This window comes from Amphibalanus amphitrite, unplaced genomic scaffold (assembly GCF_019059575.1).
Source record: "Amphibalanus amphitrite isolate SeventyFive unplaced genomic scaffold, NRLGWU_Aamphi_draft 000287F_arrow, whole genome shotgun sequence".
In the NCBI taxonomy this organism is placed as follows: Eukaryota; Metazoa; Arthropoda; class Thecostraca; order Balanomorpha; family Balanidae; genus Amphibalanus; species Amphibalanus amphitrite.
The window spans coordinates 598,166-712,246 of NW_024881782.1; the positions used below are offsets into that span (position 1 = coordinate 598,166).

The 114,081-nt window shown below is 48.6% G+C and overlaps 7 protein-coding genes and 3 long non-coding RNA genes across 17 annotated transcripts; 6 read left to right on the plus strand and 4 right to left on the minus strand.

The window, feature by feature from the left end:
• The first annotated feature begins 1,405 nt into the window (after positions 1-1,405).
• LOC122387476 (kinetochore protein NDC80 homolog) lies at positions 1,406-13,110 on the plus strand. Of its 3 annotated transcripts, none has more exons than XM_043377721.1 (11): positions 1,406-1,676; positions 5,460-5,674; positions 5,989-6,398; positions 6,719-6,917; positions 7,267-7,448; positions 7,810-8,007; positions 10,593-10,730; positions 10,969-11,226; positions 11,547-11,702; positions 12,028-12,161; positions 12,735-13,110. In XM_043377721.1, the coding sequence occupies exons 2-11, from the start codon at positions 5,464-5,466 to the stop codon at positions 12,916-12,918; spliced, it is 2,070 nt and encodes a 689-aa protein (XP_043233656.1). In that variant the 5' UTR covers positions 1,406-1,676; positions 5,460-5,463; the 3' UTR covers positions 12,919-13,110. The 3 variants fall into 3 exon arrangements, with proteins under 3 accessions (XP_043233656.1, XP_043233655.1, XP_043233657.1); XM_043377720.1 differs by lacking the exon at positions 1,406-1,676 and adding an exon at positions 3,341-4,413; XM_043377722.1 differs by lacking the exon at positions 1,406-1,676 and adding an exon at positions 4,768-4,780.
• A 260-nt stretch (positions 13,111-13,370) lies between these two features.
• LOC122387481 (synaptic vesicle 2-related protein-like) lies at positions 13,371-27,173 on the minus strand. Of its 4 annotated transcripts, XR_006257598.1 has the most exons (14): positions 23,445-23,627; positions 21,121-21,321; positions 20,301-20,557; positions 19,868-19,992; positions 19,414-19,477; positions 18,812-18,937; positions 18,234-18,442; positions 17,439-17,547; positions 16,905-16,983; positions 16,580-16,691; positions 16,192-16,276; positions 15,749-15,838; positions 15,030-15,221; positions 13,371-14,725 (listed from the first exon to the last, which is right to left on the minus strand). XR_006257598.1 is itself a non-coding variant. In XM_043377731.1 (13 exons), the coding sequence occupies exons 2-13, from the start codon at positions 21,281-21,283 to the stop codon at positions 14,582-14,584; spliced, it is 1,563 nt and encodes a 520-aa protein (XP_043233666.1). In that variant the 5' UTR covers positions 21,284-21,321; positions 27,104-27,173; the 3' UTR covers positions 13,371-14,581. The 4 variants fall into 4 exon arrangements, 3 of the variants coding, with proteins under 3 accessions (XP_043233666.1, XP_043233664.1, XP_043233665.1); XM_043377731.1 differs by lacking the exons at positions 15,030-15,221; positions 23,445-23,627 and adding an exon at positions 27,104-27,173; XM_043377729.1 differs by lacking the exon at positions 15,030-15,221 and having other exon boundaries at positions 23,445-23,745.
• An 88-nt stretch (positions 27,174-27,261) lies between these two features.
• On the plus strand, positions 27,262-39,181 carry LOC122387479 (sodium-coupled monocarboxylate transporter 2-like). The gene is made up of 11 exons (XM_043377724.1): positions 27,262-27,500; positions 31,876-32,164; positions 32,589-32,722; positions 33,941-34,129; positions 34,735-34,889; positions 35,283-35,423; positions 37,017-37,354; positions 37,771-37,925; positions 38,188-38,357; positions 38,533-38,633; positions 39,050-39,181. The coding sequence occupies exons 2-11, from the start codon at positions 31,969-31,971 to the stop codon at positions 39,178-39,180; spliced, it is 1,710 nt and encodes a 569-aa protein (XP_043233659.1). The 5' UTR covers positions 27,262-27,500; positions 31,876-31,968; the 3' UTR covers position 39,181.
• Positions 39,182-39,227: 46 nt separating this feature from the next.
• LOC122387478 (sodium-coupled monocarboxylate transporter 1-like) lies at positions 39,228-55,385 on the minus strand. Its single transcript, XM_043377723.1, has 11 exons — positions 55,011-55,385; positions 53,352-53,635; positions 46,017-46,150; positions 44,930-45,118; positions 43,919-44,073; positions 43,487-43,627; positions 42,799-43,136; positions 42,003-42,157; positions 41,557-41,729; positions 41,026-41,126; positions 39,228-40,662 (listed from the first exon to the last, which is right to left on the minus strand). Exons 2-11 carry the CDS (start codon positions 53,554-53,556, stop codon positions 40,529-40,531), a joined length of 1,725 nt encoding a protein of 574 aa, XP_043233658.1. The 5' UTR covers positions 53,557-53,635; positions 55,011-55,385; the 3' UTR covers positions 39,228-40,528.
• A 1,306-nt stretch (positions 55,386-56,691) lies between these two features.
• LOC122387480 (C2 calcium-dependent domain-containing protein 6-like) lies at positions 56,692-71,919 on the minus strand. 3 transcript variants are annotated; one of them, XM_043377728.1, is made up of 10 exons: positions 71,428-71,919; positions 70,554-70,611; positions 70,204-70,382; positions 69,820-69,916; positions 68,950-69,098; positions 59,339-59,498; positions 58,965-59,137; positions 58,497-58,719; positions 57,897-58,149; positions 56,692-57,276 (listed from the first exon to the last, which is right to left on the minus strand). In XM_043377728.1, exons 1-10 carry the CDS (start codon positions 71,653-71,655, stop codon positions 57,264-57,266), a joined length of 1,533 nt encoding a protein of 510 aa, XP_043233663.1. In that variant the 5' UTR covers positions 71,656-71,919; the 3' UTR covers positions 56,692-57,263. The 3 variants fall into 3 exon arrangements, with proteins under 3 accessions (XP_043233663.1, XP_043233660.1, XP_043233662.1); XM_043377725.1 differs by having other exon boundaries at positions 57,897-58,154; XM_043377727.1 differs by having other exon boundaries at positions 57,897-58,170.
• LOC122387483 lies at positions 60,038-68,505 on the plus strand. The gene is made up of 2 exons (XR_006257599.1): positions 60,038-61,335; positions 68,029-68,505. It is a non-coding gene; the product is annotated as an uncharacterized LOC122387483 (long non-coding RNA).
• Positions 71,890-81,894, plus strand: LOC122387482. The gene is made up of 9 exons (XM_043377732.1): positions 71,890-73,005; positions 74,038-74,190; positions 74,642-74,723; positions 75,077-75,252; positions 78,143-78,280; positions 78,970-79,126; positions 79,444-79,540; positions 79,829-79,955; positions 80,794-81,894. The coding sequence occupies exons 1-9, from the start codon at positions 72,768-72,770 to the stop codon at positions 81,000-81,002; spliced, it is 1,377 nt and encodes a 458-aa protein (XP_043233667.1). The 5' UTR covers positions 71,890-72,767; the 3' UTR covers positions 81,003-81,894.
• A 1,377-nt stretch (positions 81,895-83,271) lies between these two features.
• LOC122387484 (whey acidic protein-like) lies at positions 83,272-84,386 on the minus strand. The gene is made up of 2 exons (XM_043377733.1): positions 84,262-84,386; positions 83,272-83,608 (listed from the first exon to the last, which is right to left on the minus strand). Exons 1-2 carry the CDS (start codon positions 84,344-84,346, stop codon positions 83,448-83,450), a joined length of 246 nt encoding a protein of 81 aa, XP_043233668.1. The 5' UTR covers positions 84,347-84,386; the 3' UTR covers positions 83,272-83,447.
• A 5,937-nt stretch (positions 84,387-90,323) lies between these two features.
• LOC122387492 lies at positions 90,324-91,624 on the plus strand. Its single transcript, XR_006257603.1, has 2 exons — positions 90,324-90,562; positions 91,355-91,624. It is a non-coding gene; the product is annotated as an uncharacterized LOC122387492 (long non-coding RNA).
• A 10,306-nt stretch (positions 91,625-101,930) lies between these two features.
• Positions 101,931-104,800, plus strand: LOC122387452. Its single transcript, XR_006257594.1, has 3 exons — positions 101,931-102,060; positions 103,202-103,254; positions 104,731-104,800. It is a non-coding gene; the product is annotated as an uncharacterized LOC122387452 (long non-coding RNA).
• Positions 104,801-114,081: the final 9,281 nt, after the last annotated feature.

The window sequence follows — 114,081 nt, forward strand, 5'->3', positions numbered from 1 at the left end:
CATCAAAGATATTACGGCGTTTTCTTAGCTTTTTTACAGCATTTTGAACCGTTGGCTATAAAAAAGGCGATACATGTGTGATTTTGAGTGTGATATTTGGAAAGAAAGATCCTTTTTTTATTATATTTTACTGAAACAGTAAACATCCTTCAGTATCTTTATAGTAACTTCTATGCTTTTATTAAAAAATATCTCAATTTTAATTGCGCCCATGGCAATTGCGCCAGGGGGGCGCAAATAGAATAATGGTGTAGCTATTGTATCACGACAGTATGAATGCATCATTAACTGATTGCGATAAAGAAGGAGTATTATGTCAGGCAGGGGAGCAACCCGCCATCGTCAGTCCAAAAATTATTTCTCTCGTCGAACTTATAATGCAGCTGCCATTTAGGCTATGAACTTGCGGTGTAATTGGTGAAATATGGCATTTTTAACATGGACTCAGGCGTGAGACGTGACAGCTATGGTACAAAGTTAGAACTGATGTCAAAAAGTTGTCGAACCAATAAAAAATATTAATTTTGAGAGAAACGATCGAAAATATAACCGTCTAGGCGCATACGTTCATATATATCTAGCCGGTTACATCAAACGTTTTCGCTCCACTTCACAAGCATACCGGACACAAGTAAAGTTATTTACCTGCGCAAAAAAACATCGCAATTTATATCTACATTTATTATGTATCGAGCTTGATTCACATAATACATGTTCAAGTAAGCCACAATGACATAGACTGCCGGAGTGTATGCATTCCGTCTCCTTTGCTTAGCCATGTTAAAGGATAGGGCGCAATTGGGTTCTAATTGCGCCTTCCCCCTGGCGCAATTTACATCAGTTGTTGGTAAATGCGCCCTTTTGCATGTTTTTGAAAAAGCAGCTGTCAGAAGCAAACGAAACATTCTTAATTGATCGGGAGGCTCTTAAATCGTAGCCAATGAGTTTCTCTTTGAAATGGTGAACAGTGCATGCTTACATCTCCAGTGGTTTTCTTACAATTAGCGTTTTTCCTTAAGGTGGCGCAATTCACCCTCCTTCCCCTACAGAGGTTCACTTATGACGTCATAATAGGTCAGTGACCTGACCTAACCTGAAAATTCGGTTGGTGTCACAAGATGCGGCTTGGATCAAAGGTCAGTTGTGCCAACTATCATCTCTCTATCGCCGGCGTGTTCGGAGCTATTGCGAAAAAACCTATGGGGGATGGGGGTGCGGCACCCGCCCCCTTCGGCCGGCCGGCGAGGGTTATCATTATAGAATGGCTGCAATCAGCGAAAACGTCATGCTGACTTTTGGAGCCTACCAAAGTTCGTTTGAGGTCACGACATTCAAAATGGCTAATAAAACTGTATTTTTTGTTTCAAATGGTGCTTGGTTCGTCCCAATCGGCTCAGTAATTGTTGATAAATGGGATGGCTACAAGGGTGGCAGTCAAGTAGTGTAGTCCAATATTTGTGGTATTTACCAAGGCCTTGTACGGCTACATATGTAGCGCAAATGTTACAAATGAATTCAAACAATTCGCGCGCGATTTTTACCGATTCTTACACAAAGATTATTACAGAATAGATTGAGAGTGGATTGAGATAGTTCAAGTTGAGTGCATGGATCACTTACAAGTCTTCCTTCAGTGTGCTTCAGTGCAACCTTCAGTGTAATTTATCCCAATCGGGGTAAGTGTATACCGAAATGGGGTCGTCCGTCGTGAAAGCATTCATTTATTCAATCATCCATTCATTCATTTTGATTTGAACTAATTTATGTGCTTGAGCCTGGGCTGATACAGTTTAGGTACAGTTCTTTCCTACACGGTTTCCTGCCTCTCCTCATGCACTGGTGCATATTTACGTCTGGACAACGAGTTGCGTTGGAGAGGCCGGAAATAGTGGCGATTTCAGGACCGCAAGAATGGACCGTCATTGGAATGATTCTTTTTTAAACCGTGCGCTGTTTTCGGCCGGAATTTAATAGTTACTACAAAATATTTTGTAATTACGTTTCCACCAAGAATGAATGCCATCAGGGCGAAATTTTTACTCCTTTTGCATTTTGTCAAGAAGCATATAGTGCTGTTATATTGCAGTTTTTGCGCGTTTGTTACAAAATATGAAGCGAATAAGCGTCAGTGTTATTCATCATCACTCATCAGTGCCAGAAGTTAACTTGAGGGAAGCTATGCTAATTGCTCTTGTCCATCCACTAGAAGTTGTTAAATATTTTGCTTTGTGTATTCCAAAAGAAGAGGGAACTATTTTATTTGTGCCTTCATGTCAGAATTGAAGGTGGATCATTAACTTTTCAAGGCAGTTTACAAACAAGCATTTGGTCTTTCTCGTATATTGATATAAGCAGTGGCTAAGAAGAAAAGGTTGATCATTCCTGAAGTTCAGTCATCGTACCTCAACTTGGCAGCAAGATCCCCAAAGACAGAGGTTATATTGTATACCTGTCCTGTAAATCAAAACATTTTTGTGCCTGCAAAGGCTTAAGTTCTTTGTGGTGTGTTCGGAGTGAGGCCATATGGCCGTTTTTGTTGTATGTTTATGAGGAGATTGAATATAACTGTGACCCTTTGCTTGTTTGTATACTTACTATGGTCAAACAGGGAGCAGCACATTCACATAACATACTCACCTAGCACCTAACTCATAGCTGTACCCTGCAGGATCTGTACTTGTTCATGTCTCGAGCATTAACAAAGCACTAAAGTAGCTTAGTAATCATTTCCCACATTTTCTGAGCATCTAACATGACATACAGCAGTGCAGAGCAGCTTCAGAGAAGAAACACTTTAAATGCACAGACTCCAACCAGCCACCCAATGAGCCAGTTCCTCAGTTGACTGTTTCCCTGGATGCAGCTTGGCAAGGTGAGCTAACTATAGGCAAGTTGAAGGTTAGCAGGTAAGATTGAGTTAGGGTGAGTACCTACCTATAACTGGGTGCTACTGCTATGCAGGTCTCGGGTAGGCTGCAAATATGTGTGACGATTGAGGTTAGGTCAGCTGTCAGGCTATTCAGGTATGCTCATTGCTCAGGTCACATTTTTATGGACACTTGGCAAATTAAAAAACTAACATATGTTAGTTTTTTAATTTGCCAAGTATATGCCAAATATAACCTAATCTAAGCTAACCCGACTAAACCTACACAACTGCAGCATGAAGTAAGCACCTACCTACTTGTGCCTACATCTCATACCATGTCAATGTCAAAGTAGAGTTCCTTGGTGGAAGATTACCCTCAGTACTTTTTATCCCAGCCCTGTAAAGAAAAATAATACTTCTAAGCTCTGAGTCACTGCTGGCCATCCACAGGAAGAAATGCTGAGACTGAGAGCTTTGCCATTGTATATTGGACCAACAATCATGAATCACTATCATGAATGACTATATGAACACATTATATGATCACATCGTTGCATGGATTGTCACATTGACAATTTTATAACAATCCTTTTTTCAAGAAATACTGATACAGTAATGATTAACATCAAAATCAACATCAGGTGGATTTAGTGATCCAAGCAATTTCTCCTCCAGTAGCAATGGAATGATCGCATGTTTCATTTGCCAGCCCCTGAGAACCTGATGCACATTACAATCTGCATAGCATCTAAGCATAGTAAAGCTGTCAAGGTCCGTTCATTCTAGATTTTTAACTTGATAGTTAGCACTAATTTATCTTGCTGTTGTAAGTTATCATTCAATATTCATACCAATACATCAATATGCGCTCATCAGTCAACATTTTCCGGCATGATCCTGCTCAGCGTGCTCTTCAGTATTGCTCCAAGATCTGCAATATTATAGCTTGTTTTCGGCCAATAAGCTCTTTTAATTTTACTTTTTCTTGCTGATATATGAGCCCGATCAACTTGCGTTATCAACCAAAATTTCATAACTTCAAGTTCAACTTGATATTGATATTGCTCAGGAGTCAGAACCTCTGTCAGCCTCCTGGATACTTCGGATTGTTTTCAGTCACATGCTTCTTGAATATGATATAAGTCAATCTTAAGGGATTCAAAACATCCAACAAAACGACGTACAAGAGTACGGAAACCACCAGATGAACTTAAAAATCGCCTTGGAACAGAGCCAAGTGGTGCTCCACTTCAACTTGTTTGTTTACAATGATTGTAGTGCTGGATGTATTTTTAGGACTCTGAAGGTCGGCTTATAAAAAACGAAACGTTTTTACAAAAGTTGTAAGGCAAGTAATATTTATCTGAAAGAACTAAAATATTCAAAAGCCAAACACTATGAAATACATGAATCAGACCGAAAAAGTAACCCAAAAATCCAGCCTAATTACCGGCTCCTAAAACTGCAACAAATCAGCACTTTTCCCCGCAACTCGTTGTCCAGACGTAAATATGCTGCACTGGTGAGTCAAGGAAACCCAACAGGTGAGTTGAACAGGTGAGGTATAAACAGCTTTGGCAAAAAACAGCTTTGGCTGTCAATAAGTTGGGGAAACAACGAGGCGAAGATCCAAAAATGGATTGGTCAATAAATAGACTTGATGACCATATGGGCATAAATGCAGCCCTCGCTACTACGGGTGGAAAACATTATAACCTGCCGGTACCCTTGGGGTATCTTGTCCACTTATCGGGGAGAAAAGGCTTCCATTTTCCACTACGAATAACTTGATTCGCTTGAATTCGATGAATTCACTCGAAAATGGCGATAGATAAACAGCTTTTCTGCAGGTTCTGGGGATCACAATCAGCTGGCCATTCCATAAATGGATCAGTATTTTGAAAGAAAATTGTTATAAGATTTTATTTCATTACAATAAATAATGATATTTAATATTAAAATGATAATGTAACCACAATTGGAAAACCATATACAAAATAATGAAAATAATGACATTTTAAACCATGGTGGTGCTTACATTTTTGTGTGACTGTTTCAATCCGCCATATTTGCCAATCACTGTTTGACCTTGTAAATAAACTAAGTGGCTAGCCGCTAGAGAGCAGATATATATCTTTTTTTTTGGAAACCGCTAGCGGGTGCACCTGCAACCACGGATGCATTCTGTTACCGAGTACAACTGATGCTTTTTTCATATTCGTGCATGGGTTTCTGGATTATACCCAAAACCGGTGGTAGTCGTGCCGATGACGGGTCAAATTTTCAGCTTTGTAATGAAACAGATCTCAACAAATCCTCTGCGAGTAGGGTGGCTTCCGTTGACCACACGCTTACTGCCATCACAAGTTACCGGACGGCGACTGCCCCCTCCTCCCCTATCCCTCCGCTACCACTCCCCTCGTCCCGTCGCGCTGTCTGCCATCGCGTGTCAGGCTTTGATCAGTGCTACCAGTGGCTCTTAAATAAAATTCTTCCGCTCAGCCGCGGCTGCGGCAGGTGGCGCCCTCCCCTCAGTCGCGATACTTTCAAGAGAGACTATGCATGACAAGACTTTGTGTTTCATCTCCAGCATAATGCGCGCGTCGACGGAAAGCCGGCGGCGCTCGTCGATGGCGCCGCGCCGGGTCTCTGACTCGGCCGTCAAGTCGGCGGTGAAGCCGAGCCGCGCTCCTGCCGCCGCGCCCGGCAGCTCGGTCAAGAGCTACCTGCCCCGGCCGTCCACGGCGTCGGCCGCGCGCGGAGGCGCGGCCAGCACCGGGCCGCGTGCACAGCGCTCAGTGGCAGGTGAGGTGCAGCTGAAGTCCAAACCACTAGCGACTGGCCACTGTGGAATGAGAAGGAAACTAGCTACAACGATGTCTTTGGTGAAGATGGGCAGCTTTCTCTTGCAGCTGGTCAGCTGGTTATTTTCGGGTCAGATTTTATTCTCCGGGACCAATACTAAAATGATAATTCTAACACGTTTCACACTTTGACATGCAGCTGCGTTGTTGGCAATGATATGTCATAAACATTACACATTCTTGACGCATGTTTTGCTTGCGGTGTGTGCTCAAACCCCGATGAGCTGCCCGCTGACCCGCTGCCGTGTCCGCCAGGTCCTTCGGCGCGCTCTCGTCTCACGTTGGCGGCGCCGCGACTGAACGCGTTCACGCCACAGGCTGCGCACCGCGCGCCGGCCGCGTCGGCCGCCACCGCGAGCAAGGTGGCTCAGCCGAGCCGCCTGAGCGTGGACTCCCAGCGCCGGCTGAGCCGCGGCTCGGGGATCGGCGCCAGTCAGCAGCGGCGTGCCGACCCGCGGCCCGTCTCGGACAGGTCCTACTGGCAGCCGGCCACCCACCGGGTGGTGCAGTTCCTGGCCGACCGCGGCTACACAGAGAACCGGCCGCCCGTCACCTACAAGGACCTCGTCAAGTGCACCGGCAGAGAATTTGATGACATATTCGCCTTCATATACGGATTTTTGCATCCTGGCTTCACTCTTGCACAGAAGAAAAGGGATGAAGTGGTAAGTGCGTTTTAAAATATTTTTGATACCTTTATATCTTTATCAGGTGCATACTAAATGTATGCTTAGTGCTACAGTCTGTAACTCGAATATTACCTGCGTAATTGCAGACGAGCGCCGGAAAACCTGAATATTTACGGGCTTCCCAGCTCGGGTTGTAAATGACCCTGTAGTCAACGCGCCTATAACGAACTCAACGTAACACTAAACCCCACCAGCTACGAGCGTCACAGTTCTTCATCCCACGGCGCAATCATCGCGCACCTTCACCAATGACCTTCCCTATTTCAAGTTAAACCGTTCGCCCCGACCTGTTACAGGTGCTGGCAAAAATGAAGATGCTTGGCTACCCGGGCCAGATCACAAAGTCGCACCTGATCACGATCGGATGCATGCACAGCTGGCCGGCTCTGGTGGCCGTGCTCGACTGGTTGGCGGACGTGGTGAACCTCGCCTTCGGACCGCCTGGCGACGACACCGATCCACTGCTGATGCTGCTTCCCACAGTCGATAAAGACGGTAGGCGCGCTGACTCGGCTGGTACTCAGTCGGTGGTGCGATGAAATGGAGCAATTCCGCTGCGACTAGCAGTTTAAGCTGTCTAGAGTGTCATCTTTTTCGAGTAATTTGAGTGAGCGCTGATGACCCTAATGGTGCGCGGAAGGTAGTCCCCTAAAACCAAAGAATCATAATCTTTCCTCGTTTGTAATATGTCGGTGCGTATTTTTGTTTTGCATTGTTTTCGAAAGTCCTTGATATAGCATCTATATTTCTCTGGAAATGCAACCCATTAGCTGCACCAACCAACTCAACACTAGATAATGGTTAACTAGGCGCCTACCAACATATTTTTTCTCACTGTTGACAGGTTTTCCGGAGACGGACCAGCGCGCGCACGTCCTCCTCAAACACAGTCTGCAGGCGTACGACCGCTTCCTCACCAACCAGGAGCGCCCCGTGGAAGAGGATGCCCAGGAGCTGTTCGAGGCTCTCACCTCTCTGCGTACCACGGACCCGGCAGAGCTGCGTAGGATCGAGACTGAAAACCAGGTGTGTGCGCTTGGATGTGAAGTGTGGGGACTGGTGAGTGTCATGGTAAGGGGAACCAGGGTAGGTGTCTGGAGGTCGGGAAATGGTTAGACGGGTACGTCCGGGTAGATGTTTATTCACTTGTCTAAACGCACTGAAGTGGGAAGTCAGTGTAGAGTAAAAGTTTATTGGCCCCGGCCATTAAAGCACAAAGCAAGGTAGGCGATTGCAGAGTTGGAACGTTTCGCTACCGTAAGCTTGAACAAAATGATAAGTGTCATTCGAATACCTGCAACATGGTGTTAAGTTTGCATTAAGCCTCTGCCTGGTGTTTGTATACCGTCTCCCTGGATCACCAGCTGACCGTCGTGCGGTCCCACAGCGCCTGCGGCAGGAGCGTCCCGACCTGGCGCGGCTGCAGGAGCAGCTGGACGAGCTGGTGGAGCGCCAGGCGGCGGCCGACACGGACGCCCGACGTCTGTCCGAGTACGTGGCCGGCCGGCGCGAGCAGCAGGCCGAGCGGCTCAAACAGCTCGAGTGGCTGCAGAAGGACGCTCAGGAGCGCGTCCGACTCGCAGAGGTGGGACACGACGACTCGCAGCGTGGACGATGGGCCGGCGAGGGGTATGGCTGACGCGGCGGACCAAATCTCTCTCTCTCTCTCTCTCTCTCTCTCTCTCTCTCTCTCTCTCTCTCTCTCTCTCTCTCTCTCTCTCTCTCTCTCTCTCTCTCTCTCTCTCTCTCGCTCTCTCTCTCTCTCTCTCTCTCTCTCTCTCTCTCTCTCTCTCTCTCTCTCTCTCTCTCTCTCTCTCTCGCTCTCTCGCTCTCTCTCTCTCTCTCTCTCTCTCTCTCTCTCTCTCTCTCTCTCTCTCTCTCTCTCTCTCTCTCTCTCTCTCTCTCTCTCTCTCTCTCTCTCTCTCTCGCTCTCTCTCTCTCTCTCTCTCTCTCTCTCTCTCTCTCTCTCTCACTCTCTCTCTCCTCTCTCTCTCGCTCTCTCTCGCTCTCGCTCTCTCTCTCGCTCTCTCTCTCTCGCTCTCTCTCTCTCACTCTCTCTCTCTCTCACTCTCTCTCTCACTCTCTCTCTCTCTCTCTCTCTCTCTCTCTCCCTCTCTCCCTCTCTCTCTCTCCTCTTCTCCGGTTTCCACCCGCGGCGGTTTATTGAGTATTATACAGGCAACTTAAGTAGTTTAGTTCGATATGCAGATAAACAATGTATAACTAGATGACTAGATCGAGACGCCTGATCAGACTGTGTGAACTACATTAAGTCAGGCTCGAACGTTTTTGAGAAACAGTCACGCATTTTTTCGTTGCATCGTGTATTGAGGATACCTCAAGCAAAGCCTCATCGACAATAATTGTCTTTGACTATATACCGGGTGTTCCGAAAAAAGTGTCACGATTTTAGTCACGTGCGATTTCCGTAAAAATTGTCCGAAATAGTTTGGCTTAAGATATGTTGCTCACAACCCTTGTCGATTTTGGTGGACAAAACGGTTCACCAAAATCTACGATGGTTTTCTCGCCAGAACAAAAAATCAAAATCGTCCGATTATGGTTCGAGACGAAATCGTACGTCACCGTCCGCCGCCGACTTCGACGCGAGTGTGACATGGAAACTCGAGATCTGCCCTGCAACAAACTCATTGCAAGGTTTGTTAACCATTTTGAGACAACAGGTTCAGTCCTGAATACTCACAGGGGCAGCAGCGGCAGGCCAGCATCGGTTTCAAAGTCCCCAGAGACCATCGCGGCCGTGCGAAATTCCGTCATTGCCAGTCCCAAGAAGTCGCTCCGTCGACGCTCTCAACAGCTCGGACTTGCTAAAACCAGCGTAAGACGCATCCTATGCGACGAGCTAAAACTGTCATCGTACATAATATCCACCAGACATAAGATGACGGATCGGGACAGGCAAAAGCGGCAAGTCATGTGTCAATAGATCTCCAACAAGATGGAGAGGAACGCGCGGTGGGTGAACCGAGTCTGGTTCTCAGACGAGGCTCACTTCCACCTGAACGGTGCGGTGAACAACCACAACAACACTTTCTGGGGTAACTCACCACCGGAAGAAGTAACGGAGAAGCAGCTGAAGGGCCCGAAGGTCACTGCCTTCGTGGCCTACAACGCCACTCACGGCCTCCTCGGTCCCTACTGGTTCGAAGAAGATGGCCGGACCGTCACCATCAATGGCGAGCGCTACCGCGAGGTCATCCGGGAATTCTACGCGGATCTGACCGATATGCTCACCGATAACCAACTGCAACAGGCATGGTTCATGCAAGACGGAGCTCCGCCTCACACTGCGCGTGAGAGTATCGAATGCCTTAAGGAGCTGTTCAACGCTCGCCTCATGTCTCTCGGCACCGCCCATGAGTGGGCTCCCCACAGCCCTGATCTCAACCCGCTAGACTTTTGGCTGTGGGGGGCTGCCAAGGACACTGTGTACGCAGGCAAGCCCAAGACACTGGTCCAGCTTAAGCAGAACGTCGAAAGATACCTGCATCAAGTCGGTCCCGAGACTCTGACGAAAGTCGCTGAGAGTTTCCAGGCCAGAATCAAGGCGTGTCTCAACCGCGGTGGTGCCCATATCGAGAACGTGAACTACAAGAAGTTCGCGTAAACTTGTGATCGCAGGAACTCCTCTGCCCTCTGGCAAGGAGTTATAGCACTGATACGAGAGTAACCTTGTTGAAAAACGACAAACGTGAGCTTTCATATGGTGTATGTTTTAATGCGTTAATACTTGTCAAGCGTTTATAATACACGTTTGAAACTGTGACACTTTTTTCGGAACACCCTGTAGTATGGACTGCGTGCCTCTTAATCAGGGCAAGCTGCATTTTGTTCTTACAATGACTTGTGTTCCCCTGTGGTCGTTTTTGTTATTGTTCTCAGTCATCTCTCCTCACAGCCCCTCCATTTCTTTCCTTATATTTAGTCGTCCCTTGGCCCGTTAACGTAATCTTCCGCGATTCCACCATATCTCTCCCTCTGATTTTCTCTCTCTCTCTCTCTCTCTCTCTCTCTCTCTCTCTCTCTCTCTCTCTCTCTCTCTCTCTCTCTCTCTCTCTCTCTCTCTCTCTCTCTCTCTCCCAACCTCCCTCCTTCTCCCTCTCCTTCCCGGGGCAGCCCCGCTGACATCTTCCCCCTCCTACCCCACAGCTGAAGCGTGAACAGCTAGACGCGCTCAAAGTGGAGATCAGCCAGCAGCAAATGTCTGCTGAAGATGTGGCCAAGATCGCGCAGCAGCGTTCGGAGATCTGCAAACAAATCGACAATGTCAAGGAAGAAATCGAACAGGTGGGTCTCTGGATGGACAGGAAACGACTTATGGCTATCTGTTCAGTGCTTTTTACGTCATGTATCGGTGTTCCTCTTTCCTCTGTTTGTCCGCCAGACAGTTCGCCGGACAAACTGTCTGGCGAACATCCAACAGACAGTTTGTCCCGATATCGCAGGTCCCCGCACAGTTGCTGCCACAACTGCCGGTATCACCCCCCACGAGCTCAGCCCACTGACCTCGCCGTGCCGTCGGCAGATGGCCACGGAGAGCGGCGAGATACAGATGGAGTTCGCGCGCTCTCAGTCTCAGCGACAGGCGGCCGTGCGCCGGCTCAACTCGCAGCTGGCGCCGCTGCAGTCTCAGCTGCCCGGAGGCGAGGCCCTCCAGCTGCGACTGACCGGCTCCGAGTCGGACCAGCTGAAGCAGCTGACTGAGTTCGGACACATCATGGAGGGTGTGGAGCGGGCGGCCAGACAGGAGCTGGAGAAACTCAACAGCACTCTACTGCAGCAGGTGAGGAGTACGGCGCCGGAGACTGAGTTGAGCTCTGATTGGTGTCTAATGATGGGGTTTTAGGGGTGCAGGCAGACTACTAAGGTTGCCGAAGGAGTCTGGGACTGGATGAGGGGATTTTTGGTGCAACTTTTACCTCACTAATAAACTTGCTCTAATTCCTGTTGACAAGGCTGTGACGTGCATTTTTATCATATTGTCATTTATCATCGATGTTTTGAAATACCACTGCACGTCATATAACCCTCAGAGGTTGGGCACGCCATCAAACCCAACCAAATACCACCGCTCCAACTGACGCCCGCCCGCTATTTCGGCAGGAGCGTCACGCGCGCGAGGCTCGCAGCCGCCTGGAACAGGCTCGGCAGGAGGAGTTTCACGCCTCCAGCCGTCTGAAGCGGCTGGAAGAGGAGGATGCAGCAGACAGACGCCGGCTGCAGCAGCAGCATGCGGCGCTCGACGCGCGCATCGTGGAGGTCGGTGATTCGCCGGGGATTGGATGAGAAAGGGAAAAGGTCTCAGAGTAACAGAGCCAGAGGAAAGAGGAGTGGGTTGGACGGAGGGGTAAATGATGTCAGTGGATGAGGGTAACTTTGAGAGACAGTTGTTGGTTGGTCGGTGTTCTACTTCACGGTCCAGAGCTGTGACTCCTAACAGCCAAGGTAGGGTGTCTCGGCTGTACCCCCCCCCCCCCTCCTTTCCTTAAAATCCAGGGTCACACGGTGGTCCCTTCACAAACTGTGATGTCACGGCTGTCCCAGCGGACCAGCTTACCCGTCTGACGTTACCCTTCCGCGCCAGGTGGACGAAGAGCTGAGCCGCATCAACCACGAGCTGCAGCAGCTGGACGTGGGAGCACGGCGCGCCCAGCTGGAGGCTGACATGAAACGCTTCAAAGAAGAGACGGCAGAGCGCGAGAAGCGCCTGGCGCAGAGGTGGGTGCTCGGGCAGCGAGAACGTAGCGCCGACGGGTCGAACATACACCGCGCAGTACCCATAGTAGAATGGAATGGAGCCGGGTAGTGACAGTTAGCGGTACCCTAGGGTATTTTGATCCCGGCGTTTGTGCTGGGATAGTGGAGAACATACAGAGCTCCGAGATAACTCTGGGGTGAATGTGTGCTACCTACCCATCTAATTCCTGGACCCATATTGTGGCAATGTGTGAGCTAACCAACTCAGGGTCCGGTGCTCCGGTTATCGTTCACATTTACAACTCCCTGAGTCTTATTTGTTATCGGACCTGTATCGGACACATGTGATGTCCCGCTCCCAGCTGTTCGCTCTTTCTGCGGGGGCTTGCAATTGACCTATGTTCTCAGATCAGATCAGATTTTTCTCGGGGTGTTGACTTTGCAACGCCACCCCATCCGTATTATCTCCGTCTGATATTATCGAATCTTGTTCTTCCTCTTCGGCGTTCATTTGTTATTCCAACATCTCATCTAATTGAGTTCTGGCCGCCCCTATATGGTGCCCTGCTGACCTGTGCGCCCCGCACCCGCCAGGTCGCAGAAGTTGGCGGAGAACGCCGCGCTGGCTCTGGAGTTCCGCCGTTGGATGGAGGAGGACAATGAACAGCTCGTCCGCTCCGTAGCCGGGCTGTGCGCTCAGGCCGACGAGCGGATGCGACGGACCATGGAGCAACACCGTGAACTGCTCGACTCTGCGCTACAGGAGACTTCTAAATAAGTTATCGTCGCACTCACAGGCAGCTCCAGCCGGTGCTGTCTGGTGGTGAGGAGGAGTCTGCAACTGCAGCCCCTATTTGATGTCCACACCCCCCTGAGCGGGAGCAGTAACCTAGAGCGGGAGCACAGAGATCCCCGGGCGCATCATTGGCATTGTATTGATACTTTAGTAAATAAATGGATATAAAATGAACGAACTTTTTATTTGAAATCGGCCACACTGGCAACTCCAGTCAGTGCTCGAAGACGCCAGGGGGGGGGGGGACCGCAGACGTTGATGGGTGGTCCTTCCATGCACAGTCTTCGCGTACTGTCAAATCGAGTCTCAGTGGGTATCATTGTATCATTGATGTGGTACACGACGGCCCTCTGGTGCCGTCGATGATTGCCCTTCACAAAAAGAAAAACAATTAGCAAGCTTCTAATCTAATAATCCGCAGCTATGGAACAGAGTTATATGACAAGTTCACGTCATCAATTTATTGCCTGCACCATTTACAATAATAAACAACAAAATAAACTATAAATAATTAGAACAACGCAGTTATCAGACGAAAGAAACCGCGCAAAAGGTGCAAAGGGGACAAAATATAGTACAAAATTGAGCAACTTTGTTTAAAATAGTGTGCCATCTAACTGCTCGTGAAAGATGAGTGATATCACGTACCAAGAATAGCTGCCAAGTCGTACACCGCACACCAACCCAGCGTTCAACGTGAAGAAAGCGCGATAGTTCAACTGCCATTCACTGCGAAAAAGAGCTGAGCAAACTCGCAACAGGAGACCGCTCGTGGACCTTTGGTCGGAATCAAAACAAGACTTGCTAACGACTCGGTAATGGGGTCCATCAGTACAGATTCCGCCGTCGCCGCCCGCTCAATAACGAATGCATTCAGTTGCCGCGGAGCAGGGCATGAAAAGTACTGAGGAACTATGCCGGATTCATCACACAATAATATTACATTTAAAAGACAATCGAATCGCTTTTGGTAAGTACACCCTGCTTAATGTTGTTAAATCCTCTCAGAGAAAAGTGCGGGTTATGCAGCGGCCGTGGGCTTAATTTGAAGATGTCTCATCGAAATTTACACAACACGTAGACATTTAAAAATCAACATGACGTAAAGACGCTCCCACACCAATTTCACTTCATAAGTGATACAGCACTCATGCTCCAAGGCACAATCACCGCAAGACGTTCTCGCTGTTGATTAAATATACAAGCTCACGTAGCGTTTGTTCGACATCGAGATTCGTTGTAAACATCACTCCCCGCCCGGACCAAAACTCCACCTCCACTCAGGAAGCACGGTTCGTTCGGTTATCGTTCGGCGATGTTACCACTCCCTCACAGCACACAGGCCGACATGACGCCGCCGAGCCGTCTTTCGCTGCCAGTTCCGAACCGAACAGGGTGTAATGGCGTAATACGGGCCGGGTCCGCTGGTGGTGGACAGTCGTGCTCACTGTAGGTCAGAGCTGGATAGGCTCCTCTGCAGGGGTCGGCCACGGTCAGACAGCCACGCTCACTCGAACTCCGCGGTAGACAGGCTCCTCTGCGGAGGTCGGCTGCGACCAGACAGCCGCGCTCACTGGAACTCGGCGGTGGAGAGGCTGCTCTGCAGAGGTCGGCCACGACCGCGACCGCGACCAGACAGTCGCGCTCACTGGAACTCCGCGGCGGAGAGGCTGCTCTGCAGAGGTCGGCCACGCGTCTCGATCGGCAGCAGCAGACACGCCAGGCCGGCGGTCATGGCCACGAACGCGTACACGATCACGGACGCGAACGGAGACCGGTAGATGAGAACCTGACCACGACGAGAGGAGAGGTCACACACCGTGGTGGGGGCTGGCGGCTGGGTGGGATGTGCACCTTCGGTTGTCAAGTACATATACACAGGACAAAATACAACTAATAAAAAAATGCAGGCATCATGTCTCACATTTTAGTGTCATATCATAAAAATCATAATCAAGAGAATATGACTTCAACATTCACCATTACAATGAAAGTGACCATCCGTATGGTAGGCATTGAAATACCATCCAGCTTAAAGGTTCATTTCATTCATTCCAAGCCCTGTCCAGTGTCCACCACTCAGGGAGATTTACCTGCCGTTTCGGAGCTGTGGTCGGGAAGAGGATAGGTCGGCTCAGGAGTAGGCACGGAGTAGGACGGACACGCTCCGAATCACCCTACTGCATAACCTTGGAGGTCGGTTTGACACAGAGAACCGCCAGGCCGGCCAGTAGGGAGGTGGCGCTGTATGTGACGGCAGTGTAACGCACCGAGGTGCGGGTAAACTGCGCATAGGAGCGGGCCAGTCACTGGGTTAGGGGGTAAAGTGTGCACAGGAGCGGGGTGGCGGGTTAGAGGGTGAACTGGACATAGGAACGGGCTGGTGGATTAGAAGGTAAACTGCACATAGGAGCGGGCCAGTGGGTTAGAGGGTAAACTGCGCAAAGGAGTGGGGCGGTGGGTCAGAGGGTAAGCTGTGCATAGGAAGGAGCGGACCGGTGGGTCAGAGGATAAATTGGATATGGAGCAAAGAGGGTGAGTTAGATCATAGATGATTAACTGTGAGAGGATCAGTGGAGATGAATTGGGAGAGAAATGGAGCAAGACTACGGGGCGACCTAGCAGAGGTGAAATTACTAGGCACGGATTAGTAGTAAACGGGTAACTTAATCGGGCAATAACCAGGAATAAATTAGACGTAAACCATTAGAAGAAGATAATAGGGTTATTTAGATGGAAAACTGGTCACGGAACAACGACTGAGTCTGAGAGAGAGTTCAGCACGGGACACTCTGAGGACACAGACTCTTACCTGAGCTATGAGCGGGGTCAGCATGGCGCCGAGTCGGGCAAAGCCGCTGCAGGAGCCGACGCCGATCGACCGCAGCGTGGTCGGGTACACCTGGTGGCGAGGCGGGAGGAACACCTCAGCTACATAGCTAGTCACACAAACGGCGGAAAGGACACAAAGTACTGACTGGGGGCCTCTCACTACCGAGTTGCAGATAAACTAACAAGTCTGCAATTGAATCTGGACTTCAACGTAAAACTAGGTGTTCGGTTCACGCTTGTTCGATCAAGATCACATAATACTGATATGATTCACAAAAAAAACTCAAAGTTATCAAATATATAACAATACGTGATGACAATGAGACTTGTTTCGATTTCTGATCACAATAACGAGCTTAGCGACTTATCGCAGACACCAAACTACGCCCAGAAATCTGAGGTGCCAGTGAGCTGGCGCCATACCTCTGGAGTGTAGACGTAGGCCGCTTGGAACATGCCGGCGATCATCCCGCGACACACGAACAGAGTTACGGTAAGCACGGCTCGGCTGTGAAGGGAGAGGGAATGGGTCATCCCGAGAGTAGACAAGGTGTGTTTAGAGCGAACGGTGCGGTAATTGAAATCATGACATTGATGTCAAAAAACGTCATCTAGTGAAAGGAGTCAAGGACAGATGGTAGATGGCAAATTGTAATCAATCAAATGAATAAATCAATCAATCAATTGCTTGGTCGTTAACGATGTGAAAACATGCGTGACTTGTATCACATGTCCATGTCGTACCACAAGAGAACATTTTTCAGACTAGATGAATGGCACGCTGAAGTGAACAATTTCACTCAGCTCTCACCTCTTCACGCAGAAGAACAGCGTTAGGATGGCCAGAGTGTAGATGAAAAACTCGGTCGCCATCGTTTTCTTTCGCCCGAACTTCTCGATTATCAGTAGTGTAAAGAAAATACCTGGAGACGTGACAACAAGGTAAATGGTACACCCATCTTCAACTTTATTAGCTGAAGGCAGAACATTCACACTTGTCATGCTTTTTCTTTGTTTTACAAAGAACTATCCAACTGTTTTAGCAGTAGATCCCATAATGGCACCCATAGAGCTGACAGCACACGGCCTTGAGCACATAAAAGACGGCAGGACTCGGCAGCTGCATGCGCCCGTACCTGGGAACTCCGCCAGTGTGGTCCAGAGCAGGTCAATGTAGTCCTCCTGCTGTAGCGGCTTACACGACGCCTGACATACCTGCAGTGAGCGAGACGAATGGTAAGCACGGACAGACGTCAAACGGTGAGAAATGACAAATGGTGAGCATAAACGAACGGTGGGCGGCTTACACGACGCCTGACACACCTGCAGTGAGCGAGACGAATGGTAAGCACGGACAGAACGTCAAACAATGGCAAATGGTGAGCATAAACGAACGGTGAGCGGTTTGCACGACGCCTGACATACCTGCAGTGAGTGAGACGAACAGTGAGAACCGATACTGACAGCAGTGTGCACTGACAAGACAGACGCCAGATGGGGAGCGCTGACGAATGTCATGCACAATGTGAGAGCTTGTGTGAGTTTACCCGGCTACTTTACACAATTTATGGAAGTGTTACCTAAAGGCACTTTAGCTATTACAAAGCACCAGATTGGCACGTGTGTCTAATGCAAGTGCCAAACAGGAAGTAATTACGTAAGGTACCTACCTCGGCTCCCTCCCATCCCTGCGGCGCGCTGCACAGATCCTCCTCGGATAGTTCAAACAGCTCCGTGGTCATCAGGACAATGCCGTAGTAACAGAACGCGCTGGCCCACCTGCCGGCAAAGGAAAGCCTTCAGACGACAACGTAACTTCCCACAACTTCAGACGGCTAGCGACAGCACAAAATTAGCATAATGTCGCGACCACCTCTCCATCAAGGCTGGTGCTTCTCCTAGCCATCGGTGCACACATGCAAATACACAACCGGTTTCGATGCGGATCTGTCTAGTGCCTACCTCTACCATGATGTATAATGCAGGAGATGGCGGGTTCAAGGAAGGTCCAGACGTTAAAAATAGCCGACGGTGTGTTGCCGAATCCTGCATAATGGGCGAGACAGCCGTATGCTGCAGACTGGAGGCCCTCGATAGACATGAGGTGCCCAACGGCTAACACTTTTACTTAGATCGAGTTTTTGCGTAATATCGCGCTATCGTGACGTAGGTGGCTTGAGTGGAGTATCCCAGTGCATATGGTGCATCATCGTGATATGCTATATTGTCGTCTTTGTGTTGTGTAAAGTACAATTTTACGAGAAAAAGACTTCAGAACACAGATAATGAAATGTCATGTCATGAAAGTCATAGAAAGTGGCATGAAATGACAATAACCATATTTGCTAGTCACTTTCCAAGACCGCTCAGCCGGCCCTCTCACCATCATTAGCTCCCACATCCCACTCGGCACTCGCCATATCAACCTCACGCCGCTCACCATAACAACCCCGCACCCCGCTCACCATATGAACCAGAGCAGCAGTGTGGTGGTGCGCAGCTCGGGCACCAGCAGGTCCCTCAGCGCTCCGCGCCGCACAGTGCTCACGTCATCTACGATCAGCCGGCCGAGCAGCATCGGCTTGCCGTTGTCGTCTGCCATCCGTTTGAGGGTGCTCAGCGCGCGCTCTGACTGTCCGCTGGCCGCGTGGAACCGCGCGCTCTCCGGTAACCACTGGGGGGTAAAAGATATGTCATAGAATTATTTAATATGGGTCATAGATGGATCAACGAGGGATTACGTCATATCACAGGCAGACACGGGGAGGTCACAGGGGTCACTGGCAAATACGAGGTCACAGGGGTTAGTGGCGGACCCCTTGAGGCATTGACTGTCATGACTATTTACTATTTCCGCAAACTATCGCAGTCTGTCTCTCCGACCGCACATGATATTTTGTGTGCCGCTGCTATAACTGCTGCCACGGACCACAGCAGACTGCCTGGCCCGACCGCGCATGATATTTCTTGCAACCTTTGCCATAGATACCTCTAAAGCTGTTGTCATACGAAACGGCCACCCGATCCACCCGAACCCACTCACCGGACATATGAGGGTGAATAGCAGCAGAGGCAGTGACGAGAGGCCCAGCAGCCACTTCCAGCCCAGTGTGGGCATCACAAACAGGGCCAGCAGCACCTCCATACAGGCTCCCAGCGCCCAGAAACACTGCTCGCACACACCGGAATAGGGGGCTGTGTAGTGGGCGGGGGGCTAGAACTTTGATACTAGAACTACATAGAAACCATTAGTGATGTATGGCCCGTAAAATAATTTGCCGGGCCATACAACTGAGGACACGAGAGTTGAACACATTTAACAAGGTACAAAAAAACGAGATGGGTCTTATCTGAGTATCAAACAGGAAATATATCGGTGATGACTGGACATCGGGAAATTTCCTAATAGCGTCACATGTCTTTCAACCGGTGGAAGGAAATGTCCTGTGAGATACCGGTCGCAGATGGTGAAGAATGCTGCGTGGGTATCATCGATAAAATAAACGAGAGAACATCGCCCACGAAACACTACGATCACAGTCTTCATCAATGCCATTCGCACAACTGGTACGGTAAGTGCACCCAAGGTAATGCCAAGTGGAAACGAAACAAGCTTCCCTCAAAAGACAGATGAATATGACTTACCTCCAATAAAATAACGCACTTTCCTCGCTGCTTCACAGGCAAGTACTCAGCATAAAGTGTAACACTGAAAACAGACCAAAACAGTCTAAAGCGTGCAAAATGTGCTTCAACTTATGATGGTACACAATTGAAAGTGTATTGGGTGATCGGGTGCTTTGTAAAGGAAATACTCAAGCAATGTGCTCAACAAGAAGCATGCAGGCAAAGCGAACATAATTGTCCGGAATATACGAATCACACGTCGTATTTACAACTAACAAATACCTACTCCACACAAAAACAAAATCAAACCTCCTTCACACATGCAGCTAAAAAAAGCATGTTTAAGCAGCATCAAATCCAAAATGGATAAAACAAAAGCCCCACTGGGTGATCCTCCACGACCCATATTCTGTCCTCTTTGCGGAACGAGAGATTATCCACTCTCCGAGAATAAGGCAAGAGTGGCACTCACGCCTGAGGTATGGCTCCGACGCAGAAGCCAACCAGGCCCCGCAGCAGCAGCAGCCAGACATAGGTAGGCGCAAACGCTGACAGGAACCCGTAGAAGAACAGGAACGAGCCAGACAGCACCAGCGTCTGTTCAAACACGGGGGAGAGTGTGAGAGAACGAAAACACCACGCACGGGGAATAGATGAGCAGCTTGGGCAGGCGACTCATTGAAGTTCATACCGCATACTTTATCTGAGCTAGATACTACTGAGCGAAATGTGAGACCTAAAGAGTTACGTGGTATAATAGGTATGTGCTCGTTTAGTGAACACAGCAATGCTAGTTGTAATAATTAGCAACAAGCAGCTTAAAAAAGGTCATCACACAGAAAACATATGCAATGACCTGGTTTATCTATAAGCACCTCACTCTACACAGTCACCCCGAGTCGTACCGTTTTCCGCCCGTACTTGTCGCTGAATTTTCCCCAGAACGGCGAGCTGAGCATCATGCCGAGGAAGACGACCGTGGTGATGAACGCCTGACGCCACTCGGATATGCGCCACGTGCACTGGACGGCCGGAGATAGAATCGAGAGGATCATCATCTCCATCGAGTCGGCCATCCAGCAGAGGCCCGTGATGAGTGAGAGGCGCACTTGGAAGCGTCCGAAACCGATGGCGTTCACTGCCTGGTCCACGGTGAATGTGTCTGTGAGAGAGATGGGTTGCAGTTAGATCGGTGGACGAGCGATGGTGGGGCGAAACGGGGCCTCAGTGACGATTGCAACGGCAGAACTGTTAGGACGCCTAAGGCATTTATATAACAGCGCCATACTGTGTGATAAATCTTGATTGGGCCGACAGTAGACAGGTTGGTAGTTAGGCACACAACCCAGTGGAGTGGGGAAATTATGTGACTCGAGCTCAGCATCACACATTCGAATGCCATCGGCGATAACCATCGGGCGTATATATAGAGGTACTCGCAACACGACAATCACGATTGAAACAAACGTAGAGAAAAATAGTACATGCAAACAGTCACCAAACAATACAGTGACATCGAATTATTAGCAAATGATAAGCGTAAAAATGACGTCTGAAAACATACCCAGAGACAATAATCCTTGTCCAAAGCAATTGCAAAACATTTTGTTGGCCAGCCATCTCAACAACTTTGGTCTACAAGAAACCGTCATATCCTCCCCTAGTACTTTACTGGCCACTAATCTCTACTCTGCCCTCTGCCACCCATTCCCCTGCGATACTAACCATCAGGCACAACGCCGGCGGTGGATGCGGTCATCTCGAGCTCGTCGCCGGGATCACGCACGCCGCGCACCTGGCTGAGCAGCGAGCCGGGCGCCACGCTACCCGCCAGAGACGACAGGTCCTCATAGCCGCTCCCCGAGCTGGACGAGCGGATGCGCGGCATCGCTGGGACGGTGGGATGCTACGCTGGCATTGTGGAACCTGGGGGCAGTGTGGAGAGGTGCTAATGAGACTAGAGACAAGGGTGTCTGAAGAAGACAGTGTGTTATGTTGGAAATTATCTGCAGCTAGGACTACGATTTACAGAGTATTTAGTTAAGTATGCTGAGATAGGCACAATTAAGCAATTACATCATGTAAATTTGTGCAAGATACCTAATCTTATACAGAGCATTGAAGTGGATTACCATTGAAGAAATCAAGGTAAGAAACCATACCATTAGAAGAAACTAAGGTAAGAAACCAGGTTAACAGTCACAAGCCACCATCGAAGGTGCTCTGATAGGTTATTGGTTGTAAAATTCTATCATTTTCCTCCCAGGTTTCAGTGTCCAGTGACATGCTTCAGTTCCTCTCAACCTTGGGCACAATTATAAGGCCCAGCTCTTTCAGTGGAGCAGACCAGACAGCAGAAAACTCCAAGGTAGCCTACCCAGCTAATGTGTCATGACAAACATCCAACACCTTCCAACTCAGAATACTCAAAGCTGGTTAAAGCATTGGTAATTTTTTATCTGCTATACATAAAGAGAATCAATGCATTACCTTTCCATCAAAACAATAATTCTTAAATTAATTAATAACATTTCATCAATCTTTTCCTGAAAGGTAGCACTTTGACTTGTATCTCCATCATATTTTTTACTGCACTGTGGCAGCAATACAAAAAAGAAGATTCTGGAATTAGGAAAGATTGGAGAACTACAGGTATGTTCCATGGATTCCTCAAACTTCCTCATCAACAAGCTCATCTAACCTCCTCTAATTAAAAAATTGTTTGTCACTACTCGAAACTCCCCAATCTCATCCCCATTCCACATTTCACCACCACTATTTGCCTTCTCCCTCATCCCAAACAAATGTTGGATTTTTGGATGAGGATCTGCATAGTGCATGGACATATTATGACGCACATTATTCAAACTTGAATTAATTTGAAAGATTAAGCATTACGGAAATGATTGTGGGGACTGGTGGGGACTGAGGGTTACAATATTAATTTTTAGCAATTTCCCATATACATCTGCTTTTTATTTGAAAGAAATTTTATCTCAATCTTAGTCAATGCTAACACACCATAAATCACCACCCATTACATCCTGAAAACAGCTTAGTTCCTCACAAAAATATTTATGAGGCTCCTCTAAAATGGCTCTCCTCGAAGCTCATCCTGCCTCAGAGGTTTTTATTTTACATTTACCACTGGAACAGACCCAATAATAAAAATCACAAATTTACTTGCATAATAGCCGAGATGACTACACCTTTTTCCTTCAGTTTGAAAAAGTAGGAGTACAATTTCAAAAAGATGCACTACTTCAATTTGAAGAAGATTTCATTTAAATTGAATGGCAATTGGCACATGTCTGAAATTAAAGTGCACCTTTTCAAATTGAACTTAACCTTTTTCAAACTGAAGCAAAACAGGTGTAGATGACATGACATGCTATTGACCTGGTGAGTTCAGTAGATATAACACAAAATTAAAGGCATAGTAAGCATAATGATGTGATAATTAGATTGTAATGGTCGATTGGAATTTGGGGCCTGTTCCAGCGCCTCCAGAAACCTCCAGAAAGCTCCAGAAAGCTCTAGAATCCTCCAGAGAGCGTTCCAGCGCCTCCAGAAAGCTCCAGAAAGCTCTCGCCAAAGCTCCAGAAACCTCCAGTAGCCTCCAGAGAGTTGAGAGGTCCAAATTTCTCTGGAGGCTCTGGTCTACAATTATGGTGCACATGTGACAATCACGAATGTAAACAAAGGACATTTGACTGATTATTTTACAACTTGAATGTAAAGAAAATTACATTGCTATAATTTTATTTATCTTTTTAACTAAAATTGAAAACAAATTTTGCGTTTCAAGAGAGAACAATCGTCATTCTTTTGGTATCTATGACGCCAATCTCCAGAAATCTCCAGATTGCGTTCCAGCGCCTCCAGTAAAACCTCTGGTAGAGCCTCCAGTCAAGAATTTCTTCTGGAGGCGCTGGAACAGGCCCTTGAATTGTGAGCGCTGGCTCAGCGATCTTGATCTAACCTCTCTAACCTCCAGCGACACCACTGACACTGGGCCTGGAAACTCCAATTTAAAATTAAATAATTACCTTTTCACATGAATGATGTCTATGAATATTTTCAATGACAGATGAGCTACTGTTTAATATCTTGATTCATGAGTAACAGCAATTTTATCAAAATTTTCCACGAGAATTTGCACCGTGTATTCACACACACACTACCACAAGAAGAATAATATAACCAAGGCCCTAAATAATATAACATTTACACGGGTCAGGGAAAACGGCGCACGAGTGACATAATTTGGCAGCAAGGCATAGCGGGAAAATTCTTCACCAAGCACAAAGTTTTTTCCTCCTGAATCACTCCGCTTGGCATTCAGCATACGGGTGGGACTAAATGCTTACTTCGAAATCTAAGCTGCGTTGCGGCATTGGCGGTTATGTGCGGCGTGTATGCCGCATGATTAGTAAGCGGCGACCACTAAATTAAAGACTCAAACGCTCCGACCGGTTCTCAATGAATAACACTGCATACCAAAAATGTCAACCGCTCTCGTCATAAGATATTTAGCTTTAAATAACTAGATTATCTACATCATCATTTTGAACCATAATGCTTTCAACTTAACTCACTCATTCCTTCCTTTGTTGGCTCCAAATACGCCTCCAGCAGGCTGCAGTAGACAACAGTTGACGATAGATAGAAACATGCTAGATCACTGAAAAGTAGAACAGTTAGGATGCTGGATGCGCTTAGCTTCGCGATACGAAACTGATGTGCAACATAACATTTTCTGTGACCTTGACCTGAGGTCAAATTCTTAATTTGACCTTTTCAGGTCAACTTATAGCTTATTCGGCGTGTTTTGACGAGAGAAACGCGATGCTGGTAACTAATCAACGTGACTTACAAGCTTGACGTCAAAAATTATTACAGAAAAAAACGTTTTCCCAAAAACGTCAGATTGTGAGTTCGGCGTGCCCTCTGGAGGCTGAACCGTTGAACGTAGGTGAAATGTGAAAGCATTAGGCTCAGAAAGAACTTTTAAACAGCTATCGAATGCGCTTTTCCGCGGTGCTCTAGCTCTATTGGTTCCGAATTATACGCCGAGTTTTGAAAAGCTGTCAAAATAGGGAACCAATTTCGTGACAAATTTACTTTCGACCTCCGGTGACGTCAGTGATTACCTGATCCAAAAATGACCTATACAAACTACGAATCTGAAAGATTGTATACCGAGCTATCTATTCAGTATTGCTTTTTTAATCTTTCTAGCTTTTTTGCTTTCCGATATAACCTGGTATGGCCAAATACCAGGCTTCCCCCAATAACCCCCAATGCCCCCAAACCAAACAAAGTGGCCAAACAATACCCCCCCCCCCCATCATGGCGAAGTCGGCTGAGAGGTCCACCCGGGCGCGGGTTAACCCGCGAGTTGCTGGGGGGGGGGGGCGTTAAACGCCCCCACTTTTTTCGCCGGGCTATAGCATAAAAACGGCGCGCCGCGGGCGCACCAAATTTTGGGTACCTGTAGGGAATTGATTTAAGTTTATTGTGACAAAGTTTAAAAAAATTCAGTCGGAAATTTTTTGAGATATCGAGGTTTTAGTGACGTCATGATTTCTGAGTTTTCGACCAAAAACGGCATATGTTCAAAAAATAGTATAAATCGCAGAATAGACATACAGACATGCCGTAAACGCCATTAGACTGCCAATACCATGAACAATCAAAAAGCTATCTTCGATTATTGATTATCGTTCCGTATTTTCCAAAAGCTTGAACTGAATCTTGGGAATTTCTCGTGACTACTTCACGACCATGATACATGCATTTCTTAAATTGAACTTTTTGAGCCAAACACGTACACATATGATAAAATGAATGTCACCATCGTGTTCTACGCCCCAAATTACCCATGAAACATGTGTCACAGGCTGCGAATATCAGTTTTGCTTTTCGGGGATATGTGCTTACACGGTTGGCCTGATCTTGACCCTGACCTATGCTTGACTGACCCCTAAATGGAGCTGACACTCTTGTAGGCCTTATATGATGCACCGTTTTGACAGAGTTTATGACGAGAGGCGCCCATTGCGAGGTCCTGAAGTCCATGCTACTGAAAGCCCGATTTCAGGTGTTTGACCTGACCTTGACCCGACCTGTGACCTCAAAATTCAACTTTAAAGTACTCATCTGAAGCGTCTCGTCGCGTTCTTTCGTTTGCCGCCTCGTGCGTTTCGCTGCGCCTATTGGTTCTCGAGTTATCGGCTGGGGGCGTTTAACGCCCCCTCCCCCAGCAAACGGTGGTGGCGAAATACCCCAGCAACTGCCGGGTTAATAGATCGGAAATAAATGATGGATTGATTGATGGATTGATATCGTAACCATCCAAAGCGTGTCCCAAGAAATCAATCAAACACAAATCTGCAACAGCGCACTGAAAGACTAAATAAGACAGGCGTGCGTCGCGGTCCCGGAGTTGACAAATCCAAGCCTCTCAGGGCCCCTAACGACCAGCCTTGGCCACCCCTGTGGTTCCATGTGTAGTGGTGCCGTGTGCTCCCGTGGCACCCATGCGAAAATCTGGGTCACGTTTAGCGGCCCTATGACCTTGGCAATCACGGGGAGTTCACACTTCACGGGAAGAACGATCGTAAATATTTACTTCATACCTTCTCATACACGATGGAGAATATCTATAGTACAAATATTGAGGGTATAACTAAGGCGTGGATGAGCTAAAAATGAGAAATGGGAATGCCACTAAAAACTTAAAAAGGTGAAGAAATGAGAAGGTGGGGAGGGGACTTGGAGCTATGGAAAGTTTATTTGATTATTTCAAACGGTGAAATCATTGCAGTTTTATTAACATTTGAGTTGAATCATTATTGATTCAGATTAATGCCTGTACCTACCTAAAGAGAACGAATGGATGCTTGAATGGATGCTCTATTTACTCAGCATTCATAGGCAACGAATGCGTTTGTTAATGAAACGACAACCTACCAACTGCATATGCACCGGGGTACTTTGTATCTTCGTCTTTGGTACAATTTCGAGTCATAATTTTCATAGACTTGAAGTCCTGATATTTATGCAGTCATCGTCCTATACTCGTAAATATCAGTCGGTAGTCCACAGTAGCGGCGGAACACCTTCAATTAAGGGGGGGGGGGGGGCACTGCCGACTTTTGGTCCCATTCTTTCCATGCAACGGCCATAGGCCTAATGTTAAAATGCCAAAATCAAAGGGGGGCACGGTGCCCCGGTGCCCTCCCCGTTCCACCGCCTATGATAGTCCATAATATTTATAGCTTTACTAGCAACCGAAGCAGTTCAGGCTGCTTGCAGGGTCACTGGGAGAGGGCCATTTATGGCACTTTGCACACGACTGGATGATTAAAGATAGTTTTACATCGAGTGGTAGGCATTACAATAAATCGGCTATAAGATATGATTTTCGACCCCTTCAAAGTAAAACATTTGGCAACGACGTTTACGGGTCGCAGTTCGAAATAAGTGCATAGGAACTCGTTCTGGGCTGATCATAATTCACGCTAATGGACCTGCCCGGAAACCCCGGTGACTCACTAGGGTGCCTGCCCAGACCAATGTCTCCCCCTAATTCCTATCATCCTTCCGGCTCTGCAATGGTCTTGTCAGACCGAAAGGGCCTAACCCAACAAAACAAAACAAAACAAAAACTGCCCGGAAAGCTTGAGATGCACGTCAAACCTACCTCAACGCTATGCCAGTCTCCTCAACAGCCAGCCAGCCGCTGCCTGCCTGTCAAATCTCCCACCTGAACTGTTTCTAGCTGTTTGTCAAGGTCACCGCGTCAGTTACGGTCCGTCCGACCGTGTCAGCGCGGCCACGGCCCACCTTCGAGGCCAGTCGGGCCCCCGGGCGGCTCCGGCCGCTGCCGAGTCGGTCCCGCAACACCTACATACTAACACGGGCCGGCCCAGAGAAGGTCGGGCCGCCCCGCTGCGCCGCGCCGAGGCCGGTGGGCGGCGGGCGCCAGTAAGCGAGCCGCACGACGCACGGGCTGACCGGTCTGAGGGGGGCAGTGAGAAGCAGTGTGCGCGGTGCACCGATGTGAACTGGATACTACGCCGCAGAGGAGTCTGGAACAGGTGAGTGGCTCCATATCGCGGGCAGCGCAGAGACGGTGATCCGATGTTCATTTTGGAAACTGGAACTGGAAACTTGGAACTCATCCGATTCTGCTGATGAATGGGAGATGGAAGGGTGCCAGAGCAGCTGTGTTGTGTGCACTGTTGGGTTCACCCAAGCGTTGTTTAACTGTTTTAGCTTTTACTTTGAATGCTGAACACACCATCTTACGGCTTTTGCCCTTCATCGGTATCTCTCCACTAACGCACCAGATGTTGAAAATGTCCACCCTCGTCAATAGTTATTGGTATTTGACATTTGGTTTTCCAGATAAGTGAAGGGGTAAAATTATATCTGTCTGAAGTTCTTTTTTTTTTGTAATAAGCTCAATCAGATTCCAAAACAGCTGTTGGTATAATTATTGAAGAAAAAAGTCAAATGAAGTGCATCGCATCATCTGAATCTCTTGTACGGCCGATAACAATTCATCTCAAATATGCCTTCCGTAACGCTGATATATTTGGCGAATCTCGAAACTCGAAAGATAAATGCCTATAGCTTTTACCATATTACTTTCAAAACGTGTTCGAAGATATTATGTATGTTTTACGAATCACTTTCGAGCTGATTCTTGACTCACAAATTCGAGCTGTGCCGTACCTTCTAACGCTGGCTACATGAGGAGGATTCCAAAGAATCTCGTATGCTAGTGCCTTCTCAGTATTCAGTTGAGGTTTTCCCGTCATACACCACTAACATGCAAGATTCAGGCAAAAACAGGAAAAGGAAATCCCTCTCTACCAGGTTCTGTCTTGCATGATTCAGCGTTCATCCCGGCCCCGTATGCATAGTGCAAACGCGTCATTATGTCAAGGCCCTGCTCAGTGCTCAATGGAGCAAGGATGGCCGTCGACGAATCTCTCGCGTGATTTAGACCTGCTGCATGGGTGAAAGCTACTGACAATGGCAAATAACAGTACCGAAACTTTTTGTAGCTGCAGAGACGTTACCGTTCCACAAAAGAATGAGGTAAATGAGGTGTTTTCTACTTCACTTAATTATAGGTTCTCAGACAGTCGGTCCAAAACTTGGAACCAAATATAAGAAAGCTTCAGGCATATGACTTTACTAACGCATTTCCTTTGCCAGCACCTACCAAGCGGCAAAGGAATCCTTATCCCTCGCCCAGATGCGGGGGAGGGCGTTTTTGGCCACACCTACCAGTTTTTTGCGTGTGCGTCTGTAAAGAAAACCACGGAGGCCGGAGTGCAGCGCCGCGAGACTTAAATACAGCTTGATACATCAAGTCCGCATCGTGTGTGAAACTTTTTGACCCCAGGTCACATAGGGCCAGGTCATCAGGTCAAGTTAGATGACTACCTATGCCTCCAAAAATTTTCATTCTGTCATCCTACAGTTTATCTCCTAGAAGCTTGAAACTCAAAGAATTGTATCAAAGAAGAAGGACCAATAATAAACATATTTCGGAATTTTGATATCGTTGACCTAAGGTCAGGTCAATTTTGCGACCTATCCATTGTAAGTTAATAGGAGAAATTTGAACTGTCTTTCTTTTAGACAAAATTCGTTTTAAACACTATCAAACGCCGGGATACAGATAAACAAAATACACTAAATCGAAAAATTGCGCCCTTGTCCCCTTTTTACGTCCCTGAGGTCATCTCAGGTAAAAAAAGGTCTCCAACAGTTTTTCAACAACTTTGGATAAAGACGTGTTATAACAATGAAAACACCTTAGATGCGTTGAGCTCAACGCAAGGAATCGACTGATGTGCAGTTGACTTTTCCGTGACCTTGACCTGAAGTCAAATTTTGAAGTTGATCTTTTCAGGTCAACTTATACTTCATTCGACGCGCCTCAACGTCAGAAACGCGATATAGGTAAAATGAACGTAATGCAAACTTGAAACTTGGTGTCAAATGTTGTTGCAGAACAATATTTTCTTGAAAGGCTTCAAATTTTGAGTTTTTGCTCTCTGGTAGCTAAGCCGTTGATCCTAGATCAAATCCATAAACAAAAGTAATAATCAGAAGGAGCCTTGAAAGAGCTATAAAATGCGCCTTTCCGAGGCGCAGTAGCTTTACTCCTTCCTGAGTTATGCGCCGATGTGTAACGAGTTGACATGATCGGGAATGAATTCTTTCGTAATAGTTTTACTTTTGATGACTTCCAATGACCTCAGCGATGAGTTGATAAAAAATGACCATCTCGATTTTAAAAGATCTTATAGCGAGCTATCTATTGCTTTTCTGCGTCTTTCCGAACTTCTTAGTTTCCGAGGTAACCGGGTGTAGCAAATGAGGCCCCCACCTCATCCTGGCGAAGTTGGCTGAGACCCTCATCCATCCACGCAAAGGCCATCATTTCATGAACAATAACTCAACGGACGCACTAACAAACTCAGAATGAGCTTCCGATTCCAACGATGCTCTACACTTATGACCTTTCTCGACCACCTTCCTAACCTGACCGACTTCGACCTGACCTTGACCTGAAGATCAAGGCCACATTGATCTTTTCCAAACAAGAAGCACGTCATTCGACGCCATTGAGTTTGTGAAACACGAATAGCTCTTGCGACTATTTATGCTTAAATTATTCATTAAAAACTGCATCTCCACTTTAGGGTCGCATCAAGTCGTAAGTGCACTGTAAGTCGCATTGTTGCTCGGCTAGCGCATTTAATGAACTAGACGGCCGTGTTTCCCAGTCAACGGCCTCGGTTAAGGAACGTCTCTGTTTAAGTTCGGAAAAGCTGTCGTCATTCACAGGAGTCGAAAACGCCACCGTCCTACTAGTGACATTACCACATGCGGGTTAATAAAAGTGAAGAAACGAATGGACGTCTCGAGTCCCGAGCCCCACGGGCCGGCTGGATTGTGAAATCCGTCCCACCCCTGTAACGCAGCTAGGCGCAGCAGCGACCAAGGAACCCGACAGTGACTGCTAATGGACTATGGAGAGCCACAAAAAAGCGGTCTAGGCCCCTAACCAGGTTAAGTATGCGCAGTGCAGTGTTGACTCAGGTTAGAATACCAACTGAGCATCAGATTCTAGGAAAACACCGGACCACAGGTGACCAGGGATCACCTGTGGACCACCAGACCGCCTGTGTGACAGCCAGCACTCCTAGCTCCGAGACGAACGACGAGAAGTTCGGGTTGGCCCAGTTGCGGCGGAACACCTTCAATTAAGGGGGCACTGACGACCTTAGGTCCCATTCTTTCCATGCAGCGCCCATAGGGCTAATGTTAAAATGCCCAAATCAAAGGGGGGCACGGTGCCCCGGTGCCCTGCCCGTTCTGCCGCCTATGGGTGAGCCATTCCCTGACGCAAAATGAACGGTCCACTAAGAATCATAAGACAGTTGGCCAAATTTACAGCCCTCTCCTGAGTCTCCAGTCTCCTCCACTTCTCTCTCAAACGTGATTTGAGTAGCCGTTGCCCGTTAATTAACTGACTTAAACGACAATAATCTTCCTTCGTTGAAGTAGGGATAGATCGGCAATTCTCATTTTTTATCTATATTGTAATACCGTATTGGCTAATTCGAACACGTTGCTGAAAATTGGAGCATTGTTCAGTGGCGGCGGAAGGTATTCTAGGATAGGGGTGCAATCGATATTGAAGCGCCCCTTCCCGCTGGGCGCCCCTTACCATATACACGGTTGTAGTAACACAAACAGTGAAGAGACGTTTAATACGCCCTAGCACTAGGGGTGTAACCGCCCATACGGACAGTGCAATTTTACAGGCCCCAATCTCGGACCTCCCTTAACATTCATATGTTGTAAACGGCAAACCGCCCCCGATAAATGTTACACAAACTAATTTCCTCTCGCATATCGGCCATCAGGCCGATATGCGGCCATCAGGCCCCTTTTTGTCGCATGGAGCCTACAACGCTATAAGCCCTCATATGTTCGTGTTGGCGTTCGGAGGCTATCGCCTTCAAAGACGTCTCCATAAATGTTTCTTTTTCGTCCCACACACAGGCGCCCCTCTTTCGCATGCAGGCGCCCCTCTTCCGCATGGCGCGCTTCTCGAGTGGCCGCGCCCTCCTAGCCTTTATCGCCTGGCAAGATTATATTCGACAGGGTCGGCAGCATCTGCCTTTGTTTCAGATAAGGATGCCCTCCACTCTTCAGCATATCAAAAGATACTTTTCCCACGTCATTGCCACCCTCTTCGTGTCACAAGTGCCTTTATCAGTTGCGGTGTCGCACTGCTCAGCTTTATGGCTGCCGCACCTCTTAACCGTTCCTGCCTCCTCTACAGATTTTCGAGGCGCCCCTTTCCATAGCTTTAGGGTGCAGCTGCCCCCCTTGCCCCCCTGCTTCCGCCGCCACTGGCATTGTTCTATCTTTTTTCAGTGAGGACTGCCCTCCAGAACACCCATCTTCACCGCTCGGCCCAAAGCCGGAACATCCGATTCTTCAGCCACCAGTCTCAAGACAACCACGGCGATGTCGTCAGCCTCAGAGTTCGGCACCGTCAATTTTGTAGTGATGGCTCTGTTTGTGGCCGCCACGCTGGCTATCGGCGTGTTCTACGGTCTGCGTGGACAAGACGCACAGGGACTGCTCATCTCACGCGACATGAGAGTCGCTCCCGTGGCCCTGTCAATCATGGCCACTTTTCTGTCGGCCATTTTAATTGTTGGTAAGTGTGTGAGACGTTACCTATTTTATGCAGTACTTTTTGGGGCGTATACCTTCACGCCGACACACTATCCAATATGCGATGAGGACAGGCTCCACGGCACACTTTTTCGGTTTGTCATTTCGTTTTTTTTTCTCGCTTTTTCTGCTTCTATAGACTATCAGCTTCACTTGATAACATCGTTGTAGCTCCACGGCATCGAAGCCGAAAAAGCGAGAATACTCGAATGACGCGGAGAAACGTGATCTGTATGCGCTGTAAAGATTGCCATTTCTAATTTGTCGCGATCCTATTTTGAATTTTCCATATTTTCGTGCTATTGTTGTGGGTAAAGAACTAAGAAAACATCTATTTTTCACAAGTCCTAGAGATCGTTCAATCCTTAACTTGCAATGACCTCTGACAGAGCTCATGTGACCCTCAGGGACGCCGTCGGAGGTGTTTTATTTCGGTCTGGAGTGGTACGTGTGCGCCGTCACGTTCCCTCTGGCCTGTATCATCAGTGCTGCGCTGTTCCTGCCCGTCTTCCACCGGCTAGGCCTGACCAGCGTGTACGAGGTAGGCGGTCGATGGGATATGGGCTGGATGTGTGGTTGACAGTCAGGTGTGAAACGTTAAACTTCTACGTGATACGTCTTCCGAAGTCACTTGTTAGCCTTTGGAACGGACTACAGCCTTGTATGCAGTCCCTTGTTTCGAATAAGCTACCAAAGCTGCTCGTAGAAACGCAGCTGAACAACACAACTCCGGCTGAAATCATGTAGATCTAGATGTCTTATACCGACTTAAACTGATAAAGAAAGCGTGTACTTTAAACTACAGAGTAGGTTGTGGGGGGAGGGGGATCGTGAACAGGAGATTAGTGGCGCTATAGTGGTCACATCAGTACGTCATCTGAGCCTCACTCCTGCATCCGGCTTACGTTTTTGCTTACGACATGAACAGCGGTGTGTGCTTCGGCGTAAGCTGGTTCAAAGTTTTCTAATGACTGTGTCAACTGTCACTTTTAAATTACCTATGGAGATTTACTCCGGTTATTATTTATGGAGCCGCCGTAGGTCGGGCCAATAACACGATAACTTTCGTTGTGTGTACACTGTGCAGTGTATAGTCGTCTACAGAATGATGTTCCACTTTTCACAGGGCAATTATTTGCCTGGAGTAGTAGGCTGTGCCGCAACACACGGGCTGCGTTCACAAATTATAGCTTTGTCCCAATGCTCACAATTAATTGCGTGATAAACGGCACAACTTAGCGCTCCGGTCAACTGATAGCTTCTGAGGAGTGGAACATCATTCTGTAGTCGACTTATACTTACAGACAAAGTGGACGTTGACGTTCGCCGGCGAGTTAACTAATGCAGCAGAGAAGCTGCAGCCAGTTGAAAAAGCCTCACCGTTTCAACTTGTGTTAGGCATGCATCACTGCAAGTGGAGTCAACAGCGCTCCCGTCGCACATATGACATAAGGAAAAACGAAGAAAGGTGCCCACTCATACATTGCGAATGTCTATTACATTGTTTCGGCGCTCGTCGCCCACTATTGAAAACGGTTGATTTTTATAACGTTTAATAAATACGCTTTAGGAAAGGTATCGAGTTAAATATCTTGCCGAATGAAATAGCGAAATAAATTGCAGTTATTTCAGCACACTTTTCAAACTTAATATGAACAAAGTGTTGCCAAGTTGTCCATTCTTGTGCTACTTACATTCAAACCACAGACGACCCACGCATTATTCGATCGCTGACCTTCCTCTGACTACTGTTTTACAGTACCTGGGCCTGAGGTACGACTCCAGCCTGGCAAAGGTGATCGGGACGAGTGCGTTCATGACACAGAACCTGCTGTACACCGGTATCGCGCTGTACGCACCCTCGATCGTGCTCAGCAATGTCACTGGTATGCCCGACTGGGCAGCCATTGTGCTGGTGGCCTTCCTCGGCACATCTTATACTGCGTTTGTAAGTGGGATGGAACGCATGTCGCGACGGTGTCAATCTGGTGGAGAATATCTGGTAGCTTTTCTCACGATGTTTTGGGGAAGTGTTTGTGCAAATGAACATCGTCAATAACCTATGCAATGCAGAATGGGAACACAAAGACGGAATGGGGTGCTATTATATCTTGTTGTGCTTGTGGACAACTGTGTAGACTGTAGGTCACGCAGAATACTTTTCAAGCATTTAAGTCATAGCGAAATAAGTAGCTCCAGTTTATGATAAGTGGACAATCCCAAACACCGTGAATGGACCTGCGGCCCTCACAGGCCATGTGAACGCACGCAGATGTGCTACATCCCATCGTGTCTTGCCATTGTGTCCATTGTGTTCTTGCACATCCACGATGTGCGACTAGAAGTTGCGATGTGATTGAAGAAGTCACGGTATGCTCCAGGGGTCATGATGTGCTCCAGGTCACACTGTGTATCACGTAGTCTGTTGTCACGATGCTCCACGTGTTCCCGGGCGCCCACACCGTCATTTAGGCAGACGTGGTGGAAGGAGCTAGGTACATTTTATTATCTAGTCGGTTACATTGTGCTCACGCTGTGCTCGCTGTGCTCCAGGGCGGTTTCCGCGCCGTCATCTGGGCGGACGTGCTGCAGGCGGGCGTCATGGTGGCCGGCGTGCTCGCCATCATCATACAGGGCTGCATTAACGTGGGCGGCTTCTCCGAGATGCTGGACGTCAACCGGCTGCACGGGAGGCTGACGCTGTTCACGTGAGAATATCTGCGTCTTGTGGCAGCTTTGGTAGTAGAGAGGTCGCATATTCCCAACAGTGCTATTCGACGTAAACAATTGTTGTGTGTGCCAGAAAGGGTGCATTTTTCGTAGGGTTTCCTCGATATGCTCATTTCTTGGCACGTGTATTATACTTACACGTGCGAATAAGACAGACTTGCTGTATGGCTGTGGCAGTAGATACGTGCCGTAGCTGGCGTAGCAGCTTCATTGAAAGCCCGTCGGCCGTCACATAACCAGATTAATCAATGAACCAGTTTGCAGCTGTTAAAATACACACATACCAGCGCTACTTACACGCGCCTATAATGCTCGCAAGTTGCACAGCGTCTGTTTTATGTCACTCTGACCCATAAGCTCTTCTGCGACAGCTGGGACTTTGACCCGCTGCAGCGTCACAACTTCTGGAACATCTTCTTCGGCCAGCTGTTCATGTGGACTTCCCTGCTGGGGGTGAACCAGCCGGCAGTCCAGAGACTTCTCAGCTTGCCCACGTACAGAAAGGCCGCCATGTAAGGATTCCATATACCTAACGCTGAGTCAAAACTCTGTTAAGTAACTTCGCGATGAATTATCCTAACATTAACGGTTAACGGTTTTCACCGTAATCGGAACGAGTGCAATTAGGCTTTTCAGTATAACCCGCGCCCTGCTGGGGGGGGGGGGGTGTTTGAACACCCCCCTTTGTGGTTTTTCGCGAATATCTCAAAAACGGCAGCGCTCCGCGCCGCCGTTTTTGGTACACCTTATCATACATCAATTCTACACATGTTGTGAAAATTTCAGACCAAGGTCATTCAAGGTCAGGTCACCAGGTCACTTGAAGTGACCTCACCTCATAAAAGTTTCAATGTCTGTCATAGCTACACCGAGTGACCGATCGCTTTGAAATTTTCAGCGATTGCTAAGAGCAATAGCATGTACAAAATGAATATCTCAGAATTTTGATATCGATGACCTAAGGTCAGGTCAATTTTGCGACCTCCCCATTATAAGTCAATGGGAGAAAATTGAAATGCGCCTCTTTTGGACGAAAGACATTATAAACACTCCCAAACACCGAATTACAAGTGTTTTAGACACACTGAAAATGAAAATGGTGTCCGTGACCCTGAGGTCATCTTAGGTCACGAATGGTATCTAACAGTTTTTCGCAAATAACTTTTGATAGAGGCATACTAGAGCGATGAAAACGCCTTAGATGTGTTCAGCTCGACGATACGGATCGACTGATATGCAACATGACCTTTTCCGATCAGGTCATGACCTTGACCTGAGGTCAAATTTTCAAGTTGACCTTTCAAGGTCAAGTTATAGTTCATTCGATGCGTCTTGACGAGAGGAACACGATGCCGGTGAAAGTAAGCTCGTACAAGGCTTGGGTCAAAAGTTATTGCAGAAAAACTGTTTCCGAAAAAATCGGCTATTTTTGCAGTTTTTGCCCCCTGCAGGCAAAACCGTTGACGTTAGGTCAAATCTGAGAGAATTACTAGGGCTATCGAATGCGCTTTTCCGCGGCGCAGTATCTACATTGGTCCCCGAGTTATGCGTTGGCTTCTTGGAAATTTTCGACATTCGACCTGGAAATCGGCGAAATTTTGCCTTCAATGACCTCTGGTGACCTGACCTTTGACCTGACCAAAAAATTGACCGAAGTGATTTCGTCATTATTTTTGACGCTCTTTCGAACGCCGCCTTCCGCGTATCGCTACGTGGCCCAGGAGCCGAGTTACACGGGGGTGTGTGTGTTCAAACACCCCCCCCCCCCCAGCAGGGCGTGGAAATCCATGACCCCCAGCCGGGCGCGGAATAACGCAGCGTAACAATCGTGCAATCAGCAAATGTTTTGAGATTATTTTTCCATGGCAATTGGAAGTGACGTCTAATTTGAGCTTTTACCTCACCAACGCTTAGCCACTGATAAGGCAGATCACAACCACCTTTGCCTATCTGCCAATTTAGACAATACGTTAGGATTCCTGACACAAGCTGTAGCACATATAACCATTTGTTAACCAGTCCCGAGCAAATATTTGGACAAGCAGACATTTCTCAACTATTACACTCCACCTCTCTAGCCCCTGCATCCTGTTTTTAATCCCCAGGACCAGTGTGTTCGGTGGCCTGATGATGTTCATCATGACCACGCTGGCCGTTCTCGCCGGCCTGGCCATCTTCGCCACGTACTCGTCCTGCGACCCACTGCGGGCCGGCGTGACGAGCCGCCGCGACGAGCTGGTGCCGCACTTTGTGGCCGACCAGCTGGGCCACGTGCCCGGCCTGGGCGGCCTGTTCATCGCCTGCGTGCTCAGCGGCGCGCTCAGCACCATCTCGTCGTCACTCAACTCGCTGGCGGCCGTCACCTGGGAGGATTTCTTCAGGGACAGCGCGTGTATTGTTGGGCTGTCAGAGGCGGGACGGCGCTGGGCCGTCAGGGCTATAGGTCAGTGGTGGACACCTCTACCAGTCTCTGGATATCTCATTCAGTCATTCATTCATTCATTCAATCAATATCAATGCGTTAATTATTTAATTCATTAGCATTCATTCATTCATTCATTCATTCATTCATTCATTCATTCATTCATTCATTCATTCATTCATTCATTCATTCATTCATTCATTCATTCATTCATTCATTCATTCATTCATTCACTCACTTATTCATTCATTCATTCATTCATTCATTCATTCATTCATTCATTATCCTTAGTTTTCTGCTCGGGGCTGGATCAGTAGCGCTATCTTGCATGTTTCTCGATTCCGATGGATTGCCTCTCGCATGGCATACCCTTGACTTTCATTATCCTTCCAGTCGCCTTGTACGACGAGGTTCTTACCCTCCCCATTGCTTTCCAGCGCTCGTGTACGGCATAGCCTCAATGCTGATGGCATTCCTAGCCAAGAACATGGGCGGCGTACTTCAGATTGCTATTGGCGTCTATGGTGGCTGCACGGGGCCCGTGCTGGCAATCTTCATACTCGCATTGTTTGTGCCCTTCTCCAACCCGAAGGTAGGCTAGAAGAACGCACATTCCAATTTTTAACTTCTGTTGAGGGGAGAGAGTTTGTTATTTGTGGTTGGCGTAGTCGGCTCACATTTGCTAAGTACTCGTACGTGCATATTGATACTTTTTAATAAAGAAGTCGATTTACCGACTCGTACAGCAACCACGCCCGTTCACTCCAGGATTAGGTCTCGACAGGACGAACTGACCGTCCTGTCTGACAGCCCTCGGTAATCTTCCTGACCGACCCCGCTCCACACCACCACAGGGTCTGACAGTAGGACTTCTAGTGGGCCTGGCTCTGGCCCTCTCAGCCTCGTTTGGAGCCTCGTTCGGCGGTGCTGCTCCTCCGGCCATGCTTCCCACGGAGGTGGACGGCTGTGGCTTCAACGTCACGGTCCCAGAGAGTGCCAACGTCGCCGACAGCGCAGCAGAAAAGTAAGTGGCCGACCTCTTGCAGATGGGAAATATTGTTGGTGAATGTTGTCGAGGTGTAAAACATTTATTTACTTTTTGTCAGCAATTGTTTTTACTTTTTATGGGTAAAAGGTTGAAAATTACCATGAAGTGCACATCAGGTTCATATTTGTAATGCTGCTTTTGCTTCTTTCAGGGTTGTGAGAAACAAGTTTTTCAGCATATCGTACATGCTGTACTCTGTCCTGGGCTTTGTCGGGACATTTGTGATCGGCATCATTGTGTCACTTGTGACAGGTAAGTGACCAAACGACTTCCCAACAAATTTATACCAAAATATATTTTCGGATTGATTATCAATAGTGAAAATATTACGCGCTTGTTTTATGATGCATTTACCTATAATTTATTGTGTGAAAATCATATATGTATGTACATTGTACATTGCACACAGATAACGTTTCATGTCAGACCCAAGATTACTAGAACATAGTCAGACCCAGGCAAGGAAGACATCTGATGATATATTATGAACCGTGGTATGGATATAACGTCTGGGAAGTTCCGTTAAAAAACAACGTTAAAAGGGACGACGCGGTAAAGAATCATCTGAATAAATTGTATGGGCAATGACGAAAATTTACTCTAGCTATTTATACCAATTCACGTTATATAGGTTTTGATATAGCGCATATGAGTCGTCTGTTTTTCAGGTGGCAGCAATATTGAAGTGAATCCCGAAATGCTCAGCCCCGCTATGTCGTGTTTCGCTCAGAAGGCAAAGTTCCGACTGCCTCACAGCAACGGAGCTTCCAACAACGCCTTCGAAATGGAGAAGAAGTAGTGAGTGTGGAACGGTTGTGTTTTATACATATGTTTGTATATGTCGCACGGGTGGTGCATTCCTCGAGGCTCGAACTGTTGTCCGGAGCCGATGACACTTGCCAGGGACCACACTATAGGTCTGTTTTATACCAGTACATCTACAGAGACAACATCCGAGAGTTGCGCATGAAAACAAACTATTTAGCTTTGTAACACAGTGTTGTATTTTTATACATGCATACATGACCCGTACAACATTCATAAAAAAATATCATCTCGCTCAAATGGTAGAATCAAGGTAATATATGGAAAAGAAAAAATATGGCATGTAGATCCAGAATCGTAGGTAGAGCTGACGTGACCTGCTCCCGTGTGTTGTGAAGTGAAGATCTGTCCATTTTCTAGAGGTGAATACCGTTCAGAGACATGTATCATTATTACATAACGGTAAAAAAAACTACAGGTCAGTTCAACAGGCAGCTATGCTATCGAGTCAACTATCCCGCAAGCCTTATATGGAAGTCTCAGACAGTGGCGGATCCAGGATTTTCACTGGGGAGGGGCTGCAGGTCATAATTGGGCGCCACGCCCCGGATGGGCGCCATAGTCGCATCGTATTGGCGCTGAAATATTGGCGCCCAGTGGCCCTGACAAGAGGCGCCCAGGATCAGTATGTACAGTGACACCACACGATTGGAAATATCGATGCGGAGCGTACTGAAACGACGTTATTCGACTGATTTTTGCATCCTAGTCCTAGTATGCGGCACTCCGATGAGTTGCGTATTGAAAATTGGCGCCACTGCGCCTTCGGCGCAGTGGCGCCAGTTTTCCTTGGGTGGGGGCTGCCAGCCCCCGCAGCCCCCCCTGGATCCGCCACTGGTCTCAGATCATCACGACACTCGCATCTCACATCTATGAATAAAACAATATTAGAGCAAAGTTTTTTTTTTTAATGCATGTAAAACGCTATAAAACAGCTAACTATGTGTCTGGTAGCGGGGTAGGCTGTGGCATATGACCTACAAAACTTTGTTTTTGGACTTTGCGCCGGGAGTCGGGACCCTATAGCATCCGAGGAATAACTACTTCATAAATCACGGTAACATAAACACAATGCAATGCTTGCTTATCTGCACATTTAAGGCATTATTATGGCCTGTACCACACACTTTCGAATCTACCTCTGCCGAGCAATGTACAATAAACGTGCATCTAAAGCACTTTAGGTAGATTTACGAAATACGTAACGAGTGACCTGGCATGCACGCTACAAAAATACTGTGGGAACGTTAGTTACGTTTTGCCCCCCCCCCCCCCCCCCCAGAGTCGCATGATATTTACATGAAACATATCCAATGAAAAAATTAGTGCTTTTCGCCCATTTCATATGCATCGTTTGCAGCTCCGTTTGTGTTTGACGGATGGAATTTCTTCTTTCGTGAGTGCCATGACATGGCGGGACTCAGGTACTCTTCGTCGACACTGCCCTGTCCTCCACCTGAAATATGACACATATTCATTAGGGGTCTTCAAACTGCGCGAACTTTCAATGAAAGCCTTAACAGTTTCGTATTTATCCGTAAGCTCGACAGGGTCCGTTAGGTGCACCCCGGATGCGGCTCGACCGCTGTATCTTGCAGGGACACATCGTCCAAGTATGCTTCTGTCACTGTAAAATAGTTGGACACAATAGACTTATAGGCACAATGCGTTCTCGCTCAATTCGCTCAAGCAGCTGCAAAATGGTTGACCAGTATCGTAAAAGGGCGTTGAGCTGCGTAAGGCTAGCGTCAATTTTCGTGGGACGATTCGCGACTATCTCGTCTCACTCGGTTCATTTCTTGTGAAGCGTTATACTCACCTGTCAAAAGAGACACTAGGATTCCTGTCACCATTGTTGCCACAAAGCCGATCACTGCGTAGAGCATGTAGGAAATGCTGTAGAGCGTATCGAATGTTCCTCTGTAAAACATTATCATTTTATTACTTCCACCAAGCACGGGTTTATACATAAAGCATGATTCGAAATGGATGATATATTTACTATATGGATGATATATTTACTTCTACAGGCATCGGAGCATGCCATTCTATGCACTGAGTTCTTATAAGTTATACTGTAAATGACTCCTTCGAAATATTACGATGATTTGGAATGTCAAATGTACCTATCTGAAAGCCATGGCTTGGGGATCAGCTCAAACCGTTCAATTTCGCTAAATTTACCAGTAAAACTGCCAAACTGTATTCCTGCCGCTCAAGGCCCTATACACCCTGCCGCTCACTTATTAGAAGAGCGTTGAGCCCGTTAAATGGGTTCACTAATGAAGCTTACGTGCACTACAGGCGTTAGGTCTCATCTATCAGCTCGCACCACACTCCCCGCTCTTACCTTTCGCGCGTTTCCACGGCGTCATCAGTGACGTTGGCAGCGCTGGTGACGTTGAAGCTGCATCCGTCGGCGCTGGAGGGCAGCATGACAGGTGGCGCCGCCCCGCTGAACGATGCACCGAATGAGATCCAGAGGGAGAGAGCCAGGCCCAGAACCAGACCCGTGGTCACACCCTGCAGGCAGGCCGAAGGGCAAAGTCAGCACCGCTACAGTCAACGGTATATTAGTTCATAAAAGGACCAACGAATTATCGGTTATCGCCGATCAAAATTTTTTAGAGAAGACATCACTTAATCTCTCCCTCTCTCTCTCTCTCTCTCTCTCTCTCTCTCTCTCTCTCTCTCTCTCTCTCTCTCTCTCTCTCTCTCTCTCTCTCTCTCTCTCTCTCTCTCTCTCTCTCTCTCTCTCTCTCTCTCCTTCCCCCTCTCTCTCTCTCTCTCTCTCACCTTGGGGTTAGTGAAGGGCATGAACAGCCCCATGACGAACATGGCCAGAATGGGCCCGGTGCAGCCACCGTATACGCCCGTGGCCACCTGAATCACGCCGCCCATGTTCTTGGCCACAAACGCCATCAGCATCGAGATGATGCCGTAGACGAGGGCTGCCGGGCGAAAAAAAAATTGAGAGGCAAGTTTAGTAGACGTACAGTCCACAACAGAAGCAATGTGTGGTTTCAGTCATGGGTATGTTCTGCTTCTGAAGCCTAGGAACGATTAGCCAGACTGCAACGAGACTTTAAGTGTAGCTTACATGTATCTTCACCCTTGCAGCTACAACTTTATCTATTGACGTCTTCTTTTCAATCAGTCCGCATTTAAAAATCGTCGGTCAAAGCCATCCGTTGAGATTGGTAAAACCACACATTACTTTAGCGGTGGGCTGTACACCAGCGCAGCCAGTCAGACATAGGGGGTATCTCAGTGTGCATTTAGTCAACGTACACGAGAGCTGCCTTGCAGACGTCGGGGAGCTTTGAGAGGTGCGTTAAGTCACCTTATACCATCGCTGTCGATCAGACGTCGAGGGCATTGACTAGTACGCATTCACATTTAGTGATCGATTTAGAGCGCTACTTGTCACAGCTAACTAGACTGCTATTGAGCACCTCAAACGTTACTGAAAAATTGTTATGAGCTTTCGACTCTCCTTGCAGTCTATCCTATACCCCTTAGGAGCTGTGCATAATGCACCTCACTGGATCTACATACTTATGCCTCCGAGGCAGTCCAGAACCCGACTGACCTATGCCTCGGAGCACCCATCGCCGTCCCGCCTCTGACAGCCTCGCAGTCCAGGTGCTGTCCCTGAAGAAATCCTCCCAGGTGACGGCCGCCAGCGAGTTGAGTGACGACGAGATGGTGCTGAGCGCGCCGCTGAGCACGCAGGCGATGAACAGGCCGCCCAGGCCGGGCACGTGGCCCAGCTGGTCGGCCACAAAGTGCGGCACCAGCTCGTCGCGGCGGCTCGTCACGCCGGCCCGCAGCGGGTCGCAGGTCGAGTACGTGGCGAAGATGGCCAGTCCGGAGACGGTGGAGAGGGAGACCATGATGACGATCAGAAAACTGCTGATCAGGCTGGTGCTGTGGACAAGGGAAGGCAGAGATGACTAAATGTGGCGTACAACGCTTTACGAGCGCCGTATATCTATCGGATATACGAGCGCCGTATATGTATCCGCTCGTATATCAAGCGCCGAGACGACTAGAGGCTTAACCAGTTCAGTGCTTTACTCCCTGAGCAAAGAGGCCGGAACGAACCGACTTCATCGGACAAAATGCTGAGGGGCAATGCAATTGCTGAGAGCTTAAAACATCACTAAAGTGAGCGAGCTGGCGTTACTGAGCTAAAAGATGACAGTTCCACGTGATTATACGAGCCTCAACTCGTGGTTCTGGCTGTTTGAGAGTGAGACACAACGGACACAACTCACAGCGTCGCCTGTTTGAGAGTGGGCAGGCTGAGCAGCCTCTGAACAGCCGGCTGGTTCACTCCGAGCAGGGAAATCCACACGAAGATCTGGCCGAAGAATGTGTTCCAGAAGTTGTACCGCTGAAGAGGGTCGATGTCCCAGCTGTGGGCAAAAGTGAAGAGCTATACATAGAGCGTAATCGCCACGCCATATGTGGAAGGCTTTTGATGTCAATACATACATACAGACATACATAGTGGCAAACTCCTGTTGAAATATAATAACTCAAGACAGTAAAGGTTTGCGACTGAAGCTTTGTTATCTATGTATAAAGCGCCCGTTCATGCAATTTGACAGTTAAGCCTATGGGTGACGATTTACTTCACTATATAGTTGGTTTACTTAGCTAATTACTCAACATGTTATTCATTATTGTGACGAGGATATCCTCACGTGAACATTGTCAGCCTTCCGTGCTTCCGGTTGACGTCCAACATCTCTGAGAAGCCGCCCACGTTGATGCAGCCCTGTACGATGATGGCGGTGACGCCACAGACCATGACGCACGCCTGCAGCACGTCCGCCCACACCACGGCCTTGTAGCCACCCTGAGGACGTCACAGGCGGGCTGGTCGGTAGGACATTGGCTCATCAATAAAATGTAGTCCAGGCTGACAACCGAACGCAGCACCGTCCAGCAATGTGGGGATGTGTAGGTAATTCATGATTCCCTATCCACACAAATATTCACAAATGAGCGTTAACGTAAAATGTAGGTATCTAAATGCACAAACATACACAGCACAGTTAGGTTAAATCTTTTATATCAAAACGTCATCATAAGTCATGCCCTTATCTGAAATACGTGTCTGCATAGTGGGAAATTTGCAGTTGTACCGATTCATTGTCGTAGAACATCAAAGGCTTAATTCAGTCTCGGACCCAAATTTCACACAGCTGACCAAATAGGACATCACATTCCACCGAGATCGTACTAGGCCCGGTTCGAACAGGCGCCAGCCGGACTGTTAGCCCACGTTCCTGAGCGAATCAGAGATTACATGGGAGCCGTGACCACCGTTTAGCCGTCCGTTCAGAACGTGACTTCCAGTCGGTTCCTTCAGGTCACGTTCGTTGTTTCGTGACGATAACGCCGTTTCGTCATCCATTCGACGTGTTTCATTGCTTCAGAGTTGATTCTCACCGCAAAACTATTTTTAGAGTAAACGGTATATTTTTTACTCATTTGAAGATTGTAGAATACGTGATATGAGTACGCTCGACTGCCGCAGCAGATTGCCGTTGATTTTTTTTCATACCAATTATCCGAATACTTCAGTCACAGCCCGCATAAACTAAGAATATGCCACAATGCTGACTATACCTACGGTAGATTTTATCAATTTGTTAACTATTCTCTGTCAATCCTTCAAATTACACAAAACCACCCTGCAAACCACTCACGAATGCGGTGTAGGATGTGCCGAGCAGGGCCACCAGCACAATGGCCGCCCAGATGGGCATGCCGGTCACATTGCTGAGCACGATGGTGGGCGCGAACAGGGCGATACCCGTGTACAGCAGGTTCTGCATCATGAACGCCACCGTTCCGACCATCGTCATGACGCGCGTGTTGTACCGCTTCCCCAGGTACTGAAACGGGGGAGGGGGGGGGAGATCAGAGTCGCGGGTGCTTAGACACAATCATCTAAGACACTGGGGGGGGGGGGGCAGAGTCTCGGGTGCCATAGGGGCTTTAGACACAAGCATCAATGAAGTGGGAGGGGGAGGGAGGAGGCCATAGCTTTCCTGCATCGCTTTCCATAGTTAGACAGCCATAGCAAAAGGTATGGTCGATGGATTTCTTACTTGCTCATTTAACATTACATTGCATCGTCGGGAGAGATGTTTAATTAACAGGCCCGCCTGCGTACTTACATCAAACAACCACGGGCACGGACATTTCATCATGGTGATTTTGCAATACCTATAGTCTATACATACGAGTATAAGCGTTTGTTTTCACAGGACTATCATCGAACCAAGCACGATTCGCAAAGGGCAGTGGTCACTCGTCACTTGAGGGACATAATCCAGACATGTGGCCAGAGGTGACAAAGAAAATAAACGCTATGTGGACATATGCACGGCATCACGTAAAACGATAATCATCAACTAGGCCGGCAAAGATTACTGCGTCAGCACGCAGCATTGAATGAGCACCGTACTCATTCATTCGTCATGATTGTTGTATCGGGATACTTCGTTGATTTTAATATTCAACACTAAACAAAAATCACTGGGTCCCAAGCCAACTGTTTGTATCATCCTGTGTAATAATTAAAGGTGTAAAGTAATTATTGTAAATATGGATAAATAATTAAAACCTAAATAAACTAATTAAAACATAACACTTATCTTACTTTCGAAATGTATAAATCTTTTCGCTGATGATATATCTACTGTCACTTGTGCACAGACCTCGTAGACACTGGTGGGCCACAGTCGGTAAAAGATTGTCGAATTATAGGCTCATAAAGTGTGTACGTACCTCGTAGACGCTAGTGAGCTCCATTCGGTAGAAGACGGGCAGGATGAACACGCTGATGATGATGCTGGCCACGGGAAACGTCAGAACCACCACGAACCACTGCATGCCGAAGTAGAAAATCTCCGACGGCGTACCTGACAAGGTTCACGCACATTTATTCACCGGCGATTTTTTTCAGTTATAGTGCGCATCTATTTTACAATGCATAAGCATGCAGTTGCGAGTTTAGCATTGTGATTGTGGGAACAATAAAGTACCTACTTTTATATATATATTGAGACGGGTTACACAGCACATTGGGTGGACGCGTTTCCTCTAAATGACTTTTTCGACACCCTCTCGGAAATTAAAACAATACAAACACCGAGAGGGTTGTCGAAACCCCCGACACCCTAATTTCCGAGAGGGTGTCGAAAAAGTCATTTAGACGAAACGCGTCCACCCAATATGCTGTGTAACCCGTCTCAATATATACGCCCGGTTATATATGACAAGATATAACCGGTTTTTCCGCGACACTACGAGCCGGAGCGTCTTCTCTGGGGCGGCCCCGGAGCCGGGCCGGCCTCTGCGAGCAGCGTTCGGCGGCAGGCGGGCGGCCGCCTGCGCCCCCGGGCGGCGAGGCCGCTAAGGCGGCGGCCTCCTCTGATTGGTGGAGCGACTCGTGTCACGTGACCGTGACGGCGCGGGGTTTGAGTGCATTTGCGCGGTCACTCTGTTCTAAGCCGCCTGGTCTGACGCAAGTCAGCAGTGTTCTCGCTCTGAAATGTTTTTGCGTTTACTGCGGTCGTGTTCAGTGGAAACTGGAAGACATCAAGGGGAGTATAAGTTCGGTTTTATATCAATGTTATATTGATTGACGAGGATGTTTTTCCTTTCGGGGTTTTTATGTTTATTTTTTTACTGGTTTGTTGTTTCTGTCTGATTTTTTTTTTCATTTTCGGCATGAGGTTTGGTTATTTTTGTGCTTATGCTATGCTATCACGGGAAGAGGGTCGATGAGCAATGGGTCGGCAAATGCCCGGTATATTATAGGTTCTTTGAAGGTTATATGAAACAACGAAACTTGGACTGCTGGTAGAAATAGGCTTTGTGTGTTTTTTTTTTCAGATTTTGGGAGATTGAGTGTAGGTATTTGCTAGGTGAAACATAGCTGTAACTGTTTTGTTTCTTCCCTGGAACGGAGCGCCGGACTTTGCCATTCTACACTCCGTGCGAGTGAAATCAGCTCATACTTTCTCGGTGTAGCAGCTCAGAGTGCACGGCCTGGCCGGCGTAGGGTTTGGTGGCCACGTGGTGTTGGCCGGTGGTTGTGCAGAGAGTTGGTAAAATTGCCGTTTTGTGGTGCCTGGTGTTGGTTGAACTGTGGTTCCCATACAGGTGAACGGTTACTGGCGTAAGGTGTGCCAGGTGGGCGTACCCCGTGGAGAATGAGCTGCTGGTGATGTTGGCTCTGTCCGAGCGTGTCCGAGCGGGGTTTTCATTAGTGGGTTAGGGATTGTTGATAACAAGGGTACCAACTACCGGGTGAGACTTGAGAGGGTAAATGGAGTTCATTGTAAGGATAACCAATGCAATGGTATTGGTCTAAGATGGTATTGTTATCTGGTGTTGATGGGTTGGAATGAAAGGTTTAGTGGGTGATAGAGGTACAGAGGTGATACAGTGGAACCCAGGTTGGGTGTGATAAGCCTCGGCGGACTAGGATATTATGGATTAGAGGGGGATTTATGTAAGGTGGTTTTGGGATGCATTAGCGATAGCATAGTAAGTTACGGGCTATTACCCAGAGGAACTTTTCACACCCATGTTTAAAGGCTGTAGTAGGTGGCATTTTCTAGGATGCAGTTTTAGGGTAGCCCGTGATTGTGTGGCTCTAACTCTGCATTGAGGTACGAGTTAACTGTGTTTCGTTTTTATGGTAGTGACGTTTGTAAATCTTTTTTTTTTGCCAGAGTGAGGTGCCTTTCTTGTAGTTGGTCAATAGAGCATTGCCGTGGCATGCATAAGCGACATCTGCAATATGCATATCCTGCCGATATCTCATCACACGCATTGTCAGATAAATGGCTCTAGTATACTCGTATATTGCCCCTATTGATACGAGATTTCGGCTAAAAATGGCTCTGTGACACAATCTGTTTTTTTTTTCTTCCATGGCTTGGTGGTTGGCATCCGACTCTGAACGCCAACGGCGACGGGTCGGCACACTCGGCGGGGCCGGCCCGTTTTGCCAGAGTCTTCTTGGGCCGCTGGAGGTTTCCTTCACAGCTCCCACGTCAGCTGAGGGAGTTCCGGCCCCACCCAGCTCATCTTGCTCCAGTGGTGCTGCCTAGCAGGTCTTACGGGACATCGTCAGGTATAGGCCAAGGTGGCCGGGGTTTTGAAAGGTACGTTATTCCATGTACGGGGCCCGGTGCATATCTGTTAATGGAGGTTCTGGTGGACCCGATAGGCTGGATAGTGAACGCTTGGGCATGGGCGATATCGGCATTTTTGAGGGGATATTTGGTTCCACCAATAGGGACATGAGGGCAATGCTGGTGGAAAGTAAGATACTAAGATAGTAATAAAATTGTGATAAAATCGTTAGGCGGAGCCCGTAGATAAAAAATGAAATCTAGTCAACTCTAACGTTAGACGTGTTTCCAACCTTGGTTTGCTGCTGCTGCTGAGGGTTGTTAAATCGTCTGTAACTATCTTCAAAGCGGTCTATTTCTTAGCAAATTATTTCTACTTGTCGCTATAGAGTATGATATGACCTTTCTCCTGCAAAACAGCGAATGAACATTGAACAATACAGGTCAGGTACTATTATTAAAGCTAAAATGAAGTAAGTCAGTATGCGTTGTTAGGACTGGGAGTTCCCCTCAGTGTCCCAAAATTGTATTTTGGCTTGGGTGTCAAAAGGAAAATTCCTAGGGGTCCGGGAACGATTTTCAAGGTGGGGGGGGGGGGACGTGCACATAAAATACCTGACATGATGCATATGGAACGGTGGCGTAGCTAGGGGTCTAAGGGGACACGTACCCCACCTCCCCATCGGGTTCAAAGGGAGCCTCGGGTCCGAGGGGCCCTGCGGCGCCATTTGACCACTGAGGGTTAACAATGGCCATTTAGAAGCGCCCCGTGGGGCTCATTAGAGCACCTCATGGACCCTAAATTGCCACACTAAGATCTCTTTAAGGGCCCACGCCGGATTCTGAGGGCCTCTTGTGCCCTTTAGGACCCTTCGGTGGTCTCCAAAGGCCCCTTACTGGCCTCTGAAAGTTCTTACCGGCCTATGAGGGCCCAGTTCTAGGGGCATTTCCCGCCTGTGATGGTCTCACAATTATTTTTTTGAGAGCCCTATAACGGCAACTGTGGGGGCCCTCGTCGGCGCCTATGAGGGCCCACGCCGGTGTCTCTGAGGGTGTCACACCCCCAACTCTGAGTGCCTACACTAGTGCCTATTTATGCCCTATATCGGCGACTCTGAGAGTGAGGACCCGAATCCCTACCCAACACCGGCGCATCTAAAGGCCACCCACTGGTGACTTCTGAGGGCCCCACACCGGTCCGGTGACTCTTGGGGCCCCACCGGCGTCTGATAGTACCATGCCGCTCTCTAAGGACCCCACAGAACTTCTTCTGCTGGCCTAAGGGCCTCTGGCCGGTCAATGAGAACCCCCTGCCGGCTTGAAGAGGGTTCGCGTCCGCGGCTCAGGCCCCACACCCGTCTGTAACGGCTCCACACCAGCGTCTATGAGGGCCCACAGCAACGCCTGTAAGGACCCTCACCGGCGCCTCTGAGGGAATCACACTAGCACCTCTGAGCGCCCACACCGGCACCTGCATGACATTCCCACACCAGTGCCTCTAAAGGCCCCTTACCGGCGGCTCTTAGGGCCCTACGCCGGTGATTCTGAGGATGCTAACGATAACCGAAGGTACCATACAAGCGCTTAGTGTCGCTGAGCTTTTAATCCCATACCGGCCTTCCAAGGGCGCCACGTCAGTGCACTCAATGCCCCACACCCCTCCATTTCACCCGGAGTGGGTAAACTGTGTTATACCTATAGCAACGATTTTACCACAGTTGTACTTTAGGTATTTCTCAAGGTTGACTCAAAATGGTCCAGTGTAAAAGCTGGCCTGCCAAACTTATGGCCAAGGCCAGGCCCAAACAAAAGCGGGATGTCAACAGCAGATGTCAAATCGATACTGTAACAGCAGAAACCATTCAGATGGCAAGGAAAATGCCTTGTGGTTATGTTTAGGTGTATAAAGGAAACAAGAAGTCCGGAAAAGGGAGGGAAGGTCCTTTCTCGCTGCCTCAATGTTGAGGGGTGCCGCCCCCTCGGCTCTCAGGTTGGGAGGGGGGCAAGCGCCCCCGCTGCCCCCCTGTTTCCCGGGTCTATGAAAATTACTCACCAAATAAGGGATAAGGGTGGAAAACTGATGGTCAGATAAGGCCTAAAAAGAGTGGAAGAAGAATGTACAGCAAAATTGAATACAAGGCTGGTATGTGGGAAGTAAAATGGCTATCGATCCATGCAAATGCTTTTTCTTGGTAAAATTGGGAGTGGAAAATGGGCTTAAAATGGAGGCGAGTGAAGAGTGATTTTCATTTGGATGTCGTTTCCCACCTAAATCAACAAATTTTGGGGCACTGGTACGGGGTACCCCTCGCCAGCATCAGGGTTGACGTCACTCAGGACCTGCCTATGGTTGGTTGGTGGGTGAGTTACTGTACCTTCTATGGGTGACATTGAGCCAGCTCGGCGTTTGGAGGCAGTAAGCACCTCCTAAACGTGTCGAGCTAGGAAGCAGCGGCAACCTTTGGAAGTAAAACCATATTGGCCTGTTTACAGCGTAGGGGCTGTCTGTATGCTGGTCATTTGGTCCCTGATCAATCCGGATCTTCGCGGAAAGGCAAGCTTGTTGCCCGTGGCGGGTGATGCGGATACTATCAGATTTCAAAAGCGGGTATTTTTGGTATTCAGGTCGGGTAATTGCCCTAGACATTCGGAGAATCTTGGGATGCCCAATTCTGCAAGTCCTGGGTGAAGCTCGCTAGTCTACCCGGGGGTGTCCCCTTCTACAACGACCCCGGGGCAGCTCACTAGTCTGCCCGGGGGGTGTTCCCTTCTACAACGACCCCGGGGCAGCTCACTAGTCTGCCCGGGGGTGTCCCCTTCTACAACGACCCCGGGGCAGCTCGCTAGTCTGCCCGGGGGGTGTCCCCTTCTACAACGACCCCGGGGCAGCTCGCTAGTCTGCCCGGGGGTATCCCCTTCTACAACGACCCCGAGGCAGCTCGCTAGTCTGCCCGGGGGTGTCCTCTCCTGCAACGGCCTCGGGGCAGCTCGCTAGTCTGCCCGGGGGTGTCCCTTTCTACAACGACCCCGGGGCAGCTCGCTAGTCTGCCCCAGGGTGTCCCCTTCTACAACGGCCTCGGGGCAGCCCGCTAGTCTGCCCGGGGGTGTCCCTTCTACACGGCCTCTGGGCAGCTCGCTAGTCTGCCCGCGGGCGTCCCCTCCTACAACAGCCTGATTCCTGGAGCGGGCTGAGAGCCCTCCCCTTTTTTGCTGGGCGGCTGTCAACGACCTTCGTTGATGCTGTTCTAACCCCTTCCAAAGTTATGGGAAAATTAATGGTCGCGCTGAAAGGCATGTGCATAGGGTTCAAGGTAAAGGAGAATACAGCTTCTGTTGTCAGATGCCTCAAAACTCATGGATGGTTGTTTTTTCGGCGGGTATATCGAGGGCCTTTACTTGGTGGAGGCTATCATCGCAGTAGTGGCTAATGCTACTGGTTGTTAGTCCTGTGAGGGCTTCGGTATAAATGCCGTAATATTGCTCTTCATTGGTGACCGCTGTATCGCTCACATTCATGTTGGCAGGTTTAAGGGATCGTGGCGTTTCTGGTAAGCTTCGGGCCAGGTTGAGGAAATAATTACCTACCTTCAACCAAGCACGTATTTGGGTGGGTTCTGCCACTGGTCTCGACACTGGTGGCGACTAGAGGTCTTTTGTGTTAATTTGTATCCCCCATTCGGTCTGCTGGTCTCGGGAAGGGGGCGTTTTATTTTGGCGCATTGGTGTCTGGGTGGATGTATTGAATGGGTGGGGACACCATTGCGCCGCGCGGGGGGAGGGGTGGCGGCCCGTTGGCAGGGCAGTCTCGGTTGAGACATGTATACTTGCTAGTATGTTTGTGTCGTGTTCATTTGGGCTGAATATACCAATAGCCCCTTTTTGTACAGCTACAGTGTTTTTCTGGAGGGACTTGGTTGTGAGGTTGGCGCTGAGATTGGTTACGCATAGCATAGCTAATTGTCTCTATGTTTGCTGGCAGCTCGAAGGGGAAGCGGAAAATACGCCCGGTTATATATGACAAGATATAACCGGTTTTTCCGCGACACTACGAGCCGGAGCGTCTTCTCTGGGGCGGCCCCGGAGCCGGGCCGGCCTCTGCGAGCAGCGTTCGGCGGCAGGCGGGCGGCCGCCTGCGCCCCCGGGCGGCGAGGCCGCTAAGGCGGCGGCCTCCTCTGATTGGTGGAGCGACTCGTGTCACGTGACCGTGACGGCGCGGGGTTTGAGTGCATTTGCGCGGTCACTCTGTTCTAAGCCGCCTGGTCTGACGCAAGTCAGCAGTGTTCTCGCTCTGAAATGTTTTTGCGTTTCCCACCCACCCACCACCATTTTTGGGGCTTTTTTTTTACACGCACCACACTCTTAAATAAAGATGGGTTTTTCCACAAAATGTGGTTTTTTCCCCAACTAGGTCCCCCGGTTTTTTTCTAGTTAGGACTTTTTCCGGGGGAGGACACACACGACAGGGTTTCTAGTTTGGGTGGGGACACCATTGCGCCGCGCGGGGGGAGGGGTGGCGGCCCGTTGGCAGGGCAGTCTCGGTTGAGACATGTATACTTGCTAGTATGTTTGTGTCGTGTTCATTTGGGCTGAATATACCAATAGCCCCTTTTTGTACAGCTACAGTGTTTTTCTGGAGGGACTTGGTTGTGAGGTTGGCGCTGAGATTGGTTACGCATAGCATAGCTAATTGTCTCTATGTTTGCTGGCAGCTCGAAGGGGAAGCGGAAAATATATTTGTCTCTTACTACTCAACTTGACAGTACTTTTATGTTTTTATCCATCAGCCACCTGATTTCGCTCTTCAATAAGTGTGTTAGCGTACGTCTCTTAAAGCTCTCTTTACATTACTTTCCATGACTGATGATTGTTTTCAACAGGCTAGCCTTCACTGTCAATTCTGAACATGTTCCTCAAAGGGTCACCAACAACATAAACAACAGCAAACAGTTTACCCAATGTCTTCTTAGACTCTCACCGATGATCAGAATGGCAGACATGAATGTCGCCATCATCGAGAGCGACACCGGGGCCACGTTCATGTCGCGTGAGATGAGCAGACCCTGTGCGTCCTGTCCGCGCAGACCGTAGAACACGCCGATAGCCAGCGTGGCGGCCACAAACAGCGCCATCACTACAAAGTTGACAGTGCCGAACGCAGCCGCAGCCGCCGTGGCCGCCATGTTGGATTTGGTGGTTTTCGCCGGGGAAATCCGAGGAGTTGACTGACGGATGCCGAATCGGATGACCGCAATATGGAAGCTGGAACAGAAAACAATTCGCAGAAATGGTGAGAATGCCAACGTGCTGTGGTGAGCTAAGCACGGCAATATAAGAACGAGGAATTAAGCAAACAACAGACCACCTTTCCAACAGGAAGATTACGGGGAAGCATGCATAATGCATATCAAGCACCCAAAACCGCTGTACTGAGATCAAACCTGGCGACTTCTGAGCGAAAAAGCTCTAAGAGAGATATAGATATTTCCAGCGATTTTGTCGTTCAATTATAACAAGTAGAACGCTCCTAAAGACGAGAGTGCACAACGCGCGCACGTGTTAAGATCTCCAAGTGGCTTGCGAGGGTCACCAACCTAGCTTGACACCTAGCACTCAGCAGCGTAAATAAATACAAAGCTTGAATATAAAACTTAGTGCAACTGGCTCAGCCGCTCCTGATATGTGAAAGCAGGCCCTGTTATGTGTGCACGTGCAATCAGACCCCAACTGACGTGCAGTCGGAGTGCACGTGTCAGTCTTTTGACGGCCATGTGACCGTACAGAGTTCAGTGGACCGCCCTTAAACACACTACTCACTTTGAGCAACATTGCCTTAGCCGTTCTTGAGTTAAAGATCGTGGAAGCGCCTCCCCCCCTCTTACACGTACAAAAGCGCAAATGAGACCCTAACTAATTTGTGAGGCCACCTCTGTTATCGGTCCCTAACGGTATACCACATCTGAAGGCAATCGGTCCAGCGGCCCAGCCGTTATGAGACGAATAAAACGAATGACCAGCCCCTGCACGTGTACACTGTTCCGCTATGAAATCATTTTGCCCCACACCGTTCATTCTTGTACCGTTCTCACCCCCCCCCCCTCCCCAGACAAGTTACTGGAGCGTTTCCTCCGGGATGACCGTTTACGCAGCTGTAGGTTTTATCTATGTCATGCAAGCAAAACAGAGTAGTAGTCGCATCAGCCCCTCGTCTCCCCCTTATTTCGTTTTCTCACGACCCTGAAGTACCTAGTCTAAGTGCATACTTTATTGATTGTAAGGGCCTCAGATTGTAGCCTCAGTAAAAATGTTGGTCTAACCGAGAAAAAAAAAACGTGATTAAAATAAGACGAAATCAAGCCCTAACTTCCTGAGATTTAATAAGATCGGTTAGATATAAGTGCGAGTTAAACAATAACCTCATTCCCATTGACAACATAATTATGCACATGCAAAGAGACATGAGAGACATCTCTCTCTCTCTCTCTCTCTCTCTCTCTCTCTCTCTCTCTCTCTCTCTCTCTCTCTCTCTCTCTCTCTCTCTCTCTCTCCCTCTCTCTCTCTCTCTCTCTCTTTCTCCCTCTCTCTCTTTCTTTCTCCCTCCCTCTCTCTCTCTCTCTCTCTCTCTCTCTGTCCTCACCTGAAATACAACTTAATATTTGGCCAAAGTGAGCTTCCTTTGTCACTCTGGATCGATTATCCGCACAGTGCACACTTGTCACTCGTTCTGGCTAATTTTGACCGCTGCCAAGAGCCAATTATCCGTCATACACTTGGCCGGTTCCGAGCTGAGCTCCACGCGAGTGCTGAGTTTCTGCTAGGAGCGCTCACAGCTCAGCTCCTAGAGCTCAGCTCCGACAGATCGGCTCCTTCAGCTCAGCACCAGCACCTCAGCTCCTGCGGCTCAACTCCTGCACCACGACGAAGTTTAGCCGATGCACTGCGCCTCTCACAGTTCTCTCACCGCGCCGCTCCCGCTCGTGCAATGCGCCGCGCGCCCCGTGCAGCGCAGACTGAGCGGCGCGGCGGCTGGCAGCTCGCGGTGGCCACACCGGCTCCCCGGCCCCCCGCCGACTCAGGTGCTGTTACCCGGCAGCTGGCAGCTGCACCCACTGTACAACGTGGAGGGGAGGGGTAATGGGTGGGGGTACCAGCTCGCCCAGTGCACGGCTGACCGTGGTGAAGACTCGTTCGGAATCAGGTATGTACCGAGAACTTCACAATGGGAATCAGAGTGGTTACCGACCACCTATAAATAGCAAAACCGGTTGGCCCTGAATTGGTGAGACGTTCAACATTGTGGCGTGTATAAGTAAAATGTGACGTTCCGCTGGAATCTGGCTGACTGCGCAGTTCTATTTTTGGGTTTAATCTAGACTTCGTTACCGCAGTTTCTTGCAACAAATTTCAATGCCTGATATACCAAACCAGATACACACCCCGACTCGTTTATTTACAATGTTGACAGAGAGAGCCGGATGTCATTTGATCAGTAGCATTATCCACACCAATAGCGATTGTGGCATGTAGTTATGATAAATACTACGATTAAAAATATAATAAATAACTACGCCATTCATCCCTGGCGGTGGTCCGATCGTAGCATATCGAGGCGAGATGGGGCTGCTTCACGCCCCCCTCCTTGACTCGGCTCCTGGTCCAAGAAGCGATTAGCGCGAATCCGCATGCGAAATAAAATATCTACCATTGAAAATTATATGATATCAATTATCAATGGTCACATTTTCCCGCCTTCGAGGTTCTTTGTCAAATGATTATCAGACCTTTTGAGCTAACTCATTATTACCATAAAATTGGAGATCGTCTACCTTACTATACGCCCCATCGCGGAAAGGTAAGTACCTACCTATAAGTAGGTAGGTACAAATTCAGCATTTTTCGCAAGTATTTCGGCTAAAACTGCCAAACATCAACAATTTGGCTGATATAGGGCAAAACCATAATACGGACATTTCTGGAACAAGTTTTGCGATGATTTTTGATAATGCCACTTACACAATTCGTTTTTTTTTTTTAACAAAATCATGTTTCTCTTGTTAAAACGCGTCAAATTAATTATTAATTTGCTACTCTACGGTCACCTTGTAAGTTAGACCGTCATGACCTTTGAAAGGTCATTATCCCATTAATTCAGTATTGAATAAAAATTGATGCCTTGAACCATGGCACCGTTTTATTTCCCTCATTATCGTGTGTGTGTGTCTCCATAAAAGATTGGTCAGAACTTAGACTGTGAAAATCGTGCACCATTCTGGCAGAGAAGAATGCAAGCATTCGTAATGTTCATGCTCTAAACAATGTTGTGTTGCCCTCATACCTCATTTTATTCTATACATTTTACTTATATGCACTGAACACATGCAAGACAGTGATTAATAATTACACATTATACACCAAAACGTAATTATACACAATATGCACGAGAGCATAGCACATCGTATTGCGGTCTTCCCTTCCGGCTGCTGACAGCATGCGCGTCATTTATCAGCACATCAAGTATACAGCGAGAATGACTACAATTAATCTACTCAGCGTAGATCCCTGGTCATTCTCGCCGGGCAAATCCAACTGACGACGAAGCTCACACATATCAACAAACAGAAAGATTGATTTCGATTTCACAACCGAAACTAAACGAGCAAAAAGTACGGCGGCGTCACTGCCGAACGTTCCGCATAGAGTCGTGTTCTGCGTCACAGCGTCACACACGTCACGGACTGGCGCGTCACTCTCGGCATGGGGCCTGCCTGTAAGACGTCACTGAATTTCCACAGCGGTGTCGGCAGAGAGACTGGTGTCCTCTTCTTCCGGTTTGACGACTGATGATGAGGAATCCCCCGCCGGCCGCCGCAGGGGAGCCCGGCGAATCTGCTTAGGAGCCATTACTGCCGAGAGAGATTGCAAAACAGGGTCAAATGCGAGAGCTGACAGGATCCAGGCCGCTGTTCTACAAAAGTGTCCTGACATGAATTGCAGTGCTTTATTCAGCAGTTCTCGTTCTTGATTTTAAAACGTTAGCGGAAGGGACTACAACTCAGATGACTTTTAGTCCATATAGCTATCGGTAATAGTTAGGACAAGAATGGTGAAATTCAACGGCAGGGTATATTAACACTTCCTTGCTATCCAGGCATTGATGCATTGGACGGACTATAGATAGCATCGATTTTGCAATCTCAACATTCTACAATCGACCTGACTATAGGGTCTGGGTGCACTTACTGTTGACGTCGCTATGGCACTGCGGGGCCTGGTGACCTAACTAACCTAGCGTACTTTTTTCTGAGGCTGCACAGCGGGAGCAAGGGAGTGGCTAAAGTCGGTGTTATCGGCAAAATCGCCTCCATTGACAGTGCAGTTAAAGTGATGCTGTCGTCCCTTTTGGTCATTTCTATCGGCTCTTTTAAACATATGCATGTATGGGCTATGGCAATGCATTCCTATACCTCGACAGAACGTATATCGGTTGCATATCTATTCGTCATTGGTATAGGCCGGCACTGACTTTTGGCGGCGCTGCTGCCGGAGCGCTGCGGTCCGAGGGCTGCTGGCTCCGTGTCGCTGGGCCGGCTCGGCCGGCTGACCGGCTGCTGAAGCTGCTGAGGCTGCTGCTGAGACTGCTGCTGGGCCAGCCCAGCGCTGCTGCTGGCCGGGCTGGGTGGCGACGACCAGCCGGCGGACCCCGGGCCAGGGGCCGGCGCCGTCCGAGACACCAGCACCGGCATCAGAGTGCTCGTCGAGCCGCTGCTCTGTCTCAGCTGAGCTGAAACAAACCCCGCCTGAGTCCTGATACAATGAACCACAACACGGCCGACCTACCACAGCACGCTGGTTCGTCTTTACGGGTCTACGTCGCTCGCAGATATAGATGATGGTGGTTGAAGTTTACAGGGCGCCTCAGCTGCGTGCATTGGTGTTCAAACTTCAAAGACTATATCATCTTATCAAAAAACGCAACAGCTGCTTTGTGGATCTGACAGGGATTAAAAGGTTAATTGATCGCTTAATGATGTTTGCAATATATTTTGTACAGTTCCGGTTAGGGCCATCGTTAAAAAGTGTCCAGCTATACGCCGCTTCTGGTCCAGCAGCCGGAGCACATTACCTGTTTGATCGGACCGTGCGGCCGGCGGTCCGCGGTCTCTCTGGTCCGGACCCGGCTCCGGCTCCGACAAAGTGGTCCGCCACTGGTCTGCGTCTGGTCTTTTGCGGTCCGGCTGCTTGGTGGAAGGACCGGGCGACGCCCCGGCAGACTCCTTCCCACCACCACTGCTACCACCGCCACCTCCACCACTGCCGCCGCCGCCGCCGCCGACAGCGTCCGCGCTCTGAAAAAGAGACGACGTCATGCAGTCATACAAAGGAGACATAAGTGTAATGGCATTAGACATAGTGAATTGTGATGACAATCTGGCAGTAAGACATATCTATTTACTCAGTATAATGTTCCTTATTTTCAACCGCTTATTCGAGCAACATAGTGAAGAAACTGAAGAGGAGGAGAGTATCCAAGAAGCTGAAGGACTTTAAAGATGAAGACCAATGTTGAAGGCGTGTTTGTGATAATTCTGACCTGTCCAGGACCGGGTGCTCCCCTGACTAGTTTCCGGAGAAACGCGAGTCGATCTGCCCGGGACCGGAGGGGCACGTAGTCATCCAGGATATGGCGCACCTCACTTCTGACCCGTTCAGTGAAGCGGGTCTGCGTGGTTGGTTCAGGGCCTTCCGGCGCCCGCCGCACCGCCTCTGTAACGAAGGTGAGGGAGGTCGATTTGAGAACTTTCTACCTTGGCTCCTCGGCTACGCTCTGGGCAATAAAGCATGTTTCGGTCTTCGCCCTCAGAATACAATGGTAAAAAATACCCCATACATACAGTATTCATGTAATGTTGCTACTTCAGCATCTACATACGCTAATGCATTTGCAGAATAATAGATTCTACGCACCATCCCAGTGTGTGGTGACCGAGCAGGTCCACGGCACAAAGGCGGGCGGGTGCTGGGGCACCGGTAACAGCACTTCTCCGTCCCGGTCCTCGGGTAGCGCCACACGCGGGAACATGGTCCGTGCCAGGTCCCGGTTCGGGTTGAACCCGGGGTTCTCCAGCTGGCCGCAGACGTCACAAACCGGTCAGACACGCTCGAGAGAGCGTTTAACGAGCACCAAACTGGTTCGGAAAGGTGTTGGAACAAGTATGGCTTACAGCCTCCGCTCGTCAAAACTGAAAGCAGAGGTATTTATAAACTACTGAATGCATCCAGCATCAACTGCATGTCTTGTCATTGATACATCTGATGAGCAGGGTTGTGCTTGACTCATGAGTCGAGTCAGAAATTTTACTCAACTCTGACTCAAATGAGTCAAATTTGAGTCGATTCGGATAAAATGTTGAGCTGTTGAGTTGAGTCAGAGTTGAGTCAGACAAAAATATTAAGGCGTTGAGTTGAGTCAGAGTTGAGTCAGTAAAATAACTTTTGACATTGAGTTCAGTCAAACATTTAGGAACAGTAGTCAGCTGACTCAACTTTACCTATATATATATATATATATATATATATTATATATATATATATATATATATATATATATATATATATATATATATATATATATTTATAAGCTTTTCATTACTTCCCCCCTGTAGATGGCGCCAGCCAGATTTGGTGCATTGTGGTACTTGTCCGTGTTGCATTATCCTTTTCCGGCCTGTCTGATTTACCTATGCCTTTGGTTTACATGTTGTTCTGTTTTGTCATCACTCCCCGCCCTCTAGCCGGGTTTGTTGCGTCAGAATTCTGGCAGCTTTAGAGATGCGCGTCGAGCGAGGCGGATAAAATGTATAGAAGGCGTGTGTTTTCTGCCGAGATATTGAAGATTTAACCATGAGAAATATTATTGTATTCGTCGCGTGGATTTGGAATGCCAAACATGCTTAATTTGATATTTGTGCGAGTGATGGTGAAATCTCGGTACGTGTCAGTGTGCGACACTATTTCGCTCTTTTCGGCGGGTGCGTCTGGCCCGAGAGGTTGTGTCGGCTGCGGTGCTGGTTTTGGACAGAAGGTGGGTGGATATTGATCGATGATTGTCGTAAATTTGTTGCTAAAGGAATGTTGATTGCTTTGCCAGGCGTTAGATTTATTTTGCATACGTATTTCGGTAGTTATAATATGCTCATAGGACGGCATGGGATTTCGCCTCAGGTGCGTCATTTTGCAGTGTGTTCTGTTTGTATAGGTGCCCGGGGAGGAGCTCGGCCTGTGCGAGCCCGGTTTTCCCCGTGGCTGAGTGCGCCGTGTGACGAGGCTGCGGTACGAGGTCGGCCGCGGCACGAGGTCGGCCGCGGCACGGGGTCGGCCGCGGCACGAGGTCGGCCGCCGGGAGGTCGGCCGGCGCGAGCCTGCTGCGGTGCGAGGTCGGCCGCTGAGATAAGGGCGTGGAGACCCTTACAGCCGGTAGGATATGCTTATTTGTTTATTAACTTCGAGGTGATATTTGTAGGGGAATTGTGTTAGCTAGAGAGTGGGAAGTGTAAAACGGAAATTGCTGTTAAATGTATTATTGTTTTCATTAAATCTAAACCAACATATTTTGTATGTACTGCGCAGTGCGAGTGTCGATGTGAGCGCTGGTGGATTCGTGTCCTAGTATGCTCGCTGACGCCCTGCTGTGCTCCACAGTAACGAATCAGTTTAAATACAACTATTCAGTCAACGGCGTGGTCTCGACGTGCGTGAGCAGCTGAGCTTGGAGTCGTGGACGCCCGGCGGCGGTCGCCTGTGGCGACTGCTGCACCACAGCGTCGGCTGTGGAAACTACAGTTACGGCTGGGCCTCCGTCTACACTCTGGCTGTGCAGCAACGGCTGGGTCAGCTGCAGCCGGCTGCTGCTGCAACTCCGGGTAACCTGCTGCTTCAGCTGCATCTAGCTGCGCTTGATACCGGTGAGATGTGACTGACCTGTGCTGTTGCATAGGAGTTTGGCGTTCTGCCAGGAGTGAGTCTGGCATTCTGCCAAGAGCGAGTCAGACGTTTTTGCCAAAGTGAGTCTGGTGCCTTGCCAGACAGAGATTGACATTTCTGCGACCTGATCTGGCACTCTGCCAGAACAGGGTCTGTGTTTGGTGTTCTGTCAGGACTGAGGTTTGGTCCTTGGCTTTCTGCCAGGACTTGAGAGCAGTGACGGGGAGCTAGCTGGTGGGGGTGCACAGTTGTGGTTCCCGTGTGCGTGGGTGCTGACGCTATTAGTGTTAGAGACGTTGACGTTAGGTCAGTGATGAGCGCGTTTTTGAGTAACTAATGTGTGTTGTGTATTCTTAGCTTTGTAGTTTGTAGGGTGTGTAGTTTTAAGTACTGGCTGGGCGTTCCTACCAAATCCTGAACCATCCCTGAACTATGAGTATCACCGCACTGACTAAGGAGGAGTTGGGGAGACTTAGGGTCTCAGACTTGAGGAAGGAGCTAGAGGAGTTAAACTTAGATGTAACCGGGACTAAAGTAGAGCTTGTAGAGAGGCTGTGGGGTGCTATCGAGGGACGCGCGTCAGGTGAAACAGAGATTAAGAGTGTTAGGACTGAGGCGCAGGACGTGGGTAGCGCAGAGACCCAGGCCCAAGTGAGTGTTGCCCCCCTGCGTGGTGCGGGTGCGACCTCATCTGAGGGGCCGCCCGGTACCTCAGCTAGCATGCTGAGGCTGAAACTTAAACTTATAAAGTCTAAACAGGAGGTAGAATCGGACGTGATCAGGGTTCGAGCTCAAGCTCAGCAGGAGGAGCTAAGGCTCAGGGCTCGGTCCGAGCAGTTGGACCTGGAGCTACAGCTAGCGGAGATGGGGGAGGTAGATGAGTCTGCGTGGGAGCCCCTGAGGGTGGCGGCTGGGGCTATGGTCGAGACCCCTTCTGTGGAGAGTGAGCTGTCTCCCCTGGTGAGAAGGTCGCTCCTCCCTCCTGCCGAGCTGCGTCCTTTCACTGGTGCTGTGGAGGAATTCAACCTTTTCATGAAAGCTTTTGACTCGCGTATCGCCAAGAAAACTAATGACAAGGGGGAGCTTCTTTTTTATCTGGAGCAGTATACTAGAGGTAAGGCCAATCAGCTGGTAAAGGGATGCCTCCACCTGGGAGATGAGGGGTATGAGGAGGCCAGGCGGCTGCTGGAGAACCGGTACGGGAATCCGATCAGACTAATTGACTCTTACGTCGGGAGGGTGGATGGCTGGCCACGCATCCAGGCTGGGGATGTGGAGGGGCTGGATAAATATTCACTCTTCTTGACTGAGGTCATGAATGCTATGACCGGGGTGACGATGGGGGAGTTTGAGCACCCGTCCACCCTCCGGCTGGTCGTATCCAAGGTCCCCGTCTACCTTCAGGATAGGTGGATGAGGGAGGCGGACCGGCTGTGCGAGAGGGGCGATCCTGTGCGTTTCTCAGACCTGGTGTCTTTCATCAGCGCCGAGGTGAGAGTGCGGAGGAGCCCGCTCTTCGGTCCCAGGCCGCCCGCTCCGTCCCGTTCCGATGCTGGTGCGCCTCATCCTGGCAAGTTCAGGGTGAACACGGCCAAGGTGGGTGAGCCTGGTGGCCGGCGCTGCGAGTACTGTGGGTCGGCGCATGACATTGGTAGTTGTCAGGCCCTGAGAGAGAGACCCTGGGGAGAGAGGAGACGGGCACTCATGCGATTCCAGCTGTGCTTTGGGTGCCTGCGGAGAGGGCACCGTGTGCAGGCCTGTCGGAGGCCGCTGCAGTGTGATGTCTGCCGGGGTGCGCATCCGTCTGTGCTGCACCGGGAGAGTTGTCCGGGACCGCTCGGAGGACCTCCGGTGACGCCGCGCGGGGCGGGTGTGGTGATGCCGTCCAGCGGCGGGTCCGGTGCGAACGTAGTGAGCGCTAGTCTCGGCCTGAGGGGAGTCAGTCGGACGGCGCTGCCTATTGTGGCGGTGCGGCTCAGGGCCACGACTGGTAAGGTTCTGGTAACGAACGCTCTGCTGGACCAGGGGTCCTCTGGCAGCTTCTTGACAGAGAGGTTGGCGGCGCGTCTAGGCGTGCGGATTGAGCGGACGACAGTATCTATCGAGACAGTGGGAACTGACCGGAAGACTATCCCGACAGCCATGGCCTCTGGGTTAGAGGTGAGCGGCGCGGACGGCGGCACGTTTCATTCGCTGCCTAATCTGTGGACTGTCGACTCTCTGCCCGTGACATTAGATGACAGGTGTAGTTCCGACGAGCTGAGTGGTGCCGCGCACCTTCAGGGTGTCAGGCTGTGCGAGGCCGACTCCCCAGTCGAGCTGCTCTTGGGCTCAGACTGTGCCGCACTGATTGTGGCCAGGGAGGTGCGGGCCCCTCCGATGGGGGAGGAGGGACTCTGTGCTGTGCGGACCAATGTAGGATGGTATATCATCGGCTGTGCCCAGGGGGCAGATGTGTCGGGAGGGCGACTGAGTGTGAACTTCCTGAGGGTCATGGACGCGTGTGTGACCGAGCCGGACGCCGGCGGCGGCGAGTGTCTTTACCGAAAGCTGTACGAGCATGAGTTCGGTGACTTGTCGGATGATAGGGAGGGCCTGTCGGTTGAGGACCGTGAATGGATTGACTTTGTCAGATCTAACATGGTAAGGGATGACGGGGGACAGTTTGTTATTCCCCTCCCCAAGGATGACTTTGGCGAGCTGCCAGATAGTCTCCAGACGGCCTCCCGACGACTGGAAGCGCTGAGGAGGCGTTTCCGATCTGACAGAGAGTACTTTGAGATGTACCGCAGCGTGATCTCCTCACTCGAGGAGGACGGCTACGCTGTCCCGGTGTCCGACGGACTGACTGACGGTGACCACCCTGTATGGTATATGCCACACCACGGGGTGATGGAACCCGAGAAAGGTAAATTGAGAGTTGTCTTCGATTGTGCCGCAAGGAGTCACGGTGTGTGCCTGAACGATCTACTGAAGGGGGGACCGAATTTGACTAATTCGCTGCTCGGTGTGCTGTGCCGCTTCCGGGAGGGCCCGGTAGCATTCACCTGTGATATCGCTTCAATGTATCATAGAGTGAGGGTCCCGGAGCCTGACACCAACCTGCTGCGGTTCCTGTGGTTTCACGGCTCTGACCCGGAGGGCGAGGTTCGGGTGTGGAAGATGACGTGTCACGTGTTCGGTGCCGTTTCGAGCGGCAGCGTGGCGAGCTTTGCGCTCAGACAGTGTGCGGAGGAGGGGCGGTCGCAGTTCCCCGAGGCTGCTGACGCACTGACCCGCAAATCCTATGTAGACGATGTCCTCTGTGCTACGTCCTCCGTGGAGGGAGCAGTTAAACTGGCGAGTGATCTGAAAGAGCTGTGTAGCACGGGAGCGTTTAATTTGACAAAGTACAAGAGTAACAGTTCAGATGTCCTTCGTCAGATTCCAGTACAGGATAGAGGGAAGAGCGTCAAGGAGCTGGACCTGGGCAAAGATGGTCTCGGTTCTGATCGTATCCTGGGTCTCAGGTGGTCGATGGAGGATGACTGTTTCTGTTTTCAGTTCCGTGATAAACAGAAGCCGGTGACGAGGCGCGGCATCCTCTCCACCGTGAGCTCGGTGTTTGATCCGCTGGGTGTGATCGCGCCGGTGACTTTGCTTGGCCGGGCATTGCTCCAACGACTGTGTGCCCTGTCGTACCGATGGGACGAGCCTCTCCCTGATGTGTTGCAGAGGGAATGGCGGGAGTGGGTAGAGCTGGCGGGTGAGCTCGATCGAGTCAGGCTCAGCAGGTGCATCTCTGATCTGCCAGGAGAGGTGCTTGCCACCGAGCTCCACGTGTGTGCGGACGCCAGCGAGACGGCGCATTCCGCGGTCGCGTACCTGGTGAGAGAGGTGAGGACTGCGGGTGGGGAAACTGAGCGGTCTGTCCACTTTCTGATGGGCAAGTCGCTGGTGAACCCGATCCGTTTCGTCTCCATCCCGCGACTGGAGTTGGCTGCCGCTGTTCTGGCGGTCAAGATTAGGCGCGTGCTGGTCAGGGAGTTGGACACTGTGTTCGATTCGTTCAACATGTGGTCAGACAGCATGGTGGTGCTGGGCTACGTGCGGAACAGATCGACGCGATTTAAAACGTATGTGGCGAACCGAGTCGCATACATTCACGATGGGTCTGACGTGTGCGAATGGAGGTATATTCCGTCGGAGATGAACCCGGCTGACGTGGGATCCCGCGGCTGTCGTTCCGCGGGACTGGATCCCTGGCTGGGTGGGCCGGAGTTTCTCCGTGAGGGGACGAGTGGGTGGCCGACTGAGCCGACAGTGACTGTGGTAATCCCTGAGTGTGAGGTGAAGGCGACACCGGTCGCTGCGGTCCGTGTGGAGCCCGAGTGTAGCGAGGGCAGTTCGTCTGATATCCTGATAAGGCACTTCTCCTCTTTCAGCCGGCTTCAGCGAGCGGTGGCCTGGCTGAGGAGATTCATTGATGTGATCCGTGACGGTTCCTTCCGTAGGTGGTGTATGAGGAGGAGAGGTCTGAGGCGGCGAGAGAGTAGTGCAGCTCGAGAGCTGAGTGTGTCCGATCTGAGGGCGGCGGAGCGTGCAGTTCTGCGATACGTTCAGCAGAGCTCGCTGCCCGAGTTTCCGCAGGGCGGTGACGACGGTCCAGTCCGCGTGAGAAAGGCTAGTGGGCTGAGTCGTCTGAATCCGCACATGGTCGGCGGACTTCTGGTCGTTGGGGGGAGGTTGTCCCGAGCTGGCTGTCTGTCTGACGAGGAGAAACATCCTGTGATCCTCCCTCGGCGCCACCATGTGACCCAGATGATTATCCGTGAGACTCATCGGAGAGTGGGACACCAGGGTCGTGACCATACCTTTTGGGAGCTGAGGCGGAGGTATTGGGTCATAGGAGCGGGCCCGGAGGTTAGACGAGCGATCCGCTCGTGTGTCACGTGCCGTAAGGTGAACGCCAGGCCCCAGCAGCAGCTGATGGCGGAGCTGCCGCAGGAGCGAGTCGTGGGGGAGAGACATGCCTTTTCCTCTGTGATGTTGGATGTGTTCGGTCCCATCATGGTAAAGGCCGGACGCGTTGAACGCAAACGGTACGGCCTGATGTGCGTATGTACTGTGACGCGCGCTGTCCATGTCGAGTTGCTAGACTCGTTACGTACCGACTCGCTGATTAACGCCGTGAGGAGGATCAGTGCTCGTCGTGGGCCGATCCAGTATATCAGGAGTGACATGGGAACAAACATGACAGGGGCAGACCGAGAACTGAGGGAATCTCTGAGGGAAGTAGACAGGAGTGGGCTGTCGCGCGCAGCGCTGAGGTACGGGATTGAATGGGTATTCAACCCGCCTACTGCGTCGCACTTTTCGGGTAGTGTGGAGCGACAAATACGAACTTTCCGAAAGATCTGGCGGTCGATGCCGCTGCAGCAGCGTGTGGACGAGGAGTCCCTTCACACGTTGTTCTGTGAGATTGAGATGATAATGAACGGCCGTCCGTTGACTTTTGTTTCTACCAGCTCGGGCGAGGTTGAGCCGCTAACCCCGAGCCATTTGCTTTTTCTGAGAGGCAGCGCGGGCCCGATCCCCGGGTTGTATGATGAGGCTGACTTGCTGTCCAGGCGGCGCTGGCGGCAGATTCAGTATCTAGCCCAACAGTTTTGGGTCCGCTGGAGACAGGAGTATTTGCTGTCACTTCAGTCCAGACAGAAGTGGACGCGGGAGGTGAGAAATATGCGGCCGGGGGACGTCGTTCTGCTCGTGGACCGTGACGTTCCGAGGGGGCTGTGGCAGATGGGGCGGATTGTGGAGGCAATCCCAAGTCAGGATGGGCTGGTCAGGAAGGCGGTAGTTAGGATAGGCGCGTCAACATACCTGCGTCCCATTCATAAAATGGTACTGATCTGCTCAGAGTCTGAGCTAGACTGAGTGAGTTAGGCACGCGAGTGTGCAGACGGACTTCTGAGGTCAGTTGTGTCATGTGTCGGGTGTTCTGAGGTCAGTGCTTCTCATCGCGTCAAAATTCCTGTTGGAGTATCGCGCTGGCGCCGGTTTTTCTAGATTCGATCCATCTGATCGAATGGGGGAGTGTAGATGGCGCCAGCCAGATTTGGTGCATTGTGGTACTTGTCCGTGTTGCATTATCCTTTTCCGGCCTGTCTGATTTACCTATGCCTTTGGTTTACATGTTGTTCTGTTTTGTCATCACTCCCCGCCCTCTAGCCGGGTTTGTTGCGTCAGAATTCTGGCAGCTTTAGAGATGCGCGTCGAGCGAGGCGGATAAAATGTATAGAAGGCGTGTGTTTTCTGCCGAGATATTGAAGATTTAACCATGAGAAATATTATTGTATTCGTCGCGTGGATTTGGAATGCCAAACATGCTTAATTTGATATTTGTGCGAGTGATGGTGAAATCTCGGTACGTGTCAGTGTGCGACACTATTTCGCTCTTTTCGGCGGGTGCGTCTGGCCCGAGAGGTTGTGTCGGCTGCGGTGCTGGTTTTGGACAGAAGGTGGGTGGATATTGATCGATGATTGTCGTAAATTTGTTGCTAAAGGAATGTTGATTGCTTTGCCAGGCGTTAGATTTATTTTGCATACGTATTTCGGTAGTTATAATATGCTCATAGGACGGCATGGGATTTCGCCTCAGGTGCGTCATTTTGCAGTGTGTTCTGTTTGTATAGGTGCCCGGGGAGGAGCTCGGCCTGTGCGAGCCCGGTTTTCCCCGTGGCTGAGTGCGCCGTGTGACGAGGCTGCGGTACGAGGTCGGCCGCGGCACGAGGTCGGCCGCGGCACGGGGTCGGCCGCGGCACGAGGTCGGCCGCCGGGAGGTCGGCCGGCGCGAGCCTGCTGCGGTGCGAGGTCGGCCGCTGAGATAAGGGCGTGGAGACCCTTACAGCCGGTAGGATATGCTTATTTGTTTATTAACTTCGAGGTGATATTTGTAGGGGAATTGTGTTAGCTAGAGAGTGGGAAGTGTAAAACGGAAATTGCTGTTAAATGTATTATTGTTTTCATTAAATCTAAACCAACATATTTTGTATGTACTGCGCAGTGCGAGTGTCGATGTGAGCGCTGGTGGATTCGTGTCCTAGTATGCTCGCTGACGCCCTGCTGTGCTCCACAGTAACGAATCAGTTTAAATACAACTATTCAGTCAACGGCGTGGTCTCGACGTGCGTGAGCAGCTGAGCTTGGAGTCGTGGACGCCCGGCGGCGGTCGCCTGTGGCGACTGCTGCACCACAGCGTCGGCTGTGGAAACTACACCCCCGCGCTCAACAACTTTTTTATCTGAGTCAATTTTGAGTCAACTCACTTGACTCAACAAAAAAAATTGAGTCAAGTTTGAGTCGACTCATATTTTCATTGAGCCGCTTGAGTCATGAGTCAATTCAATGGGAAAATTAGCTCCTTGTTTGAGTCAGAGTTGAGTCAGGGCTTTCTGAAGTTAAATGATGAGTCGAGTCGGCAATTTTTTTTTAGTCGAGCACAACCCTGCTGATGAGAACGTTGACAAAAAGGTACCTTTGTAATATCCCTGCAATATCCACTATTCATGACCATATACCGACACAAAGCCCATCGTCTACCTGTCTAATCTCACCTGAGTGGAATAGTGGAACCCCAGCGCGCCGTACATGAAGGCGAACTCGAGGTACAGGTCGGCCACATGTTTGCCGTTCAGCGACAGGGGCAGCACGTCAATCACCATCATGGCCTGGATGATCTCGTGGAGGTGCACTTCCACCATGCCTGGCGAAGGAGGTAAGTTATATCACGGGTGGACGTAATGTATAAGTTATAACGATTGGAATTTACACGCAACTCTCTCAAAGAAAATGAGTCTTACGATGAAAATACTGACCATATTAGCCGTTTTCACGACGGGCTGTCCAGCGAATGCACCTGACTTGACCAAATCTGCACCTAATTTCTTTTACAGCAAATATCTTCATTTTATGAATTTATTTCAGTGTTTTAATCGATGATGCTCTCTGATTATATGACAAATCAGGAATATAAGCAATTAGTGCAGCCCTAGCTGATAGCTGCTAAGAGACACACTGAACCTGATTTGACCAGATCTGCACCTAATCTGTACCAGATGTGCACCAAATGTGTACCAGATGGCCGTCGTGAAAACGGCTATTTAAAATCAATTTCTCCTTTTTATCGAAGAAAGTTACTGCATGGTTTTTGAGATGGTGGTTTTCGAGTAGCAAACCAAACTTATAACGTTCATCGGAAGTAGTTGCACCACACGGGTATACTTATGTACGAGAAGCGAGCGGAGATAAATAAGGCGCTAGACAGATCCTGCGAAGGGTCAACGTCGTCTCACGACTTGCTTCAGATAATGCAATAATAAAAAGAACTTATCTCAGCCTTAAACAGTGTAACTTTCACCAGCACTTACAAGCAAAAACCCACGAAGAAATTTAGGTTTCTATAGCATAGCTAAATATGTGTTTACCCATGATCCGCGGCTCCACCGCTGGCCCGTCACTTGCCAGAGATCTGTACAATTCCAGCTTCAGTACGTTCTTTGGGTCAGAGAGCTGCTGAGGAACCTGGAACACAGTCACACAACAACGGTCAGAATATCCGTCAGCAGAATTCCTGGCATTGCTTTGTTGATCATTACGGTTGTTTTAGTCTATTTTATTTTTTGGCGCTCGCCTTTCACTTTCACTATCCTAAAAGTCAAACATGAGAAATTATATGAAAAGTGCAATTAGCTAAATGAATGGTCATTGGTCATGCTTGAAGCATATACCTACACGACGTACCTAAATATATCGTGAAACAAATGTGTGGGGTTGCACTGCCCAATGCCCATGCAGTCTGTTCTCCTTACTGTCAATGAGAAGTGTTTGACCTCATCCACGGCCACTCCGGTGAGGACGTTGACGACCTTGTCCTTCTCACGCGTGTGGGAGTGCTTGTGCGAGCCTCTTTTCCACCCCGTTTCCTTATAGACGTCGCCGATGGATATCAGTATTTTGAACCGAGACCCTGGATCTGACAGGTCCTCGTCTATAGAATGAGAATGTCGAGAAGTCAGAAAAAAATATGATTATATTGAAAAAGATTTGCTATATGTAGAAATGTTCAATCCTCATACCTTTCATAAACATACGCTTATTGGGGACTGTGGAGGAAAATTACTTAAATTGAACTTTAGCTTCAGCAGAGGACAGTCCTTACCATTGGCGGTTTGATCAAAGCTCTTCATGTTTAGTAGGTGCATTGCCAATAGCCCCACCTGTAAAAGGAGACAAAGAATTGGTGAAAGCCAGCCATTGATGTTTCCTGACAGGTACACTCGGGGGCAGATTGATGTTCCACCACTCCCTACCCATCGGGCTCCCATGGCTCAGCACTGGCTGCTGCCAGTGGCAGCACTGGCAGCACTGGCACTGGCAGGCAGTGCTGAGCAGTGCTGAGGGCAGGCAACACTGACAGCAGCCAGTGCTGAGCCATGGGATCGCCCGATGGGTAGGGAGTAGTGGAACATCAATCTGCCCTCGAGTGTACGATTGATATATAACGTACCAGATGAAAAATGCATGCAAATCTATGAGGGATAATGCATGAGATCGACTGAACTCAAACAGAACGGTACATAACAGCTTTTCATGCCAGATGTCAATAGCCGTTTTCATGACGGGCTATCTAGGGAATGCACCAAACTGACCAACTCTGCACCAAATGACAGCCAAATGTGTACCAGATAGCCGTCGTGAAAACGGCTAATACGGAAACGGCTAATACGGCTAAACGGCTAATAGGGATGATATGTGCATGATGGCAGTCGAATATTGTACTCGCAACTTTATATTGTCATCAGATGTGCATCTTAGAGTTAACCACACAAGAACTTCTCAGAGGTCCCGTTTTACACATACACTCGTATACTATCTAAATTTCTAAATTTGCATCATCGCATCTTTAGAAGTGTTGTAACGTTAAATTTAATGTTGAAAATAAAGCATTATTTTTCTTTCTTTCGTTTTCCACGAAGGTGCAATATGCATTGTGCAATATGCAATATCTAATATGCATTCAAATTCAGCCTTACCGGCGCTACTGGCGTCTTGTTGCTCTGCGGATCCTCTTCGTCGTAGGTGTCGGCACGCTTCTTGGCGGCCTCTCGCAGTGCTTCAGTGGTGTCGGTCGACAGCACCTCGTCGGCCTCGTCGAACTCACTACCCGTCACCTTGCCGACGGTGCTGGCGGCGATGTAAGGCGCCAGACTCGGGTCGCGAATCGTGGTGGGATCAACATGTAGTTGAGGGTTGAGAGTCATCTTGAACGATTGAGTCGTTTTGCTGTCAAGTGTATGGCGTGATTAAACTTTGAGACTCAAACGATTACTGTTCGTGATTATGCCGTGAAAAAAGGCTCCACAAAGACCTCAGTATAAATCTGGTCAAGTTCTGGCAAATGCTGTTAATTGCAACTTTATATCGAGAAATTCACTTCTTGTTTCACTTTGTTCATTGTTTCACTTGATTTTTTTTCACATATGAGCGTCATGAGCGAGCATCATATGAACGTTGTCATAGTTACTGGAATTTAAACACGTGCAATGTATTAGGTCCTACGTCGCTGTTCTCAAGATCTGACACATTCTCTTCATCTGCAAAAGCGCTCTGCTGTTACGTGATCCTCGCTTTACCTAGGCCTGGTTACTCAGGTGATTTACCCTGCCAATATGTTCGACATTTTAACATTAGTCATATGGAGCTGCATAATAAAAATAGCTTCGGCGTCCTAAAACTAATCGTAAGAGCTCTACCAAGAAATTTCATAGTGTGACTCCTGTGAAGATTAATTCATTCTAGCGTGAAAACTAGCAATTTCCGGTCTCGCACCCTTCCCAACCGTCACGGCATTAACGAAATTACTCTTCGCTTGGCTGCAGCTCTGAAAGTGAATCTAGCCCCCACCCCCACACCATCTGTCGCATGTTGAACGGCATATTCAACTGGACAAAGCTATCGTCTGCCACTCCGTTCTCGGCCGACTTTCTCCGCGGCAGGAGACGGGTCGCACTCTGCGGAACGACGCCACCTCCGCATCGGACTGCAGTTCGCGAGCCGAGCCCTTCTAGACGAAAGTGAAACGCCACAAACAAAAGCCGAAAACACAGAGGACAAAGAGACGAGCGACAGGGGCGACAGGGCGGACAATTGCCCGGATCTGTGTCTGGTATAGAACGCCGGACGAGTGGTGACCAAACCTCAGTTAGTGCCGGGAGACAGGTCGTGCTGGTGTCAAATCTTGTGCTCTGATATTTTGCACTGCCTTCAGTTGTCAGCTCCTGTATCTGTCCATTTTGAATCTCTAAGGGAGCTTCACTGGGAGCTCTCACACAGAAGTGCGGGTCTGTCCCAGGAGACCACATCGCCCCGAGCAATGCTCTTTCTGGGGGTGCTTCTTTGGTCGGCTCTGCTGGGGGCATATTCCGCTCAGGTCGAATCCCGGATAGAACAGACAGCGGTCGCCAATGTGGGGACAGCGACAGCCAATTTGACCTTATCCAGGTCGGAGCGTGACCTCTCGTGGATCACCTCCTGGTTGCCATGGCGACGCCAGGAGCCGGGGACCACCACGGAGCTGCCGGGGGTCAGCAGCAACGACAGGAAAGCCAAATGTGAGTGCCCAACTGTTTGGAGCTTTGTGGTGTTTGTGACAAGCAGCAAATGGATGGCAGAAAGCTTTCTTTTCATGAAATTCATTCGGTTATGACATGACCAGAAAATTGATGTCTGTTTGCGCATACATGGCTAAATTGATCGCCACAGATGCGAGTTGATAATCGCTCACACGGCTTACTTCGCATAAGAATGCGGGGAAAACATCGCGAAATCATTACAAGCGAGACAAATAGGCATCCGCATAGTCCGTTCTCCACACAAATGGTAATAGTTCCTCGCGACTTATCGATCGGGCGAGCAGCTACCAAACGTACCTGCCGTTCTTAGATAGGCGTGTCCATGCATTCGCTGTATTTATTCGCACAGTCGCCAAGGGTGTAACATGCCATCAAAATGCATAAGCATTGAGCAATGAGCATATATGATAAAGCTCAGTTTCTTCTAGCATTATGCCGTCACCTTGAATTTGTTCAACAAACCGGAGCTCGTGCTGGAGAGAAGCCAAGACGACGGAGGGGGACTCTGACACCGTGCCAATGTCACATTGCCATTTCCACGATTCGAACTGGTAACACATCTGCCATAGAGCTTATCGAAAGATTCTAAGCTTTGCATAGGTAATGCCTGTGCCTAGCGCCCTTGTATGTAGACAGACAAAGCCTGTCTAATGTTTAATTTTAGTTGCAAAGGAAACGACCGTGCCGCCGTTCCCCGCGACATCAACGGAGCATGAGTCACTAGCACCGAGCCCGAACTTGGCCATGCAGTCATTGCGTCATGCAATTGTTCTCGGCTGTGCCGTGTAGCGTGCATGCTGTGCATGCTTTTTAGCACAAAACCATGACCGTCGGTCCATTATATTCGTGCTTAACCCCTTCTAAGGCACGTTTCTTCCTTTGATGCGATTTATTCAATATTTCAATAACATTGCCGTTACCAGGTGACTCCAGCTATCGCTTTTCAGTCACACTCAGTCACACTTTTCAATCAACATGGCCTTGGTCACACTACTCGTCTGTCTCCCCCAGTCCTGAACATCTTCACCATAGTGCGGTTCGCCAACGAAGAGTGTAGGGGCGACAACAACCTGAACGGCACGTGCGTGTCCCCTGACGAGTGCCGCAGCCGAGGAGGTCAAGAGGCTGGGAAATGCGCCAACGGCTACGGCGTCTGCTGCACCAGTGAGTTGTACGGGGAGGAGAGGACACACCAAGGCGAGGATTCGTCGATCATATTGGTGTGCTAAGAGAAAAGTTCGCAAGGTTCCGGGACATAGCTCTGAATGTGTTATGCATTTCCTAATCTAATTGCTTCTCAGACGGGCGACCTCAGTGTCATTCGCTTCACTTTTGTATTTCCCTTGTTCCCGAAACATTACTTTACAAGTGTTAACCTATACACTATACGGCATACAAAGGTTGATCTGATTACCGACTTCACTCGTATAAAAATCGGAGCTGGTTTTATTCATTATTGCTTTTTGAATAGTGTATCTTGTGAAAATCCGCCAGGGAAATGAAACAATCCGAAACGGATAACTATTTCTGCATCGTTTAGTTGCATTCATTAATGATTTTTTTTAATATTACGTAACGCATAAGAAGTAAATCACAATGATTGTCTTGCCCACAGTGACCGGTAGTTGTGGGAACTTCACGCGGTACAACAACTCCTACTTTGAAAGCACCGACGCCGGCAACACACCAAACTGCCAGTAAGTTGAATAGCATTTGTTTTACTTTTATCCTGGGAATATGTTGCAGCTGTGGAAGATCGATAGGTGCAGCATTATTACGGCAAATATTTTTGCTTGGAGAGGCAACGTTTCACTTCCAAAGCACCCATCACTCTTATTCAGAACAGTTAGACGAAGCCTCTTGCGAAACATGTTTACCTGTGCCCCTGGGTTTCCTCATTTTCAGTTACTATATGTGTCTATGCTTTATATAGATATAAACTGTAGATGCCTTTAGTTGCCATTCATTTTGTCACCACCGAGCCACATACGCTCCTTTAGCCAGCAGCACCCTTCTCTCCCATTGGTGACCTCCACCGCTCTGACGCCAGGTTCACCGTTTACCGAGACTCCTCCGCGCGAATCTGTCAGCTCCGACTCGACTTCGACACTTTCCGGCTGGCCCAGCCGGACAACGCCTCGGGGCAGTGCACAACGGACGCGTTCTCTGTGTCCGGAGTGGTGAATGCCGTGCCCGTTATCTGCGGAGAAAACTCGCGAACACACAGTAAGTTGAGAGGGAGTGGGAGGGAATGGAAGGCAATGAAAGGGAATTGAAGGGAATGGTAGGCAATGGGAGGCAATGGGAGCGAATTAGAGGGAATGGGAACAATGGGAGGCAATGGGAGGCAATTGGAGGCAATGGGAGAGAATGGGAGGCAATGGGAGGTAATGGGAGGAATGGGAGGGAATGGGAGGGACTCAGTTTACCGGGAGGGCAGGTGAGCCCGGGATGGGGCATCATGGGATGGTCGGAATTTAGCTCACAGATGGGTGGGTGACATCCGGCAGCAGGTCTGATTCTCTGACCATGAACAATGCAAACTACAAAGGTAAGAATGCGGCCTTGACGACTGAGGCTCAAAAAAAAAAAAAAAATAGCGGTTGCTAGCTGTAAGTATGTAAGTTCTGAGTTGTATGAGCGACCTTGAAGTAACTCCGGAGTCCGGTACATGCATAGTAATAACGCATCGGATCGTTAACCCGGCACCGCCTGGGCTATTTCCGTACCCACGACAGCCTGGGGGGGGGGGGGTCGGATCCGACCCCCCCCCCTATTTTCTCGAGAACCAATGGTCGTATCGAGCCCCGCGAGGCGGCGTTCGAAAGGTCTCTACGAGACCTTCCCAAAGCACTCTTAAGATTTTAAGATTGAGGTCAACTTTCGGGTCAAGGTCAGGTCAAAGGTCAAATTCAGGGGTTTTGCATGATTAGGCTTACGGACAGCGGAATCGATAGCTGCTGCTCGAAACTCACCAAAAATGACCTCAAAGGCCTAGTGAAGGTACCATGTGTGTATAGGGGTCATACTAAGTACGGGTCAAGGTCAGGTCAGGTCACGAAAGGTCACGGTTTTCAATTTCTGCTACATGGGCGTGCGACACATGTTTTATGGCTTATTTTTCACGCCGAATCCGATGGTAATGGTTATATGTGACCCCAAGTCACTGTGCTGGTGATAAGTGTGCATTGAAAGCATAAAAAAATCGTTTATACTATACGAGGGCTGAGAAAAAAGGTCAATTTTTCAACTTTTTATTTTTGACATAAAAATGCGCTTTTCTAGACGAGCCTTGTCCCCAGGAATCTAGTGGTGCCATTTGTTTTCACATGCGATGTTCAGAAGTACCTCTAATTCACGAAAATGCTTATGACGTCACCATGCCCTATACATGTTGGAGCTATTTTTTACAATTTGGGGGTCAAAAATCAAGATAGAAAGTTGAAATTTGGGGCATCTAATGTTCTAATAGAGCTCTACAACATATACTCCGGTTTTTTGGAAATTCCCAAAATTTTGGATTTTATTAGCTGTTTTCCAAAACATATAGTTTTTTGAATTTTTAGGGGTGAAAAACGCATTTTATGGAAAATCCGAGATAGCCATTTTAAAGAACTCGTTGAGCTGCGTCTTTTCATGTCCTTAATTGGCAATTTGCTTTAAACCCTGATTTTTGGCGATTTTTTAAACATTTACCACTTTTTGACTAAAAACGCCATGTAGTTACATCACTAAAATCGATATATCTCAAAAAAATTTGGAAACTTTTTCTTAAAAATTGCACAGGAGACGTCAAATTGATGGGGGAGAAGGTATGCCAAGTTTCAAGTAGATAGCGAAAGTGGTTCATGAGTTATTCAAGAAAAACGGAGGGGGGGGGTCGGATCCGACCCCCCAGGCGGTCGCGGGTTAAATGCATCGCGAATACTAAACACAGCCCATCCAAACGGTGGCCTCGGGTGGATCCGGTTTTACCAGCCAGCGCAGTTACGGGCGGGAGATGACTGGTAAATTTCCTCTACCCACACCGCCCAGCAATGCGACACGGTAGTCGAACCGACACCGGACACCGTCCTGTTGATTGGCGAGAGATGCCACGGACAGTCGGACACCCACTGGATGAGCGGCCGGAGGGATCGTATGTCACGTGTGAGCCGCCGGGAATTATATTGGCATTTCGATCGGTACGCTATTTATGACACTGATACTATACAAAATGCAGTTATCGGGGAGATGTTAGCTGTAAATTCACATAATACAAATTGATATGATGCTAGTTGAAAGAACAGTATCGTCTTATGGACTTACACATGTTCTGAGTGCTTTAAATGTCCATTTTCACGATGTTTTTCCAGCCTGGTTTTTCTATCTAGCGGTGAAAACCGACCCGAATTGCCTCGCGTTCAGCATGACAATGCATTACACCCTGCCGGTTGTTGAAAGCCACTGTGATACACGGCTCGATCAGCGCTAGTCACGGGATTGTGCAGCCCCACCCATTTTAGTCCAGTGGGGACAGACATTGCCCTGTCATCGTGGAAAGCCCTGGCCACACAACCAACCAAACAAGCTCAGCTGTTGACCAAGTCCGAGCCATTTCGAGTCATCGACCGGGCTAGGAGATGTCTTGGACTGCTTTCTAGTCACTTTCTTTGCGCTATTTAACTCACTTTCCAACTAAACAATGAGCCATTAGAAGTGAAGAATTAAATGTGGGGATCATGTCAAGTCTTCCTTTGATCAGGCAGTATAGGCAGCATGGCATCATCATTTGTTTATGTATGTTTTATGATATTGTCTCGGTATTGCCTGCATTTACCCGGTAACTGACACAATTATTCGTTTTCTACGACACTAGCACTAATTTGGCAGGCTTTGACCGCACTTATCAATAAAAAGGCTTTCTCGCTGTGACTACTAAATGCTTACATCACCAACGCCACGCCATACACGCCAGATCAGATACCTACTCGGACCTCACCTGCACATATGTACAATGACAATGGCGCTTTGCTGACTGCTGTAGATGCTTCGCTTTATCTTTTTTATCAGTCGACGTGCTTATAACTGCATCTTCGTCATATCTCATATCTAACGCCTCTTTTTACGATTCCAGTGTATATCGACGTGGACCCGAACTCTGATCGAACGGTGCTCCAAATATCGACCACGCAGGGCTCCACTCAGACCACTACCCTTGCCCGAGACTGGAAGATCAAGATTCAGCAGATCGAGTGCAACAGCACCACCAGAGGTGAGCCCTCAGAGCCTATGCTGCTGGGACGCGACCGGCGCACGCCTGAGCAAGGCATCCTCTGCTCGCGCGCCATCTGTCCAGGTCCAAACAGCGCCACCTGCAGGTATGCCCTTTCTTAGGCCTCCCTAGCACACAGGGGCGCGGGAACTACTTTCCGACTGTGGGGGCACACCATAATAGAGATTAACCTAGGGTACCCCCAAATCTAGTTTTCTCACCGGTTTTAGGCCACTTATTTTTCACCCCTGGGCTTTTTCAACAAAAAAAAGAAAACATTTGCAAAAAAGTGTGGTATTCTGTCTCAAAGCTGTGGGGGCACCGCCCCCACGGCCCCAGAGTTGGGGGGGCAAGCTGCCCCCACTGCCCCCCCGGCTCCCGCGCCTATGCTAGCACAGTTGTAGGGCACTGGTGCGTTCCTGAGGTCCCAGGGGCTCACTGTGAGGTAGCATAGTGACCAATGTGCTTAGAAATTTCCTCGACAGGAAGAGATTTTTCGTTTATTTGTCTTGATCTCGGAATAGCGTCTCGACAATCAAATCATCTTTTTTTTTGCATGATAACTAATTGCTTCTGCTGCTAAAGAGAAACGCCAATTAATCTGAAACTGAGGAGCTGGAATCAAGTAATGTTCTTCAATCAGTGTCTGTGTCTCTTGATGTTGTCACCGTTACCCGTTCTGCCGCCAGCACCGTCGGCCTGTCTACAATACTACACGGGAGTCAGCGGGACTATAAAGTCGTTTAATTTCGACGGCTCCGAGATAGGTCCACACTTGGCATCACAAAGTTACTCCATATGTATTCGGGACGAAGCGCTATACTGCAGCATCGAATACATCGCGTCGTAAGTGCGGGCTGACTCATATGACAAGAGGCAAGTGATGTCTAATAGGAGGATAGATGGAAAACTTTTTTTTAGGATACCAAATATTATTTCGTGGCCGATTTCTGGTTTTACTTCGAATGAAACATTTACTTTGATGTCTATAGTGAAGTCTATATGTCGTCATTCATCAGAATAAATTTCGTTTTCGGTGATTCTGTGATATATTCTATGCTATGATTAGTCTACGTAATTCTTTTCGTAGCCGTGTAACAGCACGGTCCATATTAGGAGCTGTATAGCTGCATATTTGATTACATTATTTCGTCTCATTTCAGGCCAGTGACAAATCCATTTCGATTAGGTCAGCAATCGTCCTCTCAGAAAAGTGACCAATGCCTGAACGACTTCCTCATAATCGCCGGCATATCGCAGGTAAGACGTTTGCAATTTCATGTGATGAATTCATAACTATACATACTTATCCATGTATGTATACTATGTATACTTATCCAGCATTCATGTAAAATAATGAACCTTCTTTGAAAATACATAAATTTTATGGGCAGCTCATTTTAGATCGCCGAAACTGACACTGACACCAAAACCGACACTAGCACTCTGACGCTGACACTGACACTGACACTGACACTGACACAGACACTGACACTGACACAGACACTGACACTGACACTGACACTGACACTGTGTCTGTGTCCCCAGACCGGCGTGCTACCTCAGACTGGACAGACAGGCGGCACCACCAACAACCAGGGCTACGACCGGCACTGCGGAGGGACCTGGGCGGGAACCAACGGAGCCCAGGCCACGGCACCGACACCGGCCATCAGTAAGTAATGAGCATACACATGCAAATTCTGTAACCGGCCACCGGTACCGGTTATTTGTGGAGTAAGTCTATAGATTTTCATCAATAGTTACCACTTACCATTGAAGTTACTTGCTATCATGTTGATTTTATACATAAGAACCTCATTCATTTTATTTGTATGACATGTTTGAATGCAATTTGCTCAATAAGTGAAGAAAAATGTTGGTAGTGCTCAACAACACATTGGTAGTGCTCAGCTGAACATTGGTAGTGCTCGGGCACTCCCAGGCCTATACAAAACGACGCCCCTGCGGTTATCAATCAGTAAGTAAAGTAACCGGAGATCAGGCCACGGCACCAACGCCAGCCATCAGTAAGTAATGCCAGTATAGTAACCGGCATCGGTTATCAGTAAGCATAGTAACCGGAGCCCAGGACACGGCACTGACACCGGCCATCAGTGAGTGCGAGAGCATGCAGTCGAGCACGGGTCACGGCAGACCACGGTCTCTCTAGTAGTGGTCTAGTTATAAATGGGATTGTATCGTTGCTAAGGATTGCAGAACGAATGTTGGAAATCTATCATCAACAACGGTATCAAATGTATCTTGCGACGTTCTAACTTCTGTCATCGTTGAATTGTTATGTATAATTGTACGTTTATCACCATGGGACTCGCAGACCGTTTTGTGGTATCAAGTAGTGACGCATAGGCATTCGTAATAAGAGCGTACGTTTATCCCAAACTCATGTCTATAAAAAATCATTTTTATCGAAAATTTTAAGCTAACTCTAATATTCTACTATGCATTTGATATGATGAAATCACCGATCTAATATTTATGTTTCTTTTCAGCATACATGAAGCCGTACGTAGTCCGTGTGCGCTTTGACGACACAGAGGGACAGGGCGAGACGGACAACCGTGGCTTCTCGCTCAACTTCATCCAGAAACCGTGCAGCGTGCTGGGACGCAGGAAGAGGGCTGCTCTGCCCTGGAGGATGGCGCCCTGGGGCAACGGCACAGTGCAGGGAGGGCGGGCGACCTGGAAGACGCTATACTAAGAAGAGAAGCGCAGTGAGCTGTACTTTAAGCAGCCGGTGGACGGAATAAGACAGAGATCAATCGAATAGTCAATGACCATGCCATGGATGTGCTGTCGTTATAGTTGTTGTTGTTGTTGTTGTTGTTGTTGTTGTTGTTGTTGTTGTTGTTTGTAGTTGTTCTTTTATTGGCACAGATGCACAGTTATTCAACAATGAACACTCTTTCTGCCAATATGTAATATAAACTCAGCGACCATCGCTGTATAGGCTAAACTTCTCTTTCTTTCTTCTATCCTCTTCTCTGGCCTTTTTCCACGGATGAGTGTTAATGTTCCCTGGGGTCCGGGAGCCGACCAATCTATTTATTTATTACTTTTGAAGAAATAAGCGAAAATCAACTTATCTGTCTTTTTGCAGGATATATAGTTAGTTGATACTGCTGTAGCTGCTGCAATGCGAACTGCATATTTGCATTTTGCATATCTCGATTGCATATTTGAGGCACTTCATTTTATATCTACTAACTAGTAGGACAATGCAATATGCTATCTGACTCACCGACCGCCCCTCACCACACCTCACGGGACTGTCACACTTCACAGCGCGACCATGGGGAGCGGGGATGACGGGTTGAGGGTGGGGGAGGGCTGACAGCGGGGAGGGTAAGGGAGGAGGGAGGGCACTGTCGTCACACTCACAATGTCACGGGAACCCTGCCCTGGGGTGAAAAGGTTACACAACAAGATTACTTTACACAACACGCTGCGTAGTTAAACTTCGTCGGCTGTCAACGTGTCGGTCATTGAAATGATGCATATCCGATTGTGTAGTGTATGCTTTTTTGCTTTGTATTTGCTTATTTTTACGAACGTAACAATAAAAATATGAAATATGTACTCTAAAGAATTCCGTGGATGCATGATTATTGTTTTCTGAGACCATCGACAGCCATGAGTAGGGTAACTGTGGGGAAAACGCACCCCTGGGTTAAACGCCTCCCCTAAAAAAATCGTAGATCTTATCGACGGATAGGTGTTTTATCCTGTCTTTCAGATCAGTCAGCTGCTTGTTAACGTAGTTCTCTATTTCCGGTTCTGCGTCTTGAGGAGCAGCGTGGGTAGGTGCTGATGTTGGTTTTGGGTGTTGTTTTTGTTGTTTTTACAGAAGATTCCTAAGCTTTTGATGCCCTCTTTATATCACAAAACTTGCTATTGTGCACATCACTCAAAACTGCGTTTTATTGTCATTCTGTTGAATTTACTATGCTGCGGCGTTAGTGGCGCGTTTTTTGTCAATATTTTGTTGACCGGAAATGGAGTGGATGGGGAAAGACGCCTACTCGATGCATGGGGCAAGACGCCCCCAGTTTTCTGAAAGGGGGGCGTTTTGCACGGTGGTGAGAGTGCAGGGTAGCGCCCTGTAGGTCGGGGCCGAAAAGGCCTCTCCCTGTCCTTTTTTGTTGATATATCCTAAACGACTGCAGATATCGTAACCAAACTTTCAGGACTCCTCCGGGCATCCATTTTACACATTGCAACAACATTTTATTCCAAAGGCTATGATAGGTTGACCACAAATGACGTCAGAATGACGATAAGTTCTGCCATGTTCATCATTTTCTGTTGATGGATGGGGTGGGGGCTCTTTGCACATGGGTGTGGGCGTATTACCCAGGGTGTGGGGCAAAACGCCCTTTTGTAAGGGTATGCGGAAACCTTTTTGGGGGGTTAAATACCACACGCAAGTGTCTTTTCTTGGTCTCAAAGCGTAGTAAAAAGAATGAGCTACATGATGGTGCCCAGAGGTTTGAGTAATCTGGGTTGGGTTGAGTGTCAGAAGGTTTCGCGCTTAATGGGGGCGTTTTTGACCTATTCACCCTACCTACCTGTTATGAGACTAACACATAGTTGATAGCTGAGATCGCACCCATTAGTTGTGACTTGTGACGGTGACGACTACACTTGCTCATATTGAATGAAGACAAGTTAGCTCGAAAGAAACACAAATCAATACCAAATTCAATAAGGTCATTTATGAATTTAATCCAGCTGTCGGTTTTTAATGCTGTTTTCTCATGCCTGATGGTCGCTTAGCGGCTAATTGTCCAACGGACATTGAGCAACAACAGATGCATTGCAAGCCTACTCAATACATATGATCATTGCATCAAATTTTTGCGATCAATATTCCATCGGGCGGATTCATAAAAGTGAGGAGCAATAAAATAAATTGAGCTGAACTAAACTGAGCCCGATTTTCAGATCAAGCAGCAGAGCAGAGGTCGAAGTTAGATTGCGGAGACATGTCGCATTTATTTTCCATTTCTTTGCCGTCTTTGCGCCATTTTCGCATATTTTCTTTCTGTATATTATGTATAAACGCGGTTACTTATAACGCAGTAATTAATCATGTCATACATATCAAACCTGGCTGTCTCACTGCCTTTATATGTAGGATCACCGATCACCAGTCATAAGGATCGGTGCACCGTTTTCCACAGCCCCAGGGGCAGCAGATCTGGCCGGTTTTGCAGCAGTCTTCGTTTCTGATGCAGTGAACACACTGGGTGTACTCGCAAGTGGAGCCGATGGTGTACCCCAGCGGGTTGCAGCCGGGAATCACGTCTGGGAAATGGAGGAGAAGGTTATTCACAATACGGACGGATTGAACTGCTATATTTCGATTTTCTTGATGCCATCCATGATACCTAAGTATTGACAAAATAGATATGTATATACAGGCGTTCAAATATAGCAACTTTTATCCATCCACTAGTGAAAACGTATGAGAAGGTGAATAGGGAGAAAAAGATAGTTAGCACAATCATCCGTATTTATAATTTCAGCTGGGTTCCGCAATTTCGCACGCCATTTCTCCAGTCTCTATGGCCTATTTACACTATGCAATATACAGTAAACACTATATACTAGTATACCTACAGTATACACACATATACACATTCGGAATGGGTTCAATGACCCTTCAATGGCATATAAATGTACCGTAAGGTACATTTATATGCCATTGAAGAGACAATGTATAGTGGTTAACTAAAATCGCTATAAGATGAAAACCGTTTGATATTTTTGTCATTTTTGCTGAGGCCGGTGTGTATTCGAACAGTGAACATGGCAACATGTTCACGAGCCCGAGCAAATATGACAAAAAATCAAACGGCTTTCATTTTATAACGACTTCACTTAACCACAACATACTGTCTCAAATAGGCCCACTGTCTCAAATAGGCCCACCTTACGGTAGTGAAAAGAGCACTTACTTGTTGCGCCGTTGTTGGGCAGAGCTACGGCCATGGTAGCGGCCCACAGCATCAGAAACAGCACCATAGAGCGTCTGCCGACCATGATGGCGTGCTGACTGCTGACGAATGAAGTCGGCGCAATACGGCCATCACGTGGCATTTATAGGGGCCGGACAGGCTGCAAGGGAGGCACGGGGAGGCACGGGGAATCACCCGATCGTCGAAATTCTGATGACTGGCGCATGTCACCAGCAATTGCGGTTTTACCGACGTTTTAAATGTTCGCCTGGGCCTAAATCATGTGATATATCTGTTGGTTTATGATAAAAAGGAGTATTTTCGCTAAAGAAATTGCATGCGTCAGTGAATGTGGAAGTGAACGAATAATACAGTGTAGAGAAAATCGGCTGGGAGCCACTTGTAGCTCAAGTGTAAAAAAGTCGACAATAAGTGACGTTAATAGCCTCTCTCGAAATAGCATCTATCGATTAGATCATACTCGAAATTCATATCTTTCTATGAAGGCATGAGATAAGTTAATTGAAATATACTATTGAGAAAATGAATTAAAAAATTATATTTAATGCAATTGACAAGACCGACGCTGTTGTACATATGTACCGTGAGCTGATCCCCCCCCCCCACCCACTCCTCTTAACCCTCGCCCGCACATGCCATTTTCCCATCCTAGAACGCACATGAGGGGGGAGGGGGTTGCCAACCCCCCGCGCCATTTCGTTCCTGTTGGAGATAGAGCTTAGCGGTAAAGACCAAAAAGATTCTTTGGGAAGAGACGAATCCAATGATACCCAGTTTTACCTTCTCAGGTCAGTCATTGACCTTCCAGGTCAGGTCAAACTAAAAAATGTTGCTGTTTTGGGTCACCGTTGGATATCAAGTGCGCTGTTTATCATATACCGATGACGATGCCGTTTTCTGGTGCCAAGCCAGCTAGAACCTTTTTGTCACACTACCCGACAAGGTTTTTGCTGCCGAGGTCATTTCAGGTCAAGTTAGGTCAAGGTCAATTATATGTGTTTGTATGTCTGTGTGTGTCTGTGTGTATAATGATGTGTGCACCGATTGTCTATGTGTCCATATTACATGAAATCATGATCTGAGAAGCTTTTACCAAAAATGCAGTAAAAAAAAAACTTCACAAAAAGCAAATTCCGCTTGCCCAAAACGCTATTATCTTAGATGACCTAGGTTGGCCTGGACCTTGACCTTGACATCTGTACATCGTCGAACAACATGTTCCATGATAGGTGGGAGGTAAGACTGGCAAAAAAGGCCGAAATCAAGGTGTCAAAAGCTCACAAGGCCCATAGCCAACGCAAGATGTTGAGAATTGGCCATTTGGGTCATGACATGACCTGAAAACAAGGTCATATCTCCGAAACCAAAAACCACAGAAACTTGAAATTTTCAGTGGACATCAAAAAAGGATAGAGGAGCAGCTATACGAAAAATCAGCCTTCTAGCTCTAAAAATGTCGAGTGCAGAGCAGAAAGACTACCTGGGGGGGTGGCAACCCCCCCCCCCATGTGCGGGCGAGGGTTAACCCGCGCCCGGCTGGGGGTCCTGGATTTCCACGCCCTGCTGGGGGGGGGGGGGGTGTTTGAACACCCCCCCCCCCTTCTAGCTCGGCTCCTGGGCCACGCACTATGTTTTAACTCTGGACCAAAACTGGCCAGGGCTCATAACTAAGAAATTATATGAGATACAGACGTGTTTTTGGGCTCAAACGAAACGTTGGAGACTAAGGATCATTTAAAGTGCAAAATGTGTCGGACCAGATGCTTATGTACTTGTTTATGACGTCACACGTGTCACGAAACATATAAAAATATTGTCATGTTCTAGCTATGAATGCACGAACATTCAGGTATCTATAATTTAGAATAATCGCAAGTCTTAGCAAGGCTCATCGACGAGGCAAGTCAAGTTTGGGGACATGACCTAGTTAATTAGCGTTGATGACCTCAGGTGACCTTGAATGTTCTTATACTTATAAGACTTATTCATATAGGACCTACAATCTTTATATTTATTTCAAAAACATTTTTAAACGTATGTTTTGATATCAACTTAATGTTAACCCGGTCTCCACTTTAGTAAGTCCAGAGTCTTGTATGTTTTACGTCACATGACGTCAGGGGCGGATCCAGCTTATCCGTTTGGAGAGGGCAAATGTTTCCGACCCATTCGGCGACCCCGACCCACCGCCGCGCCGGTGACTTTACAACGCTTCACTACGTCTGCAACCTGCATGCGTGTAGTTCAGGGATTTCCATCTGTTATCAGCATACCGACCTAAATAATGAGCAGCGAGCGGTCAGCTCCATCCCTCAGAATGGTTGTGACGGAAAGACCTGCTTTTCGTCCAGATAGGCATCGACGCCGTATTATGTTTATCATCACCAAAAGCTTTGGGAGCGGAAAAGGATAGTCTTGCCCACACGACTCAGCAATGGGGAGGGCAAATACCCTCTATGCCCTTCACTGGATCCGCCATTGCATGACGTGAAATGGTAGAATGTATCCCAAAACTTCTTACCAATTCCTATTGTATGGTGCGTTATGTAACATGCAACGTGCACGTAAAAGCACTTCATTGCCATACTAACTGACGCTTACTGCTGCAAACGGATACTTTTTCATAAAGGTGGACAGCACTAATGACACCATACCACCTACGTCGAACGTATTAATACTGACTGAAGAGGCCGATGGTAACCCTGCCGATCATCGTGATCAGCGATGCGTGCTATGGCCGGTCTCATACAGTCACTTTTCAGTTCACAGTCCCATCGCAAACTGGGCACAATGCATATTTTATTGCGCTCCATCAGGTACTAAGATATGTTTATAAACTATCAAGCAAGCATGTGTAGCGACCATACAGCTCCAGAGCCCATCTATGAATTTCCTGCAGTAGCCATGGAGTGGAAAGTTCCTGTTATAGACCTTTAGGTACTATTTACACCGATAATGCTGTTGATATTTAAGAAATGTATATTTCATAGGAATGCTAGCAGTTTTTGAATGAACAACTGTCACTCACCGACATTGTCCGGTCTCCAGTTCCGGAGACCCTTTGTTTCCTTCTCGCGACACATGAAAATGCAACTGGCACGTGTCGTGGGGGGTCGTGCCGTCAGCTGATTACGCCCCAGGGTACGGCAGGTCGCACACAGGTCGGCGACCTTCCATTGGCCACCAACTCGTCACAATAGACGAGAGAATGAACGAGGAGTACTAGCATTTTCCCTTAACGCACGCTAGAGCCCGTGCCATGGCTCAGCAGGAACAGACATGACTCATTCAAAAAAGTGTTCACCCCCAACACCGGCGCACTCAGGCGCAGCTGAAATTTTGAGGACATGTAGACAACTCCTTGACCTACAGTGTGGTGGTAGTCTGAGACCGTACACTAGCGTACAATTTTTTGTAGCTCTAAAAGAACATTTACATTTTTCAAAAAAGTGTGCCAATGTAAGGGCTGACGAAAATCAATAAATGTAACACCTATATGCATTATAATTATATAAATTATTACTCATTGCAAAGCCAAAAGTTCGCGCTATCGTTTGGTACCCAAATTATATAGTTTTGTCAATCCAAAGCTCGAAGATGTTGACGTGAAGCAAGGCGACTGTTTCTGCGCTTGTTCGCCGAAGTTTAGCTTTTGAGAGTTGTCTGACTTTGTTGAACTTTTTCAACCTTTTTAAAAGTAAAGAGAATAAAAGCTTCCGTCGTTAAAGATGCTCTGATCATTTTTGAACACGATAGTGGCCAAATGAAAACGTTTAAAAATAGTCGATATTTCGCGTCCTGGCCAGTTTTTGGCCAGAGTTAAAACACGGTGCCACGTAGCGATACGCGGAAGGCGGCGTTCGAAAGAGCGTCAAAAATAATGAGGAAATCACTTCGGTCAATTTTTTGGTCAGGTCAAAGGTCAGGTCACCAGAGGTCATTGAAGGCAAAATTTCGCCGATTTCCAGGTCGAATGTCGACAATTTCCAAGAAGCCAACGCATAACTCGGGAACCAATAGAGCTACAGCGCCGCGGAAAAGCGCATTCGATAGCCCTATTAGCGCCCTTTCTGAGTAATTTTCTCAGATTTGACCTAACGTCAACGGTTTTGCCTGCAGGGGGCAAAAACTGCAAAAATAGCCGATTTTTTCGGAAACAGTTTTTCTGCAATAACTTTTGACCCAAGCCTTGTACGAGCTTACTTTTACCGGCATCGTGTTCCTTTCGTCAAGACGCATCGAATGAACTATAACTTGACCTTGAAAGGACAACTTGAAAATTTGACCTCAGGTCAAGGTCATGACCTGACCGGAAAGGGTCATGTTGCATATCAGTCGATCCGTATCGTCGAGCTGAACACATCTAAGGCGTTTTCATCGCTCTAGCATGCCTCTATCAAAAGTTATTTGGGAAAAACTGTTAGATACCATTGGTGACCTAAGATGACCTCAGGGCATAAACAGGGGTCACGGGCACCATTTTCATGTTCAGTGTGTCTAAACCACTTGTAATTCAGTGTTTGGGAGCGTTTATAATGTCTTTCGTCCAAAAGAAGCGCATTTCAATTTTCTCCCATTGACTTATAATGGGGAGGTTGCAAAATTGACCTGACCTTAGGTCATCGATGTCAAAATTCTGAGATATACATTTTGTACATGCTATTGCTCTTAGCAATCGCTGAAAGTTTCAAAGCGATCGGTCACTCGGTGTAGCTATGACAGACATTGAAACTTTTTATGAGGTGAGGTCACTTCAAGTGACCTGGTGACCTGACCTTGAATGACCTTGGTTTGAAATTTTCACAACATGTGTAGAATTGATGTATGATAAGGTGTACCAAAAACGGCGGCGCTCCGCGCCGCCGTTTTTGAGATATTCGCGAAAAACCACAAGGGGGGGGTGTTCAAACACACCCCCCCCCCCAGCCGGGCGCGGGTTAATAAGTATGCAGAATCATCAGTGACATCTCTCGAAAACATGACAAAAATCCATACAGGGTGTCCGGAAAGTTCTAACGCCTCTTTTGGATGCCGTCTAACGCGCTGTGATTATTGGACATATTCAGCCAATCATCTCAGGCATGAATGACCCCTCGTCGATCGGTCAGCTGGGGTCATGCAAATATGGCCTTGAAATAATGTTCAGTGATGGCCAGATGGGCGAAGAAGCGCCTTGTCGCTCAGCAGATGACTGCGCGGTGGCCGAGTGCGGCTTGAACGAGGTGTGAGTTGCAGCACGATGCGGCGTTTCTCGGCGAATGGTTGAGCAGGTGGCTAATTCCGCATTGGGAATTCCTTAGAAAATATCATCAGGCCAGTACGGCCGCGGTAGGTCAAAACTCAAAACTGCCGAGAACGTAACCGCATTTCAGTGGCGATCGAAGAAAACTCGGGAGTCTGATGGAGAAACATGTTCCATCACCTTCGTTCATCGTCAAATGAATGAATAACAGAGTGGGTAAACGCGAGGTGTTTCTGAACAGGCACATCAACCCGAGGGTCAAGGCGACTTTGACTTGCCCTCGGGCCACATCACTTCGCATTTCATTAGCACGGAGCGCCCTCCAACAACGCCGCTGCCGTCCAAGTCAAACCGACAGGGTTACTCGGCGGGCCAGATCACCTGTGGAGGAATGAGATGAAGCCGCCTTATTCTTCTGACCTCAATCCGCTTGACTAAGGCATGCCAAGCATTCTGCAGTATGAGCTCCAGGCCACCTCTCATCCAAACCAGGAGTCGCTGAAGACCCGCATCATGGCAGCATGGGAGGATCTGGAAATGTCCTACATTGACCTACATTGTCAAGACCCGCAGGCACCTCCACCCCCGCATCGAGGCCGTCGTCGTTGCAAATGGCTGTCACATTGAATAATCAGTTAGCGGCAGGATGTGGCTATGTGTCCCGTTGAATATTTATGAACCACATGCATTCGTTAAAAAAAAGAAATGTTGAAAAACGCCAGGACTTTCCGGACACCCTGTGCATATTACATAATATTCGCAATGTGACACTGACATCGGCCGTCCCATGGGTGACACAATGTCGAGCTCAGTCATCCTGATCCATCTGTCACTGCATTGACGTTGCTGCGTCGTTAACTTCTCTGAATCCGTCCCTCCCCTATCCATTGTATTACCCGTCCGAACCCTTTAAAAGGTCGCGCCGTTCGTTTTGCGTCAGTTCTATTCGCTAAAGAGCCACCATGGCGTACGTACGCTCTATTGCACTTCTGCTGCTGGCCGCAGCTGCCGTTATTTCAGCGCTGCCCAACTCTCCAAGTAAGTCCAAGCCACACATGAGTTTATCATGTGTAGGTAGTGTTTGGCGGCTCCAGACTGGTAAGATCGCGAATACCCATAGCGATCGAATATCCAGAGTCACAAATACAATGAAACTTGAAGTGTTTCTCTGATCATCCAGTTAAATTCCAGTATCTTTGATATGTTTCAAACCATAGACCACTGTATGAATATCTGGACTGCTCAAAGAAATTAGGGATCGGCCATTTGATATAAATATATATGTATAGTCGACTACAGAAAGTTGTTCCACTCCTCAGAAGCTATCAGTTGACCGGAGCGCTAATTTGTGCCGTTTATCACGCAATTAAGCGTGTCGATTGTGAGCACTGGGACAAAGCTATAATTTGTGAACTCAGCCCGTGTGATGCGGCACAGCCTACCACTCCAGGCAAATAATGGCCAGCGAAAAGTGGAATATCATTCTGTAGTCGACTATACCATTAGACGAAACAGTTATGGTATAGACGAAGCTCACGGAAAATTAGCTGTAGAAAAACGTCCAGCAATTGTAGCTAGGTACCTAATAGTGCTAATACTATATTATAATAAATTGTATACCATTGCTTAGACAAGTGATTCGAGGAGCGTTTGAAAAATATTAGATGCCAAAATTTATATAGGGTAAAAAGTTGTAAACCATTAAGAATTTCGTGACAAGGTATAGATGAACGCTCCTCGAATCACTTGTCTAAGCAATGGTATACAATTTAATGTTATGGATATAAGGGCGTATGAATATAGCTTTGAAATGGGTATCGCTCTTTTCAGGTGTCCCAGAAGGCTGCGACCCCCGTGGTTTGGATATAATTACCACGTGCGAGTACACCCAGTGCGTTCACTGCATCACTGCGGCAGACTGCTGCAAGGCCGGCCAAATCTGCTGCCCCTGGGGCTGCGGCAGGCGCTGCTTTGACCCCTAATGAAGCGACTGTAAACGGACGGTCTGAAATGACCGCGCCTTAGCGCATCTCCTTTGCTTGGGTTTCGAAGGAGACGCTGTGTGGAAATGCATGAAATATACGAAGACAGTGTTATAAACAGTGGTGTTATGTACGTCATGAGTCTACTTTGTCGCTTACCTATTGTGTGTAGGGTAAGGTGCCTAATTAGCGACCCCTTAGTTTGAGCCGTCCGTAACTGTGCACGCTTTATGGGTGCCACTGTATTCCTGGATTGATTTTTGGAGATATCCTTCATTTTCCAATCAGAATCTATTCATTGTCTGCCCCAATATCCACAAACTTATTTGTAGAGCATTTTGGCAGACCATTGCAAAAAAAAAAACGGTTATAGGGACTCGTCCCTATTAGTGACCGGTGGGGGTCGCTAATAGGTCTATGGGTTTCCCCTTAGTATAAATGGCGAAAAATGCTACCCTCGAAAAAATGAAATAAGATGCATATAGCATATAGGCAAAGCACTTAATCACTGGAACAGGAGCATTTAGCCACAATGTTTATGTTTGTGGAAGCTGATCACGTAATGCACCAAAGGCGAAAATAGGGCGGAAACCCATTTTTTTTAGGCTATCCCGTATTGTATTGGAGGCCCGCGCTGCATTCAGCACCCCCATGCAGTCTGCCATGACAATTGGTATCACCCACCACACATCGCAAGCTTCAGCAACCTCTCATTTTCCATTCTCTCTTTTCCCAAGTATTTCCCTTATTTAGCTATCTGCGACTATGTCGGGAGCAAATAGGAAATATGGGCTGGGATGGGACACATCTTTAACCACCATGCAGTGCACATCCAAGCGATTTACTACGGGACTATGCTGCAATCAATTGAAAAATGATTGTCGATTCAGAATAAAGAAGGTGCATCATCTTAAAACGTGCACCGCTTTCATCAGACATGGCACAAATACCTACACACAGCTTGGATAAGAAAATGGCTATTTTTATTTAAACTCACCTAAAACGTCTCAACAAAGGCACCGACAACCGGAAAAGAATTGAGATTGCTAAGCAATGTATGGGCGGCAGTCCTATGACATTGTTTTCTCCCCGATTTCTCTCACCAGTTTTTCTGCAGGGAGGTGGGTCGTAAATAGGAAAGGGTCGCTAATAAGCAGCCTTACCCTAACAGGGCGGGGAGGCCGTAAATTGATCTGACCTTAAAGGTTGCCGATATCAAAATTCGAAGACACACAAATTGTTGGTACTGATTTCCTCATACAACAGCCCGTGTTTCTAACCTCTAGGATGTGAAACTGTAGGAATGACAGAATCATAAAGTTTCAAAGGCATGGTTAGTGGACACATAACGTGACCTGACTTTATGTGACATGTGGTCTAAAATTTCATACACGGTGCGAAATTGATGTATCATAAGCTGTAGCAAGTTTCACCTGTGTACCGCGGTTTTTTACACATGCAAAAAAACTGGCAGGTGTGGCCTGGCCAAAAACGCCCCCCCCCCCCCCCGCTCACACACACACACACACACACACACACACACCGGCGAAGGTTAAATCATACTTGTAAGAAATGCGTCACAGCCAGAACGGAGGCCAAACCCGCCCAGCTGGCAATAAGGTTAACTTATTCCAAACCATTCCTGCTACATTTGCATGAATGCTATATAGCAAAACGTTACGTGTTCATAATTATTGCCACTCGCCACTCGCATATGCGTATTTCGCTGGAAACGGAATATGACATTACAACTGCAGGTTGCGATATCTGGCTAAATTGCTCATACTGCAGCAGACCAACGGGTATATTGATCACTGCTAACTGCTAAAGCAAGGATTATCACAGACTGTATCAACTTTCGAACGTCATGCGTCGCCATCGCTCCGTTGAGTCACTGACCTTGACTCCCGTACTGCTGCCTTCGAGCGCCCCGAACTACGTAACACGGTGACGCATTGCAGCGAACGACTGACGGCGGGGCGACCTGCGGCCACCGGCATCGGTTAAACTGTCAGCGAGGCGTGACGACAATTTATCCAGAACGGAAATATTTAACAACAGTAGTCAGTAATCAGTAATTAACAACTACGAGTAAAAGAACAAATGACAAAACGTCTTAAAAAGAGTTATTTGATGTGGTTAAAGGCTCAGTTGCTTAACCCTCGCCCCGTTGGGGGGGCCATTTTGGCCCCCCTGTGGTTTTTCCTAAATAACAAGAAAACGGCGGCGCGCAGCGCCGCCAAATTTTCAGTACCTTCCCGGGCATCAATTTGACACCTTCACACCAAATTTCAAGTCTTAGGTCACCTTAGGTCAGGAGTTATTGAGGTCAAACTGAGGTCATGTTCGAGCAAAAATGAGCAAAAAACATGCAATCTTGAAACGCTCACCAAATCTACAATTATCAAGCAATTTCAAAGTTCTTTATATGGTCTAGTAGACAAAAAGCGGCGCTACAAAACTGCTATCTCGGATTTTCAAAATTTTCGGTTTTTGACCAAAAGAAATTCAAAAAATTGATTTTTTTAGAAAAACTTTGAAAAAATCCAAAAATTTTCCGAATTTCGAAAAAAAAACCGGAATATATGTAATAGTCCCAGCGCTCTTCTATATACATACCAAATTTCAGATCGATATCTCGTTTTTGGCCAAGTTATAGCGAAAAAACTGTTCAAAAATGATGACGTCAAATTTTTGAACTCAATTTTTAGCAATTCTAGTCCACGTACGGCAAAACAAAGACCACCATTGAACTCCCCGTGACAAGCTGCATCGATTCGATACCCATTTTATGCAAAAATATTAACTTTGAAATTTGACCTAATTTGACCTGACCTTGACCTGACCTTGACCTGACCTTGACCAAAACGTGATCTAATCTGGCCCCAAAGGCTGCCTGACCCATATAATCGCATTTGTCATGTAAAATGGATAATAAAACATGTATCACACGACACTTTCATATTGTGACCCCCCCGTGACCTGACCTCTGTGACCTGACCTGGTATCAGTGACCTCAAATAGCAAAATATGTGTTTGAAGAACATTTCCCCATCGATGATTTTCAATGAAATGCATTTTACTCGATTTTACAACGCATTTCTTGAAGTGCCTGTAAACGGTGAAAATTGGACCTTTGACCTGACCTGTGACGTCATCGGTTTGACCTAGGTCAATAAAATTGGGTCACAAGGTAGTTCCCCGTTGGGGCTATCCAACGCCGTTTACCGCTTGTCGCTATGTTGCGTGGTTCTCGAGATCTTAGGGGGGGGGGGGCAAAATGCCCCCCCCCCCAACCGGGCGCGTTGCTCGGCAGAGCCCAACGGGGCGCGGGTTAAATGGAATACCGCAACATATTTCTATTTAGCAGGTAACTGTGTGGTACTAAAGCAAGTATTCTTTTTTTCTGTACAGAGGAGTGTAAAATAAGTAAATTTTCATTATAAATGCAAGTGTGTGTTATCAGTGTAAGTTGTTGGTTCCAGCCGTTTAACGTCAAAATAATTCAAACGTCGAAGAAAGCATGCATATCAAATGACTGAGATGATAAACAGACATTAAATAGATTGTCATATGGCTTTTGAACACTTCGACTATTTACAGCTCTAAGAAGACTTTCTACGCATGAATAGCAAGTCATTTTACAGTTCTCCCTGATCAGACTCGAAAATATACGGTTCGCAAAGTGTTCATTTTTACCACACATGTTCACAATTCAATAACTTGAGCCAACCATTCTTCATGCATTTTTATTAAATCAGCAATACCTTTTAATTTACTGAAAACATTGGCGGTTGGCATAGACAGAGTCGGACATACCTCTCGCCTCTGTTCGAAAGGCAGCAGAGCGCCACAGTGAGCGCTGCATAACAATGCACATGCATCATGTCAATAAACGGCCCATGCATTGCAGCCCCCGGACCATATTGGGACAGCTCCCAACCGTCGCTCTGCCGGCGTTTGAACACAGAACGGTCTGACCAGTAACCGCCGCCCAGTACCGAGAGACGCCCTCGCACTGGGCTAGACGTTGGACTAGAACAGCTGCCTGGGTAGACGACCGGGGGAATCAGGGAACGAGTTCCTTCTTGCTGATAAACGCTTGTGGTCAAGTCCGGTAGACAATCGAGTCGAACGGTCGATAGATTCCGACCGGGGTCAGAAAGAGGAACGGTCGGACGGCTGTGATCGTTGATGGAGGTTGGGTCGGATGACGGTCAGAGACCTGTAGAATGGACATTGGACAGTGGACAGTGGACAATGGACACTGGACATTGCGGACAACTGGGACCGGACGTTTGAATGAGCTGTGTGAGGAGGTGACGGGCGGATAAGGGCACAGTCAGGTGGACGGACGGACGTACAGGTCTCGCGGGCTTTAGCGGTAGGTTTTGCACCTAGAAAATTTAGTGTATGTGCTTCAGACTATATCTTCGCTGTTTTAACCCGCGCCCCACTGGGGTCTGCGTATAACACGCCCTACTGGGGGGGGGGGGGGGCTATTCATAGCCCCCCCCCCCCTCCTAACTCCAAAACTACTGGACCGATCGTCAAAATTCAAACGGTGTCTGATAGCCCCGGAAAAACTGTCGAGCAAAACCTAATTTCATTGACCTCGAGGTCACCAATGACGTCACAGGTCAGGTCAAATTAAAAATTATTAGCATTTTGGCTTCTTCACGTTTTGGGCTCTGGCCGCCGTCTTCCAAGTCAGATCAGGCTCATTTTTGGTTCACACACTCGTGAACAGATGCTCTAGATACTCTGAGGGTACCAAACTTGTACTGTGATTTTCAGGTCAAGGTCAGGTCATCACAGGTCACGAAAATATTATATCATCCGTCGGTCACGTGACACATGTTTTATGGTCCATTTAGGCCAAAGATTTCGAATTTGATGTCGTATGTGTCATTCAAGATCATTTTGAGTCAAATTTAGCTTAGGTCAGGTCACTTTCAGGTCATAAAAGGTCAAATTTTGAAGTTAAAATTTTTTAACAAAAAAGGTATCTATTGGATGCAGTTTGAGCTCAGGAACACGATGGTGCTATTTATATTGGCGTACGATGTCAAATTCATGCTGAATTTTTTTTTTGAAAAATTAATAATTGTTAATATTTTGCAATAATGCGTATAACTTGACTATTTTTGAAGATATTTAGCAAAAACTTGCTAGAGTTAGTCATAATAATGCGTTCTATCACATATATTCCGTTTTTTTTCGAAAAATAAAAAAAAAGTTGAAAAAAAATGTAAAAGTGTAAATTTTGAATTTTATTATAAACAATTTTCGAAATTTTCAAAACTTTGAAAATCCGAGATTGCAGTTTGATAGTGCAGTCTGTTCTGAGTCCTCTCATGCAAAGAAATTGGATCTAGCTTAAAAACTGAGCTCTTGGGAGCGATTGCCGTGGTTCAATGTTTTGCGTCGAAATCGGCCGAACATGACGTCACTCTGACGTCATTTTCGGCCGATCTATGGTAGGTACGAAGTTCAAATTTTGACACAAGGTGTCAAATTGATGCAGCCGAAGGTACTGAAGGTTTGGCGTCGATACGTCAAGCGGTTTGGAAGTTATTGCAGAAAAACGGGAGGGGGGCTATAAATAGCCCCCCCCAGTAGTGGGTCGCGGGTTAAGCTTTTAAGTGTTGAAGATGCGATCGACTTGTTGTTTCACAAGCCGGCCATGATCGTGTAAAATGGCTTCATCGTAGATCGATTAGTTTCTGAGATATAGCCGGAAATGTAAAAGTGAAAAACCTACCGCTTAATCTCGCGAGAGCCGTATGTACGGACGGTCAGTCGGTCGGTCAGGGTCACTCTCGGTCAGTCGGTTCGGTTGGTCACTCTCGGTCGGTCGTTTGGTCTTTTGGGTCAGCAACGGTGTGCAAATTTTCAGTTTTGTATAAATAAATTTAGTCGATATTGACTGGAGTGTGCCATAATAGAATAGCAATTGTAATAAAACACTAAACTAAGCCTTTCAGTAAGGAAACTGTCAGATATCATCAGAATATTGTGAAAAAAGAGCAAACAATGATGTAATGATTTGTGATAATATGGTCATAGGCAACTCATGATTATGTGAAATATAAAACGGTAGGTTTATTCACTTCAATCATAAACTAAGAAAGGTTGAACAGGTTTCGCAGCAATGGAGGGAAATCGTCAAAGGAATTAAAAAGAAAATTATCCACAAGATCATTGCTTACGGTATAGACTAACCCTTTGTCCCAAAAGTGTCACGGTTAAAGCAAATCCATTGCTCCAGCGGTTAAGTTGAACATGCACAACTTTTTCAAGGCATAGGTAAGCGGGCAGTGGACGTTCTGCCAGGTCAGCCGATTCCAGCACCACGTGGCTGCTGCCCACACATCCCCTGGTATGGTGGCCGGCTGGCCGTTTGTACTGTTTCCCAGTCTCACCACATCCTAGAAGCCGGCAGTTAAAGGCCTCGCCCTTCGCTCCGCCGCACCGGACAAAGGTTGACCGACCTTCCAGTCTCGCCGGCCGACCGCGACCATCCCGTGACCGGTGCAAGCTCCCCCGTCCCCGACCGGTGCAAGCTCCCCGTCCCCCGCACCGCAGCTGCGCCGGCCGCCGCGCCGCACCGCCGCTCCCCTCCGCTGACCGGCGTTTGAAATTCTCTATTTGGTGATGTGGGGGCGGACCGGTGTGCCGCCGGGGCGATAGCCTTTGTCAGTGTTGACGAGCGGAGGCGATGCGGCCTGAGATAGCCGGCCCTGCGCGGGTCGCCGTCGGCGCGCGCGGCCGTGAGCCGTTCGTGAGTCGTGAGTCACGGTTGCGCCAGACGCGCTGCTCAGACGCCGCCGACACGGGCGGGAGCAGCGGCCGTTGCGTTCAAACGGGAAGTGGGCGACGGAATTGGACGGCTGGCCAACGGCTGAGAGCACCATCAACATTCAACAGTCAACTGAACCGGCCCTAAATGATGAGTCAAGTCAAGTTAGCTGAATGTGCAACTGCCAGCAGCGATCGAATTCGTTGCCCTTTGTATTATTTAGCAGGAGCTGCCAATTCATATAGAAACTTTCAGGGCTTATTCCTTCCCGTGATCGATTAATAAGCACCTTTCATAGACATAACCCGCTCTCAATGTGGCGGCAACTGGTAAAAATTTAAATAGTATTATTGTATTCAGGACAATTAGTTTTGTGTATCTACATCACATTTTTTCGAGCTCTGCGATAGCGCTTCTGTTTGACGATCAAATATACCATATGCAGAAGTTATAACTGAAGCTAATAATACGCATCACAGTTCAACCGATTCCTGAAAGTATCAATCGCACTTTGTGCCTCTTATACCCTAGATATACATAGGTATGCTTTAGGTATATAGGCTTTAGGTATGCCTAGATTTTTCTTCCAGTCGAAATAAAACAAATTTCCGTTGGCGTCTTTGCCTTGCTTGACATCTTGAACCTGATCTTAATTCTTAAATATACCTACATATACCTACGTATAGGCACTACATTTGTTTACATAGATCTAACCGTTAGCGGTTAAATGATCACTAATCGTTAGCAGCCGTTCGACCGATATTGATCAAACATTTTCGTTGTAGGTAATTGATCGACATCGATTAAACAGACGCTAGGTATAAACAGACACCACGCTCTCTATGCCATCTGCGTGGACTGTGCCACCTTTTTGAAGCAAAAAATAACCCCAGTCTTCCCTTTAGGCACTGACGTATACCTATACGAGTTCCCGAATACTCATGTGTACCTACCTAGGCACTAGGCATAATAGGCAGTTGAGTCTTTCCATGTGCGTGGAATATCGATGCTTTGATAGGAAGTGACTGCGAAAATTACCTGGCCACCGTTTTGTCGATTGCATTGCATATTTCGGACGTCCCAGTGGCCGAGCCCAGGGCATACTGACCCAGTCCGCACTGCAGCACAACTGACCTCACCAAACCGCCGACCTCAGGTCAAAGCCCCGACCACTCTCACCCCAGTGCAGTATCCAAGAGGCTGCAGCCGCTGCCGTGTGGGCGCACGCACAAAGCCAGCCTTGCCGCTGCACCGTCACGCCAGATAAATAGCCCTGTCGTCCCTGCTGGCGGTCTCTCGGGCCCGCTTCCCCTTGTGCCGCCCCTGCGTTAATCTGTGCCCCATTCGCCGCACCTCGCCGCCCCCACACTTGATACGGCCTTTGTGCCCTGTTCAGTGTGAGATGAGCTTCGGCATTTACAACTGGAAGAAAACGGAGCCGTCTTGTTCAAACGGTTCACCGTCTCGTGGCCCTCCGCTTCTGATTATCATTGGTCCTTTGTGTGGTAACTGCGCTAGCCCAATTTCCGCTTAACAGATACACAGTTATGTGGCATAGGTAAAAATATCTATATTTCTGAAAAGTGAATGGAATGTAGGTATATTATTTCTTATAACCTACTAATGCGTGCTCGGCGCTCGCTCCCTGCATCAGGCATCACTTCCTTTCATTTATTATAATTATCTATGTTTCTAAACAGTTCTTTTTGCTCGTTCTAGAGTAAAATATGCTCCGTTTCGTTTAAATTTCTTTGTTTCTATTGTTTAGACAAGGGAGAAGGGGAATTTAACGTAGGAACATGGCAGGATACCTGGTGGATAGCTGGCGAAACAGGTTCCTTGTACGTAGGAACTTGTTTGTCTGCTAAGAAGGACAAAACAAGCCCTCACATTTTTTATTTATGAGTTTGGCTGCTAGTGTGAAAAGGCGAGCCAGTAAACGTGCCATAAACATCGCAGCTAAAATATTTTCAGATACGTCATCCTAATCTACTGATGAAATGAGTTGTAGTGCAGAAAGTCGTTAAAAAGATGCTGTTGGAGGCGCCTTGTCAAAATTTATGCTCGTACCTATTTCATAGACTATAATAAAAGCACATGAAAATAAAAAGAAATGAAAACAACGACACAAAAAGACAAAAGCACCATTTTCGCTTTGCGCATTCGCTCGTCTCCGAACGAAGTTCGTCAAGCCAGAGCGAACGAAGCCAAAAAATCCATTTGTGTTCATTTTTATTCGATATAAAAGTTTAGAACCTAATAGCGTAGGTATATTTATGAACGCATTGTGCCTAATTATTCTGCGAGCACCTAAATTCAGGCGAGTGTGAATATATTCCTGCCCGGGGCCGGGATGATTCAATAAATGTCACCGAGGTTTTTTAGCGAAAACTCCGAGGGCCGTTAGGCCCGAGGTGAGTTTGCTAAAAAAAAAAGCGAGGTGACATTTATTGAATTCCCGGCCTTAGGGCTGGAAGGTGTTTCCCATACCTGTCAAAAAGCTCACAACGTATGATAGTGACGTCAGCAGCCGTGTGGTTCAACGTGTTTAACCACACCCCTTGAACCACACGGCTTGTAATATTAAAGCATTGCATTAAACTTTGAAAAGTGTGGTACAGTGCACGTGCCGTTTAAATGCCTAGATGTCTCGATTTAATCATGCAATGTAGCAGGTATGGGAAAGATTACAAGCATATATTGAAAAAAGCACCCCGCACCTTGAACTGCATGGGTTTACCTAATGTCCCGCTCCCGATTAAACGTTACCTATGTCGTTGCATATTTTTATTATCATAAGCATATTTTACATATATCTCATATATATAATAACTCATTATATTAAGCTTATGTACACAGTGTGTCTACATGAGGCTCGTCAACTTTTCTCAACATTTCCTTCTGAACTCTGAAGCAAACACGGCTGGCTGTCCCGAAGAGGCCGAGGGAGATATTAGACAACGACCCGATTTGAAGGCTAGCCGCCTGCTGGAACATAGAGAGGGAGAGGGAGAGGGAGAGGGAGAGGGAGAGGGAGAGAGAGAGGGAGAGGGGATAGTGTGTTTTTTATGGTTTAAAATGCCGAGTTTATTGAGAAGAGTAGGCACCCCCTGCGATCAACGCAAGCGAGACCTATGCGTCCGACCCAAAATTGCATCACTTTATACATGGGGTTGGCATAATGGAAGCGAAATTGTTGGACGCTCAACTCCCCGCCCCCCCCCCCCCTCGTAGCGGACGGAGCCCCTGCCCCCTGCTTGAGAAGCGGTCCCCTCGTTCTTCCGGCCTTCTCCTGCGTGCCTCTACCCAAGATACCTATAAGAAACCCTCTACCGGCCGCCCTGCTTCCGACAAATCAATACCGTTGCCTCGCGCCAAACAGCTGTAGAATCAATGGATCACCGCAGATTCTTCTGCTTTCATTATCGGTATGATATGTTGATGAAATTCATGCAAAATTTTCATATGCGGAAGGTATTTTACCAGTTCCCTCTTTATTTGGCTGCATTGTAGAGGTTTAGGCTTTGTTTACGTTTTTGAATGACGCGCCGCGCTCTGACCAATGATGAGCTAGCACACAGCTGAGCTTGCGTCAGCAGCCAATGGTGGCGCGCGTTACAGCTCCCGTGTTGGCGTCCTTCGTTTCATAAAAGCAGAGCGAGGTGCACGAGGCCATAGCCCGGAGGTACTGCGACGTGGTTGGTGCGCTGGAGATTGCTGAGACTCCGCACGTTCCTTTGTTGCTACTCTAGGTAAGAGCTCAGCGCCTGTGCCATTCGCTGCGAGTGTTTGGCGGAGGAGGACGCGGTTCTGCCAGCTCCCCCATCGATTGCTTTGTTACTGCGTCGTGGGTAGCGAATCACGCTCCTCAGCTCCTCCGGTAGCGGTGCCAGTGTTGTGCCACTTCGACTATTGAGTAGGTATTCATATAAAGATTGTACGTGCAACATGTCAGTTGAAAAGAGCGAATGCAATACTTGAAGCACAGCGTAAGCGATTTTCGTACGGGTAGGGTGGGATTTGATTTTGTTGCTTATTTTTAGACGAATGTTTCGTGAGAGTTAGTTTCACTTTTTCCCAGTCATTACTCCAAATTCTTGGTGTAAAATCAGACTGCTTTCAAGGTACATCTGTACTTCGAAAATTGAATTCGTTGCGTCATGTCTTCAAACTCGGGCAGGGCTGTTCGAGAAATTGAAATGCAACGCTCGTCGCTCGATACCTACCTACTGTTCATGTCGTTAGTTTTTGCAAACAGTGGCTACGGTTTGTACGATAAATTCATATAACGCTTGCATGTTTTTATTATTTTTGAAGTTCGCTCCATTTTTTTAAGCCGAAGTGCGAGTATGGAGCGGACGGATTACGTGTAACATAGCATAATGATAAACGATGCTTTGTCGAGACAAAATTCAAACGATTCAGAAAACGAACTTAAATTTGATTTTGGTTCTTACTGAGCAAGTTGCTACCTTCTTTGTGTGATTTTCAGGCTCAGTTATTAGGTAGCCAAAAATGACAACAAAAAAACATTTGTGTAGGTACTAGAAATAAGCATTAAGGACCAAAAAATAAAAAAAAATTGAATGAATGTAACTTTTGATCTTATACAGGAGATCCCTCCCAATCTTGCATTTTGTCTTAATTCTTGGCTCAAATAGGCGTTATTGCGAATATTCTCCATTGTTGAGAGGTAGCTATCTAAATTTTATATCTTCATTCCTTCCATCGTTTTCGACTCGTCGAACTTATAAGAGGGATATATGAACCAGCTGGCTAAAGATCCATTAATGAAGAAACGTCATTATCATACCTTAATCAAAACTAACTATACTATATAACTAACATCAGCCCTAAACTTGAGGAACATATCACACAACCGCTCTTTTTCAGGACTCCACTAGCCAGACTCCGCCATGGGGAGTTACTGGTCTGCCGAAGCCGATGTTAGTAAGGCCTCGTCGTACTTGCATGCACAGAGCCTGTGGCGCCTCTGTGTCTGGGCCAACCCCGTACCTCTTTCGCGATTTATTTCAATGTGGTGTTGGACGTTTGGTCTCCAGTTCATTTGGGCATGAGTGGCTGTGTGCTTGGCGCGAACAGCTGAACACACGCTGTGTTTGCATGATAATGCGTTGTCAATAACGGTCTGCTTTTATCACTTTCCTTGTTGCACAATAAGTTGTCACTTACGTTTTAAATATTGTTTGTTTTCACCGCTTTCTTAATAGCTCTGAATTGATTTTGTAAAACTGCATGTTTTGTGCATACATTCCAAAGTTTTAACTGATTCTAAAAAAAAAAATATAGAAAATACTGGTATGAAACTGGCAAATTGGGTTAGTCACTTTTGTTTGAGTACCTATCATCACGAGGTTTTCAGTGAGGACAAAAAAAAAGTCTGTCTCAGGCACCTAAAGGCTAAACGTCATTGTTTTCAAAATTTTAGTCCACATCTACAAGTCGATATTGGCCACTATGTTGTGTGGCCGTTATCGGGCTGGCGTGCTCCAGCCTGTTGTTGACTGAGGTCCGACGGCGGCGGTGGCGCGCGCAGCTCCCACCGCCCGCCCGCCGTCGACTGGGGGGACCAGCTGGTGCCGCCTTTGTCTGAGTTATGTGTGGCTGGTGGCTGGGCCGCGGTGCGGGCGCCTGCACGCCGGGGTCGACCCCCCGACAGCCGACGACGTCCACCGGACATGGTTGGGCCGACTCAGGCCGACCGACACTCGTCGGTGTGTTCCCCCTCCCCGCCCCCTCGCCGGTGCCGAGCCGTCCAGGTGCTGGCGGAGCTGACCTTGCTGGCTGCGCTGCGGGTGGCGTTGCTGGAGGCGGTGCTGTCAATGTTGGGAGTGGGCTGAATGCCGTTTCCCTGCTGTTCCTTGATTGTCTTGCTACCCTTTTCCCTTGGAGTGCATTATCTTATGTTACCACATCCGTTATCAGCGCACAACTGCCACTTACTTATCTTGCACATGCATGACTGTTCGCGCTTTGCACTTGTGCAAGGTCCAATGGCTTTGTTCTTTGTCCTTGTTAGTCGTAAAGTGTTAATTGATTCTTTGTTAGTTCCCCACTGTTAATTAACGCTTTGATAACAATCCGTTTTCATAATTTATCGTCGCTTCAGTATACATTCTGCATTTTCAATCATTATAGCGGCAATCTGTTGTAAAAACGTCATTTCCAATTAATTCCGGACCTATTCTGGTTCAAATCACTAATTTGGTCACCGGGCTGACGTCGTGCGTCGTTATCTAGGTGCCCGATTGGCAGGTGACTTACACTCTTGAATCATCTATCGCAGTTTCGGAGGCTATGCGCCGGCACTGTCGAGCCAAACGTCCAATCTTTGCTGACAGATCTCTGCTTACCTGACGCCACTTTTATGTACTGACAGTCGAATCGCCGCTCTGTTGCAGCCCAACGCGGATCCCAACGCAACCGTCGACATGGCCACTGGAGACTGTAAGTTGTATTTGATCATTTGATCAGCCAGTGATGAGGTAGATGTTGATGTAGAAGTAGACTCTACTCGTGAAAAGCATGCTGCATGTGGTACTCTCGTGAATATTCTTATGGCGTGACCGACCCACTCCTTTCCTAACCCATGACTGCTGAGAGTGATGCTGAACCGTGAGAATCTCCATATTTCATACCAGCTGCTGACCTAAAATCCCGGCATCAGCAACGAGATATTGCGACAGTATGAACTGGTCTGAACTTGTGGCGTAGATTCGGGCTCATTTCAATTCATGCTATGGATATGAGGCGCATAAACAAGACCAACGTCGAACTCTTGAAGTAACGCAGCTGTCTCGATTGGGCGACTTCAGACCCGCAGCCCCCTGACACTGTGAGCTCCTCTCCAGCTATCTCTCCAGCAGACTGTCCTACACCGTCCCTGAATGAAGTGTCCGGCCACCGGCCTGTATCGGCGGGCCACGCGGCTGACTCACAGGAGCCCCACTGGCGGCGCCATATCGATTGTGGCGAGCGCAGTGACTCTTACGGCGCTTGCTCCCTGCGGCGGCGACGCCCCTCCGTCGGCCCCGGCTCCAGTCGCCGCGTCGATTTCGACGTTGGCGAGGCGCAGGGCGTGTCCACTCGTTGTCGAGCCCTGTCGACGCTCGGACGGTCACTCTGTCTGCTGGCCGACGCCGGTCAACACTTGCAGCCATGATTTTCGGCCTCATCAAGGGTTCTGTGTATAGTTGCTTTTGCAACAGTTGCTCGACGCCGGCGATCGCAGCCAGAGGTGAGGTTGCGCTGCTGCAGTGCTTTGTCCTGGTGTTGGTGTATTGAACCGTGAAGGGTTATTCTCTGGTGGTCAGGGTGAGTGAACTAGGCTCCCATGGGCCCGGGCCGGAAGGGTGGGTGGAGAGTGGGGTGGCTGGTTTCAACACCTTGACCTGAAGGGGTGGAGGGGCGTCGTTAAGCAAAATTCACCGACAACTTTCATCTCCCAAATAGGTGGTCATCGTTTTCCTCTGGCTGGGACGCCCTTTGCGAAACTAGGCGCAGGCTCCGGCTGACCCGCTGTGCCCACCTGCAGGGAGGGTGGGGTGGTCGGGCGCTGACCCCAGTTCGCGTTGGCGGTGGGTTTGGGGCGCGCTGGACCGCGCCCAATGCACGCGGTGCATTGCGCCGCTGTTGGTGCTGTAATTCCGGCCTGGAGTTAACATCACACGCTCAATGAGAATCTGGTTTCTTTTGCACCTTATGGTGAAAATCGGCTTGTGAAAGTGTCAGGATCTTCATCTTTATTGACGCTTTTCTGAACCCTCGAATATTCGAAATTCTTAGGCGATGACTGCTCGATTGAAAGACATCGGAAAGCCGTATAGTTGATTGACCTGAAGTGCAATGTGCCACTGAGTGACTCGTGTGCAGTCGTGTTTCGGGCCAGGCGGGGTGGGGTGTGGCGGTGACTCATAGGGACGGACGGGCGGCGCCGGCGGCGGTCTGGGTCGGGTCACTGGCGGTTGCCACGGCAACGAGCGCCGCCGGCGCCGGACCGGCACCGCCCCGCCCTCCCCACCCCGCCCCGCTCCCCCTGTCGCGAAGCGGTGCGCACTGCGCAGTGCCCCCAGGGATTTTCGCCAAAAGACGGCGCCGCTAATTGTTTGCTCGCGTGGCTCTTGCGGCGCCGGAGCAATAGCTGTCCCCCTGGATTGGGTGGTCGCACTGCCCGCTGGGCTGACTGAGGCACTGTGGCAGTCGGGCGGGCTATTGGGCCGATCCGGGTTTTGGGTTTACGGTCCGGCTCGATTCGGCTTCCATTGGATGATTGGCTCGTCGGAAATGTTCTGTTGAAAGTTGTGTGGCGGTGATGGTTTCTGGACTAAAACTCGGAAACTTTTGGTGTCAGCTTTTAGCCTCGGTTGTTCTATGTGGATAAATTCGATAGCTTCAGACGCTTCCTTTGTCCGTTTCGTCGAACGGATGTGCGTGCTTTTTGCTGTTAAAACCTCACGCACATATAATGGTTGATCCCTGGGATTAGTTATGACAAAGACGGCTAACTGATGTCCATCTATGGATGAAAAATGCCCGTGCGAGTGTGAAGAAGTAGGTAATTACTTCGAAGTGAATTCAGGAATTCGCTGATAGTTCTTATCAACGCCTGGGTTGAGAACATGAACCCTGACTCGAAATTGATGCGATTTGCTTCGAGCAAAATAACTGAATCCCAAGTGATTCAAGCGCAGTTTTCTCTGCCGGGCAAAAAGCAAAGCACGACGTTATGGGCTTTAAAATTGTTATGGGCACAAAATTTGCCAAACACAAGTAACTCTGAGACAAGCTCGTTTCATGCCCATCGAAAAACATTTTTCCTCTGTATGCAATGGTTGTGATGAACTGTTGCGATAAACTGCTTGGTAAGGAAAGCTGTCACAAATGAACAATCTGGTAGAAATATTGTGTCATTTATGTGAAGTACTGTCACCTTCAGAGTCGTGAGACATCGGAGATTTATTTCTGCGGAACTTTCCACCTTCCGTTGCTGACGTCACGGCGCCCGCTGCGGTGCCCTCTAACCCCCCCCCCCTCCCCTGAGGGGTGGCTTTAAACGCCAGTGGCAGTCTCGACTGCCGCCCCGCAATCGATAGAGGCCCGTGTTACTGCGCTGCCCGAAACATGACGGGCGCCGCCCCGTCGAAATGTCAGTCGGCGAGTCGAAGAATCCAGCCCTCACCGGCTCAGTGACACGGGAGGTCGGCGGCTGTCCCCACCAGCGCGCGGGGAATTCAACACAGCAGCAGCCGTTGGGAGACCGTTGGTGATCGCTTATGCATGTTGTGAGTCGTTGAGAGCACGTTGCGGCCTGCAGCGCCGATTTGAACTCTCCCGCCTCCCCAGTCGACAGCACGGTTGCTGCTCCCGCTGCAGACAGCTGCCGACCAGCTGAGCGAGGCTGGCACGGTGCCAGAAACGTGCCCGTTTGGCCGCAGTGCCTCGTCGCAGTCTCCGTCCCTTTGTTGTGGAGCTGGGCCCGCCTCCGGGCAGTCAGCTGATGCACAGGATAGCCAAAGCGGCGGGGTACGAAGTTTTCACCATTACACTTGCAAATTGTGTGGGAAAATTGGATTAGTCTCCGCATTGCCCACTCGGGGGAGGCTGGGAAAGTCGCCCCCACCGGACTGGCAGTCCTTGAGACGACTGGTCGGCGCTCGCTGCCGCCGTCCCGGAGCTGGCTGTGCAGCCATCCTGTACCGCTTTGTTCGCGAGGCCTGCCAGCGAGCGGCGCACGCGGCCGTCCAAGGCCATTTGTGTTGATGTTTTCAGCCCGGACACGAGCACTGAGGTGGGCGGAAACGAAGGACGCCGCTCGCCAGGTAGAAGCCGATCCGACAGATTTGACCTGACTTGCCGATGCCGTGACAGAGATTACAAAAAAGTTCGAGATCTTTGAGGTTTGACGATTTGACCTTCGATGAGAGGACAATCTTCGTTCTGGCTTTACTTTGTTTCGTTTTCTATCTCGTAAAGCTGAAGCCCTTGCTGAAAGCTAGAGCTTGACTGGGCCAAGCTGCCCCCTGCGGGTGGGTTTGACTGCTCGCCAGAGGCTAGCAGTCTATTTTTGTGCGTGGCCTGCGTGTCTGGCACGCTGCTCGGCCCAGCCGCTCTCCGGTGTCAACATTGAGCGCGGTGCGTGTGCTGACGCGGCCTTGTGGCCGTGCCCCGGTTGGCAGCCGCCACGGGGCTGGAGGGATGCCATCGGTGACGGGACTGTCAGCGTCACACGGCCACAGGTGGTGATGAGACGGTGGTGTAACGGATGACCGAGTATGAATGTCGTGGTCTGATGCAAGCATTGTAATGCAGGCTGCTCTGCCTTTTGTTTGCAGTTTGATATTTGTCCAGCCTTGGGATGAGAATATTGTATTTCAGTCAAGAAATGATTATTTCGCAGACACTGGCAAACTTGAGTTACCTCTCCGAGTGTGCTGTCGTCACGATGGTTTCAGTATACTGCCGGAACTGAATGCCCATTCACAAGAGTTCATCTAAGGCTTTTCGAGCAAACGACGAGAGTTTTGTTTGCCTCGTCTAGACGCTCTCCGTCGGATAGGATATCAGCGTTGAGAGACAATACGTCCGTTGAACTTTACAGGGTTACTTCGACAGTGTTTTCATTGTCTCAATATCTATCGGTTCAGCTCTCAATTCTGTTGACGCGGCGTCCCAGCTAGGAGCGGTGACCACAGGGGCTCAGTTTTCTCCGGGGCCCTCCCTTCCCTCCCGGGCGAGCCGGACTGCGCAGTTACCGGGCCCCACACCCCTAAACAGTGCTCATGCACGTGGTAGTCGCGTGGCGCGCGCTGGCTGCACAGCGCTTTAAACCGCCGCGCGCCGCTCCCCGCGCGAGCTGTCAGCTGGACCATCAGCTGGTGCCGAGGTCACGTGACCAGCTCAGTGCCCCTCTGGGGGAGGGGGAGGTGAATTGCGCAGCAGTGCGCGGCGGTGGCCTTGCGGCGCGACGCGGTGCGTTGGGAGCGTTGCCCCGGGCGGTCCTAGACCCGGAGTTGGAGCCGGAGTCGCGGCCGCCCGTGGGCGGCACCGGCTTTACCTGCGCTGTTTGTTGCCGCTCGGGACATAACTGCGCCACGCGAGGCCGGTGTGGCGGTCCGACTGGACTGAATGGCCTCAGTACTGCCGGGTTAGGGCGTCCGCTGGGGTTAATCGGGGCGCCAGGGGTCACGGGAGGGTGGGGGAGGTCAGAGGTCGCCAGTTGGAGAGCTCTGTCTCGCGGACGCCGCCTTTTCTGGTGGTCCGGTGGGGCGCTGGATAAGAGGGTCGTTCCGGGTCGGTTTTTGTTGCCGTTTTAGTTTTGGTCACGGCTCCATTATTCCCAAGCCGGCTCGTGGTGTGTCCCGCTTGGCCGTGGGCCGGCTGCGACCTCTCTTGGTGCGCTGTCTCACTGTGTGCCGCCGCTACCGCCGCAGACCGACGCGGGGTGCACGTATCTGCCAAGAAGAACAACAAGCCTCACTGTAAGCAGCCGAAGAGACGGCATTTCATCAGTAAGTCCCTAAATATCCCCTCCCATGGGTCGGTCTGCCTGCCTGGCCGCCTGCTCGCAGTCGTTCTTTGTTGCACGCCGCGCCGAGCTTGCAGCAATCTCCACCGCGACCGCACCTCTGAGTTTGCATGCTCTTTGTTAGTTCATGTGCCCGGCACATGGCCTCGGGGGAGGGCGCCATGTGCTGCCCGCCCTTCGAACCTGTCCCGTGGCGCGGCGCGCTGCGACGCAGTAGATTACCAGTAAGCAGTCAGCCCACAGTTGATGTGAAAATATCCCTCCCCAGCGCCCACCGCTCTCAGTTGGCATGTGAACTCGTGTGTTATGAAATACGCTGAGACTTGTGAGTGCCTGTGTTTAAGTAATCGTGTTGATCTTCCCAAATTAGGGACCTAAGTAACCAACTTCAAACGGGTGTGTAGCTAAGTAGCTTTGTAGATGATTTATATTTATCATATAATACCGCTCTTAGAGAACAAAGGACTGCTCTTATGTCCATATAGTTTCATGAACATGTCTCAGCAATTCCGTTTAACCTCCCGGTACATTTATGGCCCCGAAGTTTCTCTTCACTGAAAGTCTGCCGCCGTGACTGTCACGGATCCCGGCTCCGTCGGTAGCGGCGGCCGACCAGCCGGCGCCGCCCGAGGGTATAAATACCCCCAGCGACGCGTCACGGTGAGCGTCAGTGCTCGGTCCCGGACAGTCAGCTGATCACGACCGTCCTCGGGCGCTCGATACAACGCCCAGCGGGCACCGACCCCGCCGGGCGCCCGGGGCGTCAATGGGCGCCGGCGCCCCGGCGGCGGGCGCTGCAGCGGCACGGTTAGCGGTGCCGGCAATTAGCGCTCATGAGCGCGTCCATGTGTGCCCGAAATGGCAGCTCGAGTGGAGGCGGAGATTCGCCGGCCGTGACCGGACCCGCTTTGTCTGCTGACGTCGGCTGGGGGCAGCGATAGCGGAGCTCGACCTCGTCACTCTACCGCTCCCGACTCTGTCTCGGTCTAGACAGCGCCCTAACAGACTGTCGTCTGACAGACCGTCTGGTGAGGAGCGGTTGCCGAGCCGGGTGTGTCTGCGCCCTGCGGGGCGTCCCTCACCCCTGCCCCTCAGCCGTCCGGTGGTGGGGTCCGCTCACCGCTGTGAAGGTCAGCACCACTGGTTCCTGCTGGAGACAGCTCTACAGAGCGCTGACACTCACTCTGCATACTGATGCACTGGGCAGCTTTGTCAGACTCAGCGCCGTGGCTCCCAGCCGCTGCGCTCGGTAGATTGCCATCAGTACGTCTTTGCGCTGCAGCGGCGGACTGCGCCGAGCCGTGCTGTGCCCGCATGCAGGAGCGCCTGCGGTTCCGCCCTGGGACGCGTGCCGACACGGCCCGTGACACGGCGCCGGTGGCGTGCCGTATTCATGACGGCACGGTGACGCACTGTGGCGTCCCCTCGGCACCCCAGGCTCGGTTCCGGCCGGAGAAAGCCCGTCCGGTCCCGCTGCTGGGGTTGTCCGCTCTGGTGTGGGTGTTCACTCTGGTGCGGAGGTCCGCTGTTCCGTGCGGAGGTCCGCCCTGCCGTGCGGAGGTCAGCTCGGATGGCCGCTCCCGTCCAGCCTCTCCTTTTCCGTCTGTCCTGTCCTTTTCCGGTGCGTGGGGACTGGGGATCGTTCGATCACCCGCTTTGGGACGAACGGTACCGACTGTTTTTGTTCCGTCGGACCGATGCCTTTGTTTTGGTCCGAGTTGCATGAGTGCGCACCGCTTGGTGGCGCTGCGGTCGTTTTGACGGACAAAGCAGGCCATAGTCACGTCCGTCATCAGTTGGTGACATACCAGGGAAATAAGCTAAAATTAGAGTGCTCTATTTATTGCTCCTGCCCCATGTTGAAGAGATACCCCTAAAAACGTGATCTTTTATCGGCCCTTACGCAGCAAGGCAGTAATTCTCAGACCGGTGGATGGTATCAATAGAAAGAGAATGCGTCAAAGATTACAATGAATTAATTAAAATAACATTAAAATGTTGATTAAGCGTGGAAATTAGTCCCAAACATAAGCTAATTATTGCTTCTACCTCGGCGACGGCGCTCCCCGCAGTCAGTGGAGAAGCTAAAATAAAAGCCACCATCCTCCTCCGTAAGTCAATTTTAGAGCGGCCGAGTGGGCCGATGCGGGGCCACCAAACTGAGGTAAGACGTGGCTAGCAATTGCAAACCGCCATAGAAATCAATATCTTAAGACGTACAATATGGGATGATTACTCTGAAGCTGGAGTGAAAGCATGAGTAGATTGCAAGAAACGAAATGCATAGATTGGTTGAATTATGTACAATAGGCACAGCTCAATAGATGAAGCCATTTCTATGATGTTGACATTTGACATAACCCTTCCTCTCCTCACCTATGACCTAAGTGCATTGGCAGTTACCGGCATAGTTTTTGAGCACGAGTTTAATTCGCCATCGGACCGCAATGCATGTTGCTAGGCTGCTGCAATTACAACGAACATACGAATACTGCCTTCATTTGTAGACGTTTGTTTTTTAAGCGGTCTTTGACGTACAAGGGGGCATACCTGTCGACAACTTGAGTTTCTCCGAATTTCAAAAACTCCCAGAATTTCAATTCCTTATGCACTGTTGTAGGTACAGCTACGTTCACAAGTTTTCGTTTCCTCCTGTTCTAAAAAGGATGATATTTGTCGATTTCGTGCGTCGCTGATAAGAGGGTGCGTTTAATAATTAGGCCCAACGCTTTCTGCATCCGCGAGTACCTACCTTCAAAAGGGAACAACAGTTTCCATTTATTACACTATGGGACATGTGACAAAATGACCACTGGAACACGCATGAAACGGAGCTCATATTCCTAAAAATGTCTACAATCACTTCCTTTCCGACACTATTAACAAATACCATCTCAAGTTAGGTGGTTGACAGACAGTCAATGGAGATCTGGGGAGACTGAGTGATGCCAATTCACCACTTAACTGATAATGAGGGCTGAGGGCAGAGAAACAGGCAACATGCACAACTGACAACTTGACAAGTGACAAAACACTACCAATATTGCGCAGTGCACAACATATTACAGCGGCCAGCCCAAAAAATGCTTTTGGTGGCTTATTGCAAAACAAGTCACTAATAAAATATGTCTTAGTTGCAGCTGAACACTGCACAATGATCACACTGTTCACGCTTTGAGTGAGATGCCACAGGTGGTTTGAATCACACTTTGATACAACTGCAAATCTGAAGTGTTATTATGAGATTCATGCCTCCATGATCACAGCACTTTGGTTGAGGTTGGCAAAACACTTGTAGTCTGCAGAGTTCCACATGAACTGCAGACACCTCATCTGGTGGTCTTCATGTTGCTCAACTTCTTCAGGAGGCAAATGTCGACCACCCAGCGGAAGCATGGTCCTGCAGAAAAGAAAGGTAATGCATAAGGTACAAACATTATCTGCTGAAACAGCCCCTTCTGTTGGCTGTTATTAAACTTTTAACATAACATAACAACATGTATTCCATGTATATTACATTTGTTGAAGTAAAATACTGCCGGCTATTTCAATACCAGAAAATGAAATTATATTGTGGCATAATTCACATGCTCAGCTATCAGTATCAAATAATAAAATAATTTAAAATTTGGCATATCCTATAAAACACATTCATAAAATATTCTACTTCACGTCACAAGGACTCACAATCTTTCTGTTGGGTGTTTGATTGACGCATTAGCTAAGTTTGTCTTAGGTCTTATTATTACACAAAAAAATTCATATTGCATTATTGTATCAAAATACTGCCAGCAATAACAAAACAAGAACATGAAATGTCAATGAGCAGGCCGCCTTTCCAAAAATGGGTTACTTTGAAAAGAATTTGTTTCTTTTAAGGAAAAGGAGAAATGATTATCAGGTAATTATCAGAAAACCACTCAACCAGCAAGTGGCTGGGTGGTTTAACAGCAAACATCAAGCCAAACCATATATTTACATTTATCTAACAATTGAGCCATTTGACTACCACAAGGATATGTGAGCAAAATAAGAATCCAATTATCCAATGTTGACTTCCTTGCAAAGTTTATGCCTTATTTTATGAAAACGTGTCACTAGAATATGATACTTATCATCGAATATTATTTAATTTACGATTTATTTCGATCGAAACGCACATGGAGTCACGCGCCATTTTCGTCGACGATTAATATGATCGTGTTTCATGAAGAGATAAGGGGCTTCA

Bases quoted from the DNA above. Each gene is read 5' to 3' on its own strand.
- LOC122387476 (XM_043377721.1), top strand. From the start codon at position 5,464: ATGCGCGCGTCGACGGAAAGCCGGCGGCGCTCGTCGATGGCGCCGCGC. The intron at 7,449-7,809 runs GTGTGTGCGCTT...GCGGTCCCACAG, and splicing joins GGATCGAGACTGAAAACCAG to CGCCTGCGGCAGGAGCGTCC. The intron at 11,227-11,546 runs GTGAGGAGTACG...CTATTTCGGCAG, and splicing joins ACAGCACTCTACTGCAGCAG to GAGCGTCACGCGCGCGAGGC.
- LOC122387481 (XM_043377731.1), bottom strand. From the start codon at position 21,283: ATGCCGCGCATCCGCTCGTCCAGCTCGGGGAGCGGCTATGAGGACCTG. The intron at 20,558-21,120 runs GTTAGTATCGCA...TCTCTCTCACAG, and splicing joins CGCCGGCGTTGTGCCTGATG to ACACATTCACCGTGGACCAG. The intron at 16,277-16,579 runs GTGAGAGCTGAG...CTCCCTTCACAG, and splicing joins CTGTTCTTCTGCGTGAAGAG to CCGAGCCGTGCTTACCGTAA.
- LOC122387479 (XM_043377724.1), top strand. From the start codon at position 31,969: ATGTCGTCAGCCTCAGAGTTCGGCACCGTCAATTTTGTAGTGATGGCT. The intron at 34,130-34,734 runs GTAAGTGGGATG...GCTGTGCTCCAG, and splicing joins GCACATCTTATACTGCGTTT to GGCGGTTTCCGCGCCGTCAT. The intron at 38,634-39,049 runs GTAAGTGACCAA...TCTGTTTTTCAG, and splicing joins CATTGTGTCACTTGTGACAG to GTGGCAGCAATATTGAAGTG.
- LOC122387478 (XM_043377723.1), bottom strand. From the start codon at position 53,556: ATGGCGGCCACGGCGGCTGCGGCTGCGTTCGGCACTGTCAACTTTGTA. The intron at 43,137-43,486 runs GTGAGTTGTGTC...CCTTGTCCACAG, and splicing joins ACTCTCAAACAGGCGACGCT to CACCAGCCTGATCAGCAGTT. The intron at 40,663-41,025 runs GTGAGTATAACG...GTCATATTTCAG, and splicing joins CCTAGTGTCTCTTTTGACAG to GTGGAGGACAGGGCAGTGTC.
- LOC122387480 (XM_043377725.1), bottom strand. From the start codon at position 71,655: ATGACTCTCAACCCTCAACTACATGTTGATCCCACCACGATTCGCGAC. The intron at 70,383-70,553 runs GTAAGGACTGTC...CTCATTCTATAG, and splicing joins CTTTGATCAAACCGCCAATG to ACGAGGACCTGTCAGATCCA. The intron at 58,155-58,496 runs GTAATGTGCTCC...GGTTTGTTTCAG, and splicing joins CGCACGGTCCGATCAAACAG to CTCAGCTGAGACAGAGCAGC.
- LOC122387482 (XM_043377732.1), top strand. From the start codon at position 72,768: ATGCTCTTTCTGGGGGTGCTTCTTTGGTCGGCTCTGCTGGGGGCATAT. The intron at 75,253-78,142 runs GTAAGTTGAGAG...TTACGATTCCAG, and splicing joins AGAAAACTCGCGAACACACA to TGTATATCGACGTGGACCCG. The intron at 78,281-78,969 runs GTGAGCCCTCAG...TTCTGCCGCCAG, and splicing joins GTGCAACAGCACCACCAGAG to CACCGTCGGCCTGTCTACAA.
- LOC122387484 (XM_043377733.1), bottom strand. From the start codon at position 84,346: ATGGTCGGCAGACGCTCTATGGTGCTGTTTCTGATGCTGTGGGCCGCT. The intron at 83,609-84,261 runs GTAAGTGCTCTT...TCCATTTCCCAG, and splicing joins GCCCAACAACGGCGCAACAA to ACGTGATTCCCGGCTGCAAC.